At 45.7% G+C, this 116285-nt stretch overlaps 1 protein-coding gene across 2 annotated transcripts; it reads right to left on the minus strand.

Moving 5' to 3' along the window:
- Positions 1–4102: 4102 nt before the first annotated feature.
- LOC143984619 (class II histocompatibility antigen, M alpha chain) lies at positions 4103–53541 on the minus strand. 2 transcript variants are annotated; one of them, XM_077484653.1, is made up of 5 exons: positions 53460–53541; positions 25098–25355; positions 11275–11556; positions 7623–7751; positions 4103–4341 (listed from the first exon to the last, which is right to left on the minus strand). In XM_077484653.1, exons 1-5 carry the CDS (start codon positions 53518–53520, stop codon positions 4328–4330), a joined length of 744 nt encoding a protein of 247 aa, XP_077340779.1. In that variant the 5' UTR covers positions 53521–53541; the 3' UTR covers positions 4103–4327. The 2 variants fall into 2 exon arrangements, with proteins under 2 accessions (XP_077340779.1, XP_077340778.1); XM_077484652.1 differs by lacking the exon at positions 53460–53541 and adding an exon at positions 30692–31170.
- Positions 53542–116285: the final 62744 nt, after the last annotated feature.

A 116285-nucleotide genomic window follows, 5' to 3' on the forward strand; every position in this document is an offset into this window, starting at 1 on the left:
TTCAGAGGGTCCTGGTTCATCTTACGGAGTGGAGCGGTGTGACAGCGCCGGCCAGCGAGAAGACGTGAAGTGCACCGGAGCGGAGCTGTTCTATTCTTCAGACCCAGTTTGGTGAGAGGGCTATTGCCCACAGTTTCCTAATGCACTTTTCATACACATAGACAATCTAGCACAGTGTTGCTGGGATCTGTAGTCCCATGGAAGAGAATCTAATAGACTGAGTTTAAGCAGGCCTCAAGCCTACCCTTCATTATACTATTGGCACTGTGTTACCCAAAGCCAGGGCCATCTTTTATATAGTTTAGACCCTGGGCAAAATTTTTCTTGCCCCCCCCCCCCCCATGCAATTTCACTCTCCACCTGTTCTGAGACATACAATAAATAGCAGCTAGACTTAAAATCAGTTACTGTATCAGATCAGGCAGCAATTGAGATTGGTTGCCAGCGGTTACAGCATATCATTACTGCGTACTGACTGGTTGCTAGATGTTACAGCACACATTACGGCTCACTGATTAGTTGCTAGAGGTTACAGCAAATGATTTTTGCTTGTTAAATGGTTGATAGAGATTACTGTACAGTAATACTGCTCACTGATTGGTTGCTAGAGGTTACAGCACATCATCTCCTCACTGCAGGGGAGCATGATATACATATCAATGCCGCCGGCCACAGCTATTTACTTAGTAATGCCGCTGCTATTTACATATGAATGCTGGTTATTTACATGTGAACACAGGGTCTGCAGGTGAATCATTAGTACCAGCACTTCACACTGAGATATCAGGACACAGCACCGGACTAAAACTTCAAGGAACAAGGGAATTTAAACTGGCATAGTTGGCAAGTATGAGGCAGCTGCTTTGGGCCCCACAACAATGACAGAGCCCAGGGCAGCTGCCCCTTTTGCCCTGCCTTAAAGATGGCCTTGCCCAAAGCTAATTACACCAGAGGCAGTTGCAGGTGTACCACACTACAGGAACAGTTCTAATATTCATCTTACGTTAACCCTTGTTGTTCCACTGTTGGATTACTATTGTTACAACACAAATAGCTAGCAGAAGACAGAAGACCACAGACTGCATCTCTTATTGCAAGACCTTGCATCCTTTCAAAGTAGGGGGAGCTCCCTAGTATTCGTGTTGTGTTCTATTATTAAGTCTGCATTCCTGTAGTCACCAGAGTGTGCTGGAAGTGGAAAGGTGCCCGAGTAAGGCATAGTTACTCTGAGCACTAGTCCCAATTGGAGACACATTCTCAGGGATCATCTAAGGCAACTGTACATGTACAAATTGTTGTGCATACCTACTGTCCCGTTACATTATTTTGATGTGACAATACAAATGCTGTAATAACTATTTTACACTAACCCCAGTAAAAAAAAGTTTTTGGTTAAGTACAATTGGTGTGGAGTGCTGTTCCTTTTCCAGCAGGTGGAAAACCGTATACCCAGGTAATAACAAAGGTATATTGTTGTTATACTGCACATTGTGGGATTATGCTTCACTATTAGCTTCACAACCCACATTGCACCACAGCTGTTTCAAGGGGACTGAGCCAAGTCAGTGGGGGTTTAATAGCAGAGTACAGGCCCAATCAAATTCAGCAGCTCCTTTGAGGGTCAGTGCTACATATAGAAATATATATACAGATAGATAGACCTGGTTAAGGTGGGGATATACTGTCTGTAAACCATGGTTGTAGCAGGACACGGTGCTGGGACCCCTCATGTGGTATACAGTCAGGAGATGATGTGTAATGAGCACATTGTCGGGTAAATGACTGAAGGTTTATTCCCGGGGCACAGAAGTAGCAGGTCACCTTCCCCCTCCCTCCCTCCACCTGCAGTCCGATCACAGATCACAGTACAAGGTGCTGCTGTATAGTGGACACTGGACAGACACTGACAGGGTAACACACTCACTGCTCAGATCACAGTACCTTGCTCAGTGCTTTCTTTATTGTTTCTCTTTGATGATTAGTTGAAGACAGTGGCAGTGGAGGATTCCGATCCTCATGCTTGCTCCACTCGGGTGCACTGACACAGGGGAAACCGGAAGTGACATACTAACTAGCCTGTCACTCAAAGCACCCGCTCATACTACAGGCGTCAGGCGGATGCTGTTTGGCGATTTGTATTGCGCCGCAAGGCAGGTTAAAAGCCAGCAAATGAAGTGCCTCATCTGCAATCTCGTGATTGCATAGATTTGGCACTTCCCATAGTGCACTGTGTCCGGTGCTCGAATACAGTGCACTTAAGGACCTTTTTTCCATTTTTTTAAGGGCCATTTTAAAATTTATTTATTTGTTAATTTTTTTGTGACTGCCTGGGGTGGGGGGGTCGACCGTGCCCCCCTATGGATGGGCCGCCATTGGTCCCTAGTCCATCTCAGGAGTGAGCAGGTGGAGCATTGGTGGAGGCTGAGAGTAATAGAAGACCAATATAAATGTTTCCTTTAACCAGAATTTTGTGTCACTCTAAACCAGTGTTTTGCACCCTTTTTTCATTCAAGGCATCCTTTAAAATTAAAGGGCAATCTCAAGGCACCCTTTAAAAATGATGGTCAGTCGCTGGGCACTCTTTAAAAATGATGGTCCGTCTCTGGGCACCCTTTAAAAACTACGGACAGTCTTGAGGCGCAACATTCTAAAATATAAAAACAATTTTAATAGTTTTACATAATGCAGCAATATCCTCACACATAGGACACCCAACGTTAGAAGTGATATATTCTTCCAAAGCACATACTTGTACTGACTAGTATTCCAATGTTTCTCTTGTCCCTCAGTTTTCCCCATCACTCAGCTAAAATTTGACCCCAACGCTGATGGAGAAGGACAGGGGAGGGGCAAACAAGGATGCTATGCAGGCAACTGTCATCCTCCTTATCAACTGTTGATGCCATTGGTCGCTGGCAGCTAGAAGGATGTAATGGTGCACAATGAAATCCTGTGACTTTGTGAAGGCAGCCTTCACATGCCTGGTGTTCTGCTGAAAACTCCAACTGACCAAAATCTCCATCCACGTCACTTCTGGTGACTCTCCAGCAGCAATAATTGGAGATTTGGACGAGTTGGCTGTTTTCACAGAACACTGACAGCGTATATATACACTAGGGTACACGATGAGTTAGCTGTTTGCACAGAACACCGGGTAAGGAGGAAAAAAGTTGTCGCCGCCTTGGAGAAGAACATATTGTCGGTTACTAGCGGGCAGATTAACAATGTCCACTCATTATATCGTGCAACTTGGTGTATACACTGTGCCGGTGTTCTGTGAAAACAGCCATCTTGTCAAAATCTCCAATTATTGCTGCGGAGGAGGAGTCACTAGAAGTGACATGGTTGAAGATTTTGGCAAATTTGAGTTCTTCTGAACCTGAACTTTTTGACCAATTTTTAGGCATTTTGCCAAGGCACCTCTGATGAAACCTCAAGGCACCTCAGGGTGCCGGGCAACCTGGTTGAAAAAGGCTGCTCTTAACTTCATACTTTCTGCATGGAGTGAAAACAAATTATTAAAGAGGAAGTAAATGAGTTTACTTCCTCTTTCATTCCCTGCAAAGGCAAAGCATAATGGACTACTATGCATCGCATAGTAGTCCATTATGTGTCACTTACCTGACACAGGAGCCAGCAAAGTCGCCGCTGTCCCCTGTAGTCCGCCTCATCCATCTTCTTGGTGGGGTCTCGCAGCTCCGCCGCTGTCATTCGGCGAAGCCGCGATGACGTCACTCCCGCGCATGCGCACGGGAGCCGACACGCGCGGCAGCTCCGTCATTGAGAATGCCACGCTCAGTGCGCCTGCGCGCCGCTGTCTACGGTGCATGCGCTGTAGACAGCGGTGCCTGTTTTCGGGCAAATATCTCCTAAACCATATAGGTTTAGGAGATATTTCTTGGACCTACAGGTAAGCCTTAATCTAGGCTTACCTGTAGGTCAAAGTGGTTTGTAAGGGTTTACAACCACTTTAATATACTGTAATAAACACAGATGTTAAAGTACAAAGGTATTTTCTTTTAGTATTGTAAACTTCTGACACTTATCTTCTATTGCAGAGTAAAGGAAATAAGAACAAAAAAAGAGGGAAGGGAAAAAAAACAAAAAAACAACGTATACTTTATTTTCATGGAATCAACACATGGAATCAGTTGAATGTTGGAGGCAAAGCATAGATGCATAGTCATTCTCAGTTAATGGTAAAATTTAATTTTGACACTAAAAGAGCCACCACGTCATGGTTGGAGAATATCTTGACACTACAGCAGGTAAGTCATCACAAGAACTATTTGATCTTCAAAAAAGATGACTTGAGATTTTGCTCAATTTAATCGGTGTAATCTGTAGGGAACAGAATGGAGAACAATTATGAGAAACATTTCTTTATTATCCATGTCAAAAACATTTCCCAAGATCAGAAGGCCTAAGGCCTCATGCACACTGGACATTATAAAAAAGCCAGTAGCTTTAGCTGTAGAAAGCTGTAACTGTAGAATGAGTTTTACTGTGATTTTACAGTGTTAGCTGTAGAATTTTTTAGCTTTTTTCAACAAAATTATACTCCCACAAAAGTGTATGGCTCAGAAACGCTGATACACACCGAATAGCCACATTTTTTTAAGTTTTTTGACATTTTTCAGCTTTTTTCAGAGTTATGTATGTTTTTACATGTTTTTACAGCTGCTATTTTTGGCATCAGACGTTTTTTTCTACAGTCAAAAAACTCTCCAGCATAATATCCTATGTGTCCATGTACACATAGGCTGTTGTAAACTGGTTTTGGCTGGGGCGTTTTTTTTTCCTGTAAAAAAAACCCCCCAAAACTAGTGGGTTCTGAGAGGAGTTTTTCAGCTGTTTTCAGCTTCAGCCACTTGCTCCTTGATGATGCATTGGTTCAGATGTTGGTTATGAGGTTGAGGAAGGCAGTAATATGAGCCTACATAGAGGGGAGATCATCATCTCCTCCAGTGCTAATGAGGCTGGAGGAGATGATGATGATGAGGTCACTGACTCGACTTGGGCGACGGATAGAGCAGAGGAGGAAAGTGAGGCTGAGGCACAACCCCAACGGGGCAGCTATCATGAAAGAGTAGAGAGCAGCCACTCTATTCCATCACATTGTGGAGCTGTTATCTCCTGGCCCACTTTCCACAGCTAAGCCTTTTTTAGTATATGTGCAGCCAATTGCACTGTTGCTATTTGCAAACTTTGTCTCAAGCGCATCAAGTGTGGCAAAAACACCAACCATTTGGGTACCATATGCTTGACAAGGCATTTAACCTCCCACCACTCAGGCCGTTGGCAAGAGCACCTAAAAGCCACAAAATGGGGCACAAATCTGTCCCTCCTCCTTACTCACCTCAGTCTGTCCCTGTTATACATCATGACCTCTCAGCAGCCTCCACTGACAGGGATGAAGGTATAGCGTAGGGTGTCCAAGGTCCTTGCAGCACATCTGCTAGCAGCACACCACCAGCTGTAAACTATAGCCGTAAAATTTCTCTGCCCTCACTTTGGTGGTGCAGCATTTCCTAAATAAGTACCTAGGGTTGGAAGATAAAGCAGGCCAAAAGAGTGTGTAGCCATTTTAGGCGGTCATACACATCCAGTGCTCAGTTGGCTGAAATTCAAACCACTGTAAATCGCCTACATTTTGACTGCTGTAGCGGTTGCACATGCAGCGGAGAGCCATAAATGAGTCCCTGTGTGATACTCTAATCCTCAGTGACACCAGGGAGTCTGCTTCTCATGCTTCTGCAAATGTGCGGTGCATGGGCTCCCTCGTGCTTCAAAGCCTGCGAAAGAACCCAAGAATACGTGCCATAAAGAAGAAGGATCAGTATTGGTTGGCAACAATCATTGACCACTGTAATAAGGGTAAAGTCTCATAACTCATCCCGTCCCCACAGAGAGTGCAGAAGATGAAATATCTTAAGGACACCATAAAGAGAAGTCTACAGAATGCATTTCCCGACTGGTAGGTTACAGTGTCATGGAAAACGTAGTTTTGAGGCTTCTGTTGGTCAAGAGGAGCGGTGGAGAAGGCATCTCTAAGTGATGCATTTCTCAATTTTTTTTAATCCTCGCCGCCCAGGGCTCTCAGCTTCCACATCCCATCAGCAGCATCTGCATCACATGTTGGATGATTATCTAGGGACGAAAACAAGGATGGAGAGCTTTCCATCAACGATCCACTGGCTTACTGGGTCATAAGACTAGACCACTGGCAAGAATTTGGCCATATGCTATTGAGCTGCTGGGCTCCCTTGCATCCAGTGTGCTGCAGGAGGTTTTGTTACTGATCATAGAATGCGTCTGTCCACAGACTCTGTGGACCATCTGACTTTTATCAAAATGAATCAGTCCTGGATTACCAGTAGCTATAAAGCCTCTGATGCCGATGTCTCTGATTAAGTGTTTTGGGGATTTGGAATCTCTACAGGACTTCTAGGATGCCTATAGTTGTGGGTATTGATTTCATATGGAAGAATGTTTTTGGTGTAGGTTTCATGGGCACAATTAACACCCAAAGACCAATTTATCCACACCTGTTTGACAGGTGCATATCATTAACATTTTTGACAGCAAGGCCAATTCTTGCTTTCATCAAGAGTACCTCTATAGGGTTACAGTGTGCAGGCACCATCGACATCCAAAGAACAATCTTTTCTCACCTGTTTGACAGGTACATATCATTACAATTTTTGACATCAGGGCCATTTCTTTCTTTCATCAAGAGTACCTCTATAAGGTTACGGTGTGAATGTGCTACAGACACCCAAAGAACAATTTCTCTGTACTTGTTTGACTGGTACATATCATTACAATTTTTGGCAGCAAGGCCAATTTTTGCTTTCATCAAGAGTACCTCTATAGGGTTACAGCCAAAGAACAATTTTTACACACCTGCTACAGAAGTAGAAGTCCAAAGTCTGTGGTAGAGACACCAGAATTTATCCAAAAAATCTCTAATCTTTTTCCCCGTGTAACACATTGTGGCCTCATCATACAGACTGGCTCAAGCCGTTGCTTACAAAATAAAGAAAGCTTACAGGGAAAATTTCATTTTTTGGGCTGTATTATTGCTACAGCAGCTTCTATAAACCGTAAAGATGTGCCACTTTACAGGTGGACTAAAGTGACCCCCCTGGCACTATATTGAAAGAAATATTTCATTTTTATACTTTCACTTTAAGCATCAATAAATAACTGCTTATTTAAAAATTACATTTTTTACAAACTTTTTTTTCATTGATACATGTCCCCCAGGGCAGTACCCAGACCCCTATAACCATTTTATGCCCAATTACTTGCATATAAGCCTTCAAAATGGGAACTTTTGATTTTTCACATTTGGGTCCCATAGACTTCAACAGGGTTTGTTATTCAGTTCCAAACTTTCCCGATGTTCTGGCGCGAATGGAACAAGCGGTCGTTCGGCCCATCCCTAAGGTGCGAGTAAGAACAAGCCCTCACAGCTTCAAAAAACAAAGTTAATGTTATATGTTACTGTATATATACTTTTTCTATGTACGGAAATCTGCATTTCCTCTTTACATACTTTACAATCACGAAACAAATTTCTTCCTCTTGAACACAAGCACAAGAAGTCCCGAACTTACCCGTCTGTTGTAGTTTTTTGGAAAGACAGAGGAACATGAAACCTAGGAAGAGGAAGACAATACCAAGAGCGCAACCCAACCCGCACAATGCGTTCTCCAAAACATCAGAGGGAACTGGGTAGTCTGGAACTAGAAATAGAGAATAAAAGTGAAATACAGATATAGATGGATCTGACTCTACATGTACAAGTGAGAGCTCCGTGATTTTTAAAGGGGCAGACAGAAGATCATTTTGTAAAAAAAAGTGTTCATGCTGGATGACCTACAGAACTAAAAGTTTTAAAAAGTTCTCTAAATTCGGGTACCTTAAAAAAAAAAAAGACAGTTGTAATAAAATGTTACCACTTGACCTTCCGGAAGATTTACCCCCTTTTATGACCAGGCCATTTTTTGCGATACGGCACAGCGTTATTTTAACTGACAATTGTGCGGTCATGCAACCTAAAATTAAGTCCCTTTTTCCCCACAAATAGACCTTTCTTTTGGTGATATTTTATCACCTGTGTTTTTTTTTTGTTTGTTTTTTTGTGCTATAAACAAAAAAGGGCCAACACATTTGAAAAACAAAACAATATGCTACATATTTTTGGTAAAAAAAAATCCCAATAAGTGTATATTGATTGGTTTGTGTAAAAGTTATAGTGTCTGCAAATTATGGGATATTTTTATATATATTTTTTTCTACTAATAATGGTGGTGATCAGCGACTTATAATGGGACTGCAATATTGCTGCGGAAAGTTGGGACACTAGCTGACACCTTTTGGGGACCAGTGACACTAATACAGTCATCAGTGCTAAAAATATGGACTGTCACTGTACTAATGACACTGGCTGGGAAGGGGTTAAACAACAGGGGCGATCGAAGGGTTAAATGTGTGCCTAGCTAGTTTTTGTGCACTGTGGGGGAGGTGCTTTTACTAGGGGAAGGCATGGATCCATGTTCCTACTTTGCAGTAATGGCAGCAATCAGCGACTTAAAGCGGTACTGCGATATTGCGGCAGACATTCTGACACTAACTGATACTTTTTACCCTTTTTGGGGACCAGTGACACCAATACAGCGATCAGTGCTAAAAATATGCACTGTCACTGTACTAATGACACTGGCTGTGAAGGGGTTAAACATCTAGGGAAAGAAAATCTAATACTTCCCCGTTGACAAGACAGGGCTCTGCCTTGTTTCCATATCCTGTGTGTGTTTCGGGCGATCAGCGGGTGCCAGCAGTAATCCATGCTGGCACTCACTAATCAACATCTGCTGTGTAAAATCACAGCAGAGCAGGGTTTCCTCCGGCACACCTGCACGCCCCCTAACTTGAAAGTGCCAGCCCACATACTAGGTGGGTGCAGGAGAGCTGCCTTGCCATTGTATATCTAGGTTATACAGTCGGCAAGTAGTTAAAATAAAGATTTGCATTTCGTGAGGATATTTGGGTTCCTTTAGCCGCGTACACACGATCAAACAATCCAGTGGAAAAGTCCTGCCGGACAATCCCCCCATGTGTGGGCTTCGGCAGACTTTTTTTACCCAAAAGTCCGGCGGACTAAGAAAGTAGTTTTGCACCTAAATATGTCCGCCGGACTCACATTTTGGCGGACAATACAGCCGTATGTGTGTAAGTCCACCATACTTTTGAAATGAATGGACTTTTCCCGCCCGGACAGGAGGCGTCGCTGGCCCCGGCACCTGGTATGGAGTTAAAGGGGAAGCCCTACGCCGAAAAAACAGTGTGGGGGTCCCCCTCTAGGTCCATATCAGACCCTTATCCGAGCACGCTACACGGCCGGTCAGGAAAGGGGGTGGGGATGAGCAAGCGCCCCCCTCGAGCAGTACCAGGCTGCGTGCCCTCAACATGGGACATGTTGATGAGGACAAGGGCCTCTTCCCGACATCCCTGGCCGTTGGTTGTCGGGGTCTGCGGGTGGGGGGCTTATCAGAATCCGGGAGCCCCCTTTAATAAGGGAGCCTTGGATTCCGGCCCCCCACCCTATGTGAATGAGTTTGGGGTACAATGTACCACTACCCATTCACCTGTGAAAAAAACGTAAATTTCCGAGCCTACACACGGTCGCATTTTCAGATGAAAAGCTCTCATCGGTCTTTTGCTGGCTGAAATTCCGATCGTGTGTACGTGGCACAAGGGGTGGATTACTGCTAATATGGACCGTGGCCTAGGGCAGAGGTTCTCAACCCTGTTCTCAAGTACCCCCAATGGGACATGTTTGCAGGTTTTCCTTTATCTTGTACAGGTGCTTTAAATCAGAGTCAATGGCTTGGTATTTTGCACAGCTATTTTATCTAATGCCGCGTACATGCAACCGGACTTTCCGGCAGACTAGGTCTGACGGGATTAGTCCGTTGGACAATCCGAACATGTGTGGGCTAATTTGTTCATTTTTCGGGAGAAAAATCAGATGGATCTAGAAATAGAACATGTTTCAAATCTATCCGGCAGACTCAATTCCGACGGACTTAATTTGGGAAAAACGTTCATCTGTGTGCTGGTCCGACGGACCAAATATGACGCAAGGGAAGCTATTGGCTACTGGCTGTTGAGCTTCCTTGTTTAGTCCCATTTACGTCATTACGTTTAAAAGGAACGGACTTAGTCCAATCGTTTGTGGGCAAGTCCGTTCTTTATAAAAGTCTGTCGGAATTTAGGCAAAAGTCAGTCGGGAAGACCGTCGGGCCTAGTTTGCCGGAAAGTCCAGTCGTGAGTACGCGGCAAAAGAGAAATTCCCAAACAATGGCCAGTTGGGGGGTACTTGAGGACAGGGTTGAAAACCACTGGCCTAGGGAAAGGAGCCGTTGTGCAATGCTTTCCATATTTCTGATGGTCAGTAACATATTTCCCGTTCAGGCATTCCATCTAGGTCTTCTTAGTTGCTGTCCCTGAACAGCTTGGGCCTTTTTCTTGGGTCCATATATCTATAACAGAACTTGAGAACTAGTTGTAGGTTCCACATTTACTGACGCTGAGAAGGCTAACTGCCCCTTCCAGCCCTTTCCCCTCAGCTATGTCGGCCATGGCACATATGGTGTGTCTATGACAGCCTTTCTCAACCTTTTCAACACAGAGGAACCCTTGAAATAGGTCTCTGGTCTTGGGGAACCCCTTCTAAAAATTAGAATTTTTCAATTCATGCTACATTAATGTGATGGTCAATGGGAAGAATGGTCCTTACACTTGTGGTCATTGGGAACAATTACCTCCTTACAGATAGCTAAAAAGATCAATAGTGTCAGTGGGAACTTATCTGAGAGGCAGAAATTGCCCAATGCTGAAGGAACCCCTACAACCTCTGGAGGAACCCTGATTGAGAATCACTTGTCTATGACATCAATCTCATTAGTGAGATATTAATGCTAGCCAGTTGACTAGGGTAGGAGAGAAGCAACACAAGACAGTTGACCTAGGGCAGTGATGGTGAACCTTGATGTTTTGGAACTACATTTCCCATGATGCTCAACTACACTGCACAGTGGATGAGCATCATGGGAAATGTAGATCCAAAACATCTGGGGTGCCAAAATTTGCCATCACTGGAACTGCAAGTATAAATCTGGGACTGATGACCACAGATTACTTCATTAAGGCAAGTCAACTTCAGCAAGCTAAAACATTTTATAGAATGACTGATATACTGACCCCAGTATTCGACGATAGTCCTGCTATCACCCGCCACTTGCACATTACAGGAATAGACATCATTATAGTTAGGGGTGACGTTGAGGTAAGAGAAGGCTTGGAAGCTCCCATCATACAAGGCGAAGTATCCAGGAGATGTGGACTCTTTTGACAACAGTTCACTATTCTTCCTCCAGATGACGGTCAGTGCAGGGGGGTACACGTCACTGATGAAACAGATCAATGTGTTGGGCATCCCGATTCGGAGGGGTTGTGCTGTGAACACCATCGTTTGAGTACCACCTAAAAATAAAACATGGTAGATGAAGCTCCATTTGTTGCTGCATCCTTAGATCCAGTCGGTCTGAAATTCCTGTTCTTCCACTATATAAATAGTGTATTCAGGGTAGTGGTAGAACAGTATCAGAAGTAGGAACTTGGCTGTACTTCAAAATAAATTCTTTTTTCCCCCTCATTGAAAAAACTGAAGCATATCATGTTTCATGATAGATGAGACTTTCATGCTCTTATGGCACCAAGCAATGCACAATGCTTCCCCTAGCAGAATAACAGCGGTCATCATTGCTTAACATACTATACAGTATATCCAATGTCAACACATAGATAGATGTTGACATTGTGGGGATGATTTCCTAAAACTGGAAAGTGCAAAATCTGGTGCAGCTCTGCATAGAAACCAATCAGCTTCCAGTTTTTTGTTTTGTTTTTTCAAAGCTTAACCGCTTCGCGCCCGCCCTATAGCCGATTTACGGCCTTAGAGCGGGCGCTTTCCTGCAATTGGCCGTCCCTGGACGGCCTGATGTTTACTTCCGCAATGCGCGCCGCCGCGGGCGCGCATCGCGGAAGTTCTGTGTTTGCCATGTCCCCCGGGGACAGGCAAACACAGATCGCTGTAAACGGCCAATCACAGCGGCCGTTTACAGCGTGATCGGCGTGTCCAATGGGAGATGACCTCATATGTAAACATATGAGATCATCTCTCAGCGCCGCTCTCCTTCCTCACACAGACAGCGTGTGAGAGGGGAGAGAAGAACGGCTGCAGCAGCCGTCAGTGCACAGAAGAAAAAAAAAAAAAACAGTGTAAAAAAAAAGTGTAAAAAAAAAAAGTGCCATCCTCCCCCAGAGCCATCCCCCCCAGTGCCACCCCCCCAGTGCCATCCTCCCCCAGTGCCATCCTGCCCCAGTGCCATCCACCCCAGTGCCATCCTGCCCCAGTGCCATCCGCCCCAGTGCAATCCACCCCAGTGCAATCCACCCCACCCCAGTGCCACCTGCCCGCAGTGCTATCTGTCCCCAGTGCCACCTGTTGTCAGTGCCATTTGTCCCCAGTGCCATCTGTCATCAGTGCCACGTATAAGTGGCATCTGTCATCAGTGCCACATGCTATTAGTGCCACATAGTGCCATCTGTCTTCAGTGCCACGTATTAGTGCCATCTGTCATCAGTGCCACGTATCAGTGCCATTTGTCATCAGTGCCACCTGTCAGTGTCACGTGCCATCTGTTGTCAGTGTCACGTGTCATCAATGCCACTTATTAGTGCCATCTGTCATCAGTGTCACGCGTCATTGGTGCCACGTATTAGTGCCATCTGTCACCGGTGGCACGTATTAGTGCCACGTATTAGTGCCACGTGTCATCAGTGCCACGTATTAGTGCCACGTGTCATCAGTGCCACGTATTAGTGCCACGTGTCATCAGTGCCACGTATTAGTGCCACGTGTCATCAGTGCCACATATTAGTGTCATCTGTCATCAGTGCCACATATTAGTGCCATCTGTCATCAGTGCCACGTGTCATCAGTGCCACGTATAAGTGTCATCATTGCCATGTATCAGTGCCATCTGTCATCAGTGTCACGTGTCATTGTCCTGGTATTTCAAAAGTGTAATAAGTAGTCAACAAGTTAGATGTGTAATTTATGCTTCTAGAACACGTGATGGCGCTACCTGCATGTTGGGCCTCTCTATGTGGCCAGGCTGTGAAAAAGTCCCACACATGTGGTATTGTAATACTCAGGAGGAGTAGCAGAATTTTTTGGGGGGTGTCATTTGTGGTATACACATGCCATTTGAGAGAAATAACCTATTACAATGACAATTTTGTGGAGAAAAATAAAAAAAATGAAAAATCTTCATTTTGAAAAGAATTGTGGGAAAAAAATGACAACATCAAAAAGCTCACTATACCTCTTACTAAATACCTTGGAATGTCTACTTTCCAAAAAGGGGTCATTTGGGGGGTATTTGTACTTTCCTGACTTGTTCGGGTCACAAGAAGCGAGATAGGCCACCAGTACATCAGATGTGATCAATTTTGTGCGATTCGCACCACAGCTTGTAGACTCTCTAACTTTCACAAAGACCAAATAATATCCACTAATTTGGGTTATTTTTACCAGAGATATGTAGCCGTATAAATTGTGGCCAAAATTTATGAAGAAAAATTAATAATTTGCATAATTCTGTCACAGAAACAAAGAAATATGCGTTTTTTTTTCAAAATTTTCGGTCTTTTTTCATTTATAGCGCAAAAAATAAAAACCCCAGAGGTGATCAAATACCACCAAAAGAAAGCTCTATTTGTGGGAAAAAAGGACACAAAATTCATTTGGGTACAGTGTTGCATGACTGAGTAATTGTCATTCAAAGTGTGAGAGCACCGAAAGCTGAAAATTGGTCTGGTCAGGAAGGGTGTTTAACCAGTTGCCGACCGCCGCACGACGATGTACGTCGACAGCATGGCACGGGCAGGCATATGGGCGTACATGTACGTCCCTTGCCTCCCGCGGGTCGGGGGCCCGATCGGGCCCCCGCCCGGTGCCTGCAGCGGTCGGTTTTCGTCCGGGAGCGATACGGGACGAGGGGGCGGCCATTCATTCATGGCCACCCCCTCGCGATCGCTCCCGATGAATAGGAATCCCCCGTAACATCACTTCCTCTCCTGTAATGTAAACACAGGAGAGGAAGTGATGTATTCTCTCCTCCGTGTCGGTATTTTTCGTTCCGACACGGAGGAGAGCGGATCGGTGAGTTGCACCAACACTCTACACACACAGTAGAACATGCCAGGCACACTCACACCCTCCCGATCACCCCCCCAATTACCCCTGCCCCCCAGTCACAGTGACACCAATGTCATTTTTTTTTTTTTGCATTGGTGTCATTTGTGACTGTAATAACTGTTAGGGCAGTTAGGGTTAGCCCCCTTTTGTTCTAATGTACCCCCCTAACCCCCCCAATAAAGGTTTAACCCCGCGATCACCCCCCGTCGCCAGTGTCACTAAGGCTGGGTTCACATTGCAGTGGTTTATGAGAACGAATGTGATTCGCACCGCACTGCAGTGCAAATCACATCCGATCTCTGTGCGATTCGAGTTCAGCCATTCGCCGCACCCGCCGCACCTGCCACACCCGCCGCAAATTCGCACGGGACCCTTTTTTTGGCCCGCAGCAGAATCGGATCGCATGGGTGTTCACACCATGCAATCCGAGTTTGCAGATCGCACTGCGATATGCGAACTGATCTGGGGGTGTCAGTAACATTTCACTGACACTCCCAGCAGTTCGCATAGGGCAGTGTGAACTGCCGCCGGGAGGCATGCGATGCGGGAACCCGCCGCGGATTCGTGGCGTTCCCGCATCGCTCCAGTGTGAACCCAGCCTAATAAGCGATCATTTTTCTGATCGCCGTATTAGTGTCACAGGTGACGCTAGTTAGGCAGGTAGGTATTTAGGTTCGCCGCAGCTTTTTATAGCGCCAGGGACCCCCATATACTACCGCATAAAGCCCCCTGATTGCCCCCTAGTTAACCCTTTCACCAGTGATCACCATATAACTGTTACAGGTGACGCTGGTTGGTTAGTTATTTTTTTATAGTTTCAGGGCACCCGCCATTTATTACCTAATAAAGGTTTAACCCCCTGATCACCCGGCGGGTGTCATTTGTGACTAATAACTGTTAGGGCAGTTAGGGTTAGCCCCCTTTAGTTCTAAGGTACCCCCCTAACCCCCCCAATAAAGGTTTAACCCCGTGATCACCCCCCGTCGCCAGTGTCACTAAGGCTGGGTTCACATTGCAGCGGTTTATGAGAACGGATGTGATTCGCACCGCACTGCAGTGCAAATCACATCCGATCTCTGTGCGATTCGAGTTCAGCTATACAGATAGTATGGCTGAATTCGTGTCGCACCCGCCGCACCCGCCGCAAACTCGCACGGGACCCTTTTTTTGGTCCGCAGCAGAATCGGATCGCATGGGTGTTCACACCATGTGATCCAAGTTTGCAGATCGCACTGCGATATGCGAACTGATCTGGGGGTGTCATTAACATTTCACTGACACTCCCAGCAGTTCGCATAGGGCAGTGTGAATTGCCGCCGGGAGGCATGCGATGCGGGAACCCGCATTCGTGGCGTTCCCGCATCGCTCCAGTGTGAACCCAGCCTAATAAGCGATCGTTTTTCTGATCGCTGTATTAGTGTCACAGGTGACGCTAGTTAGGCAGGTAGGTATTTAGGTTCGCCGCAGCTTTTTATAGCGCCAGGGACCCCCATATACTACCTCATAAAGCCCCCTGATTGCCCCCTAGTTAACCCTTTCACCAGTGATCACCATATAACTGTTACAGGTGACGCTGGTTGGTTAGTTATTTTTTTATAGTTTCAGGGCACCCGCCATTTATTACCTAGTCTCACTAGTGTACCCCTAAATTTAGGGGTGTCTACTTTCCAAAATGGGGTCATTTGGGGGGGTTTGTGCCATCTTGGCATTTTATGGCCTTCAAAACTGTAACGCCCTTAGAAAGCCTGAAGGCGGTGCTTGGTTTTCGGGGCCCCGTACGCGGATAGGCTCCCAAAAAGTCCCACATATGTGGTATCCCCGTACTCAGGAGAAGCAGCAGAATTTATTTTGGGGTGTCATTTCACATATGCCCATGGCATGCGTGAGCAATATATCATTTAGTGACAACTTTGTGAAAAAAAAAAAAAAAAAGTTTGTAATTTTCCCGCAACTTGTGGCAAAATATAAAATATTCCATGGACTCAACATGCCTCTCAGCAAATAGCTTGGGGTGTCTACTTTCTAAAATGGGGTCATTTGTGGGGGTTTTGTGCCATCTTGGCATTTTATGGCCTTCAAAACTGTAATAGGTAGTGAGAAGTGAACTCAAAAATTTACGCCCTTAGAAAGCCTGAAGGCGGTGCTTGGTTTTCGGGGCCCCGTACGCGGCTAGGCTCCCAAAAAGTCCCACATATGTGGTATCCCCGTACTCAGGAGAAGCAGCAGAATTTATTTTGGGGTGTCATTTCACATATGCCCATAGCATGTGTGAGCAATATATCATTTAGTGACAACTTTGTGTAAAAAAAAAAAAAAATTTTTTTTTTGTCATTATTCAATCGCTTGAGGCAAAAAAATTTAATATTTAATGGGCTCAACATGCCTCTTATCAATTTCCTTAGGGGGTCTACTTTCCAAAATGGGGTCATTTGGGGGGGTTTTGTACTGCCCTGCCATTTTAGCACCTCAAGAAATGAGATAGGCAGTCGTAAACTAAAAGCTGCGTAAATTCCAGAAAACGTACCTTAGTTTGTAGATGTGACAACTTTTGCGCAAACCAATAAATATACAATTATTGACTTTTTTTTTACCAAAGACATGTGGCTGAATACATTTTGGCCTAAATGTATGACTAAAATTGAGTTTATTGGATTTTTCTAATAACAAAAAGTAGAAAATATCATTTTTTTTCAAAATTTGCGGTCTTTTTACGTTTATATCGCAAAAAATAAAAATCGCAGAGGCAATCAAATACCATCAAAAGAAAGCTCTATTTGTGGGAAGAAAAGGACGCAAATTTTGTTTGGGTACAACATTGCATGACCGCGCAATTACCAGTTAAAGCAGCGCAGTGCCAAAGTGTAAAAAGACCTCTGGTCATTTACCAGCAAAATGGTCCGGTCTGAAAGTGGTTAAGTGCCCAGTAAGCAAGTGGTTAAAGTGGATGTAAACCTGACATTTTTTTTTTTTTTTTTTGTCTGGCACAATATAGAGTATGGGATTTCAGATCAGCTGTGCCCAGTCTTGCCACAAAGAGTTAATCCAGCTCTGAGCAATCCTCATGTCTTTTTTCAGTGAAATAAAACAGACAAACTGTGAAAACTTTGTCCGTTCTTCCCCCTTGCTGTGATTGGCAGGTGATTTACATATCTCGTGCACTAGCCTAAGACATGCATTATTTTTTTAACTCCCTCCTACTCCTTTCTTCAGCAGCTCTGCAAGGATTGGCTGCTCCACACCAAGTCATATGGGGACTTTTCTGGGTTTTGACTGGATGTTAGTGATCATAGCAGAAGTTCAGTGTAAGAAATACACAGGAGAAAATGCATGTTGATAAGGGGAGTGTAGAGGTGGGCGGGGAGTCTACTGACATCACGACTCCACCCAATGAGCCCTGGAAAACAGACCCACCCAAAAAATCTGCAGTTTTTCGGGTCTCATAGCAGACAGAGGGGAGACATTTGACAGATAAGTATACATGCATGAGGCATGTATATCCTTCTAGATAACCGAAATTGCAGTAGTTCAGAAAGCATGAGAGTGGGTTTACATCCAATTTAAGGCTCGGTTCACACTGGAACCAGCTGTGGATCGCACAGAAACGCTGTGCATCCCCATTCTCTGGTTCAGGGACAAATTAGGGCCAAATCTTTGCCTGAATTTGGCCCTGAAACGGAGCGAGCGTCGCACATCGTTTCTGTGCCATGTGCTCCGCAGCCACCCCGGAGATGTGTGAACTGGTTGCACAGAGAGCCGATCACATTCTCCTGCTATGCGAATTGGAATCGGGGATACCCACATCCAATTCGCATAGGTGTGAACCCAGCCTAATTAACCGCTTAAGGGCCCTTAAGCGCAAAATCACATACCTGTATGTAGTTTTTTTCTTCGGCTCCGGGGTGCATGCTCTCCTGCTGTGATTGGACACAGGGCGAGCCAATCAAGGGATTTGGCATATGCGATGTCTGCCTGGACCCGTCGATCGCTCTGAGGAGAGGAAGAAACAAGGCAGATTGCCATTCTGCCAGAGGGGAAAACGGAGATCTTATGTTTCTAAGCAGAAACACGGATATCTGTTTTCCTTTAGTGAAAGCACATCCCCCGCAGTTAGAAAGAACCTCCCAGGGACACAACGTAACCTTTCGATCGCCCCCTGATGCTAACCCCTTCCCTGCCACTGACATTAGTACAGTACCAGTGCATTTTATTTTTTTTAGCACTGATCACTGTTAGCCCTTGTACACACGGTCGGACATTCCGACAACCAAATCCATCAGATTTTGTCCGAAACTGTTGCATACACACGGTCGGACAAAGTTGACGGAAAATCCGATCGTTCAGAACGTGGTGACGTTATTTCGTTACGACGGGACTACGTTCAGGCCAGTAGCCAATAGCTTTGGTGTAGGAATTTGATCTGAGCATGCGTGGCACTTTGTCCGATCGGAATTCTCTACACATGATCGGAGTATGTCCGATCGGAGCATTTTGTCGGAAAATTTTGCCAACAAGTTGGAAAACTTGGTCTGTCGGATACTCCGACGGAAACAGTCCGATGGAGACCACACACAGTTGGAATATCGGACCGTGTGTACAAGGGCTAATAATGTCACAGGTCCCCAAAATGTCAAAAGTGTCGGTTAGGTGTCTTGATTTGTCCCAATAAAAATTTCCCTTTGCTGCTATTACTAGTAAAAAAAAAAAAAAAATACATAAAAATATCCTATAGTTTGTAGACGCTATAACATTTGCACAAACCAATCAATATTACTAATATTAATTTTACCATAAATATGTAGCAGAAAACATATTGGCTTAAATTGATGAAGAGATTTTATTTTTTTATATTTTTTTATTGGGAATTTGTCTTACGTCATCTGTTCGTGTGTGGCCAAGTCCGTTCGTTCAGGAAGTCCGTCAGAGCTCCGCTAAGAGTCCATTGGGAAGAACGTCGGACCTAGTCTGCCGGAAAGTCCGGTCATGTGTACGCGGCATAAACTTTCTTGAGTTTCAAATTAAAGTAGAACTATATGTAGCGCTGGCTCCTGACGAGCATACGCTATGTTTTTCAAAGTTAAACTTCCAATGACCGCAGTTTGGTTTTGGTGCTAATTTGCTAAATTTATGGTTTCAGTACCAACCAGTACAGCTGGGTTGCACTGGGTTCTTCTTGGCCGCAGGTGTCGCTGTCACCGCCGGCAAGAGTAAGAACGCAGTCTAGCTGGGTGTATTGAATACCATGTTTCTTTTCGGAAACCAGCCCAGTGGGAGTGTTCTCCTGCTGTGCATTCTGGGAGGTGGTATTTAAGATACTGAGATCACGAGGCCAGGGGTCTGGAGATTATTTTCTGTCAGTTAGGATCTGGTCTTCCTAACCAGCCCCCATGGCCCTCTTGGCCTGGGGGGCAGAACCATGCATTTCCAAGTCTTGGGGCTGGCTAGCCCGAGGCAACGCAACTGCAGGGACAGGCCTGAATGGATCTCGGGGCCTATTGATTCAAAGGTGGTCCGGTGCCGTCTCATCTAAGGGAGAGGCCCAGCAATTGGAGAAACCCCAGGGGAGGACTCTTCAGGAGAAGGACGTGCACAAGGCTGGATCTCTGAAGGAGCCTGGAGGCTCAGTTGAAGGACACTTCATGGATCTACGCTCATACGGTATCACCGGATCGGCTGAGAGATACTGGTACCGTATGGTAGCTCTTTAAATTTATCTATGTCCCTCAGTTTCTCAAGTATTCTACGCTCAAGTCTGTGGCAGAGACTTTACTTAACACCCTACCGGCTGCTGGGCCTAGTGAGAGGAGGTCTATCCGGGGGTTGTAAAATCCAGCTGTGAAACGGTTCTTATTCTCTGGATTTTTCCTATAAGAGACTTTCCATTTTTGCAGTCCAAAGTACCCGAACTTACTCCTTACCCTCTACCTTAAACTGAGAGACTCTGTTCTGCTTCAAATAAATAACCCAAAAGAGGATTCAGTGTCAGGTTCCATATTTCTTTGGGCGATCGACCACGGGAAACCCTAGACAGAGAAGCACTCAAGAATGTAATGGTAAGCCCAATAAAACCAGCAGCTCCTTCGGAGGGTCAGTGCTACATATAGGCAAAACTTTTTTTACATTTTGGCTAGAAGAAGGGAGAGTTATAACCCCTGTCAGACTTTTTTTCACCATCTGTGTTCCATTGCGGGAGATTTCCCTTCACTTCCTATTCCATAGCCAAACAGAAAATGAGAGTGAAATCTCTGCAAATTAAGGGAACTCCTTGGAGACCCCCCAAGTCACCAGAACTAGTGTCCCCATTGGAAGATTTCTCCTCTATTACTTTTCTGGGTAAAATTTGTAATTTTAGTTATATTCCCTAAGGTCCTATCCACACTGGCATTAAAGGCAGGCGTTTGAGGTGTGTTTTGTAACACCTTTTTGAAAAAATCTTCAATTGATAATATGGACAGCAGACAGAGCTGTTCACATGATCAAAACGTGAAGCATTTGCTTTGTGTCACTTTGCTGTGCTTCAAAAATTAAGCTACAAATTTGAAAGGAGATCAAGCATCTCCTCCTTCATTCAAGTCTACGGTAAAGTGCCATTAACGCGCCAGCATTCGCTTGCAATGCATTTGCAGCACGTTCGGCATTGTTCACAACACCCAAAAAAATAGACACTTGAGAGAGTTTTTTAATATGTTTTTATTTACCTTTAAACAAACAACACGCATTAGCCCTTGTACACACGGTAGGAAATTCCGACGGAAAATGTCCTATCGGATCGTGTTGTCGGATAATCCGACCGTGTGTGGGCTCCAGTGGATTTTTTCCGCCGGAATGTCCGACCAACAAAGTTTGAGAGCTGGATATAACATTTTTTGACAACATGGTCCGATTGGACTTTGTCCGATTGTTTGTAGAGAATTCCGATCGGACAAAGTGCCACGCATGCTCAGATCAAATTACAAGACCAAAGCTATTGGCTACTAGCTGCAACGTAGTCCCGTCGTAACAAACAAACGTCATCACGTTCTGAACGATCGGATTTTCCGACAACTTTGTCCGACCGTGTGTATGCAACACCAGTTTTGGACAAAATCCGTCGGAAAAAATCAGACGGATTTGGTTGTTGGAATGTCCGACCGTGTGTACAAGGGCTTAAAGTGGTTGTAAACCCTTACAAAACACTTTGACCTACAGGTAAGCCTAGATTAAGGCTTACCTAGATTAAGGCTTACCTGTAGGTCCAAGAAATATCTCCTAAACCTATACGGTTTAGGAGATATTTACCCGAAGACAGCCACCGATGTCTACGGCGCATGCGCCATAGACAGCGGTGCGCAGGCACACTGGGCAGGCCACAGATCGCGGCGATATGCCGCGAGTGTCGGCTACCGTGCGCATGCGCGGGAGTGACGTCAACGCTGCTCCGGCGAATCACAGCACCAGAGCAGCGAGACCCACCAAGAAGATGGAGGCTCCGTACACAAGGGGACAGCGGTGACATCGCTGGCTCCTGTGTCAGGTAAGTGACACATAATGGAATACTATGAGATGCATAGTAGTCCATTATGCTTTACCTTTGCAGGGAATCCAAGAAGTAAACCCATTAGGGTTTACTTCCTCTTTAAGGCTATTTGTTCCACGGCAGTATATTGAACAAGTGTGAACAAGGCCTAAAATAAGGAGTTTTGTTTTAACCACTTGACGACCAGAAGATTTACCCCCCTTCATGACCAAGACATTTTATGCAATACTATAACTGACAATTGCACGATCATGCAACGCTGTACCCAAATTTTATTTATTTCACTTTTTCCTGCAAATAAAGCTTTCTTTTGGTAGTATCTGGGCTTTTTTTTTTAAAAAAAAACAATATTTTTTACTTTCTGCTATAAAACAAAACAAACAAAAAATCTAATTTCTTCATAAATGTAGGCCAATATGTATTCTGCTTCATATTTTTGGTAAAAACAAAATCCCAATATGCGTATATTGATTGGTTTTCACAAACGTTACAGCGTCTACAAACTATGGTACTGAAATGTTTATTTATTTATTTTTATACTAGCAATGGTGGTGATCAGCAACTTTTAGCTGGACTGTGATATTGCGGCGGCCAGTCTGACACTGACACTTTGTGGGAACCAGTGTCACTTATGCCTATTTCAGTCTGCCGTAGACTTGCTGAAATCTGCACCTGTGCCTCCCCGGGCACGCTAATGCCCCGTATACATGGTCGGATTTTGCAATGGAAAATGTTAGATTGGGAGCTTTTTGTCGGAAATTCCAACCGTGTGTAGGCTCCATCGGACAGTTTCTATCGGAAATTTCCGTCGCACAAAATTTGAGAGCTGGTTCTCAAATTTTCCGACAAAAAAATCCGTTGGCGTAAATTCCGATCGTGTGAACACAATTCTGACGCACAAAGTGCCGCGCATGCTCGGAATCAAGCAGAAGAGCAGCACTGGCTATTGAACTTAATTTTTATCGGCTCGTCGTACATGTTACACATCACCGCATTCTTGACGTTCAGAATTTCCAACCAACTTTGTGTGACCGTGTGTATACAAGACAAGTTTGAGCCAACATCTGTCGGAAAGAAAAAAAAAAACATGGATTTTGTTGTCGGAATGTCCGATTGTGTATACGCGGCATAATACAGTGCTTAGTGCTAAAAATATGCACTGTCACTGTACTAATGACATTGGCAGGGAAGGGGTTAAACACTGGGGGCAATCAAAGGGTTACATGTTTGCCTAACCAGTGTTTGTGTTTACTATTTGAGGTGCTTTTACTAAGGGATGTGATGGATTTTATTGTCTGCAGGGACACAAAATGAATCCCTTTCCCCATGTCAGGGCGGAGCTCTGCCTTACTTACATAGGCAGAGCTCTGTTCTGTGTCTCTCCTCAGTGATCAGTGGTTGCCGGCTCTGGCGGACATCTATTGGCCAGCACCCGCTGATCGGCTTGTGCTGTTTCAAGTTGCGGCGCCAGTGTGTGCCCCCTACCCCCTATAAGTGCCAGATCATGTACCTAGTAGAGCTGCTCTGCTGCCGTATAACTAAGTTATGCGGTCAGCAAGTGGGTAATGTAATAACATGACAATATAATAACAATAAGCATTAAAAAAGGAATAACACAAATGATCCACATCAAACAGCCTGCCTAAAGCCTTAGAAAAAAAACAATTTACATTACTTAACCACTTCAGCCCCGATCCTCTTTTTGACACTTGTTGTTTACAAGTTAAAATCTGTTTTTTTGCTTTTCTTGTTAGCAAAAAAACCTGATTATTTTTATTTCTTTAACAAATTACTTAGAACCCCCAAACATTATATAGATTTTTTTTCAGACACCCTAGAGAATAAAATGGCAGTCATTGCAATACTTTATGTCACATCGTATTCGCGGCAAATGGTCTTACAAGCGCAATTTTTGGGGAAAAATACACAGTAAAGTTAGCCCAATTTTTTTCTCTATTGTGAAAGATAATGTTACGCCAAGTAAATTGATACACAACATGTCACCCTTCAAAATTGCGCCCGCTTGTGGAATGGCGACAAAGTTTGGCACTTACAAATCTCCATAGGCGACGATTAAAAATTTCTAGGGCTGTTACTGAGTAAAATTTTCATGTTCGATTAATCTATTTTTTTTAATCGACTAATTTCGATTAATTATAACGCACATAATGCAACGCGATCCACATGGCAAAAATATCACAGCTTATCAGCCTCTAAGGACAACAATGTTAAAAATGGAGGTTATCAAAAATCTGCCTACACTTAGCTCACTGAATGATCCCAGTTAACCACATCCATATTTACCATCGCTGTCCAGGCTGTCCGGTGATGTCATGGACATCGATGTCACCGGACTCCTCCCCCCTTCCCTTCGTTAGCAGACGGAGGCACTTGAGGAAGGGGGAGGAGTCCGGTGACGTTGATGTCCATGTCGAAACCTGATCTCCGACGGAACTCCCTGAAGACCCGGAAGGCGGCGGAGAGGTGAGTACCGATCAAAAGAATTTTGATCGATCAAAAAAATGAATCAAGGAATTAATCTTAAATTTCCACAGCGCTAAAAATATCTACACGTTACCAGCCTTGAGTTACAGAGGAGGTCTAGTGCTAGAATTATTGCTCTCACTCTAATGATCGCGGCGATAACTCACATGTGTGGTTTGAACACCATTTTTATATGTTGGCCCAACTTACGTAAGCGTTAGTTTCTGCGTGCGAGCTCAGCGGGACAAGCAATTTAAAAAAAATATATTTTTCTTATTCTTTTTATTTTTTTATTTTTACACTTTCCTTTTAAAAAAAACCAATGTGGTCACTTTTTTCCCTATTACAATGAATGTAAACATCCCTTGCAAAAGAAATAAAGCATGATAGGGCCTCTTAAATATGAGATCCAGGGTCAAAAAGATCTCAGATCTAACTTTTACACTTAATTTCAAGAAAAAAAAAAATTATGTAATTTAAGAAAAAATTTTTTTAAAAATATTCCCATTTAAGAGGATTGGGCGGAAGTGATGTTTGACGTTGCTTCCGCCATCCATTGCTATGGAGCCGAAACAGGGGGCCATCATTCCCTCACTCGGCATCCAAGCTCAGAGGGGGAAGTTGTCTTCGCCCCTCTCCTGCCACCGATAAAAGTGATCTTCCTGCGAATCCGCTGCAGAGACCACTTTTATCTTAAAGAGAAACACTCGCTGTTCCTGAAAATACTGGGGTTATGGCAGAAGCTACAGTATGGACACTCACCTCTGGCTTCCGGCATTATTTCTTTTAGTACTTCAGTTAAAGCCTCGCGAAGGTTGTCACAAAGAGACAAATAAGCTGAAATGTTCGCTGCATTGGGGAAGGCTTGATCGCTCCATTGGTCGAAGTCAGGAAGCCAGGCGGAGGTGGTTCGCTTGCTGAAGTTGTAGCTGAACATTTGGTCATTATCAAACATCTTCAGGAGTCCCGGGACTGATGTGTTGGGCTGGCAGAAGAGCACCTGACTCAACACATGGTCAACTAGGAGACAGAAAAATAAGAAAGGGTTAAGAAACAAAATTAAATTATATACAATTAAAGTGGTTGTAAACCTCAGACATGAAAAATGAACAAAGCAAGAGAAAAATAGTAAAAGTGGAGGGAGCTCCAGCATACAGCCTGCGATTGACAGCCTCAGCTCTGTTGCTGTGTGCTGTGTGAAGGGGGGGGGGGGAAGGGAGAGTGTCCCCACCCTCCAATCAGTTCTCATAGCTCGCTTCTCTGAGCTCTGCAGAGTGTAACTTCAGTTCCTGCCTCCTGCTTTTTGAAAGCTCAGACAAGCTTTATAAATTCTGCACTTTGAATGGCTGTAAAGGAGAGAGGGCTGTAGATAAACAGGTAAAACTTATGTAGGAGGATGTGTTTAATCTCTGCGAATAAAGAGTGTAATAACTTGTGTGCTATGCTGTGTATGATGATAAATGTATGTACCAAAGGGTATATAAAAAAAAATGAGTGAAAATGAAAATAAAAACACAAAAAGGTAGTAGACTGACTAATAGAAGATAATGCCGCTGACACCTGTAGTGTCACCACATACACAGTAAACTGTTAGAACATGAATGGTGTGGCGCTAAATCCAGAAATGTGTATTATAACTCTGTGATAACTATAAAAATAACAAGCAGTGCTTTGAAAGTCACATGTCTGTGACGCAACACTTTGGGAGGAGCCAGGTGACGTCACTTACGGTCACGGCTGAGACTGGAAGTTCGGATCTGTTAGCGTCTTTTGATTGTGTGGTCCTATTCACTTGATGTTCAGAGACATTTTAACTGTAAGTCTACACATTTTTTAGTAAACCTTTTAATTACACTACATGTGTATTTTCATTTCCCTTTGATGTGTTGGCCATCTGAGCGTCATTATCATTTAACCGGTGAGAGCTATGTTCCTAATGGAAATGACTGATTCAATAGAAGCGAGTTACATTGAATCTTAAGGTGAGCGGCCATTGCGCACAGTGGTGGAGCACATGGACAAAACATTGGATTGCATGGAATAATAAATGTCACTTTATTTGAAGAACCAATACAGAACTTCACCTTATATTTAAAAATACTTTTTTCACTTTTGTGTGGTTTGCACAGCACTGGATTCTGGATGCGCTGCCCAACAGGGCTGATATGAACTGATTGTTAAGTTTACACTGAGCCATATTGTTGTGAATATATTATATATATATTTTTATGTATGTCTTTGGCCATATATATTTACACATGTATTGGGATTGCCAACAGGCAGCCAATCACAGTTGTCAGGTGATCGAGCAGTCCTTCCCGCTCCCAATGCATAAAGACCTTAAAGGGACGCAGGAGCTGGGCAGGAAGAGGTTAGAAAGACTCTGACGGTCCCCTCTAAACAAAAATCCTTCCTGAAATTCCCTGCAAGAGAAGAGCCATTATTCTTATTTCTCCTGCAGGCCTTGCCTCCTACCTTTCCTTTCTTCCAGTGCTTCATCATTCCCTTCAGCATTCAATGCTTCTGGGAGTGTCCCCCACCTCGTGCTGTGGCTTCATCCTCTGACCTCTAGGTCCCTGATAAGTTCCATAAATCGCTGATGAGTCCCTAGGTCACTGATGAGTCGCTATATTGCTGATGAGTCCCTAGGCCACTGATGAGTCCCTGGATTGTTGATGAGTCTCTAGGTCAGTGAAGATTCCATAGGTCACTGATGTGTCCCTACATCACAGATGAGTCCCTAGGTCACTAATGAGTCCCTGGGTCGTTGATGAGTCTCTAAGTCAGTGAAGACTCCCTATGTCATGGAAGAGTACCTACATCACAGATGAGTCCCTATGTTACTGATGAGTCCCTAGGTCACTGATGAGTCCCTGGATTGTTGATGAGTCCCTAGGTCAGTGAAGAGTCCCTGGGCCTCTAATGAGTCCCTAGGCTATTGAAGATTCCCTAGGTCACTGATGAGTCCCTATGTTACTGATTAGTCCCTAGGCTATTGAAGAGTCCCTAGGTCACTGATGAGTCCCTATGTTACTGATTAGTCCCTAGGTCACTGATGAATCCCTAGATCATTGATGAGTCCCTAGGTCACTGATGAGTCCCTACATTATTGATGAGTTCTTACATTACTGATGAATCCCTTAGGTCACTGATGAATCCCTACATTAATAATGAGTTCTTACATTACTGATAAGTCTCCTACGTCACTGCTGAGTCCCTAGATCCCTAGGTCAGTGAAGAGTCCCTAGGTTACTGATAAGTCCCTACATTACTGATAAGTCCTTATGTTACTGATGAGTCTCTAGGTCACAGATGAGCCCCTACATTATTTAAGAGTCTCTTAGTCACTGATGAGACCCTATGTTACTGATGAGTTCCTAGGTCACTGATTTGTCCCTTGGTCACTTTTGATTACCTAGGTAAGTGAAGAGTCCCTAGGTCACTGATGAGTCCTTAGGTTACTATTAAGTCCCTATGTCATGCATGAGTCCCTATGTTACTAATAAGTCCCTATGTTACTGATGAGTCCCTATGTTACTGATGAGTCCCTAGGTTAGAGATTCAGTTCTGCTTTAACTGTAAAAAAAAAACTTGACAAGTAGACCCGATCAAATCATAACATACACCACAGCGCCTACTCTACTGAAATAAAAAGGTTATGCGCTATTTTTCCCGCACAGGGCAATGCAATGCATCTTTGTGTTGCAGAGCTGTGTACCCCAGGTGTGTGCACCGTACTGTAGAGATGTGCATTGGGGGGGGGGGGGGTCATTTCATTTCACATTCCACTGCACATGTGCTGCAGTGCGGTGCAGAAAGGTGCGTTATAACACGCGTCATGATGCTTGGTGTGGTGTGACTGAGCCCTAAAACTGGCCACTGAGGGATCGTTCCCACCAGCCAGTACATGGACAAAGCAATTTATGTTATCTCCTCCTCTTCTAGTTTGTACCATTGCATTGCATCGGTGTGCGCAAAGAAAGTCTGACAAATCATTTCTTATGCAGGGCTTTGTGATGCACCACAACTCATCACAGAGCACCGTGCTGTATAGAGCTAAACAAAAGGTCATTTTGTGTCATTTCAACACATCAAAAAAAGAAAAGGGCAAACAATGCAAAGTGATGTAATATAGTATCGCAGCGCCCCCACACAACCGGAGCATTATACACACTCACTCTGTGTGAATGAGCCCTGACATGAACCGCTGAGGCAGTGAGCTCCAAACTCATGAGCCAGATATGGCCCTTTACTTACCTTTATCCAGCCCACCATACCTCCCACTGATATGAGGCATTATTCTTCCCACTGACACCAATGATGGAGCAAAATTCCTCCCTCTGATATAAACATTTGGGCACTATTCTTCCCACTGACACCAATGATGGGGCACTATTGCTCCCACTGACACCAATGATGGGGCACTATTCCTCCCACTGACACCAATGATGGGGCACTATTCCTCCCACCGACACCAATGGTGGGGTACTATTGCTCCCACCGACACCAATGATGGGGCACTATTGCTCCCACCGACACCAATGATGGGGCACTATTCCTCCCACTGACACCAATGATGGGGCACTATTCCTCCCACTGAGACCAATGATGGGGCACTATTCCTCCCACTGACACCAATGATGGGGCACTATTCCTCCCACTGACACCAATGATGGGGCATTATTCCTTCCATTAACACCGATGATGGGGCACTATTCCTCCCACTGACGCCAATGATGGGGCACTATTCCTCCCACTGACATCAATGATGGGGCATTATTCCATCCATGGGGCACTATTTCTCCCACTGACTTCAATGATGGGGCATTATTCCTTCCATGGGGCACTATTCCTCCCACTGACGCCAGTGATGGGGCACTATTCCTCCCACTGACGCCAATGATGGGGCATTATTCCTCCCATTGATATGAATGATGGGCAGTATTCCTTCCACTGATATGAATGATGGGGCACTCTTCTTCCCACTAATACCAATGATGGGGCACTATTCCTCCCACTGACGCCAATGATGGGGCACTATTCCTCCCACTGACATCAATGATGGGGCATTATTCCTTCCATGGGGCACTATTCCTCCCACTGACGCCAATGATGGGGCACTGTTCCTCCCACTGACACCAATGATGGGGCATTATTCCTCCCATTGATATGAACGATGGGCAGTATTCCTTCCACTGATATGAATGATGGGGCACTCTTCTTCCCACTAATACCAATGATGGGGCACTATTCCTCCCACTGACACCAATTATGGGGCACTATTCCTCCCACTGATACCAATAATGGGGCACTCTTTCTCCCACTGATACGAATGATGGGCACTATTCCTCCCACTGGCACCAATGATGGGGCACCATTGCTCCCATTTACACCAATGACGGAGCACTATTCCTCCCACGGACTCCAATGATGGGGCACTATTCCTTTCACTAATACCAATGATGGGGCACTAGTCCTCTGACTGATACCAATGATGGGGCACTATTCCTCCCACTGATACCAATGATGGGGCACTATTATTCCCACTTATACAAATGATGGCACTATTCCCCCTCCTACTGATCACAGGTGCTATGTAATTTATTTACTTCCACTGACCACCAAGCCTGAGGCTGGCCATATTCTGACATACCCCCACCCAAAAAAAAATCTGAAGGACAGTAAACTGGTCCTTTATTTAGAAAGTTTGGAGACCCCTTCTCTAAGAGCTCATTCATACCAGCTGGTATGGATTATGCTCTGGATAGTGGACCATGCTAGTGTGTGTTATGCAGGGGCAATGCCTTACAACACATCATGCTGTTTACTTTTTTAACTTTATTAAAATGTCACAAAATGACAAATCATTCAACTCTCTGCACTGCAGCATGTTGTAATGCGCTGCAGAGCAGTAACATGCGGTGCTGTCAGTTGCGTTGTGTAAAAATGCACACAAGCTGCCATATATATGCAATGCACACCCCCGCACATATATGAGAGCAGGGCATATACAGAACAAATGTTTTTTTTTATGTGCCCTTGCATTGATCTATGCAGATTAACTCAGCTCAGCCTACACCGTGTCTATGACCCCAATACTCTATGTACAATTGTAACCTTGTCCTGTAGGTCAGTGGTCATGAACCCTGTCCTCAGGGCCCACTAACAGGCCAGGTTTGCATGAAAACTGAAATACATCACAGGTGATATAATTTGCTGATCAGTGATTGCAGTGCTCTAGTCTGCATCTCCCCCAAGGTAATACATAAAACCTGGCCTGTTAATGGGCTCTCAGGACAGGGTTGATGACCACTGCTGTAGGTTGGTACTAACAACAGCCCCAGTTTAGTAATTACCCGTTTGCGCCTGCACCGCCAGCAGAGGGAGCACTAGCAGCACAGTGCAGATGATCCTGATTGGTCGCTGACTGTCCGGGGTGAGCATCTTTCCAGATTTTGTCGGAGCTTCTCCAGTAGGAATCTTCTTCTAACACCAAACCGGGCAGTCCACCTTCTATTCAGATCCTGCAGCACATAACACGGGGAACGATCGCTGCGACCAGACGTAACAAATCCACAACTGACGTGACTGGGAGAAGCTACGAAACGTCTTCAACATTACAGAACAAGTCCAGCAGAATGTGATAAATTACCACTGACATCCAGATCAATGGCGCACCCAATGTGTTCAGTAATAGCGTCTCTCCGTCCCGTCATGTGTACTGGAGTCCCCAGGAGTCGGGATTGTTATTTACAGTCACATAGAGCTCAGCAACTCACACTCTGAAATATTCTACAGACAAGGATATTATTGCAGCAGCTACCGTGTAGCAAACTGCAACGCCCAGTGTTCTAAAACTTCTAGCCAATAGCAGGGCTCATAGCTGCTACATCACTTGTTGCTAGGTAAACATTTATTTTGAGTTACAACTAAACGAATGTTGAAGCATTAAAGCCCAATGACATTTCTTTATTTTTTACTGTGATGTAGTCAGGATGCAAATAAAGTAATGAATATCCCTCATTTATATATTCCGTATATATATCGGCATATAACACACACAGGAGTATAACATGCACCTTCATTTAAGGAGGGAAGTTTCAGGAAAAATCCTCAAATTTTAAATAGAGAACTTTGAAGCAAAATAAGGGTCAGTGCCCATCAATGCAGCCTGATCAATGCCCATCTGCAGCTTGATCAATACCTATATGCAGTCTGATCAATGCCCATATGCAGCATCACAATAGCCCATCAATGCAGCCTGATCAATGCCCATCTGCAGCTTGATCAATACCTATATGCAGCCTGATCTATGCCCATATGCAGCATCACCACTGCCATGAATGCAGTCTGATCAATGCCCATCTGCAGCCCCACAATTGCCCATCAATGCAGCCTGATCAATGCCCATTTGCAACTTGATCAATACCCATATGCAGCCTCACCACTGCCATGAATGCAGCCTGATCAATGCCCATCTGCAGCCTCACAATTGCCCATCAATGCTCATCTGTAGTCTGATCAATGCCCATGTGCAGTCTCACAATTGCCCATCAATGCTCATATGCAGCCTGATCAATGCCCAGATTCTCAGATTACTGCTGCCTCGGAGGGGACAGGGAGGGGGACGGGACAAGCGCTCTCATATTACATACAGCGAGAATCTCCTGTTTACTCGGCGGCCCTCTTTAATACAAAGTCCCGCCTCCTGGACCAGCTTCTATGATAGACAGAACAGTGGTCCAATGCCGACCCAAGAGACGGGACTTCCTATTCCAGAGGCTGCTGAGTAAACAGGAGATTCTCACTGTATGTAATCTGACGGCGCTCGTCTCTCCCCCGTCCCCCCCCTTCCCATCCACTCAGAGGCAGCCCAAATTGTAGTATTGGTGTATAACACACACACTATTTGCACGCGATTTTCAGGGTGAAAACGTGCGCGTTATATGCCAATAAATACAGTATTTTTTTTATCAGATACATTTTATTAGGACAATTACAGCATTACACATGCAACCATTAGTAGGTAGCAAGTTGCAATCTCACAAACATTAGTCTTTAAGTAAGATATCTTTTACCAGTAGTAGTCATTTTAACTGCATAGCTCCCAACTAGGGTTGCCACATGATCTCTTTAATCCAGGACACATATTAATAACACAGGTTCTGTGGCTGATTAAGGTGGTAATTAAACTCACTTGATGTCTTATCTGCATGTGTAATTAATGTGTCCTGGATTAAAGGAATGATGTGGCAACCCTACTCCCAACTGTCCCTGATTTCGAGGGACTGTCCCTGATTTGGAGTAATGTCCCCCTGTCCCTCTTTCCTCCTCATTTGTCCCCAATTTTGGCCTGATCTATATAGCTGTATATAAAATGCACTTTTTATCTTTCAAAAAGTGTTTCCCAGTGCTAAACCTTTCATCTGATTTCTAAATTGCTGTATTTGTACATTTTAAAAGCCAATATAAAGGAATAGTAGTGGTAAAAAAAACACTAGTTGATTTAATTAACCTTTTTGTTAATTCTCCTTTAAGGGGGTGTGACAGGGGGGCGTGTCTTATGCCTACATACATTTACTATGTCACCAAGAACTATAATTCAATCCTTTATTTCTATGTCACCAACAAAAGCAGTTTTGCATGACTCAATCTCTTGCATAGATAGTATTACAGTGCCTTGAAAAAGTATTCATACCCCTTGAAATTTTCCACATTTTGTCATGTTACAACCAAAAACGTAACTGTATTTGATTGGAATTTTATGTGACAGACCAACACAAAGTGACACATAATTGTGAATTGGTAGCATCATGTTGTGGGGATGCTTTTCTTCAGCAGGGACAGGGAAGCTGGTCAGAGTTGATGGGAAGATGGATGGAGCCAAATAAAGAGCAATCTTGTGTAGCGCCGGGCTCCTGAAGAGCACATGCTATGTTTTGTAAATTGAATTCTTTCCTAAGACCATAGTTGGGTTTTAGGGTTAATTTCAGTAAACTTTGGTTTTGGCATCAGTTTGGCTGGACTATACTATGTTCTGCCTGGTCAGAGGTGTAGGTGTCACCTTTGGCAGGCATTGGAATGCAGTCTGGTTGGACGCATTGGGTACCAATCTCTCTCTCTGAGCCAATCAGCGGGTGCGTTGTCTCGCTGTGTATTCCAGGAGAGGGTATTTAAGGTGCTGAGATCACGTGGTTCAGGGGTTCTGGTCCAGAAGTATGTGCTGACTCCCTGGTCCTGGTCCTCCTGACCAGCCCCCAGAGGCCCTCATGGCCTGGGGAGTGGATCCATTCATTTCTGAGTCTCGGGGCTGGCTATTCCGAGGCACAGTAACTGGAAAAAAAAGGGTTTCGAGGTGGTCCTGAGCCGTCTCAGGTTTGGAGAGACCCAGCAACTGAGAACGCAACCAGGGGAGGACTCTTCAGAAGAGGGCCACACACAAGGCTGGCTGCTCGGTAGGAGCCTGGGAGCTAAGCTGAAAGGACACCAAGTGAATCCACATTCTTTACGGTATCGCCGGACCGGCTGCAAGATACTGGTACTGTAAGAGAGTTCCTAATTTCATCCTTCCGTTACAACTAAGTTCTGTGAGAGACTTTCTGATCTGTTCTAAAGTTCTACAACCAAGTCTGTGGCAGAGACTTTGCTAAACCTAAATCACCTGTCGGCTGCTAAATTCACTAAGAGGGGATTTATCCGATAGATGAAATATCCAGTTGCGAATGGCTATTCCCTGGATCACCTAGAGAGAGACATTTCATGTGTCAGCAGTTCCAAGAATACCTGAGCTTTCCTACCCATACTCTCTATTCCCTACTGAGAGACGGAGTTCTCTTTAATGGTTTTTGCAAATAAAAATTCTTAAAGGGATTCAAGTGTCGGTCTCTATAGTTTATTGAGCCATCAACCTCGGGAAACCCCTAGATGAGCACGAGGTGGAGAAGGTAACGGTAAGCCCAAATAAAACCAGCAGCTCCTTTGGGGGTCAGTGCTACACTTAGAAGAAAACCTGTTAGAGTCTGCAAAAGACTTGAGACAGGGGCGGAGGTTCACCTTCCAGCAGGACAACGACCCTAAACATACAGCCAGAGCTAGAATACAATGATTTGGATCAAAGTATATTCATGTGTTATGCCCCACACAGTTGGATTTTCGATGGGAGCTTGCTGTCGGAAATTCTGACTGTGTGTAGGATCATCGGACATTTTCCATCGGAATTTCCGTCACACAAAATTTGAGATCTGGATCTCAAATTTTCCGACAACAAAATCCGTTGTCATAAATTCCAATCATGTGTACACAATTCTGACACACAAAGTTCCACGCATGTTCGGAATCAAGCAGAAGAGCTGCACTGGCTATTGAATTTAATTTTTCTCGGCTAGTCGTACGTGTTGTACGTCACCGTGTTCCAGACGTTTGGAATTTCCGTCAAGATTTGTGTGACCGTGTATGCGCAAGACAAGTGTGAGTCAACATCCGTTAGAAAAAAATCCATGGATTTTGTTGTCGGAATGCCCAATCGTGTGAACGGGGCATAAGAATGGCCCAGTCAAAGTCCAGACCTAAATCCAATTGAGAATCTGTGGAAAGACTTGAAAATTGCTGTTCACAGACACTCTCCTTTAGAATCTGATAGAGCTTGAGCTATTTTGCGAAGAAGAATGAGAAAAAATTTCACACTCTAGATCAGTGTTTCTCAACTCCAGTTCTCAAGGCACCCCAGCAGGTCATGTTTTCAGGCTTTTCATTATGTTGCACAGGTGATTTGATCAGTTTCACTGCCTTAGCAATTACAACAGCCGTTTCATCTGAGGGAAATCCTGAAAACATGACCTGTTGGGGCGCCTTGAGCACTGGAGTCGAGAAACACTGCTCTAGATGTGCGTAGCTGGTAGAGACATCCCCGAAAAGACTTGCAGCTGTAATTGCAGCCAAAGGTGGTTCTACAAAGTATTGACTCAGGGGGGCTAAATACAAAGGTACGCCACACTTTCACATATTTATTTTAAAATTTTGAAAACCATTTATCATTTTCCTTTCACTTCACAATTACGTGCCACTTTGTGTTGGTCTATCACATAAAATCCCCAAAAAATACATTGATTGTAAATTTACAAAATGTGGAAAAATTCAAAGGGTATGAATACTTTTTTAAGGCACTGTATATAGAAAGGGCAATAAAGAAGCTGCGAAAAAGGATGGGGGGAAATGGAGGGGGGGAGGGGATACCACCAGGGGCAAACAATGAAGTAGAGAAAGACATGGGGGGTGAAAAATTATTGTCAGCACTCAAGGCAAGACAAGTAATTTACACCCCTAACCCATGGATATTTAGCGCTCCCTGAGTCCCTTCTACTTAGGATGTACTACTCTTTATTTTTGTTCTCCTTTCTTTCCCTTTTATCACTCTCTATCCTAATTTCTTTTTTTTCCCCATCCCTCTCTCGCCATCTTTTTTGTTCTTTCTCTCCCTTTTTCTTTGTTCCTCCCCTTATTTTCCTCTCCCTTCCATGTATTCTCTATTTTTATTCCTTCTCTTACTTCTTGGTGGAGAGTTGGGACGAGCGGCAGTGCTGGCGGGGAGTTGGGACGAGCGGCAGTGCTGGCGGGGAGTTGGGACGAGCGGCAGTGCTGGCGGGGAGTTGGGACGAGCGGCAGTGCTGGCGGGGAGTTGGGACGAGCGGCAGTGCTAGCGGGGAGTTGGGATGAACGGCAGTGCTGATGGGGGGTTGGGATGAGTGGAAGTGCTGGCGGGGAGTTGGGATGAGCGGCAGTGCTGGAGGGGAGTTGGGATGAGTGGCAGTGCTGGCGGGGGGTTGGGATGAGTGGCAGTGCTGGCGGGGAGTTGGGATGAGCGGCAGTGCTGGCGGGGAGTTGGGATGAGCAGCAGTGATGTTCTTTCTCTCCCTTTTTTTTTGTTCCTCCCCTTCTTTTCCTCTCCCTTCCATGTATTCTCTATTTTTATTCCTTCTCTTACTTCTTGGTGGAGAGTTGGGATGAGCGCAGGACTGGTGCAAGGATTTTTGACACCCTAGGCAAAAGCTAATTTTGCCGCCCCCTGGCTCCATCCCTAACCCCACCCCCTTTGCCCTGCCCATGTATACCCCATCTTTTTAATGAAGTGCCCATCAGTGCAGCCTCACCAACGCTCATCAATGAATGTTTGCTTGTTTCCATCCATTCGGGACACAGACGTAGTCCTCAGCTGCTGCTGCGCCTCTGGCACTATGTGAGGACGGATCGGCGGCTGCCTGCTGATGGTGAGACTTCGTTGTTTGCTGCAGAGAGAAGAGAGTAGAAACACCAGTGGCATGGCACCCTAGGCAGCCTTGCACCCTAGGCGGCTGCCTAGTTTGCCTAGTGGTAGCACCGGCCCTGGATGAGCGGCAGTGCTGGTGGGGAGTTGGGATGAGTGGCAGTGCTGGCGGGGAGTTGGGATGAGCGGCAGTGCTGGCGGGGAGTTGGGATGAGTGGCAGTGCTGGCGGGGAGTTGGGATGAGTGGCAGTGCTGGAGGTGAGTTGGGATGAGTGGCAGTGCTGGCGGGGGGTTGGGATGAGTGGCAGTGCTGGCGGGGAGTTGGGATGAGTGGCAGTGCTGGCGGGGAGTTGGGATGAGCGGCAGTGCTGGAGGTGAGTTGGGATGAGTGGCAGTGCTGGCGGGGAGTTGGGATGAGCGGCAGTGCTGGAGGTGAGTTGGGATGAGTGGCAGTGCTGGCGGGGAGTTGGGATGAGTGGCAGTGCTGGCGGGGGGTTGGGATGAGTGGCAGTGCTGGCGGGGAGTTGGGATGAGCGGCAGTGCTGGCGGGGAGTTGGGATGAGTGGCAGTGCTGGTGGGGGGTGGGAGGAGTGGCAATGCTGGGGAGAGTTATGATCAGCCAACTTAGGTGCTCTTGATCAAAGTCATCTGTGGATCTGAGAACTGTAGTGGGGACTTTTAATGGCAACTATAATCACAGGTAGCGTTACTCACTGTGTCTCCACCTTTGTGGTGTCTCGCAGCAGTGACACCTATACTGAAATCTGAAGATAGGGTCTCCTTTAGCCCTTCCCACTTCACATTCCTCATCAGTCAGCTGACCTCCAGTCTCTGCGCCCCAGCCATGCCGTGAACTGAATGGGTGGCTGTGAAGAGGCTGAGTGGGTGACCACGGGGTCGTCCAAGAACAGCCCAGCTGGGTGGCCACAGGCTTCAGGGACAGCCCTTCTGGGCAGCCGTGAAAAGGCTGGGAGAGAGATGCAGGCTTCAGGAACAGACCAGGATTCGGTGACCCCCGGCAAATCGTCATTCGACCCCGCTAGATTGACTTCACACAAATGGAATGACCATAGATGGATTGATATCCATTTGGGTCCTGCTGAACCAGCCGATTTTGATTAATATATGGCCACTTTAAGTTCATCTCTCTGAACAGGTTTTGTATTAAACCCATATTTAGGGTGCAAAATGAAACACGGTCATAGTCCACCCCCACCCCATATCTATAAATTATCCTCCTTTATAGAATCTGGGGGTTCCTCTCCCCATAGGCTACTGCCATTTATTAATTTGGCCCGGCTCTGCATGGCTCCCCCTGCACAGTTGCATCATTCATTCACAGGAATCTGTAAATGATAAGTCTACAAGTCCCATTTGTCACAATGGTAGAGAGACCCGTAGCTTTCAATGGAACACAAGTGTGTTAATGTCACCGCACTTGTCCATCAATACTTTCTCAGGCTCCTCAAGCTTTCTCAAGCTTCTTAAAGCGGAACTTCACTGAAAAGCAGAAGTTCCGGCTCTTCCACCTTCCCTTCTCTACCAATGATGATGAAAAAATTCAAACAATAACAATAAAAAAAACATATTTTTTACTTCAAGCTATAAAACATACCCAATGGACAAAATATAAAAAAAATTAATTTCTTCATCAATTTAGGCCAATATGTATTCTGCTACATATTTTTGTTAAAAAAATCCCAATAAGCGTATATTGATTGATTTGCGCAAAAGTTATATCATCTACAAACTATGGGATATATTTATATAACTGACACTTTTTGGGGACCATTGACACTAATACAGTGATCAGTGCTAAAAAAAAAATGCACTACAATAAAACTGCTACTGGGAAGAGGTTAACATCAGGGGCGATCAATAGGTTAAATGTCTCCCTAGGGGATGCGTTCTAACTGTGTGTGTGTGTGTGTGTGTGTGTGTGTGTGTGTGTGTGTGTGTGTGTGTGTGTGTGTGTGTGTGTGTGTGTGTGTGTGTGTGTGTGAGGGGGGGTGCTTTGAATGGGGGAAGACAGAGATCCATGTTTTTGCTTAGCATTAACACAAGATCTCCATCCTCCCCTCTGGCAGAATGGCGATCTGCCTTGTTTACATAGGCAGAGCGCCGTTTTGCCTCTCATCCAGTAGCATTGCTAGGTGGGGGCAGGGGGTGTGAGCCGCACCCGGGTGACACCCGCCAGAGGGGTGACACTCGTGGATTGCCGGACCACTAACACCGCCGCTGCCCTGATGATCTGCGCCTCTCTGTGTCTCCAGTGGAGCAGACTGAAGCCGCCTCCTCCTCCTCTCTGTTTACATCCAGTGAGGAGGAGGAGCCCGAGGGACACACACGCTTTGTGTGTATGTCTGCGGCCGCACTGTTCTGGGGTCTGTACTGTACACTTATATGTCTACTTATAAGTAGATGGACATGTGGGGGGGGGGCGCTATGGGAGGGAAGAGGGGTGCCTATGCTGATGGGGGGGTCTGCACTAAGGGGGGATTTTATACTGATGGGGGGGCCTGCACTAAGGGGGGTGTGTTTTCTATACTGCGGGGGCCTGCACTAAATCAGGGGTGTCTATACTGCGGTGGTTTGCACTAAGGGGGTGTCTATGCTGATGGGGGGTCTGTATTAAGGGGGGTGTCTATACTGTGGGGGTTTGCACTAAGGGGGATGTTATACTGATGGGGGTCTGCACTAAGGGGGATTCTATACTGATGGGGGGGTCTGCACTAAGGGGGATTCTATACTGATGGGGGGGTCTGCACTAAATGGGGGTGTCTAAACTGCGGGGGTTTGCACTAAGGGGGTGTCTATACTGATGGGGGGTCTGTATTAGGGGGGGTGTTTATACTGATGGGGTTCTGCAATAAGGGGGGTGTCTATACTGATGGGGGGTCTGTATTAAGGGGGGGTGTCTATACTGTGGGGGTCTGCACTAACGGGGATGTTATACTGATGGGGGGCTGCACTAAGGGGGATGCTATACTGATGGGGGGGTCTGTACTAAGGGGGGATTCTATACTGATGGGGGGTCTGTAATAAATGGTGGTGTCTATACTGCGGGGGTTTTCACTAAGGGGGGTGTCTATACTGATGGGGGGGTCTGTATTAAGGGGGGTGTCTATACTGATGGTGGGTCTGCACTAAGGGGGGTGTCTATATTGTTGGGGTCTGCACTAAGGGGGATTCTATACTGATGGGGGGTCTGCACTAAGGGGGATTCTATACTGATCGGGGGTCTGCACTAAGGGGGGATTCTATACTGATGGGGGGTCTGCACTAAGGGGGGATTCTATACTGATGGGGGTCTGCACTAAGGGGGATTCTATACCGATGGGGGTCTGCACTAAGGGGGGTTCTATACTGATGGGGGGTCTTCACTAAATGGGGGGGGTCTATACTGCGGGAGTTTGCACTAAGGGGAGTGTCTATACTGATGGGGGAGTCTGTATTAAGGGGGGTGTCTATACTGATGGTGGGTCTGCACTAAAGGGGGTGTCTATACTGTGGGGGTCTGCACTAAGGGGGATTCTATACTGATGTGGGGGGTTTACACTAAGGGGGATTCTATACTGATGGGGAGTCTGCACTAAGGGGGATTCTATGCTGATGGGGGGGGGGGGGGTCTGCACTAAGGGGGATTCTATATTGATGGGGGGGTCTGCACTAAGGGGGGATTCTATATTGATGGGGGGTCTGCACTAAGGGGGGTGTCTATATTGTGGGGGTCTGCACTAAGGGGGGATTCTATACTGAGGTGGAGTCTGCACTAAAATATACTGAAGGGGGACAATAGTTGGTGGAGGGGGGTGACACCAATGTTTTCTGCACCAGGTGACACAAACCCTAGTGACGCCACTGCTCTTCTCATAATGATCGGCGGGTCCTGGCGGCACGGGCATGCACCCCAGACCCCATGCATGAAATCACGCACAGGAGGGCCACCCTGCCGCAGTATATCTGCATGGGGCGGTCCAGAAGTAGTTAAGATTCCAAAGTTTGCATATCGCAGGAGCGAACCCCCACAATATCTTTAACCACTTGCTGACCAACCGCCAGTAATTTTACAGGGTGACTAACTGCTATCTAATTTTCAAGTAACACCATAGGCCAGCCATTCCGCATTATTTTTTTATGGAACCCTAGTATTCCTCTAAAGATTGTAGGTACACCACATTCATTATTTTTGTTTTGGTATTATAACAATAACTTGCGTGTGACGCTATAAATTGTTAGTGAGGGTACTTGGAGACCTGAAAATGATTTCAAGGGTGAGAAAGGCTGCCATAGGCCGCCTGGTTATACTTCCAATTACTGAAGATGTCATACTTGAATGTACAGTGCTACTCTACAGGGATGTAAGAAGAGTCCCTCTGCAGATCACGGGAACTGCCAGAATGGGGTTTTCCAAAACAAGTCGTTAACAGAAGGGGCCGTCCTGTTTTTCTTGTAAAAGTGGAAATCCCCTTTTCACAATTGCAGACATACAGAAAATAGCGCCACCATCTGCCCGTACAAGGTGGCTGTAGAAACAATAATAATGTCAGTGGCAATGTTAAACTCCTGGGCTGAGCTACAAAGAGTTACAGCGCCCCCGGGTGGTGGTGATCACCTCCAATGCTGTGTATAGCGATCCCAGTAGCTGTATAGAGTATACATCCCACAGATTTACTCAAACCGAAAGCAGTGGAAAGCGATGGGAAGTCCCTGAACTTTCAATATTTGTTTTTCAAATCAAAGTCTGCCCTCCAAAAACTGTATAATGTAGAAAAAGGTCAGGGATAATGATCTGATCTTCATGGAATGTCCCAAAGCCATTAAGCTATATACTTATTGCGACAAAAGTTATTAAAATGATCAAATAAACTTGTCTCTACATACATTTGCATTTTAATCCTCTAATGGCCAGTGCAACGTTCTTCTGCTTTTGTGACCAGAATGACTCATATGTATTTTAAGCATTTTTTTTTTTTTTTTAGAAAGTTACTTAGAATGCACACAATGTAGACATCTCTCTGCTCCTTAAAGAGGGATTCCGCCCAAAAAAAAATATTAAAAGCCAGCAGCTATAAATACTACAGCTGCTGACTTTTAATAAATGGACACTCACCTGTCCCGGGTTCCAGCGATGCCGGCAGCCGAGGCCGATCGGCCGCTCGGGCCTCGGCAGCTGCCGCCGCCATTCTGGGTGAGGGAATCAGGAAGTAAAGCGAATCGGCTTCACTTCCCGGTTCCCTACTGCGCATGCGCGAGCTGCGCTGCGCAATAGGAAATCTCCGCGCTGTCACTGGGACCCGTGTGTGTCCCAGCAGACAGCGCGGCAGGGCAGGAAATGGCGTAGACTCCCACGGGAGTCTATGCCCGGAAGTGGGTGAAAATACCTGTCTTTGACAGGTATCTCCACCCCCTCCCCCCTGAAAGGTGTCAATTGTGACACCGGAGGGGGGGGGGGGGTTCCGATCAGCGGAGGTTCCACTTTAGGGTGGAATCCCGCTTTAACCACTTCAGCCCCGGACCATTTTGCTGGCCAAAGACCAGACCACTTTTTGTGATTTCGGCATTGCGTTGCTTTAACTGATAATTGCGTGGTTGTGCGACGTGGCTCTCAAACAAAATTGATGTCCTTTTTTCACCATAAATAGAGCTTTCTTTTGGTGGTATTTGATCACCTCTGGGGTTTTTATTTTAAACAAACAAAAAAAGAGCGACAATTTTGAAAAAAACACATTATTTTTTATTTATATTTATTTTGCAATAATAAAAAATATATATAAAAAACATTTTTTTCTTTAGTTTAGGCCGATACGTATTCTTCTACATATTTTTGGTTAAAAAATTGCAATAAGCATGTATTGATTGGTTTGCGCAAAAGTTATAGCATTTACAAAAAAGGGAATAGTTTTATGGCATTTTTATTAATAATTTTTTTTTTACCAGTAATGGCAGGGATCAGCGATTTTTATCGTGACTGCGACATTATAGTGGACACAGCAGACATTTTTTTCACATTTTTGGGACCATTGTCATTTATACAGCAATCAGTGCTATACAAATGCAGTGATTCCTGTGTAAATGGCACTGGCAGTGAAGGGGTTAACCACTAGGTATCAGTGTAGGGGTTAAGTGTGTCCTGGGGAGTGTTTCTAACTGTGGGGGGGCTATGTGTGATACATCACTGATCGGTGCTCCTGATGACAGGGAGCAGAGATCAGTGACACTGTCAATAGGCAGAACGGGGAGATGCTTGTTTACATTAGCATCTCCCCATTCTTCCTCCCTGTGACACGATCTCGGGTACCCCCTCTGTGATCGAGTCAGCGGAACCGACGATCCGACTCACAGAGGTCCCGGCCGGCGAGCGCGCGCCACTGGCAGTGCTCACACGATGGTACACCAGCAAATTTAAAGGGACTTACAGGAACGCCCATTTGCCTGTCCGTGCCATTCTGTCGACGTACATCAGCGTGCGCCAGTCGGGAAGTGGTTAAAGCAGTTTTATACCTAAATTTCTGCTTTACAGTAATGCCACGTACACATGATTGGAAATGCCGCCAGTAAAACTCAGATGGGAGCTTTTTTTCGAAAAATGCGACCATGTGTACGCTCCATCGGTCTTTTGCTGGCGGAATTCCAGCCAGCAAAAGTTTGAGAGCAGGCTCTCTATTTTTCGGTCAGGAAAAGTTCCTATCCGAAAATGCGATCGTCTGTATGCAATTCGGACTCGCAAAAAAACACGCATGCTCGGAAACAATTCAACGCATGCTCAGAAGCATTGAACTTTGTTTTCTCGGCTCATCGTAGTGTTGTACGTCACCACGTTCTTGGCAGTCGAAAGTTCAGAGAACTTTTGTGTGACCGCGTGTATGCAAGCTTGAGCGTAATTCTGTTGAAACAAACATCCAAGATTTTTGGTACAGAAATTCTGCTCGTGTGTACGTGGCATAAGTGTTTCAAAAGTCAACAAGTTTTTCTTTGTTTTTGGATAGAGTAGGCTGGGGTTAGATCCCCTGTCAGGTTTTTATTGCTGGCTGCATCCTTTTTGAAGAGATTCTGTTTTTTCTGGTGACCATTTTCTCTGGGACAGAAAGTAAAGGAAAATTTGAGCTGGGGTCTTGTTCTGATGGCCAACGTCTAAGCCCTTGTACACACGGTCGGACATTCCGACAATAAAATCCGTCAGATTTTTTCCAAACGGATTTTGTCCGAAACTGGTGTTGCATACACACGTTCGGACAAAGTTGGCGGAAAATCCGATCCTTCGGAACGTGATGACGTTTTTTAGTTACGACAGGACTACGTTCAGGCTAGTAGCCAATAGCTTTGGTCTAAGAATTTGATCTGAGCGTGCGTGGCACTCCGATCGGTATTTTCTACAAACGGTCAGACAAAGTCCGATCGGATCATGTTGTCGGAAAATTTTATATCCAGCTCTCAAACTTTGTTGGTCGGATATTCCGATGGAAAAAGTCAGATGAAGCCCACACACGGTCGGATTATCCGACAACAAGGTCTGATCGGACATTTTCCATTGGAATGTCCAACCATGTGTAGGGCTTAGGCCGCGTACACACGGGCGGATTGTCTGCCCAACTAAGTTCGTCAGACAATCCGACAGACAGTCCGTCCAACTTTTGAATGAACGGACTTGACCACACACGATGAACAGACAGTCCGTTGAAAGCTTGCGCGATGACGTGTACAGCACGTACGACGGGACTAGAAATACGACGTCCAATACACTGCAATGCAACCTTCGGCCGTGTAAATCCTTTCTGAGCATGCGCCATACTTAGTCCGTCCAACTTGCCTACTCACGAGCGGACTGTCCGCTGAAACCAAGTTTGGACGGACAAAATTACGGAAATTCCGAAAGACTTAGTCCGTCAGACTGTCCGCTGAAAAAGTCAGCTGAAGCCCACACACGAGCGGATTGTCCGCTGAAACACGTTTCAGCGGACTAAGTTGGACGGACAATCCTCTCGTGTGTACGCGGCCTTAGAGTGGATTTTTCTCACTTTGCAAAGGCTTCCTCTCCCTTCCAGCTGTGTCTACAGGACAGGAAGTGAAGAGAAGACAACCAATGGGGTGTAAATTGTCTGTAGAGGCCCTTAGCAACAGCTGGCTCTTTCCTCGCTGTACAGAGGCTGCCAGTCACCCAAGCACCAGTCCATATACTCTGGCTCCAATGAATCAGTCTAGGAGTTTTTTGTAATTTATTGCTTGAAGAACTTTAACAGGAGAGTGGGTTAAGGGATGGGATACTCTAAAATGCTTAGCACTTAGTGATTAAAGAACAATCTTCTTCTTGAGTAATTGTGGGTGTTGGACAGTGAGGACCATGAGGCAAGTCTCTTTGGCATCTGGTTACCTTGCTGATGCACAACTTCTGGTAGCCATTGCAATCTCCAGAACACTACACAGTCACAGAAATAAGTTTAGGGTCCTTACTCAGGAGTCCCCAGGACAGCTGCCATTTTTCCGTTCCCTCTGGACATGGTCCAGTGAGTAAGATGGTCCCTCTCCAGACCAGATCTCTAGTGGTGAGATTCTGCAATCAGCTTCTAGCAAAGTCTATCCAGGCCCTCAGCCCTGACAACGCTGAGGCCTCTAGAACAACTGTTTAGTGCATTGGCTGACCGAAGGCAGCAGCCACTCCAGCTCTGGAACCCTACTGGGAAAAAGAAACCCAGCTCTCCTGTGCTTCAGACTATTTAACACCATCTCACCCCCCTTCTGGACACTCCTCTTCAGGGATTGCCTGAAACCTGATAAATATTCAGGCTGGTTATTATGAAACTCTTGCCCTAAGCTCTGGAAGCTTCTTCCAGAGGCAGGGAAAAGCAATCAAACTCCCAGCCTGTGAAACCCTGAACAGACCAGGCAAAACAAGCACTTCTCCCTTGATTACAGAAAATTTGCCAAAAACTGAACTTACCTAGCATCCTACTCTAGGTGCTTCACCTAGCTCCAGCAGGCTCCCTCCACCTGAATGACCGGTCTCCCATTCCCAAAGCCATCTCTCTAAGGTGTTCCAGACCAGTGGACAGTCACACGCTGAGGTCTTTAAGTACAATGCAGAACCAGTAGTCCAGAACCAATAGTCCTCTCTACCCAGAGCATCAGAATAAAGAAAAACATCCAAAGTCTGCCAGGGAGACAAATAAAGTCTGAATTACACCTTATTCCTCTACCACTAGACTTATTAAACCTAAAACGAAAGATTAGATGTGGTGGCTGCATTTGTTTTCTTTTTTCCCCCTCTGTTTTTATCTGATGATCTGGCCAGTAACACACCTCCTGTATTAGAGTACCCCCATTCTATATGAAGGAGAACAGGAGGCATAGCAATCAACGGCATTGTCACTCTGGTGGGGAGGGGAGTGTTAGATGGACTAACAGAATTAAATATGCTAACAAATTGAAGCCAAACTCCAGCTCACAGTTTGTAAGCAGTTACAGGAATGTTTTTTTCCCCTTTTGGGATATTTGTTTTGCATAAATAAAAGCTGATCATTGTAAGCACTCTGCTAGTGTTAAATGTTTTTTTCTTTTCTCTGTAACTGATACATTCTGCTGGAGAGCTTGTTATTTTGAAAAACAACAGACTTACTGGCTAAATCACTAGATGAAAAAAAGAAAGAAAGGCAAGGGTGTATTTTGTGTAATTGCCAGAGTTCAGCTTTCATATTCAGATTTTTGCAGGACGACGTCACCCGCTGCTATCCCAACTTGCCGATACAAGACCGGCATTCTGATTACAGCTACATGCTATTTTACAAGAGGATTGTTTGTGAGGCCGCGTACACACGCGGGGACTGTCTGCCGAAACTAAGTTCGTCAAACAGTCCGCTCAAACTTTTGAATGAACGAACACGCCCACACACGGCACTTTTTGAGCGGACAAATACGGCAAACTTTGTTCGTCGTACTAAGTCCGCGCAACTTTTGAAATGAACGGACTCGCCCACCCCAAAGAACCTTGTCCCCATGTTGATGAGGACAAGGGCCTCTTCCCGACAACCCTGGCCGTTGGTTGTCGGGGTCTGCGGGCGGGGGGCTTATCGGAATCCGGGAGCCCCCTTTAATAAGGGGGCCCCCGGATACCGGCCCCCCACCCTATGTGAATGAGTATGGGGTACAATGTACCCCTACCCATTCACCTGTAAAATAAAAGTACCCAAAAAAAAACACAACACACGAGATAAAATATTTTATTGCACAGCTCCGGGGGTCTTCCGTCTTCGGGGGTCTTCTCGCCGGACTCCTCTGCTATCTTCTTGTAGCTCTTTTGCTAGCGGAGGAGTCCGGCTTTCTTCCTCCCTGCCGCCGGCCTCTTCTCCTGACTTCGGGGGTCTTGTCCCCCTCTTCGGTTCTTCTGCCGGGCCACCGCGCTTTCTTATAGCTCTTTTACAGGCGGTGGCCCGGTCTTCTGTCGCTGCTGTCGCCTTCCGGTCGCCTTCCGTTCTTCTTCTTGTTCTTCTTCTTCTTCTACAAGAGGATTGTTTGTGAGGCCGCGTACACACGCGGGGACTGTCTGCCGAAACTAAGTTCGGGCCGGGCCACCGCGCCTTCTTATAGCTCTTTTAGAGGCGGTGGCCCGGTCTTCTGTCGCCGCTGTCGCCTTCCGGTCGCCTTCCGTTCTTCTTCTTGTTGTTCTTCTTCTTCTCCAGGAAATGTTGACACGTCGCTCTCTCCGGCCGGAATGCCAGAGCCGCGCTGTGCGGCCACTTATATAGTGACAATGGGGCGGTGTCACATGGTATATTTCACATGGGTTGGTCACATGGTGACCCCGCCCCCTTATGATGTCATAGTCCCCATGTGACATCAACCCATGTGACCAACCCATGTGACATATACCATGTGACACCGCCCCATTGTCACTATATAAGTGGCCGCACAGCGCGGCTCTGGCATTCTGGCCGGAGAGAGCGACGTGTCAACATCTCCTGGAGAAGCAGAAGAACAAGAAGAAGAACGGAAGGCGACCGGAAGGTGACAGCGGCGACAGAAGACCGGGCCACCGCCTCTAAAAGAGCTATAAGAAGGCGCGGTGGCCCGGCAGAAGAACGGAAGGCGGCGGCGACAGAAGACCGGGCCACCGCCTGTAAAAGAGCTATAAGAAGGCGCGGTGGCCCGGCAGAAGAACCGAAGAGGGGGACAAGACCCCCGAAGTCGGGAGAAGAGGCCGGCGGCGGGGAGGAAGAAAGCCGGACTCCTCCGCTAGCAAAAGAGCTACAAGAAGATAGCGGAGGAGTCCGGCGAGAAGACCCCCGAAGACGGAAGACCCCCGGAGCTGTGCAATAAAATATTTTATCTCGTGTGTTGTGTTTTTTTTTGGGTACTTTTATTTTACAGGTGAATGGGTAGGGGTACATTGTACCCCATACTCATTCACATAGGGTGGGGGGCCGGTATCCGGGGGCCCCCTTATTAAAGGGGGCTCCCGGATTCCGATAAGCCCCCCGCCCGCAGACCCCGACAACCAACGGCCAGGGTTGTCGGGAAGAGGCCCTTGTCCTCATCAACATGGGGACAAGGTGCTTTGGGGTGGGGGGGCCGCGCGGCCCCCCATTCCCCAAGCACCCCCCATGTTGAGGGCACGCGGCCTGGTACGGCTCGGGAGGGGGGGCGCGCTCGCTCGCCCCCCTTTCCTGGCCGGCCGGGTAGCGTGCTCGGACAAGGGTCTGTTGTGGACTTTGGGGGGACCCCCACGCCGATTTTTTTCGGCGTTGGGGTTCCCCTTTAAGTCCATACCAGGCGGCGGGGCCCGCGACGTCTCCTTCGCGGGCCCCGCCTACCTGGAGACGCGCTCGAAATGAGCAGACTTTCCTCCGAGCGGGAACAGTTTGCTCATTTCGAAAGTGGCCTACACACGGGCGGACTGTCCGCTCAAACCAAGTTTCAGCGGACAGTTTTTCGGAATTTCCAAACAACTTTGTTCGTCAAACTGTCCGCTGAAACTGTCCGCTGAAAGCCCACACACGAGCGGACTGTCCGCTGAAACACTGTTCAGCGGACAAAGTTGAGCGAACAGTCCGCCCGTGTGTACGCGGCCTGAGTGTTTATATCTTCTATTAAAGCCATAATATTTTAGAGCCAGTAGAGAGCATTTAGTTTCATTTGTGTTTTCCAAAGTGACTGTAATCTGTCTGAGCATCAAGACCTCTCGCTGCCTCCTATACATACCCCAAGGTGGGACAAGCACACATGACCTTCCTGTTATTTCAGGAGTCCATTATATGAGGTGAGCAAACAATTTACCTATTGGTGGACAGGTGGAGGGATCAGTCACCTGAGGTGCAATTGGATTTCTTTCATTCATATAGATTTCTGTGCTGCATTGTGAACATTTTAGCTGCATTGTAAACTTTATCATTCGGATATGCGGATCCGGATCTTTTTATGATTTACTGCTTAACCACTTCAATACCGGGCACTTAAACACCTTCCTGCCCAGACCAATTTTGAGCTTTCAGTGTTGTCACACTTTGAATGACAATTGCGCGGTCATGCTACACTGTACCCAAATGAAATTTTTATCATTTTTTTCCCACAAATAGAGCTTTCTTTTGGTGGTATTTGATCACCTCTACGGTTTTTATTTTTTTGCGCTACAAATAAAAAAATACCGAAAATTTTGAAAAAAATAATGTTTTTTTTTGTTTCAGTTTCAAAACTTTGTAAATAAGTACGTTTTCTCCTTCACTGATGGGCACTGATGGGGCTACACTGATGGGCACTGATAAGGCGGCACTGATGGGCACCAATGAAGTGGCACTGATGAGGTGGCATTGATGGACACTGATAGGCGGCACTGATAGGCGGCACTGATAGGCGGCATGGATGGGCGACACGGATGGGCGACACGGATGGACACTGATAGGTGGCACAAATTGGCACTGATAGCTGGCACAAATTGGCATGGATGGGCGGCAGAGATGGGTATGGATAGGCGGCACAGATGGGCATGGATAGGCGGCACAGATGGGCATGGGTGGGCACTGATAGGCGGCACAGGTGGGCACTCATAGGCGGCACAGGTGGGCACTCATAGGCGGCACAGGTGGGCACTCATAACAGGTGGGCACTCATAGGCGGCACAGGTGGGGACTCATAGGCGGCATTGGTGTTATACTGTACTAATGGATGCCAATCAGTGCCAAACAATAATGCATGCCAATCAGTGATGCCCATTGTGGGCACTGATTGGCATCCATTATGGGCACTGATTGGCATCCATTGTGCTGACCATTGGCATCCCTGGTGGTCTAGGGAGGATTACCTTTTCCCTGGTGGTCTTGTGGCGTCCCTGGTGGTCCAGTGTGGGCATCCTCGGGGGGGGGGGGGTGCTGATAATCGATCAGCACAGCCCCCCCTGTCAGAGGAGCAGCCGATCGGCTCTCCTCTACTCGCGTCTGACAGACGCGAGTGAGGAAAAGCCGATCACCGGCTCTTCCCATTTACACTGTGATCAGCCGTGATTGGACACGGCTGATCACGTGGTAAAGAGTCTCCGTCGGAGACTCTTTACCGAGATCGTAGTTGCCGGGTGTCAGAATGACACCCCGCAACAACGATCGCCCCGATGCGTGCCCCCGGGGGCGCGCAGTGGCTCATAATCCTGAGGACGTCATATGACGTCCGGTCAGGATTATGAAACCACTTTGCCGCCGTCAATTTGTAATAGGGCGGGCGGCAAGTGGTTAACAGGACACTAAAATGCTCTATATAAGAACTGGGATTTTTTAGGTGCCAATAACTTGAGTCATAGTCATACACTAAAATTCTATTTATTCATATACATTTCATGTTAAAAAATCAAGAAAAAAAAATATAGGTAAAATAAAAACAGAAAAATAATTAATGTTTGATATCCACATAGTGAATTCATTACAGTTGCTTGTCATGGTGTAGGAATCCCAATACGTTTCACCATTTGATAGGTGTCATGGTTATGCAGTGATCTTCCTGTGTTTGCTTACCTCCCCTCATGTGTTCAGACTAAGAGGCCAGCCACTTCCACCTGGTGGTTTTTAAAACCTCTCCTCTAAGCATGGCTCCACCCCAGGCCCTATCACGGAACCCTATATTAACCTGTGCACTGCAAGCCAACAGTGCTGATCAACCATTGTGTATTCCTTTGTGTGTTAGCTTCCTGTTACCTGCCGTGTGCTCTTCTGTTGTTCCGTTACCGACTTTGGCGTGTCCTTGTCTATCCCTGTTTGCCTGTGATCCTGACCTTTTGGCGTGTCCCTGACTATTCCTGTCTGCTTGTGGCCCCGACCTTGGCTTTGTCCCTCACTATCCCTGTCCTCCTGTTGCCTACTGTGGGTGCGAGCTGGGGGACCCTGGGGGTCGCGACCTGGAGCCAGTTGCAGCCAAGTCCATCCTCACCACTAGAGGCGCTGGTGAACACCTGCTGGCTCTTAGACTCCGTGCCCCAGGGAATCTTACACTCTAACCCCCGTGGGATTTGTCTCCCGTCTGCAGCAGTCAGCCGTAGGGTCCACAACCTTGCGGTGCACTCCTGATCCCTACGGTGTGCATCTGTCACCTTGCCTCAAGGTGACCTGACAGTTTGATCAGCCATGGACCCGGGTGACATGCCGCTTCCTGTAGATGATCCATTGCAGAGCTTAGTTCGCAGACTTGAGACCCAAGAATCGCATCAGACCCAGGTGATGCGATTCCTTCAGGATTTGGCATCGCGTGTTGAACAGGTTTAGGCCTCATTAGGACCCCCGGTTCAACAACCTCAACTGCTATCTGCCCCCCCACCTATCGCATCAGTCGCAGCCACACATTCATTACAACTACCAGCTCCGGCCCATTTCTCTGGGGACTCCAAGGCTTGCAGGTGGTTCCTTAGCCGGTGCACAATTCATTTTGAACTTCAGCCCTAAAAAGTCCTGTCCGATCGGGCAAAAGTTGCATATATCATATCCCTCCTGTCCGGCGAGGCGTTAGCTTGGGCTGCCCCTCTGTGGGAACTGAATGATCCAGTGGTTTTTAACCTGTCTGATTTCTTGAAACTTTTTCGGAATATCTTCGAGGAACCGGGTCATGTCTCCTCAGCGGCTAGCGCTCTTTTACGTCTCCGTCAAGAGTCTGCGTCTGTGGGACAGTATGCTCTTCAGTTCCGTATCCTCACAGCTGAATTGAGCTGGAATAACGAGGCCCTAGTTGCAACCTTTTTACATGGCCTCTCTGATAGAGTGAAGGATGAATTAGCAGGAAGACCCCTTCCTGCTGATGTGGACAGTGTCATCACCTTGTGTAACCAGATCGATATTCGCTTTCAGGAGAGGGCCCTGGAAAAAAGACGCCAGCACTCCCCGTTCTTTAGGCAGCCTGTGTCCCCAGTCCCTTCTCTTTGATCCGAGGAGCACCTCCTGCCTACCGAGGAACCTATGCAGTTGGGCTGGACTAAGTTATCTCCCGAAGAACGTGCCAAAATGTCTTAAGAATTCCCTGGAACTAAGGGGCCAAGTCCAACCCCTGAAGAACAACCCCACACCATAATCCCTCCTTTACCATATAATTTGGACCAGTGCACAAAGCTAGGTCCATAAAGACAAGGATGAGTGAGTTTGAATGAATGAGTGACTTGTATAGCGCTACCTATGCGAACTGAATTGCCTCAGGGTGCTTTCTTGCCACCAGAGTCCATCTGCGGTTTTTTGCGTGGTCCTTTACCCTGTAAGGTCCTAACACGCTTACAAACACATACAACATTGACATACACATACACACATATTAAGGCCAATTATTATTTTTTCTAATTAACCTATCAGCATGTCTTTGGAGTGTGGGAGGAAACCGGAGTACCCGGAGGAAACCCACGCAGGCACAGGGAGAACATGCAAACTCCAGGCAGATGGTGTCGTGGTCAGGATTTGAACCAGCGACCCTATTGCTGCTAGCTAACCACTACACCACTGTGAGTTTGGGATGGAGGAACTTGACTGGCCTGCACAGAGTCCTGGCCACAACCCGATAGAACACCTTTGTGATGAGTTAGAGTGCAGACTGTCATCCAAGCCTGCAAAGGGTGGGCCAACTCCATATTAAACCCTATGGACTAAGACTGGGATGCCATTAAAGGTCGTGTGCGTGTAAAGGCAGGTGTCCCAATACTTTTGGTAATATAGTGTATCTCAGATAATCAGGTACAGTTGGAAATCGCAAGTCATGTGTTTTTGGCTTTACCCATAATAATTCAAGCCACAGCTTGTGTATACAGCATAGAAGAGTGGCAAAGCAGCTAATCAGAAAACAGAATAATAAAAGCAAAACATTCTCTGTTAACCCACAGGGAAAAAAAGATGAATAATTCCCCAGACTGGGCAGGTTTGGAGAAATCAAAGGCGTCCTTCTATAATAAAACTGCATAACCTCTGCATAGCATAGGGACTTTCCATAGAACTGCCTGGTATGAGCCAAGAATCCAGGAGACGCCTTTATACTCTGAGATATGAAGGTGAACAGTTCCTGTTACTTATTAATGATTGCATAATGACATCATGGGAATGATATTCAGCTGCCTGGTCATGTGGGTCGTGTTCTTGAAAAAAAACAAGTTGCATTTATACAGTTAGCAAAAATGAATTTATATACCAATTGCATCATTTGCTGCTTGCGTTTGTACAGGAGGATATTTTCTACATGAGGATTTGGCTTTACTTCTGACTCTACACCTTTTAATGGAAAGTCAGGATTTTAACCCTTTCCCTGCCATAGTCAGCTGTTTTGATGTTTTTTTTTGTGTTTTTTTTTAGGGCTGTGGAAATGAAAGATGAATTCCTCGATTAATCGATTCATTTTTTTGATCGATCAAAATTCTTTTGATCGGTACTCACCTCTCCACCAGGTTGTGGGTCCCAGGGAGTTCCGTTGGAGATCCGGTGACTTCATGGACATTGACGTCACTGGACTCCTCACCCTTCCCCAAGTGCCTCCGTCTGCTAATGAAGGGAAGGGGGGAGGAGTCTGGTGACGTCTGATTGAACGTAACGCGTACGGGGGAGGAGCTACACATGACGTCACCCGCTGCTGCCCTACGGAACTAACACGATTGTCGGCTTTACATGCTGTGTTTTTATCATCTTTATGTGAGTAGTTTGTGTTTGAACACAAAAATGAAATCTTATACTTAAGCGGTGAGCACTTAGATCTTTTCTTTCCACCCATAACCTGGCGTCCTTGCTGAGATCTAAGGAGACCTGAGAGAAGTTTATGGTCCGTGTTAACACTTTTGATACCCGCTTGCATGACCATCTGTTTGCACAGGGGTCCATGCCATAGGGTGGGAGCGATTAGTTAGACCGGAGGTGGAGGGATTGTCACGCTACTGTGGAGGAAAAAAAGACTTACGTCAGTGCTACAGTTTGAATTTAAAACGTATTTGTGTGAACTGTGAAGTTAAGTCATGGATTGTGGAAACTAACTAGTGTCGGGTGATTGTATATAGTGTATACCACATTTACCACTGACTAATGCAGAGTTGCAATGGAAGGAGATCAGCTAAAAGTAGTTGGATCTGTATGTGCGTTATAATTAATCAAAATTAGTCGATTTAATCGATAAAAATAAAAAAACGATTAATCGAACACGAAAATTTTAATCAGTAACAGCCCTATTTTTTTGTACACGATTAAACAAAATTTTGGCTTTTTAAAGCCCCCCAAAACAATGTATATTTTCTGAAAGTAGACCCTAGAAAATAAAATAGCAATAATTCCAATTTATGTCACCCAATATTAACACAATGGTTTATGAAATGCAACATTTCAGTAAAAAAATAAAAATAAAAAACACTTAACTTAATTTTAGGGCACACAAATAAAATCAATTACCCAATTTTTGGGTAAAATATAAAAGATGTAGTTACGTTGAGGTTACGTTGAGGTTACGTTGAGTAAACAGATTTCCAACAGGCCAAGTCTTAAAATTGTGAAAAACCTAGTACCCTATATTTTCTATAATTAGGCACGTTTTACACAGGCTTCGGCTAGAGCAGTGTGAACAGTAAGCTTTGACAAAGATTTTGCAGGACTTTCAGCAAGCTTTGGTGAAGCTTTTATGCTGGATTCACATCTATGCATTTTTTGTGTTTTTTGCATTTTGCAGATTTGCACTACAGAACGTGTTCCATAGGAAACAATGTTAAATGGACTGTAGTGCAAATCTGCAAAATGCAAAAAGCACTAAAACTGCATAGGTGTGAACACGGGCGTCCGCAGAACTTTTTTCAAGGGGGGCATAATTTTAGGGTCCCCCATGCGCCACCCCTTTTCGACAATGTCATTATCAGATTATCATGGTCAGAGACTGTAGACTTAGTACAATCCCTAGGATAGGTAATGGATAATAGCCAACAGGCCCTCTTACCAGACCCAGTGAAACAACACCAGTGATCCCTCCGGCTGGAAGATCACTCAGGCGCCACGGGGGCGACTCTCGTCAGTAGTGTAGCATGTATGTACCCTGGCAGTGATTCAGTCTTTCTCTCTCTGGTGGTGCTGGGCAGCATGACTCTCTCTGGTGGCATGGGGCAGTGTAGTTCTCTCTCTAGTGGCGCTGGGCAGCGTGTCTCTCTCTCTCTCTGGCTTCTGCCCAGCACAATCCTTGTTCTTTTTCCTGTAGCACCCTCTCCCTCAGCTTTTTTCCCCCTGGCTACAGTCTCTCAATCTCTCTCGATCAAGCTGTATCCTCCTCCCTGTGGAAAATGGGGCCACCAATCTTTGGGACTACATGTCCTTTGATTCTCTCCTCTCCTAGTCTCTTTTGATTGGCCCTCAGTTATGGAAATAGGGAAGGAACAGAGCGGGCAGGAACAGTTATGGCCAATAGGGAAGGAACAGAGCGAGCAGGAAGCTGGGCGAGGAACCTGGTGAGAGCCGTCGTCTCTTCTCCCTGACAGGAGAAAGGAAGGGGTGACCGGGGTAAACCTGATAGCACCGCCGCCGAGTACTCTGCTGGACTGAGCACGGAAAAGAGCCCGCTGTCACGCTACACTGATAGGGGGGCTTGGCAGAACCTTGATGGTGTCACCCCACTGGCGGGTTGCACATGGGTGTGGGCTGCCCGCACCCCGATACGGATGGAACTGTGTTGAATTTAAGATCTCATCCCTGATTCCAGGGGGGGGGACTTGACCACCCTTGCCCCTACCTGTGGACGCCCATGGGTGTGAATCCAGCCTTAAAGTACCTTTCAGCTTCAGTTTTTAAACGCTGAACACAGATCTTAATGAAAGTGCTAATTTCAACTTTAAGCAGGCTACTAAAAAAAAAAAAAAAGAATTCTTTTGATATATTAACAGTAAAAAAGCGAAATCAGAGCACATTGCCCACGTAGAAGAAGATGAAGGGAGGATGATTACAGATGACACAGAGAAGGCAACTGTACTAAATGCTTTCTTCTCCTCAGTTTGTACACAGGAAAAGGAAGGGTACACCGACCACGACAGTAATGTTAGTAACACATCACAGGATGTACCCTTGTGGCTAATAGAGGCGGCAATCAAGGAAAGACTAGATAAGCTTAAAGCAGAGTTCCACTTGTTTTTCAGTTTATTAAAAGTCAGCAGCTACAAAAAGTGTAGCTGCTGACTTTTAATTAACAGACACTCACCTGTCCCACAGTTCAGCAATGCGGCCGCCCGAAGCCTCGCTCCTCTCCCACTCGGAGGACCCTAGAAGAAGAGGATCAGGGCCACTCTGTGCAAAACGAACTACACAGTGGAGGTAAGTATAACATGTTTGTTATTTAAAAAAAAAAAAAAAAAACAAGGGTTTACAGCCCCTTTAAATACACATTTTTTACTTTATCATTGGTGCATTTATTACATTTTTTTTTTTCAAAAGGTGAACTATGCCTTTAACATAAATCAGTTAATCACAATGAGTGAAACTCTGCTGCCCACAAAGACGCTGCGGGTGGTCCTGCAGTTCCCTTTCAACAACCTCATCTAAAGTTCCCTTTCAGCTGGAAACTCCTTAGAGCAGCAGCTCTGGCCACAAAGGGATTTTCATTTTTCCGGGAAGTGGAGAAGGTTTTCCCGTTTACACACAACGCCTCATTCCATTGTCACCAGCCTAGGTGAACCTGCCATGTATTCTTACAAATGGTCCACTAGGGGGTGCATGACACAGAAAACTTGCGTCACTCGCAGTGTTACTTTTGGCAGCAAATTCCAATTTAGTTTTAGTCTAAAGCCCCATACACACTATCAGATTATATGCTGAGTTTTTCCTTCAGATTTACCAAAACCATGTAGTAGAAGGGCCTGCCTGATTGCATACACATTGAAACACCTAAGGTTTGTCCTCATATTATATGGTTTTGGTAAATCTGAAGGAAAAACTCAGCAGATAATCTGATAGTGTGTATGGGGCTTTAGACCCCTTTCACACTGGGGCCTTTTGCAGGCGCTATTGCGCTAAAAATAGCTCCTGCAAACCGACTGGGAAACAGTCGCTGCTGTCTCTCCAATGTGAAAGCCCTGAGGGCGGTGCGCTGGCAGGATGGTAAAAAAAGTCCTGCTAGCAGCATCTTTGGAGCGGTGAAGGAGCGGTGTGTATACCACTCCTTCCATCTGGCCTGAACCACTCCTTCACTGCTCCTGCCCATTACAGGGGCACTCTTCCCACTGACCACCAATATAAGGGGGCACTCTTCCCATTGACCATTAATGTAAGGCGGGCACTCTTCCGACTGACCACCAATATAAGGGGGGCACTTTTCCCACTGACCACCAATGTAATAGGGGCACTCTTCCCACTGACCACCAATGTAACAGGGGCACTCTTCCCACTGACCACTAATGTAATAGGGGCACTCTTGCCACAGACCATCAATGTAAGGGGGGCACTCTTCCCACTGACCACCAATGAAAGGGGGGTACTCTTCCCATTGACCACCAATGTAAGGGGGGTACTCTTCCCACTGACCACCAATGAAAGGGGGATACTCTTCCCACTGACCACCAATGAAAGGGGGGTACTCTTCCCACTGACCACCAATGAAAGGGGGGTACTCTTCCCATTGACCACCAATGAAAGGGGGGTACTCTTCCCACTGACCACCAATGAAAGGGGGGTACTCTTCCCACTGACCACCAATGAAAGGGGGATACTCTTCCCACTGACCACCAATGAAAGGGGGGTACTCTTCCCACTGACCACCAATGAAAGGGGGGTACTCTTCCCACTGACCACTAATGTAAGGGGGGCACTCTTCCCACTGACCACCAATGAAAGGGGGGTACTCTTCCCACTGACCACCAATGAAAGGGGGTACTCTTCCCACTGACCACCAATGTAAGGGGCACTATTCCCACTGACCACCAATGTATGGGGGGGCACTCTTCCCATTGACCACCAATGTAAGGGGGCGCTTTTCCCTTTAATTTCAGACAAGGGTCTGATATGGATTTTGGGGGGACCCATGCTGCTTTATTAAAAAGATTTGGCATGGGGTTCCCCTTAAAATCCATACCAGAGCCGAAGGTCCATACCAGATCCACCGCTTTTTTATATTGCCAACAATGTTTTTTTTTTTTTTACTCAGCTGTCAGCAGGGAAACCGCTGACAGCTGATATTTTTTTTCACTTTTTTCTTTTACTTTTTTCTATTGACGGTGTTCTGGCAGATAGTGTCCTGCCATCGTATAATGTCCGCCCCGTACTGCGCATCTCCGAAGCTGAACGGCGCCTGCGCCGTGAGTGGAGGTGGTAGCCCCACCATCCAAGCAGACATAGGGTTGTGAAAATTAGAGGGGCCCTCAAGGGAGAGCTTCGCTCACCACCCTTCGTGCTCGGCCTCGCTGCGCTCGGCTCTTTTTTATTCCTACTCTATGTCCACTTGGATGGTGGGGCTAGAACCTGCACTCACGGCGCAGGCGCCGTTCATCCTCGGCTATTTTCGGAATCTGTGTTGCTGTGTACTGCGCATGCACAGTACACAGCGGACACTATCCGATGGGGGACCATATATGATGGGACACCGGCAATGTTTTATTTTATATTCAGCTGTCAGTGGGGAAGCATGTTGACAGCTGATGATTTATCGGTTGTAAAGGACGCATCGGCTGGTTTTCCGGCCCTGCTCCTTAACAACCAGCTTTCACTGTGTCCTGACTGGGCAAAGCTTTGCCCAATCAAGGCTTGGAATGAACTGTGCAGTGTGCACTGCATTGTGGGACTCTTAACGGGCAAACATCCTGCTGAGCGCCCCACAAATTGGGGTGTTCGCCAAACTGGCGAACAGTCGTTGTTCGAGTTGAACTTTTGTTCGGCTCAAACCGTTCACCCAACACTCTCAAACCTACATAAAACACTAAATTTTAAAAAAGTGTACACCGGGGGCGGACTGACCATTCGGCCACTTGGGCACTGCCGGGGGGACTAGGGGGCCCCATCAGGGTTGCCAGCCTCAGTAAAACCAGGGACAGTATGTAAGAATCTGTGTTTTTTTTTATATCTGTCTCTGAAATGTCCCTTACTGACATCCTTTTGGTGTAAAAATCCTGAGATTATAGCTGCCCCACCTCTCCAGTACCTTCTCAGCCAATAGAAACATGTCTGTGTATACTGTGTGATTGTATACTGTGTGTGTATACTGTGTGATTGTATACTGTGTGTGTATACTGTGTGATTGTATACTGTGTGTATACTGTGTGGCCACATAATTTCTGATTGCCTGGTGCCCCATAATCTCCTCTTGTCCGGGGGCCCTATGAGTTGTCAGTCCGCCCATGAGTGGTGTACGTATAATCCTATACTGAATGACATTTATATAGCTTAAAGTAGAACTAAAGAAAGACAAAAACATTTTTTTATTTAAACCCCTGTTTTTTTGTTGTTATTTTTTTTGCCATCTGTGTCCCTTTGAGAAGATTTCTCTTCACTTCCTGTTCCATAGCCAAACAGGAAGTGAAAGGAAATCCTTGGTTGTCACCAGACCTGGTGTCCCCATTGGAAGATTTCCTCTCTATTCCTGTTCTGGTGAGAACTCAAAATTGTGTATTTTCTTAAACTTTTCGGTGATAACAGTAAACAGGACAAATAGAGAGGGTGAATAACATCCTGACGCCCTATGCAAAACTAGAATAACAGGTTTTGCCTTTAGTTAAGCTTTAAGCACTGTGTATCATAAACAAATACATTTTTAAAATGAAAACCTCTTTGTTATACTTTGTTGCAATTTGACACGGCAGATCGCCTGCAACCTCTTTGCAGACATTTCCCATCCACTCCAGTAATCGCCACACGTCATTTCTAAGGGAGTTTCTTGATGGTCAGACCTCGGACTTTGCCAGCGTTCGGCCTGAGATTCTGACTTTGTGCTCAGTTGGCTCTTTACTGGCTCTGCTTAGTTCTCCCCCCACTTCTGTGATCCCCTCCAATCCTCATATCCTTCTCAGCTCAATCTCTTCCCTCTCTGGCCTGACACTGCAGTCCTCAGATCTCCCAGTCCTGAGCCCCCGTACACACGGTCAGACATTCTGCCAACCAAATCCGTCGGATTTTGTCCGTTGGATTTTGTCCGTCGGATTTTGTCCGAAACTGTTGCATACACACGGTCGGACAAAGTTGTCCAAAAATCAGATCATTCAGAACGTGATGACGTAATTTCGTTACGATGGGACTACGTTCAGGCTAGTAGCCAATAGCTTTGATGTAGGAATTTGATCTGAGCATGCGTGGCACTTTGTCCGATCGGAATTCTCTACACATGATCGGAGTATGTCCGATCGAACCAGTTTGTCTGAAAATATTTCCAACAAGTTGGAAAATTTGGTCTGACAGAATCAGTCCGATGCATACCACACACGGTCGGATTATCCGACAACACGGTCCGATAGGACACATTCTGATGGATTCTCCGACCGTGTGTACAAGGGCTGACACTGTATAGTCTGTTCAGTCCTCCTCCTTTCAGCCCGTCACTTGTAATCCCAACACACCTTTCTCAACTCCATGACATCGCCCCCTGCTGGCTTCTTTTCCATTTCCACTTCACACTACTATCACATTGTATCTTTTCATTGTTTGTATCTCTCCTCTGATTGGATCTCCCCTCTGTTTCATTAAGGGCCATTTCATACCGCTCTTTAGCAAAATTGTGGTAAAAACGCATATGTGTTTTTATCACATTTTGCTGTGTTTGATGTGCGTTTCCTGCGCATTTCTGGTTGCCCGCACCTGTGAGAAATGAACATGTGACTCAAAAAATGCAACAAAAATGCAACCAAACTGATGAGAGGCATGGAGGAGCTCAGCTATGGGGAAAGATTAGAGGAACTGAATGTATTCCCTCTTGAGAAGAGGAGATTAACCACTTCAATACCGAGCACTTTCCCCCCTTCCTGCCCAGGCCAATTTTCAGCTTTCAGCGCTGTCACTTTTTAAGCGACAATTGCGTGGTCGTGCGACATTGTACCCAAACAAAATTGATGTCCTTTTTTCCCCACAAATAGAGCTTTCTTTTGGTGGTATTTGATCACCTCTGCTGTTTTTATTTTTTGCTAAACGAATTAAAAAAAGACAGAAAATTAGAAAAAAAAAGTTTTAACATTTTGTAAATAAGTAAGTTTTCTATTTCACTGATAAGGCCTCTTTCACACGGGGCGGATCAGTAATGATCCGCCCCATGATGATCCGCTCGCTCAGCGGGGATCGCTCCGTTGTCCCCGCTGAGCCGGCTGCGGACAGGGCGGTCTCCGCACACTGTACGGGGACCGCCCTGTCAGATCTCCGCTCTCCTCTATGGGGATCGGATGAGCACGGACCGTGTGTCCGTGTTCGTCCGATCCGCTCTGCAGACGGATAGAAAAATAGGATTTTCCTCCGTCTGCAGAATCGGACTGTTGCGGAGGTGGACGAAATCGGGTGTCTGCGGATGCTCATCCGCAGACACCCGCTATCCCATAGGGATGAATGTATGTCCGTATTTCATCCGCAAACGGATGGATGAAATACGGACATATCATCCGCATGTGTGAAAGGGGCCTAAGGCGGCAACAATGAGATGGCACTGATGAGGTGGCACTGATCGGCACTGACGATGGGCACTGATAGGCAGCACTGATGGGCATTGATAGGTGGTGCTGATGGTCACTGATAGATTTCACTGATAGGCATCACTGGTGACACTGGAAGGCATTTTTCATTGGCACTGATTGGCAGCAGACTGGGCACTGATTGGCATATCCCTGGTGGTCAAGGGTGGCATACCTAGGGTCCTGTGTGGTGGCTATCCCTGGCTATCCCTGGTTGTCCTGGCGGCATTCTGGTGGTCCTGGGCGGGCATCCAAGGGGGGGCTGCCCTGATAAACAGTCAGCGCAGACCCCCCAGTCAGTTATCCTGCTGGACATCATATGACGCACAGTCAGGATAACGGAACCACTTTCCTGCCGTCATTCTGCTATAGGCTGGGCAGGAAGTGGTTAAGGGGGGATATGATCAACATGTACAAATAAATAAGGGGTCCATATAGTGAACTTGGTGTTGAGTTATTCACAGGTCATCACAGAGGACACTCTTTACTTCTAGAGGAAAAGAGATTTCATCGCCAAATACAGAAAGGTCTCTTCACAGTAAGCCCTTGTACACACGGTCGGAGAATCCGTCGGAATGTGTCCTATCGGACCGTGTTGTCAGATAATCCGACTGTGTGTGGTATGCATCGGACTGATTCCGTTCGAATCTCCGTCCGACCCAATTTTCCAACATGTTGGAAATATTTCCCGACCAACTGGTTCGATCGAACATACTCCGATCATGTGTAGAGAATTTTGATCGGACCAAATGCCACGCATGCTCAGATCAAATTCCTACATCAAAGCTATTGGCTACTAGCCTGAACGTAGTCCCATCGCGTTCTGAATGATCAGATTTTTCGACAACTAAAGCCCCGTACACACAGGCGGACTGTCTGGCCAACTAAGTCCGTCTGACAATCCGACAGACAGTCCGTCCTACTTTTGAATGAACGGACTTGACCACACACGATGAACAGACAGTCCGTTGAAAGCTTGCGCGATGACGTGTACAGCACGTACGACGGGACTAGAAATAGGACGTCCAATACACAGCAATGCAACCTTCCGCCGTGTAAATCCTTTCTGAGCATGCGCCATACTTAGTCCGTCCAACTAGCCTACTCACGAGCGGACTGTCCGCTGAAACCAAAGTTGGACGGACAATATTACGGAAATTCCGAAATACTTAGTCCGCCAGACTGCACGCTGAAAAAGTCCGCTGAAGCCCACACACGAGCGGACTGTCCGCTGAAATGTGTTTCGGCGGACTAAGTTGGACAGACAGTCCGCCCGTGTGTACCCGGCTTTAGTCCGACCGTGTGTATGCAACAGTTTTGGACAAGATCCGACGGACAAAATCAGACGGATTTGGTTGTCGAAATCTCCGACCGTGTTTACAGGGGCTTAGAGCTGTGAAGATGTGGAATAGACTCCCTGCTGGTCCTGGCCAGTTTAGTAGATAGCTAAGACCTGGATTATTTCCTAAGTGTACATAATATAACTGGGTACTGACATTTATAGGTAAAGTTGATCCGGGGAAAATCCGATTGCCTCTCGGGGATCAGGAAGGAATATTTCCCCTGCTGTAGCAAATTGGATCATGCTCTGCTGGGGTTATTCGCCTTCCTCTGGATCAACTGTGGGTGAAGGATTATGTATATGAGATTTTTTTTTTTTTTTGGTTGAACTGAATGGACTTGTGTCTTTTTTCAACCTGACTAACTATGTAACTATGTAAATTGCGGTGCATTTTTACTCTGATTTTGCCGCAATTTCATTCATTATAATGGGAAGCTGCGTTTTTGGTGTGGTTTTCAACACCGCAACACAGATGCAGCAGGCTTGACTTTTCAAAACACACTGCACTCACAACGCAGTGGTGTGAAAGGTCCCATAGGATTTAAGGGCCACAACACATGCAGTCCAGTGCATTTTTTTTTTCTGGATCAAAAATGCATGTAAAGTAGGTTATATGGTTTTCAATTGCACAGTTCACACCAGTGCTTACATTTCCAGGGCATTCCAGTTCCAGAAAAAAAAGTAGAACATGCTGCATTTTTCCTGCACTGGACTGTACTAGAACACTGTAAAACACATCAGAAATGCACAGGAACACACCTAAATGCACCAAAAATGCCCTTACTTAACCACTTCAATACCAGGCACTTACACCCCCTTCCTGCCCAGAGCAATTTTAAGTTTAAAGCGCTCTCTCACACTTTGAATGACAATTACTCAGTTATCATTTCTTTCACACAAATAGAGCTTTCTTTTGGTGGTATTTAATCACCACTGCCATTTTTATTTTTGACGATTTAAGTAAAAAAATAGCAAAAATTTTGAGAAAAAAAAGGTGCAGTCTGAAAATCACTAGCTACTAGGTCCACAAAGGTCCTTGTAAGGACTAGTATAGGTGTACAATATATAGGTTTGTGATGCATGGTGCTGGTGTCAGTGCTCTATATCACGGTGCTGGTGTCAGTGCTCTATATCACGGTGCCTTATATCAGTGCTCTCTATCACGGTGCTGGTGTGAGTGCTCTATATCACGGTGCTGGTGTCAGTGCACTCTATCACGGTGCTGGTGTCAGTGCACTCTATCACGGTACTGGTGTCAGTGCTCTCACAGTGCTGGTGTCAGTGCACTCTATCACGGTGCTGGTGTCAGTGCTCTCACAGTGCTGGTGTCAGTGCACTCTATCACGGTGCTGGTGTCAGTGCTCTATATCACGGTGCTGGTGATCATCTCCTTCACCCTCTTCATAGCCTACCCTGACCTTTCCTCTCTTCCATTGCCTTCATGCGCTCCTGAGTCCTGAATTGTCAAAATTTCACAGATAAAAAAAGAATGCTTGTAGTTGTCGATCCCAGATTCACTTCATACATGTGTTATGTCAGTGGCTATGTGGTGGGACTATGTGTGCACAGCTAGTAAGTATTACACAGCTAGTACACCGTGATAGAGTACACTGACACCAGCACCGTGAGAGCACTGACACCAGCACCATGATAGAGTGCACTGACACCAGCACCGCCAAAATCCATCAGAAAAAATCCAACGGAGTTTGTTGTTGGAAAGTCCGACCGCGTGTACAGGTCAAAAGTCCTAGGCCTCACCGCCCATTTCCGTGACTTGCAGTGTCAAACCTCTTTCATTAGCCCGAGAAGTGCTTGATACTGTGGTCCTTGGATACACAGCATAACGTTTCTGAATAGATCCACTGGGTTTGCACTCCCTTTGCACTCTCCCAAGCAACAGTCCATGCTCTACTCACAGAAGGATGTTTCCCAGTCTTCTTCCTCCTCTTAGTTCCTACTTCCTCCTCCTGTGCAGTCCGGTACATCACCGCATGGGACGTTTAGTATTCCTCCAGCGCTACATAGTGACTGCTGATCCAGGGGCCTGACTTCGGCCTCCCTGGAGTTACCTCTGGCTATTTGGCCCCAGGATCTCTGAACTTCCGGGCCTCAGCCTGAACCTGCACCAGCCCTTGAACTTGGGCCTTCCACTCCTCAACGGAGCATGTGACCCCCCCCCCCCCTTTTATAAGAGACCTCCTCTCATGATCACTCAAATTAACGATTGGTCAGCTCTCTCACATGGGGTTTCCTGCCACTCAGGCCCACCCCCTTTTTCCTGACACTCCCAACACTGAATCCACAACCAGGTCCAGCAAAAAGATATGGCCCTGGCCAAATTTACCTGACTCTACTCTATTCTATCAAAAAAACACCACTAAGCACCTACCCAAAAATAGAGGGCGCTACATGCGCAAAAGTTATAGCATCTACAAAATAGGTGATAGTTTTACGGCATTTTTATTAAGAATTTTTTTTTACTAGTAATGGCGGCGATCAGCAATTTTCATCATGACTGCGACATTATGGCGGACACATCGGACACTTTTGACACATTTTTGGGACCATTAGCATTAATACAGAGATCAATGCTATAAAATTGCATTGATTACTGTAAAAATGTCACTAGCAGTGAATGGGTTAACCAGGAGGTGGCGCTGTAGGGGTTATGTGTGTCCTAGGGAGTGATTCTAACTGTACGGGGGATGGGCTAACTGTGACAAATCACTGATCACCTCTCCCGATTACAGGGAGCTATGATCAGTGACAGTGTCACTAGGCAGAACAGGGAGATGCTTGTTTACATTAGCATCTCCCTGTTCTCCCTCTCTGTGAGACGAACGCAGGTATCCCCACGGACCCACTAACCACAGTGCACCCATTGACCAGCTTAACCACCGTTAACTGGAATATACCAGAGGAACCCATACCAACGATGGGTCCCGAGCCTTTCCTTCTCCAAGGTTTCTTAATTCGCCAGCAAAGACCAACCTCCGCCACAGCACACAAGGGGAAGACCTTACCCTTGAGTGCCCCTCCACACCCTCAAAGCTCTCTGAATAGCATACTGCAACCCCAGGGACACAAATCAATTCTGCATTGGAGGTGTACCCCTCCACCTCGAAGGTATTGCCAAGTATCCGTTTCCAGTTCCGATTGCCGCATAACCAGGCCCCCGTTCCTAACTACAAATCTGCCTACCTCACTATTGACCTTCCTGCGGGCCTTATTGAGCCTCTCCACAGACCTAGCCAAACACCAAATCATCCGAGCAATGATGTCGGACCACATGATGAGCATATCCGGGAAGGCCATGCGGATATGAATTGAAATCTGGACAAGGGGGACCCGTTTGCATGTAACAAAAGGGACCCAGCCAAATCTGGGTGCACTGTGAAAATCTCTCTCACAGCACCCACTGGAAACAAGGGCGAAGCCGGCACAGCAGAAATCTGAACACTATTGCCCCTGCCAGCCTGATACATTTTAAACTATCACAAAAGCAGGGATAACCTGTCCTCCCCACTAACCTCCTAATCCAACATACCCCTGTGGACCCTCTTAGAAGGACTGACTAGTTTGCCAATCCAAAAAGCCCCCAAAAAAGCCAGAGAGAAGGCCGTTTTAAACAAAGAGACCTCATAGGCTAAGGCACACAGGGAAACCAACTGGGCTAAAACATTTTGCAGAATATCAAATGAAAAAGGGCGCCTGGAATCCCTGCACTTCTGAAACCTACGATACCCCTTCAGATCCCGTCGGACCCAAAAATCTTTTATGAAATCATGACAACCCTGCAATTTGAAGAAAAATGCCCACGTTGTGTCACTCACTGACCATCTGATCCATCCAGAGATGACCTCAAGGCAATCCTCCATAGCCATTTGGGACAAGAGACCCAGTGTTGCTCCGCTGCCGGCACCAACTCCCAGAATCTGCCCAACTGAAGGCAATGCATCAGCTAAGGCATTCTTAACTCCCAGGCGGTGAACAGCATAAATTAAAGCATTTAACTGTAGACATTGTAACACTAGATGCTGAAGAAGTCGGACCACGGGTGGCGATGAGGCTGTGACAAGGTTGATGACCTGTACCACCCAGGGGCGGACTGACCATTGGGCCACTTGGGCACTGCCGAGGGCCCCGTGCCACTAGGGGGCCCCATCAGGGTTGCCAGCCTCAGTAAAACCAGGGAAAGTATGTCAAAATCTATGTTTTTTTTACATCTGTCTCTGAAATGTCCCTTACTGGCATCCTTTTGGTCTAAAAAACCAGAGATTATAGCTGCACTTGTCTGTGTATACTGTGTGATTGTATACTGTGTGTGTGTGTGTGTGTGTGTGTGTGTGTGTGTGTGTGTGTGTGTGTGTGTGTGTGTGTGTGTGTGTGTGTGTGTGTGTGTGTGTGTTTGTGTATACTGTGTGGCCCCATAATGTCTGATTGCCTAGAGGCCCCATAATCTCCTATTGCTGGGGGGCCCCATGAGTTGTCAGTCCACCCCTGGTACCACCCCAAGATTGTCCCAGTGAAAACGCATTTTCAGGTCCCTGAAAAACTCTCCCCACACCTCCACTGCCAGCACCACCAGAAACAATTCCAGGAGCAACAAATTTTGGCGAAAACCCACCTCTTTCCACAAATTCGGCCAAGGCCTGGCACTCCAGTGGCCTTGAAAGAAGGCCCCATAACAAGTCGAACCGGCCGCACCTCTGTAAAGTTCCAGGTCAAAGTTACTCACCGGCCCGGACATCCACAATGCCCGCCCATTAAAGTGGTTGTAAACCCTTACAAACCACTTTGACCTACAGGTAAGCCTAGATTAAGGCTTACCTGTAGGTCCAAGCAATATCTCCTAAACCTATATGGTTTAGGAGATATTTGGCCGAAAACGGGCACTGCTGTCAACGGCGCATGCGCAGGCGCACTGAGCGTCGCATTTCCAAGAATGGAGCTGCCGTGTGTGTCGACTCCCGTGCGCATGCGCGGGAGTGACGTCATCGCAGCTTCGCCGAATGACAGCGGCGGAGCTGCGAGACCCCACCAACAAGATGGATGCGGTGGACTACAAGGGACAGCGGTCAGGTCAGGTAAGTGACACATAATGGGCTACTATGCGATGCATAGTAGTCCATTATGCTTTGCCTTTGCAGGGAATGAAAGAGGAAGTAACCTCATCAGGGTTTACTTCCTCTTTAAAGGATTCCAAGAAAGTGCCACACTCACAAGTCATTCCGATGCTCCTTGTTAAGGCATACGAAATGAGTGGGTGATTTGACCCTGGCCATACTTGACAACAGCCATCAACAAAATACTCTGCCCATAGGCAGGATTTGACACGCAAAATTTAAATTAACCAACAACTGCAGTTTCCGAAGTTGAACCTTGCACAATCCCAGGATCTTACAACTCTCAGCCTTAAAGGCCACCAGCTTCTCTTCCGGTAGACAGCACTCCATGGCGCAGGAGTCCAACACAATGCCCAGGAAACTAAGGATGGTCAGCCTCTCCGTTTTCTCTGGGGCCAAGGGGATACCAAAACGATCAGCGATGTGTTCCAACATAGCAAGGAGCACTGCACATATCTTGGAGGAGGATGGGCCCACACAAAGGAAGTCATCCAAGTAATGGATGATGGAATTCACCCCTGAGACATTCCGAAATACCCACTCTACAAGGGAGCTGAATGTCTCAACCATTGTGCATGAAATAGAACAGCCCATCGGAAGGCATCAATCCACATAGTGCTCCTCTTGCCAATGACAACCCAGCAAGCGAAAACTATCCGGAAGAATGGGAAGTCTAATTGGAGATTCAATTACGGATTTGGTCACGAGAGCCCCTTGCCCATGATGTCAGGACAGATGAGAGCTGCTCCTGCAGCCACTCCACTCCTCTGGACGCTGCCTCCGCCCTGAACTGGAAGATCGAGCCTCTAGGTCAAGGAAGGGGGGGCAGGAGTCCATACGAGCTCGGAGGTCTGGGCCTCCGCAGTGCTTCTCTCTGGACTCCTCCCCAGAGCTCGGCTCCACATTGGGAGTTCCATGTGGGCCCCTTCAGGACCACCCACAAAGCGATCGGGGTGGCGCTCCTGGAAGGAATCCCCTTCATTGGCGGAGCTCAGCAGACGGGGGGTCTGTGTCTCTCCCCAACCCACCCAGCGTCAGGATCAGGAACAGGTGGGCTCCTCCCCTGATGATGAGTCAGCGGGGGTGGAGCCTCATTGGAGGAATCATGCTGCTACAGCCGCCGGGCCCTCTACCTCCGCGGCCGGTGACTCTCCTGGGACCAGCCAGCATCAGGTGATGTCGGCCGTGCGGAGGAGTGGTGGTGTGAGACTGGCAGCGAGCACCCAGGGCCCTCTTGTAAGGTGACACGGAAATCGGTGGGGGGAACCAGTGTGAGGAGGTGGGGCCAGACGCTGCACGGATCCTTGGCATCCAGGGCCACTACTCCTGGGGTGCTGCCGGAGAGGAGACACATGGAGATAGAGGAGAGATTGGTGGGCGAGTTGACCCTGCGGGACGGTCTGTACTGGTGTGCTGTGCGGGGGGTTGGTCTGTATTAGTGTGCTGTGTGGGGGGGTCGGTCTGTACTGGTGTGTTGTGTGGGGGTCGGTCTGTACTGGTGTGTTGTGTGGGGGTCGGTCTGTACTGGTGTGCTGTGTGGGGGTCGGTCTGTATCAATTTAATACAGTTATCCCTCCTGCGGTTTAGTGTAGGTTCGTAGTAAAGGCAATTCATTATTTTCATGAGTTATTTTTACATTATTTTGACCTATTCCACCTTCTAAATAAATGTATCTATCTTTCACGTCGGTGACACTCATTGTTACATAAATACTAAACTAATACTAAACTCCCATGAGTAAGTTGTGATAACTAAACGCGTCGGGACGTGGCTGTATGGCAACCATTAGTGACTTCAGACACAATATCGATAGTGATGTTCCGGCGGTGACGATTCCGGTGTGGGTGAGATACTACTACACACCAAGCTCGTTGTGACCAAGCTTTGCCATTCTCACACTGCTGCAGAGGATGTATCACAGGTGTCATTTTAATTCAACCTGTGTGAGTTCAATTACTGAATTATTGTAGCATTTTGTTTTCTTATATGTGGATCTCTTCATGGGATCAATCACATAGATAGGAGATCGATGGATGATTTAACCCTCTTTGGGTTGATGATTATTTGCCGAGCATGGGAGTGTAAGGCAACTTCATCTGGTGAGTGGACACCCAGAGGGGGGTGTCTTGATTATGAATCTTTATTAATTAATCACCCTCACATTTAAAGCGGAGTTCCACCGTTTTTAAATTTTTTTTATTTTAAAGTCAGCAGCTACAAATACTGCAGCTGCTGATTTTTAAAATATGGACACTTACCTGTCCAGGGTGCCCACAATGTGGGCACCTGAAGCCGATCTGTCCCTCAGCTCTCGGGTGCTGCCGCCGCCATCCTTGGTAAGGGAACCAGGAAGTGAAGCCGTGCGGCTTCACTTCCTGGTTCCCTACTGCGCATACGTGACTCGCGCTGTGCTATCCCACAGGTCCCTGCTGTTTTCTGGGACTGTCTGCCAGAATACAGTGGGGGTGGGGGGTGGTAAGTGGCGTAGATACCCGTGGGTGGCTCGGGTATCTATGCCTGGAAGTGGGAGCAAAATACCTGTATTAGACAGGTATCTGCTTCCCCCTCCCCCCTGAAAGGTGTCAAATGTGACACCGAAAGGGGGGGAGGAACCGGAAAAGCAGCAGTTCCATTTTTGGGTGGAATTTTTTATTCAGTCAATGGTTTTTGTTTACGTTTTGTTTCCTTATCACTTGACACTGGGTGATTCTCATATTTTTCAATGTTATTTTAGTTATTCATTTACAGCGCCACTATTCACTTTAGTAGTTTATTATTATTTATTTATCTAAGTGGCAGTATTAGCCTTTTACCTTAGTGTTTACTTATCCTGACGCAGTGGTGGGATCTACAGGGTAGGTGGACGAAACTTTGCACCTTTTGATTTTAAATGACATAAATAGGATCTAGTGAGCAGTTTTTCTTGAAATTCTTGTATCTTGCTTTGATATTGAGCTGTCTGCATTCAACCCAGAGCACACACAGCACACAGCTCTTCTATAGACACAAAGGCTCCACCCGGACTGGAGTGGAAAGGAGAAAATGATTATTTCAAGGTGGCAGCTAGATGGAGCTAGAGATCCTCGCCATTATTTCATTTTGTAATCACAGTTTTCTGGAGAAGAACATGAGCGTTGTGGGAGGGTTCTTATTTCATATGCAAATACGGCTTGACAGCTGTTACTAGCTGCGTTGTAAAATCTGCTGGTAAACATTTACACCCCTATTGTTTCATGTATGCATGTACAGCACATTATCAATTTTATTTTTTTCTGTTTCTATAGGTGAATTATATTAAACACCCAAAAAATTAGGAATTAGTAAACTACGTATATGGGTATCAAATGTGGATTAACCGCTTGCCGACCAGCTGCCGTAATTATACTGTGGCAGGTTGGTACATTCCTGCGAACCGTCTTAGCTATACATCAGCTCCTTTAAGCGGGATAGCAGGCACGCGCCCGCTGCACTGCGGGGGTGCCGATGCTTGCGGCCGACGATCTCGATGACCGCGGGCATGAGATTCAGAACAGGGACGTGTGTGTGTGTAAACACACAAATCCCTGTTCTGTGAGGAGTGACAGATCGTGTGTTCCTAATAGCTAGGAACCACGATCTGTCTTTTCCTCTAGGTCAGTCCCCTCCCCCTACAGTTAGAAACACACACTAGGGAACACAGTTAACCCCTTGATCGCCCCCTAGTGTTAACCCCTTCGCTGCCAGTGACATTTTTACAGTAATCAGTGCATTTTTATAGCACTGATCGCTGTATAAATGCCAATGGTCCCAAAAATGTGTCTGATGTGTCCGCAATAATGTTGCAGTCCTGATAAAAATCACAGATCATCGCCATTACTAGTAAAAAAAAAAAATGCTATAAATCTATCCCCTATTTTGTAGACGCTATAACTTTTGCAAAAAAACAATCAATATACGCTTATTGCGATTTTTTTTTACCAAAAATATGTAGAAGAATACATATCGGCCTAAACTGATGAAGACATTTTTTTGGGGGGTATTTATTATAGCTATCTGTTTGAGTCACTTCTGACAAGATTTCCTGACACTTATGCCCCATACACACTATCAGTTTTTCTGCTGAGTTTTTCCATCAGGTTTACCAAAACCATGTAGTAGAAGGGCCGGCCTGATTGCATACAAATGGAAACTCCTAAGGTTTGACCTCATATTATATGGTTTTGGTAAATCTGAAGGAAAAACTCAGCAGAAAAACTGATAGTGTGTATGGGGCTTAAGGCTGCTTTCACACTGTGGTGCTTTGCAAGCGCTAAAGTGCTAAAAATAGTGCCTGCAAAGCACCCTGAAACAGCCGCTGCTGTGTCAGGGCTTTCACACTGGAGTGGTGTGCTTGCAGGGCGGTCAAAAAAGTCCTGCAAGCCGCATCTTTGGAGCGCTGTTGGAGCCGTATATTTACCACTCCTAAAGTGCCCCTTGCCACTGAAAACAATGGGGCAGTGCTGCAAACCCACGCTTTGCGGGCGGTTTTAACCCTTTTTCGGCCCCTAACAGGGGTTAAAACTGCCCCGCTAGCATCCGCATAGCGCCGCTAAAGCACCTCTAAATATAGCGCCAATTTACCGCCAGCGCACGCAACGCCCCAGTGTGAAAGTAGCCTTAGGCCTAAATTGAGAAAGAGTTTGCTTTTTTTTAAAGTGGGATATTTATTATAGCATAAAGTGCAAAATATTGTGTTTTTTTATTATTGTTTATAGCACAAAAAAAGAAAAACCGCAGAGGCAATCAAATACCACCAAAAGAAAGCTCTATTTGTGGGTTAAAAAAAAGGATGTCAATATTGTTTTAGTACAGCATCGCACGACCGCGCAATTGTCACTTAAAGTGACGCAGTGCCGAAATCGCAAAAAATGGCCCGGTCATTCAGCAGCCAAATCTTCCTGGGGCTGAAGTGGTTAATTAATCCGCTGCCGCAGACTTTTTTCTTGTTTTATGGATAAAATGATAGTCATTTTATTTTTATTTTTTCTTAGCACAATTGTTTATCAAACCAGTAAAACAAAAAAAAAAAAAACACAAATTTTAGTGCACACAAAAGCAATATAATTTTAAATTTTTTGGTAAAACATAAAAGATGAGATTGTGTCAAGTAAATAGATACCAGAAATGTCAAAGCTATAAATGTGAGTAAGACACAAGCCGTTTCACTTTTATTTTTTACACACGCTTGGCAAGTTAGTTTTGTACATCCGGATTGGAGTGACAGATGTGATGTTTTTGTGAATCAGCTGATTTCCAGGAGAGTGATGAGGATACATTGGCGTAGAATGAGTCATGAGCGTAATCCGTAGGCGATCTGGTGGCAGCCGTAGGTACTGCAGCATGAATCAGACACAACAGAGCTGGAATTCAGTACACAGTAAAGACCTTACTGTCATCAGAATACTTGGATTAGAAGAGGGTCTCACACCGTATGACAAAACAAGCCCAAGGATGTATAGTCCTTCGGTATCCAGGGAGAGGATGTGCTCCCTTCCAGTCCCTTTATTCAGCACTCCACAGGTTAAAAAAAAAAAAAAGGGGGGGAAGCGAATGAAGGAGTTAGTAAAAATAATAAGGGAAAACTGAAATTTCAACTACAGAAATGTACATTTCTGGTGCAAATCATTTTTGGTACAAAAACACAAACAAATGCTAACTGAAAGAGTTAACAAGAAAAAAAATAGTGCAAAAAAAGGAAGAAGTAAATTAAAGTAGATGTAAACCCAATTTTTTTTTATTTTCTGGCATAAGTGATGGTGAACCTTGGCACCCCAGATGTTTTGAAACTACATTTCCCATGATGCTCAACTATACTGCAGAGTGCATGAGCATCATGGGAAATGTAGTTCCAAAACATCTGGGGTGCCAAGGTTTGCCATGACCGATTATAGAATATGGGATTTCAGATCAGCTGTGCCCAGTCTTGCCACAAAGAGTTAATCCAGCTCTGAGCAATCCTCATATCTTTTTTCAGTGAAATAAAAACGGACAAGCTTGGAAATCTATGTCCGTTCTTCCCCCTTGCTGTGATTAACAGGTGATTTACATATCTGGTGCACTAGCCTAAGACATGCATTATTTTTTAATTCCCTCCCACTCCTTTCTTCAGTAGCTCTGCAAGGATTGGCTGTTCCACACCTCAGCGTGATTGGGCATGCTGAAGTCATGTGGGGACTTTTCTGGGTTTTGACTGGATGTTAGAGATCATAGCAGAAGTTCAGTGTAAGAAATACACAGGAGAAAATGCATGTTGATAAGGGGAGTGTAGAGGAGGGCGGGGAGTCTACTGACATCACCACTCCACCCACTGAGCCCTGGAAAACAGACCCACCACAGAATCTGCAGTTTTTCAGGTCTCGTAGCAGACAGAGGGGAGACATTTGACAGATAAGTATACATGCAGGAGGCATGTATATCCTTCTAGATAACCAATATTGCAGTAGTTTAGAAAGGATGAGAGTGGGTTCACATCCACTTTAAGACAGTAAGAAAATAATAACAGTTAACTATTATTAAAGTGAGTGTAAATGTTATTTTTTTTAAAAAATAACAAAAATGACATACTTACAAGGATTTTGCAGGAAGCGGCCCCGATCCTTCTTCTCTGGGGTCCCGGTGTTGCTCCTGGCTCCTCCTCCCCCTCAAGTGCCCCCACAGAGAGACGCTTTCCATGGGGGCACCCATGCAGGGCTCGCTCCTGAGTCCTGCTGCTGCGTCCACTGACACAGACAGCAGGACTCAAACCCGGCGCCTGCATCATTGGATTTGGTTGACAGCAGCGGGAGCCAATGGCTCCTGCTACTATCAATCGATCCAATGAGGATCTAAGACAGTGGCTGGAGCTGCTGGGCTCGTTCTCATCACTGGAATGATTGTGTTCAGGTGAGAAAAAGGGGGGGCACTTAGGGGGGCTGTGGCACCACAGAAGGTTTTTCACCTTAATGCATTAAGGTGAAAAACCTTGAGACTTTACAACTCCTTCAATATTATTATTATACAGGTTTTATATACATTTTTACCTACAAATGTTATGTTTACATACATTTCTGGTATGAAGCCCTTTTTAAATTTGGCAAAACAAATGCAAATTTAAAGTGTTGTAAAGGCAAAAGCATGTATTAAAAAAAACTTGCATGCAGCCACCCCCCCCTCTAAATCCATACCTGAGCCCTATCTTGATCCAGCAATGTGTACAAGAGCTGAGGCTCCCTCGGTTCTTTGCCTCCTCATTGGCTCAAATTGTCTTACAGCCAGGGACAAAGAAATGAGTGTGGAGCTTAGGGGGAGCGGAGACCCAAGAAGAGGAGGATCGGGGTTGCTCTGTGCAAAATCATTGCACAGAGCAGGAAAGTATAACACGTTTTTTATTTTAATTGAACCTCTTTGTGCCGAGTGCACACAAATATGCTGCCTCTCAGGGTCCGGGTCTTGGTGCCGAGCAGCCCCGTATTTGCATGCAATAGTGCAGATAAAGCTGTGCCGAGATTGCGTGCCCTGCGCGCTCCTTTTTTCGATTGAAAAAGCCTATGGCGTGCAAAACACACCCAAAAACTTCCACCCGGTGCCAAAAAAAGTGCACACACATAAAGAGTGAAACACAAAAACGTGCCATGGGTGTTTGCTGTCCTCCACGAGAAAGGACCTTACCCTGATCCCCTGGGGCGTTAGGCTCCAGACGGGGACTGAGATACCATACATTGCCCATCCAGCCGAAACCGGACGACCGCCTTTCTCCGGAAGGTCTGCCGAAACAGACCCACCCGGGTACTAGGGTTGGGGCTCCCCCGAAGGGAGACCCCCCAAAGAGAGGGCGAACCAAGCCAGAAGGCCTACAGTGGTGTGAAAAAGTGTTTGCCCCCTTCCTCATTTCCTGTTCCTTTGCATGTTTGTCACACTTAAGTGTTTCGGAACATCAAACCAATTTAAACAATAGTCAAGGACAACACAAGTAAACACAAAATGCAATTTGTAAATGAAGGTGTTTATTATTAAAGGTGAAAAAAAATCCAAACCATCATGGCCCTGTGTGAAAAAGTGATTGCCCCCTAAACCTATTAACTGGTTGGGCCACCCTTAGCAGCAACAACTGCAACCAAGCGTTTGCGATAACGTGCAATGAGGCTTTTACAGCGTCCTGGAGGAATTTTGGCCCACTCATCTTTGCAGAATTGTCCTAATTCAGTTACATTAGAGGGTTTTCGAGCATGAACGGCCTTTTTAAGGTCATACCACAACATCTCAATAGGATTCAGGTCAGGACTTTGGCTAGGCCACTCCAAAGTCTTCATTTTGTTTTTCTTCAGCCATTCGGTGGTGGACTTGCTGGTGTGTTTAGGATCATTGTCCTGCTGCAGAACCCAAGTTCGTTTCAGCTTGAGTACACAAACAGATGGTCGGACATTCTCCTTCAGGATCTCTTGGTAGACAGCAGAATTCATAGTTCCTTTTATCACGGCAAGTCTTCCAGGTCCTGAAGCAGCAAAACAGCCCCAGACCATCACACTACCACCACCATATTTTACTGTTGGTATAATGTTCTTTTTATGAAATGCAGTGTTCCTTCTACGCCAGATATACTTGGACACACACCTTCCAAAGAGTTCCACTTTTGTCTCATCGGTCCACAGAATGTTATCCCAAAAGTCTTGGGGATCATCAAGATGTGTTGTGGAGAAATTGAGACGAGCTTTGATGTTCTTTTTGCTCAGCAGTGGTTTTCTCCTTGGAACTCTGCCATGCAGGCCATTTTTGCCCAGTCTTTTCCTGATGGTGGAGGCATGAACGCTGACCTTAACTGAGGCAAGTAAGGCCTGCAGTTCCTTGGACGTTGTTGTGGGGTCTTTTGCGACCTCTTGGATGAGTCGTCGCTGCGCTCTTGGGGTAATTTTGGGCGGCCGGCCACTCCTGGGAAGGTTCACCACTGTTCCATGTCTTCGCCATTTGTGGATAATGGCTCTCACTGTGGTTCGCTGGATTCCCAAAGCTTTGGAAATGGCTTTATAACCCTTTCCAGACTGATAGATCTCAATTACTTTCTTTCTCAATTGTTCCTGAATTTCTTTGGGTCTCGGCATGATGTGTAGCTTTTAAGGATCTTCTGGTGGACCTTACTGTGTCAAGCAGCTCCTATTTAAGTGATGCCTTGATTGTGAACAGGTGTGGCAATAATCAGGCCTGGGTGTGGCTAGAGAAATTGAACTCAGGTGTGGACAACCACAGTTATAGTATGTTTTAACAAGGGGGGCAATCACTTTTTCACACAGGGCCATGATGGTTTGGATTTTTTTTCACCTTTAATAATAAACACCTTCATTTACAAATTGCATTTTGTGTTTACTTGTGTTGTCCTTGACTATTGTTTAAATTGGTTTGATGTTCCGAAACACTTAAGTGTGACAAACATGCAAAGGAACAGGAAATGAGGAAGGGGGCAAACACTTTTTCACACCACTGTATGTCCACCCTCCCACAAGACGTTCAGGGTTGGCCCGAGGACCGACACCCTACTAGTCACACGTGCAAGTGACAACACAAAACGTGACAAACCACACAAATAAAATAAATAAAAAGTGGGGAAGGTATAGTGAAGAAGGAGAGTGAAAAGGTGGTCATTGTGTAATACAATGACCAGGCCCTCCGGCCAGGAATCAAAAATTCCTCTGGTCCTAGCCAAAAGGCCGGGCCCTAGAGGCAGGTGTGAAAAAGCGTGCTTTATAGTGACATGACCAAGATGCCAGATATCAAAGTGCAGAGCACAGTGAGTATAAGGCACCCCTGAACTGCCACTTCAGGGGCACATCACCATAGGCTTTTCAACAGAAGCATCCCCCACCCCAGCCAGAAAGGCATGGAGATCCAGGAGCTTAGTGAGAGCCCTTTGCCATCAGGCCTCACCCTCGCTCCCATCACTTCTACCTAATTACATTCGGGAAGTACAGGCCATTCCCCCGGTGGGAGAAAAGGGGACAAAGGTTCCCTCCCGAAAAACTGACCGGAGCTAAAGCTGCCCCAATCCAGGCCAGAAGGCCAGGGTCCCCTCCCCTGGCGCCGACCAGTGGTTCTCCATCCCCATCAGAAGGCTTCCCTTTCGGCTATGAACTGCTCCGGGTCACCTTTACACCAGCAGGTTTTGCATAGCAACCGCCACCCCTGCTCCACCTTGCCGTAGAGCAGGGACGGAAGCAAGCGCCACCTCCTGGTAACTGTGCCCTGCGCGCTCCTAACACAGTTAGCGGCAGCTAACTGAAAGCTCCCCTTCACTGCTTGTGAAGAGGAGCTTTCGGATTGTGTGACCTCCATGAAAGCCACTCATAGCGGTCACATGACCATAAGCCCCACCCCTCAAGAAATCCTAAAGACCTTAAAGAATGGCCAGGAATTGGCTCTAAGGGGTTATAAAAACAAAGCTTTACCATCACTTTAAAAAGTTGACATGCAAATGATTACTTAAAAGAGGCCAAAAAGAAGGTAATAAAAGGAGTTAATATAATAATTAGGGTTAACTAAAATTTGTAAAGGAACTGATGTGAAGGGGGAATGTGATGTAAGGGAGCGGGTAAATGTGATGCAGGGGGGACTGATTACCCTGATTTAAAGGGTGGAGGGGGTGCTGTGATGTGAAGGGGGGACTGAAGACACTGATGGAAAGGAGGGAGGGTGGGATGTAATTTAAATGGGGGACTGAGGACACTGATGTAAAGGTGGTACTGGGATGTATAGGGGTGTCTGTGATGTAAAGTGGGAACTGAGATATAGAAGGGGAAAAGCTGAGACTGATTTAAAGGGGGAACTGTGTTGTAGAGGGGGAGGGGCTGAGGACACTGCTGTAAAGGGGGTACTGTGATGTATCGGGGTTTCTGTCATGTAAAGGGGGAACTGTGTTGTAGAGGGGGAGGGACTGAGGACACTGATGTAAAGGAGGGGCTAACAACAATGATGTAAAGGGAGTACTGTGATGTATAGGGGTCTCTGTGATGTAAAGGGGGTACTGTGGTGTATACTGGTTTGTCATGTAAAGGGGGAACGGTGTTGTAGAGGGGAGGGGGCTGAGGACACTGATGTAAATGGGGTACTGTGATGTATAGGGGTGTCTGTCATGTAAAGGGAGAATGGTGTTGTGGGGGGGGGGGGGGCTGAGGATACAGATGTAAAGGAGGTAATGTGATGTAGAGGGGTGTCTGTGATTAAAGCGGGAACTATGTTGTAGAGGGGGAGGGGCTGTGGACACTGATGTAAAGGGGGGCTGAGGACAATGATATAAAGGGGGTACTGTGATGTATAGGGGCGTCTGATGTAAAAGGGGTACTGTGGTGTATAGGGGTTTGTCATGTAAAGGGGGAATGGTGTTGTGGGGGGGGCTGAGGACACTGATGTAAAGGGGGTACTGTGATGTATAGGGGTTTCTGTCATGTAAAGGGGGGACTGTGTTGTACAGGGGGAGGGGCTGAGGACACTCATGTAAAGAGGGCTGAGGACAATGATGGAAAGGCGGTACTGTGATGTAAAGGGGGTATTGTGATGTATAGGGGTGTCTGAGGAAAAGGGGGTACTGTGGCGTATAGGGGTGTCTGTGATGAAAAGGGGGTACTGTGGTGTATAGGGGTTTGTCATGTAAAGGGGGGACTGTGTTGTAGAGGGGGAGGGGCTGAGGACACTGTGATGTAGAGGGGAGGGGCTGAGGACACTATGATGTAGAAGGGGAGGGGCTGAGGATACTATGATGTAGAGGGGAGGGGCTGAGGACACTGTGATGTAGAGGGGAAGGGGCTGAGGACACTGTGATGTAGAGAGGAGGGGCTGAGGACACTGATGTAGAGAGGAGGGGCTGAGGACACTGTGATGTAGAGAGGAGGGGCTGAGGACACTGATGTAGAGGGGGAGGGGCTGAGGACACTGAGGTAGAAGAGTGTGTGTGATGTAAAGTGGAGCTTGTTATGTAGAGGGGGAAGGGCTGAGGACATTGATATAATGGGGGCTGTGATGTGAAGACCACTCATAGCACACACATGACATTCAGTCCACTCCAGTGACAGTAGTCAGGAGACCACATTCTTACAGTTTTACTCTTGGCTTTAGATACAATTTAGGCATACTCAGAATGTAAATAGTGATGTACAGATTTAAAAGCTAAGCTGATCATACTCTAGTAGGATTTTTAAATATCATTGTGGGAACGTTTGATTCATTTTCTAATGGTTAGTGGGGGGTCAAATCCACGTTTGTTTTCAACCGCAGTGAAACATTTTCTTGCAGTGAATGTGGTTCTTGTTCGGGGAAAGTCCATTTGCTCCAAAATCAAACGTTAGAAGCTGATTTCTTTTTAAGTACAAATGAGATTCATCAAGTCAGAGAACGTATTGATGAGAATTTTCATACGAATATTCATAAGAATGTTTGTTTGAAAATCTACTAGTGTATGGCCAGCTTTAGAATCCTTCATGCATCTCATGCCGTCGTTGACTTCTCCAGAACTGTTTGACAACAAAAGCTGCAGCCTCATCCATAGAATTGCAGATTAGTTACAAGCGGACTTGGAATAGAATATTCGTAGAGGAAGGCGGGGGCCAATTATTAGCCTTTTCGCACCAAGCTTATCTTGATCTATTCAGAGAGGATTACATTAGGTCTTTGTCACACATCCCAAGTGAGACTGATGCTGCGTACACATGGTTGGATTATCCGGCGGATTGTCCGATCGTTTGTACGCGGCACGACACATCAGAATTTCACTTTTGTTTAGGAGTGAATTAGTATTTCTACATTGTGGTAAAGCATACGTTTTAGCGCACAGCACACAGGTCTCTGTACATTGCCTGGACATTCAACTTGGATGACACTTCAACACACATCACACTACGAGGTACATGCGTTTTAACACACAACAATAATTCAGTCATTTCAAACAACCTTGAGGCACCCTTTATACCGCTACTACTATTTCATGTGTTACATGTGCATTGTGTTTGGGCAGTCATTTCACTTTGAATTGGCTACTCATTTTTGATTGAAAATGTAAATTTTGCATAAAAATATACAAAAAACAAATACGTCAATGGGGTACATTCCACTCTGTACTGTGAAGCAGCGCATAAATACACTACATAACAATACAGTTCCAAGCATACAAATAAATGACATTCATCCTGCGGTATGATGCCTGATGTGTTGCGCAGAGTGATAATACCCTGAAACATCACATCATGCATGACGTCGCATTACCCCCAAAGCATTAAAGTGGAGGGCCACCCTAAAAAAATGAAAAAATTACATTAAAATGTTCCAAAAAATATGAAAACTTTTTTTTTTAAACTTACCAGAAATGCCTGTTGCTAGGCAGATCATCCTAATCTGTCTCTTCCTACTCCGCGGTGATCTTCGGTCTTCTCTCCTCCTCGTGTTGTCTTCTGGGGAAGGTGGCGCGGTGTGTTCTGGGAACTGTGTGTGTGTCCCAGAACACAGCGTGCCCCATTCACAAAGCGATGGGCAGTAGGAAACGGGCAGTGAAGCCGCAAGGCTCTACTGCCTGTTTCCCTTACATAGAATGATGGGCGCAGGGATCCGAGAGCCGAGGGACGGCATCGCAGGCATGCTGGACAGGTAAGTGCGCTTATTAAAAGTCAGCAGTTACAGTGTTTGTAGCTGCTGACTTTAAAAAAAAAAATTTCAGCTGGCCCTCCCCTTTAACTAAAAGCATGTTACTAGCAAGTCATATTACTTTTCAGTTAAATTGCATGTCAATGGCAACGGGTGTGATGGGGATAGGAAGGGGGAGGGGGAGAAGGAGTTCACAAGCCAGAAGCTTTATTGAACTGCCAAAGGATACACGGGGGAGGGGAACTACTCAGACCTCCTCTTCCTCCTTAAAGTCCATCAAGTGATAGTCTCTGAGCAGACTGTGAGCCAGTCTGCACAACAGTCCTCGATGGACATCGTCTCCCGCTGGTGGGTGAGGCGCTTTCTGGCGCACCATAAAGCGTCCTTAAAGCAACACAGCACCCGACAGGCGCTGTCAATGTCCTCCTGTGAATGAGTTCCACAGAAGAGTCCGTTCAACACACCAAAGTGTGTGATGCCAGTCTGTGGTACAAAGTCTTTAAGTTCAGGTTCCAAAGCCCTCAACAGGCCCTGTGCAAAGGGGCACTCCCAGAAAACGTGCAAAGCAGTTTCCTCCTGGATGATGTAAAAGGGGCAGTGCCTGTATCTGCACAGGTTTATGGCATGCATGAATGCCCTGAGCAGCAGCCCCCCTTGGATTGCCATCCATGCCAGATCTTTGTGCCTGTTGGTGAGTCTCTTTGAAGAAACATTCCTCCAGACCACTTTGCAGGTGGCTGAAGGGAGGCCTGAAGCCGTCTCTAAAATGTCTGATTATCTTTGCAGCCTAAGCAACACAGTACTTGTAACATCACTTGAGTTATATGATAAGTTCTAATTATTCTAAAGTTTCTTTTCTGTATAAATAAATGTAATTGTCTATCTTTTCGCACTGTTATCATTCGTTTTTATTCTTATATAGACAAAGGTTTAATCACTTATCTCTTGTATCGTTAATCATTTAAGTGAGATATAAAAATAGCCAAAACATAATCAACTTGTGGATAGTTTTTGGCTTCCACAAGTCGGACTTAAAGCGGTGTTCTGCCAATTTTTCTTTTTCTTTTAAAGTCAGCAGCTACAGATACTGCAGCTGCTGACTCTTAAAACATGGACACTTACCTGTCCAGAACGCCCGCAATGTCGGCACCCAAAGCCGATCTGTGCATTGGCTCTCAGGTGGAGGCCCGTGGTCTTCAGTAAGGGAATAAGGAAATCTGGAGGTGAAGCCTTGCGTATTCACAGCCTGGTTCCCCACTGCGAATGGGCTAGTCACGCTGCGTGATCCCACTGGTCCCTGCTGTCTTCTGGAACCTGTGTGTCTCCCAGAAGACAGCGGGGGGGGGGGGGGCGGGCAGAGGAGGCGCCACACATAGCATAGATATCTGTGGATACTGCAGCTATCTATGCCCAGAAGTGGGAGCAAATACCTGGATTAGACAGGTACAGTGCCTTGCGAAAGTATTTGGCCCCCTTGAACTTTTCAACCTTTTGCCACATTTCAGGCTTCAAACATAAAGATATAAAATTTTAATTTTTTGTGAAGAATCACCAACAAGTGGGACACAGTTGTGAAGTAGAACGAAATCTGTTGGATATTTTAAACTTTTTTAGCAAATAAAAAGCAGAAAAGTGGTGCGTGCAAAATTATTCGGCCCCCTTACTTTCAGTGCAGCAAACTCACTCCAGAAGTTCAGCGAGGATCTCTGAAGGATCCAATGTTGTCCTAAATGACTGATGGTGATAAATAGAATCCACCTGTGTGTAATCAAGTCTCTGTATAAATGCACCTGCCCTGTGATAGTCTCAGGGTTCTGTTGAAAGTGCAGAGAGCATCATGAAGACCAAGGAACACACAAGGCAGGTCCGTAATACTGTTGTGGAGAAGTTTAAAGCCGGATTTGGATACAAAAAGATTTCTTTAGCTTTAAACATCCCAAGGAGCACTGTGCAAGCGATCATTTTGAAATGGAAGGAGTATCAGACCACTGCAAATCCACCAAGACCTGGCCGTTCCTCTAAACTTTCAGCTCAGACAAGGAGAAGACTGATCAGAGATGCAGCCAAGAGGCCCAGGATCACTCTGGATGAACTGCAGAGAACTACAGCTGAGGTGGGAGAGTCTGTCCATAGGACAACAATCAGTCATACACTGCACAAATCTGGCCTTTATGGAAGAGTGGCAAGAAGAAAGCCATTTCTCAAAGATATCCATAAAAAGTCTCGTCTAAAGTTTGCCACAAGCCACCTGGGAGACACACCAAACATGTGGAAGAAGGTGCTCTGGTCAGATGAAACCAAAATCCAACTTTTTGCCCACAATGCAAAACGATATGTTTGGTGTAAAAGAAACACAGCTCATCACCCTCAACACACCATCCCCACTGTCAAACATGGTGGTGGCAGCATCATGGTTTGGGCCTGCTTTTCTTCAGCAGGGACAGGGAAGATGGTTAAAATTGAGGGGAAGATGGATGCAGCCAAATACAGGACCATTCTGGGTGAAAACCTGTTGGAGTCTGCAAAAGTCCTGAAACTGGGACGGAGATTTATCTTCCAACAAGACAATGATCCCAAACATACAGCAAAATCTACAAAGGAATGGTTCACAAATAAACATATCCAGATGTGAGAATGGCCAAGTCAAAGTCCAGACCTGAATCCAATCGAGAATCTGTGGAAAGAGCTGAAAACTGCTGTTCACAAACACTCTCCATCCAACCTCACTGAGCTCGAGCTGTTTTGCAAGGAAGAATGGGCAAGAATTTCAGTCTCTCGATGTGCAAAACTGATAGAGACATACCCCAAGCGACTTGCAGCTGTAATCGCAGCAAAAGGTGGCTCTACAAAGTATTAACGCAAGGGGGCCGAATAATTTTGCACGTCCCACTTTTCATTTATTTGATTAGTTAAAAAAAGTTTCAAAAATCCAATAGATTTCATTCCACTTCACAATTGTGTCCCACTTGTTGGTGATTCTTCACAAAAAATAAAAATTTTATATCTTTATGTTTGAAGCCTGAAATGTGGCAAAAGGTTGAAAAGTTCAAGGGGGGCCGAATACTTTCGCAAGGCACTGTATCTGCTCCCCCCTGAAAAGTGCCAAATGTGACACCGGAGGGGGGGGGATTCCGAAAACGCAGAAGTTCAATTTTCGGGAGGAACTCCGCTTTAACTCCAAGCAGCCCCAGCTCCTTGATAAACCTAAAAGTATCCAAGTAAAACCAAGGAGTGTCCCAGTTGAAGGGGATGGAACTGTCCCATTTGTCCCATCGAAGGGACCTCCAAAGAGGCAGGAGGAAAAAACGGGACATGGAGTTACCGCCAGAGTCTACTAATGCATCAGAAAATGGACATGCTTTTTTTCCCTCTCATTTGAATAGAGTAGGGAAGGGTTATAACCTCTTCAGTTTTTGCAATCTGTGTCTCATTAGGGATATTTCCCTGCACTTCCTGTCTCGTAGCCAAAACAGGAAATTAATGGAAATCCCTCTAAAGTCAGGGAATTCCCGGTTGTCACCACAACTAGTGTCCCCCAGTGAAAGAGCTTTATTAGACCTTTATTCCTGTTCGGGTCACACTTTCACTCTCAGTGATAACATGATCATTAGACAAGCCAAAGCTGATTCAATTTTCTTTACTTCCACCACAAAGACAAAGGTTGGAAAATGTTACTTCTTTCTCAGTGAAGATCTAAAGCTGCCCATAGATTATGTAATTGCTTGATTCCCCCCATCAATAAAACCAGTGTTGATGGGGGTATCCCTCCCAAAGAGCCAGGCATGGACTGGCCATTGGGACTACCGGGAGTTTCCCGGTGGGCCACTCAGGTGCAGTCCTGGAGCCGTTCCTCTCTGACAGTGAGTGATCACGATTTCACTCCTGTCAGGAGGAGCTGCTTCCGTCATATGCTGGCGAGAGAATTAGGCTTTCTGCTCCCTCCAGTCTGCAGGGGGAGATAGATGGCCGGCAGACTTTCCTTCCTCTCTCCCCTTAGCACTTGTTATCACATAACTGGAGCTGCTGATGGGACTCTGATGTAAGGGGGCTGCTGATGGGACTCTGATGTAAGGGACTGCTAATGGGACACTCAATGTAAGGGGGCTGCAGTTGGGACTCTGATGTAAGTGGGCCGGTCTGGATGAAGTCCAGGGCCAAATTTCTGTCCCAGTCCAGCCCTGCAAAGAGCTATTGCGTTCTGCCAGTGGGGAACAAGGATTACTGCGTGCAATCAGCCTGCCCATACATGGACAGAATCTTGGCTGGTCCCTGCTGAACCGGCTGAGATTCAGTCAATCTATGGACTGTTTTAGAGAGGATGAATCTCCTTAGTGGATGTGCACAGACTGCATTAAAACTTGACAGGTGTTCTAATCCATCTCCATTACATCCAAAACTAAAAAAATAAATAAATAAAAAAAAAAAGTTATACTTTGATACACTGCACCACAATGCACAATTATTCTTATAAATAAACACTTGAACTAGGGTTGCCACCTTTTCTTCAAGCCACACCCGAACACTTTTGCAGCACAGGGCAATATTTTATGTTTTTGCAGTAAACACTATAGGATTATAAAAGACCTTTTTGGGTGCCCCAAGGAGAGTAGTAATGTAGCGAACTGAGGGCACCTTGGCAAACAGTGGGTGTGGCCAAACTGCTCTTGCTGACATTATCACCCCACCCTTCAGTCAAACTTGCCCCCAAACAGTTGCCCACAGCTCCCGGATGGCAACAGATTTCTGTATGACTCTCATTTACTTGGGGAGCCACAGCCTGGTCTGAATTTTGTGTCCAGGTTTCAGCTGAACGGAAACCCCCGACACGTGATTCAAAACCCAAATTGTCTCGGTGAATCCTGGACAGGTGGCAACCCTAGTGTGAATGGGTGAAGGCTTTTTATCTTGATATCTGTTAACCAGTATATCCAATTTATACAATAAACCTACAGTTGAGTAAATATATAAGTAGACCCTATTTTTTGGATATTAATTGCATGTCTGTCACATACTTGGTTGAATCCTGAAGGGATGAGGGGGGTTTCCTTGCAACCCTGGTCCAAACAGGGGGTTCAAAAGAGTAGGGGTGCAGACAGACCACTTCGCTGATGGCTGCTCCAGGAGGTAATCAGCGAGTTAGCTATCATGCAGACAAGGGTCTCAGCAGGAACACAGGGAAACATTGTGGAAGAGCAGTTCATGCACAACAGCTGGCAGGATGCCAACATCTGCAGTAGGCAAATCTGGTGCAGGATATAGCCAGCAGGAAAGGAACTGGAATAGTGTAATCAAAGTCAGGCACCAAGCCGAGGTCATACGCAGGTGGTCAGTAGAACTGGGGATAACAGAAGTGGTCAAGAGCCAGGTCCAGAATCATACACAGTGGAGTAGAGGGGTAAAGACAACAGAGCAGTCAGGAGCCAAAGCTGGGGTCATGTACAGATGATCAGTAGGAGCAGAGTCCTTAAAAGAGCCACAACCAGAGATCAGACAGAGGGGTATCTGAGTTGGATACAGGTAGTGAGGATACACAGAAGCATGGGTCACTGACAAGCTGAAGACCAACCGGCAATCATCTGTCACTGCTTCTTCCCTTCAATAGGATGTTTGGTGCCATTCTGGAATTGGATGCATGATCACCTGCGACTGCATACACAGTCACCAGTTCAACAAACCTGCATGCATTCTTGTGCAAACAAGCGTACCTATGCAGGATACCAGCAGAAGTTCCTGACATGCATATTGCCTATTGGCAAACATGCACCTCTGTTGTAGTGTACCAGTGTCAGGACCGTGTAAAGCTTGGGATCCACATATGTTGCCTGGGGTATACTGTTTAAGGTTAGCAACCTTTTGTTATTTGGTATATACACAGATAGTTCAATTTGGGGTGATTTTGCAAGATGCTTTGGGGTGTTTTACTGCAGATTACCGCACAGACAGTTGTAAAGCCAGCCAATGCTCGACACAATTGATTTCTTTTTTGATAAAAACTGATTGTTGATTGATTAAAAATCACTTAGTACATTTGATCTTTAGGGACATAAAAGAACAATTCCTTGGAATAAAGGTTACATTGAGGGATTGCATAGTGATGGGTCTGGCCTATTAACATTCGTCGCATGATTTGCTGCATCTCTTAGTCAGTAGAGAAATAATAGGATATACAAATTACTGGTGATTTTTATTATGTAAATATTCATTTTTTTCTGAGACAGATAAACAGGAACCTTTAATAAAAAAAAAAAAAAAAAATAAAATAAAAGTAATAGCTTGTCATATATAGAAGGACTGTGCTGTCCAACCAGTCTGTCTGGTTCGAAGCCTCCATTTTTGCTGCTATGGGTACTGTCTCATGTTTACACAGTAAAACAAGCTAACTAATTACGACATACTTTGTAGGTATTCTTTAAAATAGACCTAAACACAACCCTACAGTTCAGCTACTTACCCACTTCAATACCGGGAATTTTCACCCCCTTCCTGCCCAGGCCAATTTTCAGCTTTCAGCGCTGTAACATTTTGAATGACAATTGCGCAGTCATGCAATGTTGTACCTAAATAAAATTTTGATTATTTTTCCCCCACATATAGAGCTTTCTTTTGGTGGTATTTGATCACCTCTGCGTTTTTTTACACAATATTTTTTACTCTTTGCTATAATAAATATCCCAATAAAAAAAAAAAAAAAATATATATATATATATATATATATATATATATATATATATATATATATTATTTTTTTTCCTCACTTTAGGCCGATATGTATTCTTCTACGTAGTTTTGGTATGAAAAAAATTGCAATAAGTGTATATTGATTGGTTTGCGCAAAAGTTATAGTATCTACAAAATAGGTTATTGATTTATGGCATTTTTATTATTATTATTTTTTTTTTACTACTAATGGCGGCTATCTGCGATTTTTGTCAGGACTGTGATATTGCACCGGACATATCGGACACTTTCGATACTATTTTAGGACCACTGACAATTATACAGCAATCAGTGCTATAAAAATGCACTGATCACTGTGTAAGTGTCATTGGCAGGGAAGGGGTTAACACAAGGGGTCAATCAAGGGGTTAAATGTGTTATCTAGGGAGTGATTCTAACTGTGGGGGGATGGGACTGATTGGGGGAGGTGACCGATCGGTGTCCCTATATAGAAGGAACACACGATCTGTATCCTCTCCCCTGACAGGACGTGGATCTGTGTGTTTACATACAGAGATCCACGTTCCTGTTCTGTGACTGGCAATCGCAGGTGTCCGGCAGCCATCACGGCCGCCAGGCACATGCATCAGCTCCCGAGTGATGCGGCGAGGGGGCGTGCGTGCCCCCTAGACCGCCGGGAAACCAAGGATGTCATATAACGGCCGCCCCGGGATGGCAGAGCTACCGTGCGGCTGTTATATGTCTATACCCAGGATGGGAAGTTGGTAAAGAGGAAGTAAACCCTGATGGGTTTTACTTCCGCTTTTGTTCCCTGCAAAGTAAAAGCATAATGGGCTAGTATGCATTGCATACTAGCCCATTATGTGCCACTTACCTGCAAACAAAGCCTGCAATGTCCCCGATTGCCCCGCTGCTGGTCGCGTCCATCTTCACCCCTCTTCCTTTCCGTGGACTTTGGCTCTGTGACTGGCCGAAGTTGCATGACTTCACTGGCGCGCATGCGCCCTGGAGCCGATGGTCATGGAACAGGCCCTTTAGAAATGGCACGATCGTGTCCTTTCTTCAGTGCACATGCGCCAATGACATTGACGAAAGCATATATGGTAAATATCTCCTAAACTGTGGTTTAGGAGATATTTCCAGTACCTACAGGTAAGCCGTATTATAGACTTACCTGTAGGTAAAAGTGGTGTGCGAGGGTTTACAACCACTTTAGGCTGGCCGTACAGAGTTAGGTTTTTGTTTGAATGTTTATATGAAATGTCGTTCATCAGAGCACTCGAATAACGTCATCATTGAGTCGCCTACTTTCATCTGAAGCCCTCAAACATTTTGTCCATACTTACTAATTGAACCGTGATTCCCAGAAATATCAAACATGTTTATTTTTTGCTTATTAAATCAAAGAATGAATGATGTAAAGCAACGTTTATTAAAATTTATATGTACATTGCATATTAGATGTATACTTATATATACCTTGGCAAGAAAAAAATATGTGAACCCCTTTGGGTTTCACTGGTTTTCTGCAGTAATCTGGCAAAAAAAAAAATGTGATCTGATCGTCATCCTCCACAACAATAGAAAAACACAATGTGCTCCAGCTGATAACACACAAACAATTCTAATTTCTTGTGCCTTTATTGAACACATCCATTATACATTAACAGTGCTGGAGGAAAAGGTATATGAACCCTTGGCGTTAATAGTTGGTTAAACCTCGTTTGCCATCAATGACTTCAAACAAGTGTTTTCAGTAGCTCTGGATCAGACTTGCACAACATTCAGGCGTCATTTTTGACCCTTCCTCTTTACAAAACTGCTTCAGCCCAGACACAGTTGAAGGATGTTTTCTGTGAATAAATAAAAGTGAGAGAGATGGCGCCCTCTAAGTGCAGCGATAAACAGGCTAAAATTTATTAAAAAGGTTTAAAAACACTCACATTAGGTTAGTGGTGTAAAGGCACATCTTAGATATGTTTCATCCGTATATATCCCTTGGGATACAACACATGGGGGGCTGTAGTGCAGGGATCCAAGCATCTGTCCTTAGTGGCTTGATCCATTCCATGACAGTTTCAGGATGGTCGGAGAGGTGCTGGTTACTGTAGTACCCTTAGCTTGGTGTGCAGAGAGTCTGTCTTCCGGGAACGGGCTGGAGTAGGCGGCGCTTCGGAGCATGCATGCTCCTTCATCAGGCTCTAGATCATTCTACAGCGTCTCTATAGGTTGAAAGGTCTGGGCTGTGACTGGGCCACTCCAAAAAGGTGCATTTTTATTTTCCGAAGCCAGTCTGTTGTGGATTTACTTTGATATTTAGATTCATCGTCTTGTTGCACCAACCAGCTTCTACTAAGCTTCAGCTGGTGGGCGGCCACCATGACATTAACCTGTAGGATATTTTGGTAAACTTTGGAATTCATTTCCCCCTCAATGATGGCAAGAGCTCCAGGCCCGAGGCAGCGAAACAAGCCCAAATCATGATGTTTACTACATCATACTTGAGATGTCGTTTTGATGCTGGTAAGCTGCGCCCTTTTTGCATCATACATAGTGCAGAGTATTCATCCCAAACAATTCAACTTTTGTTTCATCAGTCAACAAAACATTATCCTAGTAGGTTTGTGGTTTGCCAAGGGGCTTTTTGGCAAACTTCAGGCACGCAGCAATGTTTTTGTTGGAGACCAGTAACTTCCTTCATGGTGTTCTGCCATGGACATCCTTACTGTTCAAAGACTTACCTATGGTAGACTTATGAACAGGGATGTTTACCACTTTCAGCGGTGTCTTCAAGCCTTTAGCTGTTGCTTGTGGGTTCTTCTTTACCTAATTGAGGATTCTGTGTTGTGCCTTGGGAGGTCCACTTGACTGGGTGCCCATTTATAGGAAGAGTAGCCACAGTACTAAACTTTCTCCAATTATAAACAATTTGTTCAACTTCCAACTGATGGATGCCTAAATAATTTGAGTGTATTGCCAGCTCCTGAAGAGTACGTGCTATGTGTTTTTGAAATTTAACCCTACGCCTAAACTGCAGTTTGGTTTGGGTATAATTATTCCAAATTTTGACCTCAGCATCAGTCTGCCTGGACTGCTGAGTGTTCGTCCTGGCCACAGGGGGCGCTGTCACTTCTGGCAGGCATGGGAACACAGTCTGGGGTGTGGATCCAACCGACTTTACATCTCGGGGCTGGCTAGCCCGAGGCGAGGAAACTAAGGATAGGATTCGGTGGTGGTCCAGTGCCGCCTCAAGTTGTGGAGAGGCCCAGCAATTTCATAGTTCTCCAAGGATGGACTCTTCAGGAGAAGGCTACGCAAGGTGCAAGAGCCTGGAAAAGCTGAATGACCTAATTGAATCCAATCTTGTGCGGTATCGCCGGACCGGCTGCAAGATACTGGTACCACACGAGTCTTCTACAAGTTTTCAAGTTTCCTTGTTCATGTTCTATAACAAAGTCTGTGGCAGAGACTTGTTCCTGACTCAAGCACCCTGTTGGCTGCTAGACCTGGTGAGAGAAGGACTGTCCAACTAGAGCGAAGATCCAGCTGTGAATGGCTATTCTCTGGATTTATTCAAAGTAAGAGAGTTCTTTTATACTGGCTTTGACAATAAGAGTACCTGGACTTTTCACCTAAGCCCTCTGATCCTATACTGAGAGACTGTTGTTAACTATGTTTTTGCAAATAAAATCTCTTTAAGCGGATCTGTCGTCAGTCTCTATAGTTACTGGGCCATCTACCACGGGAAACCCCTAGATGCAAATGGAGGTGAAGAAGGTAACGTAAGCCCAAAAAAATTCAGCCGCTCCTGTCAGTGCTACATGAGGTTGCTTTGTGTCCCTTTCCAACCTGATACAGATCAGCGACTCTAAGGCCGCGTACACACGGGCGGATTGTCTGCCCAACTTAGTCCGCTGAACCGTGTTTCAGCGGACAATCCGCTCGTGTGTGGGCTTCAGCGGACTTTTTCAGCGGACAATCTGACGGACTTAGTCTTTCGGAATTTCCGTAAATTTTGTCCGTCCAAACTTGGTTTTGTCCTTTCAAACTTGGTTTCAGCGGACAGTCCGCTCGTGTGTAGGCAAGTTGGACGGACTAAGTATGGCGCATGCTCAGAAAGGATTTACACGGCCGAAGGTTGCATTGCAGTGTATTGGACGTCGTATTTCTAGTCCCGTCGTACGTGCTGTACACGTCATCGCGCAAGTTTTCAGCGGACTGTCTGTTCATCGTGTGTGGTCAAGTCCGTTCATTCAAAATTTAAACGGACTGTCTGTCGGATTGTCTGACGAACTTAGTTGGGCAGACAATCCGCCCGTGTGTACGCGGCCTTAGGGTCCTTTCACACGGGGCGGATCAGTGCTGATCCGCCCCGTGGATATCCGCTTGCTCAGCGGGGATCGCCGGAGCGATCTCCGCTGAGCAGGAAGATATCACTTCCAAATTTTTATTCTGTTGTATGAGAATTTTTGTACTTTAGTAAGCTCTTCATTTTCGATCTGGAGACTAGCATGCAAAAAAAAAAAAAAAAACAGACAATAATTCGCCTGATATTCTCATTGTATATAATATGCTTTACAATTGTTCAGATAAGAAAGATTTTGCCTTCCAATGTTCTCATCACTTTGGTTGAAAAAGATCAGCAATTTGTCCCCATTAGCTGAAAATCTAATCAACATTCCGAAAACAAACATTTTCTAACAAAATTCCAACCATATATGGCCAGCTTTTCACTCTCCCGATGCTCCTTTTCACAACCAGAAATGTGCAGGAATAATCACCTTTTGTCTGGTTTTGGCTTCTACAGGAGCACTGAAGGTTAGTTGGCCCAAACCACAGCAGAAAGATGAGTTTGTGTGCAAAGGCAATGAATCAGTGCCTTTGCCTTAACCCAGCTCTGGATCCTCATTTCAGCTTGGACCCAAAGTGCTGATATCTCAGAAAAAGCCCTAATCAGCCAAAAGGCAAGTGTGGTTCACTGGGTGTTCTACTAGGTTGTAGCACTAGGGCTCAGTGTTGCCAACCTACCAGATTGAACCACCCAAAATTTACTTTCACAGGCAAGCTTTTTTAAATAACAAACATGTCCTACTTACCTCCACTGTGCAGCTGGTTTTGCACAGAGTGGCCCCGATCCTCGTATTCTGGGGTCCCCCTATGGCTCTCGCGGCTCCTGCCCACAGATAACCCCCTAGAAAAAGCGCTCTCCCGGGAGGGGGGTTACCTTGAGGGAGTGCTCCCGAGTCCATCATTTGGCGGCCTTAGCCCCCTGGTGCTCGCATCATTGGATTTGATTGACAGCAGCAGGAACCAATGTCTGCGCTGGTATCAATCTATCCAGACACCGGGCCGGAGCTGGTGTGCTCTTTCCCATCGCACAAATTTCAGGGCTCAGGTAAGTATAAGGGGGGCTCGGAGGCGCTGCTGCATTAAAAAATGTTTTTCACCTTAATGCATAGAATGCATTAAGGCGAAAAAACGGCGGGGGTTAACAACCCCTTTAAGTGAAATTTCAGTATTTAGACTACAAACTAGTACAATATGCAGTTAGCAATGTGATTTAAGGTAGATAATAAGGCAAAAAAACATATTTCCAATGTTATTTTCGATATAGTAAGTAGCTCAGAGAGGGGACCCAAGAGGGCACAAAATTAGAATGGGCAGGTGCACACACATGAAATTGACTCACTGTGACACAGCAGCACAAATGAGGATGACACCTCACTGACACGACACATCCCCTTGTGAGTCACAATGACAGTCTCTCCCCACGCCAGATGGTCCCTTCAGTCCACCCCAGTCCAAACAGCACTGACAGTCCCAAACCCAGCTTGCTTTGCTCTCATCCTGCAGTCCACAAGGCCCCAGCTGCTCTGCCTAAGGCTATCTTTAAAGCAGGGCAAAAGGGGCATCTGTCCTGGGCCCTGTCATTGTTGTGGGGCCCAAAGCTGCTGCCTCATATTTGCCAACTATCCTGGTTTAAATTCCCTTGTCCCTTGAGGCTTTAGTCCCATACTGTGTCCTGATATCTCAATGTGAAGTGCTGCTAAAGGACAACATGTTTCTGTGGTGTCAGGAAAGTGATTTTTGAATATGCTCCCGACACACAAAAATGTGAACGCAGGCTAAATGTCTCAGTTACATTGGTGGTCAGTGTACATCTTCTCATTACATTGGGGCTTGGTGTACAATCTTTTCATTCACACTAGTGGCCAGTGTGAATGTTCCCCTTACAATAGTGGTCAGTGTAAATCCCCCTTTACAGTGGTGGTTACTGTGAATGCTCCTATTACATTAGTGGTCAGTGCAAATCCCCATTACATTGGGGGCCAGTGTTGAAGCTCCTCTTTATATTGGTAGTTGGTAAAAAAAAATTGCCATTGATCACACCATCCCGTCCCCCCAGCACTGTCACTGATCCCGGGAGTCCTTGGATCCCTAGGAGTTTTCAGTCAATTGATGGGTCCGGTCACCTCCCCAGTCCATGGTGTGTAGGCAGTGAGGAGATGATGTGCTGTAACCTTTAGCAACCAACCAGTGAGCAGTAATGATGTGTAGTAACCCCTAGCAACCAATCAGTGAGCAGTATTGAAGTACAGTAATCTCTAGCAACCAATCAATAAGCAGAAATCATGTGCTGTAACCTCTAACAACCAGTCAGTAAGCGGTAATAATATTCTATAACCTCTGGCAACCAATCACAATTGCTGCCTGATCTGATTCAGTAAACTGATTTTGAGTCTAGCTGTTATTTATTGTATGTCTCAGAGCAGGTGGAGAACTAAATTGCATGGGGAAGCCTAAGAAAATGTTGACATCACAGGACACACTCAGGAAACCCCTCCTCAAGACCCGCCCCCTGGTGGTACCGCCAAAACATACTGTAGCAAGCACTCGGATGGTCTTGGCCGGCTCTGAACCAGAACTACACATGTGCATTTCCAAGCTAAGCATCACAGCCATAGTTTTTACTGGCAACCTTTTCCTGTCCCTGGCATTTACTGGCAGGAGAAAAATGCTTGTTTTTTACTGGCTGCCAGTAAAAATACTGACGGTTAGTAACACTGCTAGGGCTAATGGTATGTATGAACTGCATTGTTAGGTATATGTCTACATCACAGTAAATGGACAATTGCTGACCTCCTAAAAATTCTGGTTGCACATCTGCTTTTCTTCAGTGAGTTGACAACCTGACCCAAACAAAACATGCAAATTAGGAAAGACCAAGAAATTCTGAAGTGCTTATTTCAAGTCACAAACTCATTGTATTGAAACTTGATGGTCTGAATGACAAGAAATCAGCAGTCAACGGACACATTCGACCAGTGGCATAGTATGGGTTTCCAGCACCTAACCTGTTGACCATTAGCACCCCATAAGTCCCTTCCTGCCGTCCATGGAGCTGAGATGGGAAAGGAAGGAGTAGTGAGGCTGCCGTTGCAACTCTGTGAAATTTTAAATTGCTTAATTGTGAATTTTTTTTAATGCAAATTTTGAAACATTACAGCACAGGTGTCTTCAAAGTGGAAATAACACTATTAAAAGCGGAGTTCCACCCAAAAGTGAAACTTCCACTCATTTGTCTCCTCTCCCCCTCCAGTGCCACAATTGGCATCTTTCGGAGGAGGGGAGACAGGATACCTGCCTTTGACAGATATACTGTTCCCACTTCTGGGAGAAGCCTGTGACATCACAGTGGGGCTCCCTCCTCCTCCCTCCTTCTCTCCCTGACACCAGGCCAGTAGGAGAGAGGAGTAGGGCCTTGCGCGTGCGTAGTAGGGTTCCCAGCATGAAGCCACAAGGCTACACTGCTGGGTTCCCTTACCCGCAATGGTGGCACCCGACAGCTGATGGAAAGATCAGCTGCAGTGCCAACATCACTGGACTCCAGGACAGGTAAGTGTCTTATTGTTAAAAGCCAGCAACTGCAGTATGTATAGCTGCTGACTTTTTTTTTTTTTGGGCGGAACACAGCTTTACTAGGCATTATGTAATTCACAAAAAAGATTATATGAAAACAGTATGGCTGTATTTGCAAGAAAAAGACTGTAAAATGTTATTTGTTAATTTAAAATTCTAAATGTAAAAAAAGTTAACAAATAGTGTAGCGCTAGATTTGTGTAGCAAACTTGGATATAAAATATAATTGTGAAAAATCAAAAACAAAACATGAGTATACAAAATATAACATAAAAACTGTGAAGGCTGAAAACATTTAATGGTTAAATTGATAAGTCCCAGTGAATGAGTCCACGTATATTAGGTAGTGTACAAATGTTATGGTGGGTGTTCCCGCACAGGAAAATCAGGGAATCCACAGTTCAGGTGAAACCAAGTATATCAACTTGTCTGAAGTAATATAAAAGATAGGTAGAATACTCTTACCAGAGAAGATGGACTCACCAGTCTTACGACAGTTGAGTCAAAAGCGCTTGGGGTCCAAACATGGAACCAAATGATGAGTTGTAGGTAGTCAGGACGGATGCTGGGGAGACTTCGGAGGTTATGAGCCCATGGTGGACGTCTCTCAAAGCATCTCTCGGAATATCAAGATCAGATGTATCGCATTGGGGTTCCAACCCCAATGTGGAAGAGGGCCCACAAAAATATAATAAAGGAAAAAAAGAAAGCTCCAAATGGTGCAGGTCAGAGGGTAACCATTGGGTTTTATTTAAAAAGTCATAAGAATGAACAAAAAAATGATGCCCCTGTTGAAGACATATTCTGTCGAAACGCATCGGGCTTGCATCTGGCACCCCACATTGCTTTTATTCAGTACTTTTTTGTGATCACATGTCATAATTTTTTTGTTCATTCTTATGACTTTTTAAATAAAACTCAATGGTTACCCTCTGACCTGCACCATTTGGAGCTTTCTTTTTTTCCTTTATTATATTTTTGTGGGCCCTCTTCCACATTGGGGTTGGAACCCCAATGCGATACATCTGATCTTGATATTCCGAGAGATGCTTTGAGAGACGTCCACCATGGGCTCATAACCTCCGAAGTCTCCCTAGCATCCGTCCTGACTACCTACAACTCATCATTTGGTTCCATGTTTGGACCCCAAGCGCTTTTGACTCAACTGTCGTAAGACTGGTGAGTCCATCTTCTCTGGTAAGAGTATTCTACCTATCTTTTATATTACTTCAGACAAGTTGATATACTTGGTTTCACCTGAACTGTGGATTCCCTGATTTTCCTGTGCGGAGCACCCACCATAACATTTGTGCACTACCTAATATATGCGGACTCATTCACTGGGACTTATCAATTTAACCATTAATTGTTTTCAGCATTCACAGTTTTTATGTTATATTTTTGTATACTCATAATTTTGTTTTTGATTTTTCACAATTATATTTTATATACAAGTTTGCTACACAAATCTAGCGCTACACTATTTGTTAATTTATATTCGTTGAACTTTGTTCGTTTGAAGTGTTGGCAGCTGCTTTAAAATCTTTTTTCCGTATTGGTTTAGCATAGCGCAGTGTTTTCCCCTTCGAATATTACATTTAGAATTTTACCTCCCCTAAGAATTTTTGGTCCAAAGCAACTGCCACTGTGGCCCCCCTCATGCTACGCAACTACAGCCTACCAACGGCAAGTTATGCCCTTTTTGCTGATTTTTCTCTGTTTTAAGGCTCCATTCATTCCTCACAGGTGTAATGTATAATGGAGCGTGCACGTTTTTGGGTGTTTCTGCACATTGCATTTTAGGGCAGCCCATTTATTTAAATAGACTGCCATATACATGAAAAATATTCAGGAGGAATGCATTAACAAGATGCTTGCGGGGTGCCATTAAGAATTAATTACACCCCATGCATCTGAAAAAGGGCAGTGTGTTTTTGTCCATTGCGAGAAAGTGTTTTTGTCCATTGTATCACTATTTTGTGTGCATTCCAGCATTGCATAAGTTTGAACGAAGGCTAAAGCAGAACTTTGCCTCAGAAAAAGGAAATTTGGTTGCAGGAAAGTTTATTGCAAAAGAAAAATAGCATATTTCCACTGTAAGAAAAGCCTTTTACCTTCCTGTTGGCAAACCTCTGTAGTCAGCCACATATTCGCAACTCGGTGCCAGGGTGAATTAACTCCTGTGCGCATGCAAGGGACTTACATTATCCTGGGCCACCCAATCAAGATGCTGAATTTGGAAAAAGACTTGATTAAGAAGTAGGAAATATCAGAAATTGGGAGTTTTAATGTGCAAAAAAAACCTAATTGAAAGTACCAATTTCACAGTTTTTTTATCCACATGCTTACTGGGCACTTAAACCCCCCAAACCCCCCTCCTGCACAGACCAATTTTCAGCTTTCAGCGCAGTCGCATTTTGAATGACAATTGTGCGGTCATACAACACTGTACCCACATGAAATTTTTATCATTTTTTCCCCACAAATAGAGCTTTCTTTTGGTGGTATTTGATCACCTCTGCGGTTTTTATTTTTTGTTAATTTTTTTTTAAAGACCGCATTTTAAAAAATATATATATTTTTTATATTTTGCTATAATATTTTGCAAACAGTTCATTTTTCTCCTTCATTGATGTACGCTGATGAGGCTGCACTGATGGGCACCGATAGGGTGGCACTGGTGAACACTGAGAAGTGGCACTAATAGCTGGCACTGATAGCTGGCAGTGATGGACACTGATCGGCACTGGTAGGTTACACTGATAAGCAGCACTCCTAGGTGGCACTGATTGGCACCACTGGTGGGCATTGATAGGTGGCACTTGTGGACATTGATAGGTGGCACCAGTGGGCACTGTGCATCCTGCAGGGGGAGCGCTGGGAGCGTGCAAAGGGGAAGACGTCCTATGACGGCCTCCCGGGAATTCAGGTCCACACTGTAGCGGTCATTCGGCTATAGCACGGATGGCAAGAGGTTAAACAGTGTTAAAATAAATATAGTTTAAAACCAAGACATGAAAATCATTCGGTCCCAGTACAAAAAAAGTTTGTTGCCTCTACATGTTCCACCATAATCATGGCTTCTTCTGGAGCTTTTGTAAGACCTTATATACAATGTCACAAAAAAATTGGAGTCATATTCACGTTTGGGGTAAGAATGGTGATCTATATATTGCTGTTTTTATGTAAATACGTAAACCTATTTTGGTCTTTGTATGTATTAAATGTTGTTTTTTTTTCCTATGAATGTTCATTGGCTTCATGTACACGGGACGTTTTTACAACCTCTCCTGAACGATTAAACTTGAAAGATAGTAACCCACATTTAAAATGTCTGTTTTGCCGCGTTTACATGCCGCAATTGCGTTTAGAAGCGTTTGAAAAAAAAAAATTCTTCCAATTAGCCAAAAATGAAAAACGCCTGTAAACGTAACGCGGCTAAACACGAGTTACCACATTTAGCTGTGTTTGAGATGCTTCTGAATGCATTTTTTTGGGTTCCAAAAAAAAAAAAAGCCTCTAAACACAACCACCTAGAAATGACTGTAAACTACCCTGTGTACATGTACTGATAAGATAAATGAGGAGAGTTCAGGAGCAGTTGAAGGAAAATGCCCAACTGCTCCTAAACGTTCGTTTACCAGCAGCATACATGAGGCCTAAAATTTATTTTTAATTTCTTATTTTTTAGTGACATTGTATATAAAGGTACAAAAGCTCCAGAAGAAGCCATGATTATGGCGGAACATGTAGAGGCAAACGTTTGTACTACCACCGCATGATTTTCTTGTTTTGGTTTTAATAAAACAATGAAATTGGTACTATCAATTTGATTGATTTTTTTTTGCACCTTAAGGCTCGGTTCACACAGGGGCGGCACGACTTGCAGCGCCGCGACCTGCACACGATCAGCGGCGACTTGCAAAACGACTTCTGTATAGAAGTCAATGCAAGTCGCCTGAAGTCGCCCCAAAGTAGTACAGGAACCTTTTTTCTAAGTCGGAGTGACTTGAGTCGCTCCTATTAGAACGGTTCCATAGTACAGAACGGAGCGCGACTTGTCAGGCGGCAAAGTCGCCTGGACAAGTCGCCCCTGTGCAGGGCAGGACTTGCCATTGGGCTTGACTGGGCTCAAGCCCATGGGCCCTGCCCAACAGGGGGCCCCGCCGAGATACATAGCCGAGTGTACTCGGTTCGGCTCCACTCACAGTCACGCCCAGTCCCACCCTATGATGAACATAACACAGGGACTGGGTATGACTGAGCCGAGCCGAGTACACTCGGCTACTCTCGGCACCGCTTGGGACTGCGAGAGGACCCGAGAGCTGCCTAGAGGACCTGAGAGCCGCCGAGAGCTGCCAAGAGCCGCCAAGAGGACTGAGAGCCGCCGAGAGCCGTTGAGATACACAGGACTGTGTATTTTTAAACTTCAAGACTGCAATGACAAGGCTGCAATGACACTGAACAAGGCTGCATATGGATGGGCAAGGCTGCAGATGGACACTGATAAGGCTGCATTGATGGGCGTTTAAATGTAAGTTTTTTTTCCTTAAACTTCCTTCCTAAAAGTTTTGTTCCTTAAAATTCCCTCCTAAACTCGGGGTGCGTGTTATATGCCGGCGTGTGTTATACGCCGATAAATACGGTAATGTATAGAAGGTAGGGCCCGAAAGTGACTCAAGCCCAGGGGCCAGTGGCGGAACTACCGCCATAGCAACACATGCGGGCGCTATGGGGCCCGCAGTCAAGTGGGGCCCGGTGAGGACAGGCGCCACGGCTCCGCGGGAGATAGCCGGCGGCTCCGCGGGAGGTCCGCGGGTAGTCCGCGGGCGGCTCCGCGGGTAGTCCGCGGCTCCGCGGGTGGTCCGCGGGCGGCTCCGCGGGCGAGAGTGGGCGGTCCGCGGGTGGTCGGTCCACAGGCGGCTCAGTGAGTGAGAGCGGGCGGTCAGAGGATCCGTGGGAGGCGGATGAGAGTGGCCAGTTCGCTGGTGAGAGAGTGGGCTGGCCAATCAGGGAGCTGACAGGCGGGGAGCATAGAGATGACATCATCTCTGGCCGCCCTGCATCCCTGCAGTGCAGTTCCCCCCTCACTGGGCAGGCAGCCAGGAAGCAGAGAGCTGACATTATCTCTCTGCTGTCTGACTGATAATCTGCTGCCTGACTCTGACACAGCAGGAAAGTGGCAGAGCAAGTGACAATCCATAATGTGTGGCAGGCGACGTGGCAAGTGACAATCCGTAACGTGTGGCAGGTGACGTGGCAAGTGAAAATCCATGATGTGGCAAATGACAATCCATAATGTGTGGCAGGCGACATGGCAAGTGACAACCCGGGACGTGGCAAGTGACAATCCATAACGTGTGGCAGGTGACATGGCAAGTGACAACCTGGATGTGGCAAGTGACAATCCATAACATGTGGCAGGTGACGTGGCAAGTGAAAATCCGTGACGTGACAAGTGTCAATCCGTAATGTGTGGCAGGTGACGTGGCAAGTGACAACCCGGGACGTGCAAGTGACAATCCATAATGTATGGCAAGTGACAATCTAGGATGTGGCAAGTGACAATCTATAATGACGTGGCAAGTGACAATCCGTAATGTGTGGCAGGTGACGTGGCAAGTGACAACCTGGATGTGGCAAGTGACAATCCGTAACATGTGGCAGGGGACGTAGCAAGTGAAAATCCGTGACGTGGCAAGTGACATTCCGTAATGTGTGGCAGGTGATGTGGCAAGTGACAATCCGTAATGTGTGGCAGGTGACGTGGCAAGTGACAACCCGGGACGTGGTAAGTGACAATCTAGGACGTGGCAAGTGACAATCCGTAATGTGTGGCAGGTAACGTGGCAAGTGACAATCCGGGATGTGGCAAGTGGACAATCCACAACACGTGGCAGGTGACCTTCTGCAACGTGTGACAAGTGACAATCTGCATCTGGTGGCAGGCGATGTGGCAAGTGGACAATCCGCAACATGTAGCAGGTGATGTGACAAGTGACAATCCTTAATGTGTGGCAAGTGACAATCCAGGACGTGGCAAGTGACAATCCATAATGTGTGGCAAGTGATGTGGCAAGTGACAATCCAGGATGTAGCAAGTGACAATCCATAATGTGTGGCAAGTGACGTGGCAAGTGACAATCCAGGACGTGGCAAGTGACAATCCATAATGTGTGGCAAGTGACAATCCAGGACGTGGCAAGTGACAATCCATAATGTTTAGCAAGTGACGTGGCAAGTGACAATCCAGGACGTGGCAAGTGACAATCCATAATGTGTGGCATAATGTGTGACTTATCTATCTTGGCAAGTGACAATCTGGGATGTGGCAAGTGGACAATCTGCAACATGTGGTAGGTGACATTCCGCAACCTGTGACAAGTTACAATCTGCATCTGGTGGCAGGCGATGATGGCAAGTGACACGCTCAGGGATCCCACTGATTTTGCATTATGGTGAGTTGAACTATTTCATTTTATATAACAGAACAGAAATTGGTTAGAAGGCCTGGAGGTCTGCAATGTGTTCCCTTCAGGGGCTGCATACAGTATAGTGCATACTTTGTTGTTCAAAATTAATATAAGCTGTTGCCTGGGTACTGTGCCACATGGGTGTGGTAGTCTGTTGTTCAATGGCATTAGTTCATTTTTTTTTTTTTTTTTGATGGGGGGGGGGGGGCCCATACAACATTTTGCTATGGGGCCCTGTGATTTCTAGTTACGCCCCTGCCAGGGGCCCCCACCACCCTAAGTCCTGCCCTGCCCCTGTGTGAACCGAGCCTAAAACTCCCATTTCTGGTCTTTCCTACTTCTTGATATATTACGGGGAGGTGGTGCTTGTAGTTAGACCTCCTGTCTCTGGTAGCAAACCTATTTCCTTTAGACTGGAGTAAGATATTGGCACCACCAAGGGAGCTAGCTAAAGTTACATCGCAGGAAAGGGAGGGATGGACATTGCCAAATTTAGTTCTGCATTTAATTCATATTGAAACTCGCTTAACTAGGTGGAAGGCTATTTTTTCAACCTACTTTTTATAGCATAGAAGTCTGTGAGCCAAGCACAGCCCTCCTGTTCCTGGTGTCTTTGTCCAGTTTTTGTCCCCTGTGACCTAGCATTGGGTGCACAGCCCCTTTTTAGTGACATAGCCAGTTCATAGTACTCCGGGGGAGGAGCTGTCAATCACTTCTGCAGTGGGCAGTACTGAGCCTGAACCTGTTTTCTATAGGCAGGTCTCTCAGAAAGGGACCAAGCTGAACATACAAGACTGTGCTTTCCCATGTCAGATAGCAGTCCAGCAGCAGATATGTATGATTCCTTTTAATTACGATCCAAAATTTTGACAAAATTTTCGTTATTCGGAGATGTAGATGTATACGAATCTCTGAATCAGACTAGTAATGAATTTCAATGAATCTGAAATAAATTATAACAAAACAACCAATTTATTCATATTCATTCATTTCATTTGGATGACATGATGTGATATTTTGGATCCTTTGTTAATGTTTGAAGCATAAATAACGAATTAACGTAATGACATAACAATTTATCCGAATACATTTCATTTTTATGTTGCATTATCATTTTTTATTATTATAAAAAATATATTACATAAGCAATGGAAACATATTGCAATAAATACAGTAAGGTATAAAAGTAAAATAAGATGACGATTTCTACTTATTGTGTTTGAATCGTAACGATTGAATCCAAAATTAATTTTGTTCCATTTGTTATGCTGTGACTCGGAGATTCTGATGGATCAACCCCCATCCAACCCAAACTGAGTGCATAAGTAATCTCCCAAAATAATGAATTAACGCTTTAAAAATGAATACAACCAATCGTTCTAAATACGAATTGATATGGAACAGCAAATATGCAAAACAAATCCGAATAAACGAAACAAAAATTGCAAAAGCAAGTCATTCTAACATAATGAATATCAGGAAATAAAATGATTAACTTAAAAGGGGTTGTAAAACTGTGCTGCCACTGTGCCATCGAATGCCGCCAGAGTGAACGCCCCACCCACTCACCGTCTACCCGGCACTTACCCTGTCTTGGTGGGGCAGCAGGTGACGGTGATGAACGGAGTACTTCATGTCTGCTGTCCTCATCTCCTGATTCCCGTCCTCTCCTCCTGATAGGCGTCCAATAGCGGCACCTGTCCTTTCAGACAATCAGGTGACAGGTAACAGACCCGAGCACCTGGGTGGCAGAGAGGCGGTTCAGTGTTAGGAAAGTGAAGATTCATTAAATTTCCTAACACAGCCCAGTGAACTGCGAGCGCCAAGCATAGTGCTCACACGTCACAGTTTTTTACGTCTATTAGAGTCTATGGCTCTAATCAGGTTCTTCAAAAACACCCCCCACTGCTGTAATTCAGGCATCCGAATGGGGGGTGGCAGCGGTGGCCGTGGATAGAATCATGTAATGCATTCATCTATCCATAGTGCACAGAGAGGGTGGCAGGAGAGAGGGGGTGGTGCCCTGTGAGCCCTTAACCTCCTTAGCGGTAATCCCGAGTCTGGCTCGGGTTGGGAATTTCATTACAATAGCGGTAACCCCGAGCCAGACTCGGGCTTGCACCGCTCGATGCAGGGGAGGACACAGGTAACGTCACTTACCTTGTCCCCTGGATCCAGCGATGTCCGCCGCGCTGTGTGATCGAGCCGTCCTGCGCTCGATTCACAGTGCCGAATGCCGCCGAGTTCCGTTCCCTGCGACGTTACGGCGCACGGGAGCGGAGAACGGCGGCAAATTCAAAAATGTAAAAAGACACAAAAGACACACAGCACTGTAATCTTACAGATTACAGTGCTGTAGTAAAAAATACACACCCCCTTTGTCCCTAGTGGTCTGTGCAATGCCCTGCATGCACTTTTATATTATAAATACTGTTTTTTACTGCTTGTAATTTGGAGATTGTCCATAGCAACCAAAACATGTCCCTTTTTCATCTTTTTTTGGATTTGATTACATTATTCAATAATTTTTATTATTCTTTATTATATTATAAACTTTATCATACCCGGGATGTCCGCTAGACTCTGGTTTGAAGAGATTTCAGAGCGTTATTCCTAAGAATTACAGGACTACAAAATAAAAGCCAGATTTCCATGCAAAATAATTGTACCGCTTTCAGCACCTTATTCCAGACTGAATCATACCGCCAGGGAGGTTAATGCACGGGCCGCCAGAGCAGTGTGGAGCTGGTCCCCGTCGCACACAAAACATGTGGTAAAGCAAACCTTTTTAAATCCCAACAGCCCCCTCTCTCTCTCTCCCCCCCTCCCCCTCTCTCGAAAAATATGGGCCAGATTCTGGTTCAAACTCTTACAATAGAACGCATGCAAGGCGCAATATACCGATTATTCATTACCGTCACTATACATATACACACACGTGTGTGTGTGTGTGTGTGTGTGTGTGTGTGTGTGTGTGTGTGTGTGTGTGCGCCTTGACAATTGTCCATAATCGCCTATTTAGTGAATAAACTCCATTTGTGACAATCTAAATCTTGTGACCCGCAGACTGCACCCGGCCCCGCCACCACTAATTGTTTGGCCCATCAGTGCCTGTGATTTATTCATGGGCACCAGGCCAGCGGACATGTTCTTCACTGTCCTCTTCATTGGAAAGCAGCGAGCGGCTGGTATCAGAGGGCTGGATGGGAACTGCTGAAGTTAACTTTTTACATTAAACAGCAGGTGATTGGTCGCTGGGCGATCCTAGCAACCAGTGGGGTGCAAGGGGGGGGGGGCAGAGGACACTATAGGGGCAGAAGGCAGAGAACACTATGGGGACAGAGGACAGAGAACACTTTGGGGACAGAGGACACTATGGGGACAGAGGACACTATGTGGGCAGAGAGCAGAGAACACTATGGGGGCAGAGGGCACTATGGGGGCAGAGGGCACTACAGTTGGGGGGGATGCAGGGGGCACATGATATTTGCTATGAGGGAGGGGGCAGAGGACCCTATGGGGGCAGGGGACACTACAGTCGGGGGGGGGGGGTGCAGGGGGCACAGGATATTTGCTATGAGGGAGGGAGGTAGAGGACACTATGGGAGGACAGGAACCCGAACTCCAGACTATGCTGGTTGGCAGGGCTGGCGTCAGCCACCCTTGGGTGCCAGGATGGGGGAGGGGGCAGTAAAATCTTAATCCCCAGCCACATGCTCTCTCAGGGTGAAATAGCTTTGTATTAGTGAAGCGCCTTAAAGTGAGGTAAACCTGTACCATTATTACTACGTTAGGATTATTATCTTCATTTATTAGTGGAAAAAGGTTGCTGACCCCTGATCTAAAAGCTAGGCAGGAACTCCTGCAAAGCAGGAACACTGATCCATGACTTCCCCTAGTATAAGCACCTCCCCCACAGTTAACCCTTTGTTTAATACCTTCCCAGCCAGTGTCATTAGTACAGTGACAGTGCAGTTTTTAAACACTGATCACTGTATTAGTGTCACTGGTCCCCGAAAAGTTTGTTAAAAATGTCAGTTAGTGTCTGATTTGTCTGCCGCACAATCAGTCCCACTATAAATCACTGATCACCGCCATTACTAGTTAAAAAAATAAATTATATATATATCCCATGGTTTGTAGACACTATAACTTTTGCACAAACCAATCAATATACACTTATTGTTTTTTTTTTAACCAAAAATATGAATGCGTATTGGCCTAAATGAATGAAGAAATTAGATTTTTTTGTATTTTTTTTATTGGATGTGTTTTATAGAAGAAAGTAAAAAATATTGTTTTTTTGTTTTTGTTTTTTTTAAATTGATGGTCTTTTTTATTGTTTATAGCGCAAAAAATAAAAACCGCAGTGGTGATCAAATACCACCAAAAGAAAGTTATATTTGCGGGGGAAAAAAAAAGGACATCAATTTTACTTGGGTGCAACGTCACATGACCACGCAATTGTCAGATAAAGTAACACAGTGCCGGATCGCAAAAGAACGGCCTGTCATTGAAGGGATCTTTCCAGAGGTCAAGTTGTTAATGTTGATTTTTTTTTTCCAGACAGAAATATGGAAAAACAATGATAACATTTTGTTGAGCCTTCATTCACAGAGTGACCTCCCTTTAGTGCAATGTTGCATTTGATGTTGCAATTTTGAGCTACTAGTATAACATTTCCACAGTGATACATTGTTTTCTTTTAACTTCCTGTCCAGTGCAGAGTTCCCACTATTGTGTTTTTGTTACATTTCTAAAATATCACCTGCCTGTCCTGTATCATGAGATAAATAACAAAGCTAATAAAATGCTGGATAAAAACTGCTGGTAATAGTTTTTTGTAGTTGCATTTAAGAGTGTTTTAGTTTTATTAGAATTTTTGCAAAAAATAAAAAATAAAGATAAAAAAAAAAATAAGGGGGCAGGGAGCTAAAATATAGTATATTATATATATATATATATATATATATATATATATATATATATATTATATAAATTAGTTTTAGTAGCTTTATCAGCATTTAGGAGCTTTTCTGCAGGAAAAATGATCCTAGACACTGAAGCTCAAAAAACGTTAATCTGGTAGAGCTCTGCATGGTAGCCAATCACCTTCTAACTTTAGCTTGTTCAATTAAAGGGATTGTAAAGTTAAATTATTATTATTTTTTTTTAAATAACAAACATGTTATACTTACCTCCACTGTGCAGTTCGTTTTGCACAGAGTGGCCCCGAACCTGCTCTTCTGGGGTCCCTCGGCGGCTGTCTCTGCTTCTTCCCGCAGGTACTTCTCACGTTCATGCGAGCTCCCTCGCATGGTGAGAAGCATCTGCGGGCGCGCTCCCGTGATACAGCCGCCGGCTATAGCCGCTCGCTGTATCACACGGCCCCGCCCCCCCGGCGCTCCGCGTCAGTGGATGTGATTGACAGCAGCGCGAGCCAATGGCTGCGCTGCTTTCCATCCATCCACTCCAGCCAATCAGCGGCCAGGCTGAGAGGTGAAGAGGAAGTCGAGGACGAGCGCGGGACTTTCGAGGGGTGAGGTAAGTATAACGGGGGGGCTGGGGGCGCAGGCACTGTCAGATGTTTTTTCACCTTAATGCATAGAATGCATTAAGGTGAAAAAACATTTACCTTTACAACCCCTTTAAGCTTTGACAATAAAACCTGGATGCCGATTGGCTTCTATGCAGAGCTGCTCCAGATTTTGCACTCTCCAGTTTTATTAAATCAACCGCACAGTATAACACTATTTAGCTTCTAGGAGCTTAGAAAAATGCTAGTGTGCGTGGAGCCTTATTCCGCGTACACACGGTCGGACATTCCAGCACAAAAGGTCCGACTGAATCATTCCATCGGATATTCCAATCGTGTGTGTCGGCTTCAGCAGACTTTCTTTCTAAAATTCTGACAGACCTAGAAATAGAACTTGTTTTAAATCTTTCCGACTGAATCAATTCCTATCGGGAAAACCGTTCGTCTGTATGCTGTTCTGTCAGATCAAAAACAACACAAGGGCAGCTATTGGCTACTGGCTATTTAACTTCCTTTTTCTAGTCCTGTCGTACATGTTGTATGTCACCGCATTCTAAACGATCGGACTTTGGTGTGATCGTGTGTACGCAAGTCCGTTTCAGCGGAACTCCGTCAGAAAAAATTTCAGATTTTATTCTGACGGAAAAAATGGTCGTGTGTACGTGGCATTAGGAGATATTAATTTTTCCTACAGGTAAGCCTTATGCTGTGCCCAGGAGATGATCCGTTGCCCACCCCCGTTAGGGAAAACTGTTGAGGCAAATAAGAGAAGTAGCAGCTACTGCAGCATCAGACTGCACAGATTCTACACCCCATTCTCACTGTACAAATCTTGAAACACCACAAATCCTTATTGTGTATAATATATATATATATATATAATATATATTATATATCTCCCATGTTTACAGAGGAGAGCAGGAAGACATCTTCCTAGGACCTGAGTGCAGACCAAATCAGACCACATCTCAGGGACGCCAGAGGTCCTCCCTCTATATACACCCTCCTCTGTACTAGTCCTGTGTTTATCAACAGTATGATTCTATAGTATGTCATAACCGGAGGCGGCGCGACATTTCGCAACACTGACCTATTATTACCCGGCCTGTCAGCTGTTATTATTCTACCTCCTGGGTTGCATCAAGAGCTCACTCAGTGATGCTTCTGTTAGGTTTCATTGCAAATGACATGCTGAGATACAAATCTCACACGGTAGGCTTATTAGAATGAGGATCTTCAATCAGTGAGACTTTGGATGTGTGTATGTCATATATTAAACCCCCAGAGGAACCCATATTAAGCCCAGGTTCACAGTTAAGCTGCTGGAATGAAGCTGTGCGAGTTCAGCTGCATGTCAGTCCCGATTTCAGTTTCTATTTCACAGACATCTGTGGGGCTTTCTGCACAGATGTCAATGGAAATCGCAAAAAGTAGTACAGAAACGATGCAAATGCAGCCTCGCACCGATTAGGAGGGTGGCATTGCGGGCAAATCCCGCCGATTTGACAAGTCAAATCGTACCAATGTGAACCAGGGCTCAAGGGCAAATTAGATGAAACGGAAGTATCCAGTAAACCTCTATTTATATTTAGCCCCCCGTTCACATCAGCGCGATTCGATATGCGATTTGACATGCCATATCATATGCCAAATGGCAGCCTATTGCCAGGAACAGCGCTGTCCTGATCGGTGTGACGCCAAAAAGTTGTTCCTGCACTACTTTTGGCAACTTCGGGGGTAATTTCAATAGACATCTGTGCATGAACCCGCACAGATGACTTTCAAATGGTTCCCCCGAACGCGCACTGAAATGCGGATTTTAAATCTGCGTTCAGTGTGAAGGAGGGCTAAAGGGTGTAGAATTATAACAGTGGGGGGATTTACTAAAACTGGTGCTCATAGAATCTGGTGCAGCTGGGCAGAGTAACCAACCAGTTTCTAACATCAGCTTGGCCATAAAACCTGGAAGCTGATTGGTTGCCATGCACAGCTGCACCAGATTCTGTGTGCACCAGTTTTAGTAAATCTCCCCCAGTATGTATTGTGTGTCATATTGCAGGTATGTACAAACCCCCATAATTACTCACAAACATTTAGGGGCTACTTAAAATTAAAGGGGTTGTAAATGTAAACTCTCAAGGTTTTTCACCTTAATACATTCTATGCATTAAGGTGAAAAACCTTCTGTGCTGCAGCTGCCCCCCAGAGCCCCCCCTTTTACTTACCTAAGCCCAATCTTTCCTACGACGGTGATGAGGACACCAGCTCCAGCCGGAGTCTCGGATCCTCATTGGATAGATTGATAGCAGCAGGAGACATTGGCTCCATTGAAGGCTCCAGTCCCAGTTGGCATTTTGGGATCTGCGATTCTGCCCACGATCTCAAATCACACTGCAAACACAAAACGCATGTTTGAGTGCCAATCATTTTCAAAGGAACCTAGATTGCAGTGTGGCTTTTCCATGATAAATCACTTTGCAGTCACAGCAAACTGCAACGCTAAAAGCTTCTCACTCAAAAGAAGCTACTGCTCCTTTTTGGGCAAAAAAAAGAAAAAAAAAAAATCGCAATAAAGCATTTATTGATTGGTTTGTTCAAAAGTTATCGTGTCTACAAACTACGGGATCAATTTAGGGACTTTTATTTTTTCTTATTTTTATTGGTAATGGCGGAAATTTGCGATTTTTAGCAGGACTGACATTGCGGCGGACAAATCTGACCCCAAATTACACTTTTTGGGGACCAGTGACATTATTACTTTGATCGGTGCTATAAAAATTCACTGATCAGTGTAAAAATAACACTGGCAGGGAAGGAGTTAACACTAGGAGGCAATCAAAGGATTAAGGCCTCATACACACCATTAGATTTTCTGCAGATTTTTGTCTTCAGATTTACCAAAACCATGTAGTGCAAGGGCCTGCCTGATTGCATACACACTGAAACTCGAATGCCCCATACACACGGTAGAACATTCCGACCACATTTCCGAAGGATTTTGGCCGAAACATGTGTTGCAAGGTTGTTGGAAAATCCGATTGTTCGGAACGAGGTGACGTACAAAACGTACGATGGGACTACGTAGAGGCCAGTAGCCAAAAGCTTTCATCTCAAATTTTTTTCTGAGCATGTGTGGCACTTTGTGCGTCAGAATTCTCTACACACAATCAGAAAAAGTCTGATTGGATTTTGTTGTCGGAAAATTTAGATCCAGCTCTCAAACTTTTTACATCGGAAATTCTGACGGAAAAAGTCCGATAGAGCCCACACACGAGCGGATTTTCCGACAACATAATCCGATCAGACTTTTTCCATCGAAATTTCTGACCGTGTGTATGGGGCATTAAGGTTTGACCTCATATTATATGGTCTTGGTAAATCTGAAGACAAAAATCTGCAGGAAGTCTAATGCCCTGTACACACGGTCGGACATTCCGACGAGAAAATCCGCCAGATTTTTTCCCAACTGATTTTGGCCCAAACTTGTCTTGCATAGACACGGTCACACAAACTTGTCAGAAAATCTGATCGTTCAGAACGAGGTGACGTAAAGCACGTACGACAGGACTAAAAAGAGGCCAGTAGCCAATAGCTTTTGTCTCGTAATTTATTCTGAGCATGCGTGGCACTTTGTGCATCGGAATTGTCTACACACGATCAGAATTTAAACAATCTGATTTTGTTGTCGGAAATTTTTAGATCCAGCTCTCAAACTTTGTGTGTCGGAAATTCCAACAGAAAAAATCCGATGGAGCCCACACACGATCGGAATTTCTGACAACGCAGTCCAATCGCACATTTTCCATCAGAAAGTCCGACCGTGTGTACAGGGCATTATAGTGTGTATGGGGTCGAGCTGTGTTCCCATGGTGTGTTCTAACTGTAGGAGGGATGGACTTACTGAAACACGACAGAGATCGCTGTTCCTGATCACTGGGAGCAGTAGATCCCTGTCATGTCACTAGGCAGAATGGCGAAATGGCTTGTTTACATAGGCAGTTCCCCGTTCTGCCTCTCCTCACCGCGATTGCGGGCCGCCGGCAGACATTGAGTCCGCGGGACCTGCGGGCACGCGCACCCACTATCCTGCTTGTGCAGGAGAGCCATTCTGCCAAAGTATATTGGCATGAGCCAGTCGGTAATTGGTAGAGATGCATATTTTTAGAACAATGAGCTGTTATACCCCATACAATGTATATAATGTATGTAGAACCCTCAGATATACCCACAAACATTTAGGGGTTACTCCAGATGAACCAGGGATACTTGGTACACCTCTAAGTATAATAAAGGGGTATATTATTAGATCACTGAGCTGTTAATATACAGTGTAAGTACAGGTATGTAATGTAAATAATGTGTGTAGCCACAAACATGTAGGGGTTACATTAAGGTACCTAGTACATCTCTAATAATAATAAAGGGATATATTATTTTATCACTGAGCGGTTATACTCCCTGCAATGTAAGTTTTAATCTATACATACATGTACAGTATGTATGTACAAACCCAAAAGAGTCCACAAACATTTGAGGATTACGAGATAAATCATGGGTATCTGGTACACCCCTAATTATATGAAAAGGGGCATTTTATGATATCACTGAGCAGTTCTATACCATACAATATATGCAATGCATATAATTTGATATGTATAGACCTGAATCCATACCTCCCAACATTTTGAGATGGGAATGAGGGACACCTACTTGAAAACATATGTAGGCAAAGGACACGCCTCCTGCCACATCCCCTTAAAGGAGAATTAACCCCCCTCCCCCCCAAAAAAAAAAGAATGGTTAAAGTGGTTGTTATCCCACTTTCAGAAAAGTACAGAATCCGTTCTGTCTCTTTATACAGTGCCCCCCAGTCTCTGTGTTTCATTAAAAAAATACTTCCGTCAGCGTATCTCACGGTGGCTCCCGGTGCTCATGTAACCAGCTGTGTCTCCTCTCTGCCCATCTTGCAGAAGCAGCGGGCGGGGCCGAGGTTTCCCCGCTGACGTCAGCGGGACACAAGGAGGAGAGGAGAGAGGAGGCGTGGCCGGTCACATGATCACCAGGAGCCACCGTGAGATACGGTGAAGGAGGTATTTTTTTTTTAATAGACAGCAAAGTAGGAGGGCACTGTATAAAGAAACAAAACGGATAGCATACAAATAGATATGTTATTCCTGCAGCAGGAGGGGAATGGGGTGACACTGTCAATAGGTGACACACAAAGAGGGGAGGGGGGAGGACAGAGGAGACAGACACAGAAGAGCAGGCTGTGGATGATGAAGGCACACAAACAGACCACGGTATCAGGGGCTCAGCAGCCATGATTATTGTGGTCAGTTTCAAGAGGGGAGGGCAAAACCAGGCAGGATCAGCCAGGTATTACATGTGTTACAGGGTGCAAAATTAATTACACAGCACAGGCACTGTGCAACATGCTTTAAAGGAACAGAATCCATGTTGTGTTTTTTTTTGGGGTTAACAAACGCTTTAGTTAAATCCACAAGGGCTTTTTTTTTTTTTGCCATTACTATTCCTTTATATTGGCTTTTAAAATGTACAAATGCAGCAATTTAGAATTTGGATGAAAGGTTTAGCACTGGGAAACACTTTTTGAAAGATAAAAATGCATTTTATATACAGCTATATAGATCAGACCAAAATGAGGGACACATGAGGAAGAAAGAGGGACTTTGCTCCATACCTGCCGATTATAATATAGTATCTTATTATTAGGGATGAGCTTCGTGTTCGAGTCGAACGTACGTTCGACTCGAACATTGGCTGTTTGGCCGTTCGGCGAATTCCGAACGTTTGGGCCGTTTGCGTCAAAATTCGAGTGACGCGCGCGCGGACCACAATGCACTGCGGTGGCGCAGTGCATTGCTGCCCCATGATTGGCCAAGCATGCACTGTGACCCCGCATGCTTGGCCAATCGCAGCGCCGGCAGCGAGGAGAGCCATGATTGGCCACAGGCATCCTGCCTGTGGCCAATCATAGCTCAGGCTGTGTAGTGCACGCCCCACACTATATAAGGCCGCCTTTGAGGCGGCCTCGTGTAGTGTGTTACTTAGCATCTGAAGCAGTGGGTGTTCTGTGTACCTTCAACACAGTTACACACCAATCGTTTTTGGCTGATTTCCTATCTTGCTGCTGTGTAGTGGTTGTTGTCTGTGCCCTGACTGCAGTATACACCACTATATTCACCTCACCTATATAGCTAGTGATCTAGCTTTAACCACTTAACAACTGCCCATTGCCGATTAACGGCTTCAGGGGGGTTGTTTAACTCTGAGAGGCCGTTAATTAACGGCCTCCCAGAATTCTGCTCTCGCGTGCCCCGAGGTGTGCGCACTCGAGAGCATCCGTGACCGCCGGGTCGCATCACGGATCACGTAAACGGCCGCTCATAGCGGCCGTTTACCACGCGATTGCTCCGTCAAATGACAGAGTGATCACTTGGAAACAAACCGGCGTCATGTTATGACGCCTGTTCCTCCCTCCCCTCTCTGTACCGATCGGTACAGCGGAGGGGAAAGAGATCGGTGTCAGCAGCGATGTGGGCTGCATCTGCAGTGCCCACATCGCTGCTCACCGAATTTAACCCCTCAATTCCCTGCCAATACTCTGCAATACCAGTGCATACTCTGCAGTACCCTGCCATTACTCTGCAGTACCCCGCCATTACTCTGCAGTACCCCGCCATTACTCTGCAGTACCCCGCCATTACTCTGCAGTACCCCGCCATTACTCTGCAGTACCCCGCCATTACTCTGCAGTACCCCGCCATTACTCTGCAGTACCCCGCCATTACTCTGCAGTACCCCGCCATTACTCTGCAGTACCCCGCCATTACTCTGCAGTACCCCGCCATTACTCTGCAGTGCAGTACCCTGCCATTACTCTGCAGTGCAGTACCCTGCCATTACTCTGCAGTGCAGTACCCTGCCATTACTCTGCAGTGCAGTACCCTGCCATTACTCTGCAGTGCAGTACAGTACCCTGCCATTACTCTGCAGTACCCCCCAATACTCTGCAGTACCCCCCAATACTCTGCAGTACCCGCCAATACTCTGCAGTACCCGCCAATACTCTGCAGTACCCGCCAATACTCTGCAGTACCCGCCAATACTCTGCAGTGCAGTACCCTGCCATTACTCTGCAGTACCCGCCATTACTCTGCAGTACCCGCCATTACTCTGCAGTACCCGCCATTACTCTGCAGTACCCCGCCAATACCCCGCCAATACTCTGTAATACCCTGCCATAAATTGCCATACCCAGCCATACTCCGAGATACCCAGCCATACTCAGAGATACCCAGCCATACTCGGTGATACCCTGAAATACCCAGCCATAGACGCCCCCCACCCCTCACCGCCCTACGGTGCTTCTACCAACTCGCCAGTACGATCAAAGCCAGAATCTTTTTTTAATTTTTTATTTCAGGCTTCCCAGCCTAGAGGTGAGATGTGGGGTCATATTGACCCCCCAGATTTCACTGTAAAGAGGACCTGTCACCCCATATTCCTATTACAAGGGATATTTACATTTCTTGTAATAGGAATAAAAGTGATCAAAAATATATTTTTGGGGAAAAAAATGTCAAACTAAAATAAATAAAGTAAAATGAACAATAAAAAAATAAAATAAAAATTAAAGCGCCCATGTCCCCATGTGCTCGCATGTGCCACACATGTGAGGTATCGCCGAGAATGTTAGAGCGAGAGCAATAATTCTAGTCCTAGACCTCCTCTGCAACTCAAAACATGTAACCAGTAAAAAAAAAAATTAAAGCGTCGCCTATGGGGATTTTTTAAGTAGCGACGTTTGGCGCCATTCCACGGGCATGTGCAATTTTGAAGAGTGACATGTTTGATATCTATTTACTCAGCATAACTTCATCTTTCACTTTATGCAAACATTGGGCTAACA

The sequence above is a fragment of the Lithobates pipiens genome, unplaced genomic scaffold (assembly GCF_037356315.1).
Source record: "Lithobates pipiens isolate NorthernLeopardFrog02 unplaced genomic scaffold, aLitPip1_a1.2 Scaffold_1, whole genome shotgun sequence".
NCBI classification, from domain to species: Eukaryota; Metazoa; Chordata; class Amphibia; order Anura; family Ranidae; genus Lithobates; species Lithobates pipiens.

Excerpts from the sequence above, each read along its gene's own strand:
- LOC143984619 (XM_077484652.1), bottom strand. The coding sequence starts at position 30,779 with ATGCTCACCCCGGACAGTCAGCGACCAATCAGGATCATCTGCACTGTG. Across the intron at positions 11,557-25,097 it reads AATAATGCCGGAAGCCAGAG|GTGGTACTCAAACGATGGTG; the intron begins GTGAGTGTCCAT and ends TTTTATTTTTAG. Across the intron at positions 7,752-11,274 it reads GACTATCGTCGAATACTGGG|TTCCAGACTACCCAGTTCCC; the intron begins GTCAGTATATCA and ends CTCTATTTCTAG.